Genomic DNA, 144,179 nt, shown 5'->3' on the forward strand with positions numbered 1-144,179 from the left:
CTATAGCTTGCTTTCTTCACCTTCTGTTACTACTATGATGCAAATATTGTTATGTTTCATGTTGTCCCACAGCTCCCTTAAACTGTCTTCTTGTTTTCAGTTTTTTTTTCTTTTTGGTTCTCTGATTGAGTGATTTTTTTCTACCCTGTCTTCCAGTTCACTGATCTGATTCTAAGCTTCCGGTAATCTGTTGTTTATATCTTCCAATGTATTCTTTATTTCTGCTATGTCATTTTTAATCTCCTTCATAGTTGCCATATTATTTCTCAAGCTGCTGAGCATCCTTACAATCATTATTCTGAGCTCTATATCTGATAAATTTCTTATCTCCATTTCATTTAGCTCTTCTGAAGAATTCTCTTGTTCTTTCATCTGGGAGTTGTTTTTGTCTCCCCATTTTGGATGCCTGTTTTGACTTTTTCTCTGTATTAGGTAGATCTGCTACAATGCCCAGTCTTTCTGGAGGGTTTCTGGTGCAGGACAATGTCACATGCTGCTTGTGACTGACACTGAGTACCATGTTTGGAGGTATCAGCAATCCATAGCTTCTGGCTTCCTCTGCTAGGGCTGGGTGCATTTGGAAAGGACTAAGATATGCACCATGGTCTGCTTTTCCTAGCCCTGGTACCAGAAGCAGATCAGGCAAAGATTCAAAGCATCCAGAGACCTGACTCTGCCTGTGGGCTGATTGTTATTTTAAGTCTCTTAGTGAGACTCAGGGTGTAGGCCACAGAAAGGCATAAACTCAACAGGGTGGGGCAATTGTTTACTACCTGACCCCGAGCAAAAGGTGCCTGATGTTAAAGGTCTACCTGAGAAAGATGTCCCCTGCCGTATGGAGGACTGACTCAGCATAGGAATCTGAGCTCTACCTCCAGAGCCCCCACCTTGGATTCTCTTCACACTGCTCTTGTCCGCTCTGCTCTCCCACTGCCAGAGACCAAGGTGAGTGGCTGTGCACAAAACTTTATGTGTTGGCCCTTTAAGAGGGTGCCTGCATTACCAGCCATTTCTCCCTGGAAGACAGAAACCCCTGCTGCTTTTCACAACCAGATGTTATGTGTGCACCTTTCTCAGTTCTGGTGCTCTGGGATGGGGAGCCAAGGTTGGGGTTTAGACCCCAGAGTTCTCAGTGGAACACCCCACAGCTGAGTTATCCTTCCAGATCTTTAGCTGCTGTCTGTGGGAACCCAGCCAGCCCTCTCTTGCCTCCACACTTCTTACCAGTCTGTATGCAGTCTCCACTTTAGGTCCTTGGTTATGATGGTGCTCTCCAGATACTCTTCAGTTGATTATTCAAGATGGTTTCTCTGTATTTTAGTTGTAATTCCAGTTTGGTCCTGGGAGAGTGTCAGTGTAGTTTCCACTTAATCCACCCTCTTGGAGTACCTCAATTTAGTCTTATTAAAAAGAACCAAGCATACTCTTATCTTTATATTTATACCTTACTTTCTTGAGGTAGCAATGCTTATTGGTTGATGCAGGTGATGGAGAAGATTGCCAGACTCTCCAGGAGTCTGCAGAGCTGCATTCCACACTGGGAGGGTCCAGAAAATGTCCCTTTCACCAAAACTGTGAGAAATGAATTTGTTACGGGAGCCCCAGGACTTTTGAAGAACTCTGGGGTAACCCTTCTCTTTCCAAACCTTACAGTAGAAACTCCATCATTTTATTTTTATTCTTTTTTCTTTTTACTGTTCCTATTGGGTGTTTTCCACTGGCTTGTCTTCTACGTTGATGATTTGATCCTCTGCTTCATCTGCCTGCTATTGATTCCATCTAATGTGTTCCTCATTTCTGACTGGTTCTTTTTTATGGCTTCTATGTCCCTTTTTATGCATACTATTTCCTTGTTGAAGTTCTTACTATTTTCTTGTTGAGTTCATCTACTTTCTCCCTTAACTTATTAAGAATTCTCACAACCATCTTTGTGGACTCTGTGCCTGGTTGATTGCTTGCCTCCATTTCATTCAGTTCTTTTTCTGGACTATTTTCCTGTTCTTTCATTTGGAACATGTTCTTTTTCTCTTTCTTTTGGCTGTCTCTCTGTGTCTGTTTCTGTGTATAAAGCTCTGCCAAGTCTCCCAGTCTTGGCAGGGTGTCCTCAGTAGCAGTTGTCCTGTGGGGCCCAGTGGTTCAGTCTCCTTGGTCACCTGAACTGGGTGTCCCATGGATGTTCCTTGTGTGGGTTGTGTATGCCCTCCTGTTGTGGTTGAACCTTGATGTTAATGGCTAGGATTTACCTTCTGGCCAACCGGTTGTAATCAATGGCCTTGGCTTCAGTGGATGAGCTATCATGTGTGGGTGACCAAATGGCATGGGATTTATGTTGGCAGGGCTTTTGGTGGCAGCCAAGTCCACACATTAGGTGTTATTTATGTGGAGATAATTGGGTGGTGCTTTGGTGGTGTCTGAAGCTGGTCACAGGGCGTGTTGATTAGGGGCCTTTAGGAGGGGCGCTGGTGTATGCTGGTGTCAGACCCTGTTTGTGCTTGGCTCTGGACCCCTGGCAAAAGGTACAGTGTAATCTGAATTTGGTAGCTGCTTTTTCTGGGCTTGGAGGTACCTGGGAAAGGCGATACTGTGAACCAATGCTGGCTGTCACTGGACCCAGGCTAGAGGCTGCTTAGCAAAAATTATAGGGCACACTGAGGACAATCACTGCTTGTTCATGGTTTTGGATCTCTCAGAGATATTAGGGAAGTCAACAATAAATTGGTCAAATTTAGCCACTTATGATTATCACTCACTAAAAGAGGTTCTGGCCTGTGTTAGTTGGGTGGGATGGGTTAGCAGGGAATCAGTAGGGTGGGGTGAGTTTGATGAAGACTCAGATTTGACCTCTATATGGTATGCTAAGCTTCCAGATTTTGATTTTTCCCTCCTTTGTTAAAAAGGTCATTCATGCCCTGTATAACACTTGAACCTGATTGCCTCGGATGTCATAGAGAGTGACGTTCAGGATATTTTGAGCTCTTTCCTCCTCTAGCTCTCCTGAGATATAGATTAAAACTGTCATTTTCAATTAACAGAGAAGCCAGCTACAGCAGGAAGAGCAACTATCTCAGGGTCACCACAAGTTGTTGCCCTGGGCAGCAGTCAAGCTCTATCATCCTGTATCTCCCACACATTTCTTAGGCTTCTGCAGAAACCATGCGGTGTATTTATTTTATGCCTGGATGCATTAGTCTATGGGATGGGGAAGATGTAAGAGAAAAATAACTACAACTCAATTTCCATAACTCTAGATTGAAATTGGATTGAAGGAGACCTGACTAAGCATTAGGCAGCCTGCTGAGACATTTGAGGCAGATGCTCCTCAGGTCTTCTATTTCCACCATAATTTTAAAATTGTCATACCCCTGAAATGGCAGCATGGAATGCTTCCAAATTTACCACTTGTAAATTGTTCTGGGTACTAATTGGATCCTAATCTTTTCCATTTTGGTTTTACTTAAACCTGTTTATCCTACTCTTTGGAATTGCTTGTGGTTTGATTCCTTTTTTTTCAGAGGTGATTTTTAAGAGATTCCCGCTTCCTCCACAACTGTATACATTTTGGTGGATGGTGCAGGTGGATTCCTGTCACTTGCACACTCCTCTCTCCTTGAGGTTTTTGCATTTCCAGCCTTCTTCCTGTCCTGGACTCTTGCCAGTTGTTGTTTGAGGTTCAAGAGTGAACTGTGTCTTATTGAAGTTTTCACTTGGCCTGAGAATTAAATTGACATGAGAAAGATTAACACGAGAAAATTATCAAGTTTACTTACATCTGTGCCTATGGTGGTTCTGTAAAAAATGAGACCCCAGGAAAAGTCAGGCCCTTGTACCTTATATGCCAGCTTGAGTTAAGGAGAAAGCTGTGACTGGTAGTGCTTGTACTTCTAAAGGGAGGAAGGTAATTCACATGGAGACAGAGAAGGAAATGTTTTGCAAACAAGTGTTTTCTGGACTATCTTTAACAATGAGACACAGAGAGGACTTTAATCAAAGGGACCTGCTAGGTTCCTCTCAGTCTATCACACTTAGTTCCTATCAAAATATGAACTATTTTATTAAAATATCAAAATCTGTGGTTATGGCTCCCTTCCTGGAATAAGTCTTTTATCTAAATTCTTTTAGGAAGTTACAGGGAAGGTCATAGGCTCTTCCTAAGTCTTTTGCTTCCCAAAATAAGGAGTTTAAAATGATCATTATCCCAAAAAGAGCATAATTGGGGTGGTAAACTTTGCTTCCCCTTAGGCTCTAATGTGAATGTGAATAAATATGGATGACTAGTAACTTAAGTGTATGTTGAAAATATGCCTTCTTAGAAATCTATTACTATTTTTTTTATTCCAGAAATTTCATCAAAAAATGAAATACAGTAGATTTTAAGGATTTGTATTTTTCATGAGACATCGAAGTCTTTATGTAACTTCAACCTCTAACTTGAAGAAATATTGTTGTCCACCAAAGAAATCTTGTGAATTCTCTCCCAGGAAGTTTGTAAATGATTTCTTTCTTTTTCATTTGTGTCCTTATGTAAAGCTTTATTCCTATAAGCTGTAACATCTATCAGAAAGCATATTACACATATTTATGAACTTTCCTAACTTCTCAACATCATTTGTTAATCCCTTAAAAACAGTTCCTTCTTGTTATGAAGGAAATGGCAACAATAAAATCATTGTAGCTTCATTGAGGTTTTATGTTTATCTCAAATCTTTCCTGAAATTCCTCTACAGAATTAGGTGATAATGACAGCATGGAGGCAGGACAAAAGAAGACCAGGCAGTAAGTAGGAAAATACATTCCATTGGGATTTAAAATTAAACGTGGTTATCAATAATCCAGAAAACAGACAGGGAAGGCTTCCTGTCAGTCTGCAGATTGCAGCAGCAGCAGAAGACATGAAAATTCACAGACTAGAGATCTAAGATGGATGGTCTGTGCCAGAGAACATGCATGACAAGCTGGAAAAGTACGCAGAATCCTCTGTGGTCCGTGAAGTGAGTGTTGGTCCCTGCTTGGCACCATCTCCGTTTGAGGAAGTGAAGCCACTTACCATTTAAGGAAGGAGTATGGCAGATACAGTTAATAAACATAGTAATGGGACTCTGCAGAATTTAATTAAAAAGCATGGTATAATTTTTGTTGTTGTTGAACATCCAATATCAAAGCTCAGGAAAGAAACTATCGAGGATGTATCAGCAGTGTACTAAAGCCACATGAACTGCATGTTGACTGCTAAATTATGAGAGATTTCTAACATTCTTTATTCAATAAGCAAACATTGAATGCTTACCCTGTACCAAGTTTAGGAGAGTTTTGTTGTTCATGGTGGTAAGTGGGAGGGAAGCAAGGGAGAAAGCAAGGAGACCAGTTAGAAGGCTCCTGAAATATTCCCCAGGAGAGAGGCTGGTGGCTTAGACTAGTGATCATGGTCAGGTCTAACAGTTGTAGAAGACCAACAATGTTTACTGATGGTTTGGATGAGGGGTGTGAGAGAAAGAAGAGTCAAGGATGACTTTGTTGCACTTATGTGGGAAAATAGAAGATAGAAGATCTTTGTCAACACGGGGTCTTTGGGAGGTTTCTGGAGAAAAGATGGAGAGCTCAGTTTGGACATGCTAACTTTGAGAACTCCATTGGACATCAAAGGAGATATGTCAGGAAAGCATTTGGATGCACGAGTCTAAATCCAAGTGCTGCAGAATCATTCTGGGATTTGTTGGTATTTATATAGTATTTCAAACTATGAGACTATAGATGATCCCCTAAAAATTATTAAATTTAGTATTTGGAATGTCTGCTAAGTTAATCCAAGAAATGTGGAAGGACATATTAACAAAAAATCATTACTGAAGGCATAATACAGAGAACTTATAACTGGGCTCCTGAGAGAGGAGGCAGATTTGTAGATGACTGGAGCTAGAAACTACCAAAACCCAAAGACACACAGTGATTGCCTAATTTATGCCTGTATCCCCAAAGTGTAGCAGAGTGCCTAAATCATAGTTGATCTCAATTTAATAATATCTGACAAATTAATGAACGGAGGAGTGAATGAAAGCTTGGTGGAAAGGCAGTCAGGTTTCCCAAAGACAATATTGAACTGCTTGGGGTACTATGATTGTAGTGACTGGGTGTCCCTGGGTCTACCTCCCTTTTTTTAACTGGCTGTTTTCTTGATTATTTTATGACCATTAGTTAGGATATGGGGTCCTGGATTTTCTTACTCATATTATGAAAATAAACCCTCCTGTCTTCCTTTTCACCATCTATTAAGAATCCATGGATAAATGGCCAGGAATCATTAGGCTGAGAAAGAAAAAGATGAATAAACCAGGTAACCCCTAGGAAAGGTCAAGGGGAAGGCAGTATTGTAGGGTCTTACTCCTGCAGTCACACCATTTTATTTGGCAGACTTTCTCTGCGAGGAGCAGCAATAAGTTGAAAAACACTACTAATTTTTCAGATTAACATGAGCTCTGGGGAGAAAAGCAAAAAGCATTCCAATTAACTTCAGTATTGCCTAATTTGAATCACTCTTCTAAGATGTTTAGTCTCCTTTTGGTTAATTACTGTGGCAAACATATTTTCTCATTCAATTAAGCTCCAAGATTCCTTTAATTCAACTGGGCTGCTACTGAAAAGCAGTTTTCATGGGAAGGCCTTAGGAGTCTTTCATTTGAGAAAAAATAAATCATCTTGCAAGGCTAGTACAATATTCACAAAATAATAAAAGTGATACTTCACATAAAATGAAGGAATATCACATGATCATATCAGTTGACACAGAAAAAGCACTTGACATAATCAGCAAACTGGGAATAGAAGGAACATACCTCAACATAATAAAGGCCATATAGGACATACTTACAGCCAAAACACCATACTCAATAAGCAAAACCTACAAGTGTTCCCCTTAATATCAGGAACAAGACAGAGATGTTTGCTTCCATGGCTCATATTCAACATAGTACTGGAAGCCCTAGCCATGGTGATCAGACAAGAAAAATAAAATAGAAGGCATCCAAATTGGAAAGGAGGGAATAAAACTGTGATTATTCAAGGATGACATGGTATTGTACATAGAAAACCTTAAAGACTCCACCAATAAATTCCTAGATTGAATAGATGAGTTTGGTAAAGAAGCAGTGTACAAAATTAACATCCAGAAATTGATGGCATTTTTACACACCAATAATGAACTCTCAGAATGTGAAACTAAAAAAATCCCATTTACCATTGCAACAGAAAAATAAGATAACCTGGGGATAAACCTAACCAAGGTAGTAAAAGACTTGTACTCAGAAACCTATAGGACACTGAAGAGGAAAATAGAAGAAAATACAAACAAGTAGAAGCATACACCGTTTTCATGGATCGGAAGAATCAACATCATTAAAATGTCCTTACTACCCAAAGCAATCTAGATTCAATGCAATCCCTATTAAAATATCAACAGCACATTTCACAGATCTAGAACAAATATTCCAAAAATTTATATGACGCCCAAAAAAGACTCTAATAGCCTCAGCAATCTTGAGAAATGAGAACAAAGCTGGAAGGATCACAGTACCAGCTATCAAGTTATACTACCAAGCCATTAAAGTCAAAACAGCCTAGTACTGGCTTAAGAACAGGCATATAGATCAATGGAACAGAACAAAGAACCCAGAAATTGACTCAAGTCATTATGCTCAATTAATAGTTGACAAAGGAGGCAAGAGCATACAATGGAATAGAGACAGTCTCTTTAATAAATGGTGTTTGGAAAATTGGACAGATACATGCAAAAAAATGAAACTAGACCACCAACTTACACAAGGATGAACTCAAAATGGATAAAAGACTTAAATGTAAGTTGTGAAACCATAAAAATCCTAGAAGAAACCATAGGCCACAAAATCTCAGACATTTCTCATAGCAATATGTTTGCCAATACATGTCCTAGGGCAAGAGAAACAAAGGAGAAAATAAACAAATGGGACTACATCAAAATAAAAAGCTTCTGCACAGCAAATGAAACCATTAACAAAATGAACAGGGGAACCACTGTATGGGAGAGCTTACTTGCCAATGATACGTCTGATAAGGAATTAATATCCAAAATATATAAGGAACTCATACAACTTAATAAAAGGAATAAAAATCAATTAAAAAATGGGCAAAGGACACTTCTAAAAAGTAGATACACAGATGGCCAAGAGACATATGAAAAAATGCTCAAAGTCACTAATCATCAGAGAGATGCAAATTAAAATGGCAATGAGGTGTCACCTCACACCCGTCAGAATGGCTCCATCAACAAATCAACAAACAAGTGCTGGCAAGGGTGTGGAGAAAGGGGAGCCCTAGTACACTGGTGGTGGGAATGAAGACTGGTGCAGCCACTGTGGAAAACAGTACAGAGTTTCCTTAAAAAATTAAAAATGGAGCTGCCTTTTGATCCAGTGATCCCATTTCTGGGAATATATCCTAAGAATCAGGAAACACTAATCAGAAAGAATATATGCACCCCTGTGTTCATAGCAACTTCATTTACAATAACCAAGATATGGAAACATTTCAAGTGCCCATCACTAGATGAGTGGATAAAAAAGCTGTGGGACATTTAGAAAATGGAATACTATGCAGCTGTGAAAAAAGGAGCTCTTACCCTTTGAGACAGCATGGAGGGACCTGGAGATTATTATGCTAAGTGAAATAAGCCCATAAGAGAAAGGCAAATATCACATGATCTCACTTATATGTGGAATCTAATGAACAAAATAAACTGAGGAACAAAATAGGTCCAGAGGCATGGATGCATGGAACAGACGGACAGAGGTCAGAGGGGAGAAGTGTGAGGGGGGGACGGGAAGAGATTAACTAAAGAATGTATATGCATACATGCATAGGCATGGACACAGACAATAGTGTGGGAAAGCCTGGGGTGGGGCAGGGACTGGGTGGTGGAAACGGGGGACATTTGTAATACTGTCAACAAAAAGTAAAAAAAAAGAAAGATCTTTCTTATCAGTAAAGCCTGGCTTTACAGAAAAAGAGACTAAGGGAACTTAAGCAATTTACCAGACGACACGCTGCTGGTGTTGGCGTGGGAGGGGACTATGCTGTGAGGATCCGGACAGTAAACTCAGAATTCTCTAATCGGACAGCTTTTCATTTTATTCAACTAGGCTGCGAGCTTCTAGAGGTCAGGGATCCTTTCAGGGCACCCATTCTAGGGCTGGGAAACCACCTGTGGTCCAGCCAAGCCGGCAGCTGGTGGCCTGCTTCGGCCCCATCTGCGCTGTAACCCGCAGAGGCCGTGTTCTCCTCTGTATTTAAAACTCCTAAGGCGCTGCATTCCTCTCTCCCCCGAGGGGGCTCCCTCAGGGCAGGGGCCAGAGCTTTCCAGCGCCCAGCTCGCCTCTTCTCCCAACGGACAGAAGCATGTCGCTCTTACTGTGTCCTCTCCGTTTTCCTGGGCCACGGTATTGACGAACGTGGGGCTCATGAAGTGAGACCACAAGGGACGGTGTCCACCGAACCACAGCTATTCGATTACGCGTGTTTACGCCTCTGCTGTAAGATCTGCAAAGAGTAAAGACTGTGTCTCGCCTTTGAATGCTCCGTCGGCTAGAATAACACCAGGTACCGAGGACATGCTCAGTACTGTCCTGGGTGTGCTTACACCGCACAAGGACACACTTAAAATGTTCGGGTTTGTTCAATGGGAATATTGTTTTTCTTTCCTTTTCTGATGTTTCCTCTGCAGTGTGAGTGATGAAAACCAGTCTTCTATTCAAGATTTTTAAAACAGCATAAGAGTAAAATGATCCAAAATGAATTCGAGATCAAGTCTTAATTGCGATGCATTTCATTAACAACTGTAAAGACTGCAATTTAACAGTTTATCAACCATTTTTATAAGTTGTAGCATTTCTTAATAGACACACATATATGCAGTTAGTATTTTTATGAATGCAAAGTTTGGCCTTATAATTATATACTAGTGAGTCATAGTGATTAATGACATGCATGGAAAGGACACCAAGAACAATATTTTATTTCATAATAGAGAATAGAGCTGCTGAAGTTTTCCTATAGAACTTGTGCTGAATGATGTGAATAGAATTTTACCAACAGACTAAGCCAAGATTCCAGTTTGCGTCTTACTTTAAAAGAACACACTACCATAAGCACCCATTGTGCGCTTTGTGTGCTGGGCACTGAAGATACAAAATCTATGACACACACACACACACACACACACACACATACACAAAGGTGACTAAAACCACCAGAATGCCAAGTCCAAGATTAGTTACAGCTTGAGGTTACATAAAAGAAAAGAGACAACTCAATATAGATCTTTTGGAAATACAATCAGGGGAGAAGAATTTGTATACAAATAAAATCTTTCTGATATGTAGTTTTTAGGGAGCTGGGGGATAATTCTCCAGGTGCAAAGATCTTTTCAAGTGTTCATTAGAAGCTTGGAGAAAAAAAGACATTTATTGAGCATCTACTATTGGACAAACAAGTAGCTCACAAATGTTATTAATCAGGAAAACATGAGACACTTAGTATATCATCTAGATGCAGGGGTGTACGGCCCGCGGAATCATTTGGTCTGGCCCTGCCAAGGCAACCACAGGCAGGACTTGAAATTCAATAAATGTAGGAGCTTTTTTCATAGCTAATTTTTAAGTTCATAATTTTTATATGGCCCGCGAATGATGCTATAAATATGCAAATGGCCTTTGGCAGAAAAGAGGTTCCCCACCCCTGAATGTTAGTTGAAATTTTAAAAAATCAACTTTCAAATACCTGATAGCTTGAAACAACCTAAATTTACTTCTTGTTCACAGTCCAGTTCTGAGTGGGTCAGATCCCTGGGAGCCAAGCTCCACACAGCCAGAGACACAGGCTGAGTGAGGATCTGTCATCTTCAACTTTCAGTTGCCACCGTCATGATTATCCAGATGGGGAAGAGGGAAAAATGAGAAATGCTTAGTGACCAGCCCAGGAAGCAGGACCCATCACTTCCGGTCACATTCCACTAACTGGAACCAGTCACGCTGCACCTCCAAACTGCAAAGGAAATGGACTGTCTAGCCGAGACCGGCACGTTGGGTGTGAAGCAAAAATGCCCCATTTGGAAAAGGTAAGAGTCTGACCCACGCAGTGGTCCCTGCAATGATGAAATCCTTCCAGGCCGGCTTTGCGAGGCCCCTCTGCCCTGGCTTGGGGCACGGTTCCTTGACTGGACCCATTGCTCCTCTCTGGTCTAGAAGGAGCTGCCCTGTCCTTTGACATCTGTGATTCTGCCCTCTCCGGGCTTTTCCTGCTTTTCATTTCATGGGTTTACAACAGAAGGGAACTTTAGAATGTTGGACAGTGCACAGGAGGGACAAACACCCCTTTTCTCTACTCACTGCAAATTAAACTGAAAAAGACAGTTTGACAGGACAAAAGGTTTATAATGTATGTCTAGAGGGGCCTTCATAGAAAAGACTCTAAGAAGCAGTTAGACCCAGGAGCTTATATACCATTTTAACAAAAAGTGACAAACTCTGGAAAAGTGACGAGACAAAGGAAAGAGATGGGCTTTTGGGGGTCATAAGTTGTGGGAAGGTGAATATATGGGGAAAACTAATGGAAGATGAGGATTGTTTTACGCGGTTGGTTACGCAGCCCCAACCAGGTGCTGGCGCCTCCCAGGGTTAGTCCCCTCCTGGCATGGGAGGGAAAGGAAAACACCTTCACAAACAGAAATGTAAGCTCCACGTTCAGGCAGGTGGGGAGGGCAGAGAGCTTTTTCTGCATTTGCTGCTGCTTAATTGCCCGCGGCCCAAATAATCCTTATGCCAAGTGGCGTATTTGGGGTAGCATGCTCTGATCCCCTTCTGCAGGGCTGTCCACATTCACGGCCAACCTTCTGCTTGTGCAAGGCGGCAGGCCAACATTATTCTCATGTCTTGTGTTTTGTTTTCTTGTCCCAAACCTTGGTAGCATTTGCTCTGATCTATGAGTCTATAGTATTTCACATATTCCATGTGCCAGAAGCCCAAGGACACTTTCTAGATGACATTTTCAAGCTTGCGTTTTTTCCTTCCTGGACTCCATGCCTCCTTTAATGTAACGGCAGCTACCCTGAAGCTATTTGAAACAACCGCTTGAGGGGAAAGGCCACCTTCTTGATCTGATTTTTGTCAGAGGGATGTCACTTTATTTAATTGAGAAAACTTAATCAATATTGTTCAAATGCATTTACAGTCTTTTTTCCCCTAAAAATTTGGAGTCTATATGTCAGCTCTTTTTAACCCTGTGAGGACTTAAATTTATGCACATTCTCTACTCCCTTTTATTTTACAAATGGGCCAAACTTTCCTAAATTTATCTCTTGCAACACATCCCTATATACAATGGGAAGCAAGTAGCACACACCAATGTTCTGGCTCTCTTCACCACTTCCCATAGGACCGCAGGATCTATAAGTACTCAGCCTACTTTCCAAGCCAGGGTAGGCAACAATTTTACCAAATAATCTGTCTTCACCTGACAGGATCACTGTGGCGCTCAGGCTGCCAGAAGCGCTGCTATTTTCACCGTGTGGCATCCCAAGACCACAGGCCTTCTCCCTCCGGCTATAGAGCGGGAAGAAGGTAGGGCAGTCCTTGCGGAGGTAATGGGCTGGCTGGGCACCATGTGCTAGGCACCATGACTGCTCGCATCCCACCGGCTAGACTCAGGCACGCTGCTGCGAGGGAGACTGGGAAATGAGGTCTAGCTGTGCGCTCTGTGCCAAGGTCCCTGGAAAATTACTTTTGCCCAGTAACTCTCCACTCATTCAACTAAAATCTGAGTCAGACTACCTTTTAGGCGGGAGCACGGCCCACTCCTGTAGCAGAGTTCTCCCATCCTTGCCCCTCCTCGGTTGGGTGTATTTCTGTCCCACCAGCTGGCCTCAGGCATGTGCAGTGCATGTTGGCTCTGGCTTCCCACGGCCCTGAGTGTCCATGTAATCTCCACACAGCAGGGAGCGGGGCCCTTGCTCTCCCTCTGTGCTTACACCTGGCAAAGAAAGACTAAGAGTAAGTGTTGTTTTTTTGTTTTTTGGCCCGGAGAAGGGCATCTGACAATGTCTGCCACACCAGGAAATGGGAGCCTGTTCTCACGCCCTTGGGTGGGCTGCAGGCATCAGAGGAAGAGCTTAACCTCCCCAGGGCCATGAGGCTTTGTCTTTGTTTTTCCCTGATGGGGTGAGGACTGGGATGGGGATTTTATTCCTGCACAGGCTCCTCATGTGTGTTCAGCTCTACGCCACAGCTGAGCTGCCCACAGACAAGCTGAGGGGCTTAGGAAACTGTCAGCCCTCTCTGGGAAAGGAATGATAAATTGACATTTGGTTCAAGAATTCTTTAAATCCCCAAGGCTGGCTTTTGGGGCGCCCTGGTCAGTTGGCATTGCCACGGTCCTGTTCATTCCTCAGAGCCGTGGCAGCACATGGAATTCTGTGTCCTTCCTGGAGCTGCCGGCCACCGCCCCAGCCCAGCAAGAGATAAAGCAAACGTCAGAGCTTCATCCTAATCTCACAGCTCATTAGCACCTCTATCGCTTTTGATAAGCATTTAATTGAGCCCAATCGATGTTTTAGCCCTGAATCACAGCAGATTATACACTTAGGGGTTCCTACAAGGTATCTGGGGGAGGAAGGAGCAAAAACAAGTCATAGTCACCAGACTTGAAGGATGTGTGGTCATTGTTTACTGATGTGCCAGGACCCTAACCCAGGGTGGGAACATCGAATCCAAAGGAAGATTTGGATAAATTGTGTGGGCTCCTTTTGGATATAAGAATAACTTTTCAGTAGCAAGAATGTAAAGTGTGGCCTCTCCTTTAGAAGCAGAATGGTTCTAATCACCAAATGAGGTTGGGAAAAGTACCTCTCTTGTGAATGTGCACACATATTCATGTTCCATTGGGATAAGTGAGTCACATGACCAAGGCCAAGGTCAATGATATGAAAAGGGGGAGCCAGTAGTTTGCTAGTATGAAAGGTTCCTCTCTCCATGGACTCTAGCTGTGGGCAAAATGACAATATGTATGAGTCGATGGTCAGAACTTAGGCAACACTGCTATTACCCTGCTAATGCTGTAATTGGTAGTGACAGGGCACGTGGGAAAACCAGTGAATTCTTCCTGCACTGTCAATGAGTGGCCTTGTCTGAAGCCTTGCCCTGTGAAATGGCATTACAGTGGATGAGGCCCTTAAAAGTTCATGGGTAGAGCCCCTGGCAGAAATATTGCAGGCAAGGAATGCAGATCTACATTCGGTGTACGTGAAGGTGCCCAGAACAATTATACATCCTTTCCCACTGCATGATGCGGGTTCCAATGCATCAGACCACACGGTCCAATGGCCACCAAGGAAAATGTCGCTAAATCCGAGTGCTTGGTTGCCTCTGTTGTTGACAAGGTCAGCACTCAGCAGAGGTCGCTGCCAGGTAAACCTTGGTGTGGAAGCACGTGTTGTGGGCCAGCACATGACCACCAGACCTGCCAGTGTGGCCACTGGCTCAGAATCTTACTGGGAAGGTTTCAGGAAGGTGGCAGAGACAGTGACTGGCATCCACCGAAGGGCTATCTAACACTGTTCAAAGACAGCCACCTCTATGGTAGTTGCTATTTATGGAGAATTACCCAAAGACCAATATCTTCACATCAAGTGGCTTCAGAAAGGTCAAGTCAAGTGATTTTCCTCTGCAGAACAACTTGTCATTGACTGTTCATTTTTGTTTCTCCCAAGTCCCTGAACATCCTCTGAAACCTTTAGCCACCTTTGTGGTTTCATACCTCGGGCATCTCTGCTTGCAGACACAGTGAAGCCGGGAGCATCGGACCTTGGGGTCACTCCCACGTGGGCTGTGGTGCTGTGGTTGCCCACCTGAGTGCCAGCACAACATGTGGAACCATCTGAAAACGTGACCCACATCTTCTGGTCCTCAGTTAACTGGTTGCTGGGCCCATTGGGCCATCAGTGTGGGTCGGAAGAAAGGGGTCAGTGCAAGAGAAGGTGCACCAGAGTTTGAGCTGCTTGTTCAAGCAACTTGTGCCTTTAGGACTTGCTGGAGCCCAATTTCCTACATACCAGTTACACTTGATGATGGACAGCTGCTGTCCATGTCCAGCTTTGTGGCTCAGTAACTTAAGAGAGCACCCAGCTCTTAATGTGCGTCTTGGGTCACATAGGAGCTACCGGGGCCCAGGAGCAAGCAAGAAGATACATACATACATACATATATATGTGTGTGTGTGTGTGTGTGTGTGTGTGTGTGTATATATATATTTTTTTTTTTTAAAGGAGAAGAGTTATTAAACGAAGAGACTGTGGTCTTGTTTTCAGATCCTAAGGGACCAGGCATATGTGATCTCCTATCAGAGCTTGTTAACGACCCTGTTGGATCTGCTGGGACATATGGCCTCTGCTGCCACTCACATCTGGCAGCCTATGGATAACTTGAGAAATAGTTTGAAACAGCATAGTCAAATATGTTGCCCCAGAATCTATTTCCATACATATTTCTCAGGTCTCATTCAATATAAACCAGCAAAGTTTTGCAATTATTTTAATACATATGGCCCCTCCTTTGAGATCAGAGTTGGTTCTTGTCCTGTTGTGGTCTGAAGTATCTATAAGTGTTTCACGGGTGTGGAAGCATTGAGAGGTGGGCGGGTGCTGTGTGTCTGTGGGGATCAGCATCTTCCTGAAAGGTAACGACCTCAGATGAGGTCATCACATGGTCTCCATGTAAGGGTGTGGCTCAACTGCTCAGGCTAGGAGGACGGGCTACCCTTCTGGGATGGGTGGCTGCTGGGATATGTGGTTCTTCAGAATTCCAGGGCTCTTTCTTAACGACCCCATTCCAGACACAGAGATTCTTCTGTCCTGATCCACACTTGACTTTAAGTAAGAGATATGGTAAAGCTGTGATTTCTGTTTGTATTGTAATTCAGTCACCTTAAATATTCAGCCTTGGGTTTGTTTTCCTAAATGTTGGTTGTTTGGCTATGGTAAATGAGGGATTTCTGTGGCACACTCATAGACACTCTCTTTGTCTCTACATGCGTGGAGAAGGGAATTTAAAGGACTAAGCTTGTCCTCTCCTTTCAAAAAAATCTCCAGTGCAATGAGAAATAGCTATTAAATTTCAGTCCTTGAACGCTTCATTTCCATCATCACATTCTGCGAAGCAGTCCCTCCCTCCCTCCAAAGTTGGCTATCTTTAGCACTTGATTCCAGGCAACTTCAGTTGTGAACTAAAGACCTTGCCACCATAAGCCTTGGACTGTGATAACTTTCAAACCTGTTCAGATCTGAGAAACAATCTCCTGGCACCAAAAACTATCCATCAGGCTTAAGTCAGGAAAACAGAAGCAACTATATATGTATTTGAGGGCTTAGTTAGAGATTTCAGTGCAGGGAAGTAATGGCTTACACAAAAGTTCAGGGAAGTAGCCACCAGTGACCTCAGCCTGACACACCAGAGTGTGGTTCTTAAGAGCTCTCCAAGAAGCAACTTCATTCTCAGGAACTTCTGGGAAGCTCCTGCCACTTGTCTCCATCGAAGCAGGGAGCTCTCAGGAGCTTACTGGGCAGCTGCCATGAATCACAGACCTGCTCACAGCTTCCCTTCCACTTGCCTTCAGAAACCAATGACTCTTCATTCTTTCACCCTTGATATCTCCCCTTAGGTTCTCTGACTGACAGATTCTATCCACAAACACATGGGGAAAGGATTTAGGGAAATGGAGTGTGTAGCTTCTCGCCAATGCTGTAGAGGAAACCTTGGAATATGGTGTTGGTGACAGTAAGTCCATGCAGACACTCCCGTGCAAGAATACAATACCTCCTTGCTTTTCTCATGGAAGGATAATGTTGGATTCAAGTTTGGACAAATTTGTGGGAAATTTTGTACATAGTGATCTGGGAAGGAGGTTGTAGAAGAACAACTGAGGGCTCATAATCAAGGGTAGTTAGTTGTTTAATAGCCACAAGCTTTTCCCACTCCAAATGCATATCCTTGTGCAAGTGTCACTTTGCCACTCGTCCAATCAAGAGATGGAGCCTATTTTTCCACTCTCTTATTTTATTTTATTTTATTTTATTTTATTTTATTTTATTTTATTTTATTTTATTTTATTTTATTTTATTATTTTATTTTATATTTTATTTTATTATTTTATTTTATTTTTTAGGCTGAATACACATTTACTTATTTACTTATTCAATTACAGTTGACATTCAGTATTATTTTATATTAGTTTCAGGTAATTATCATAGTGGTTAGACATTTATATAATTTACAAAGTGATCCCCCAGTAACTCTAGTACCCACTGGGCTCCATATGTAGTTATTACAATATTATTGACTATAATTCCTAAGCTGGACTTTACATCACTGGGACTATTTTGTAATTATCAATCCGTATTTAATCCCTTTACCTTTTTACCCAGTCCCCCAACTGCCCTCCCATCTGGCAACCATCAGTTTGTTCTCTGTGGCTGTGAGCCTGTTTCTGTTTATTTGTTCATTTATTTATTTATTAGATTACACATATAATTAAATCATATGGTATTTGTCTTTGTCAGACCTCTTTCACTTAGCATAACACCCTATAGGTCAATCCATGTTGTCCGGAATGGTAAGATTTCAGTATTTTTTATGGCCAAGTAATAATTCAATGTATATATATGTACCACATCTTCTCTACCCACTTGTCTATTGATGGACACTTAGGTTGTTTCCATATCTTGGCTATTGTAAATAATGCTTCACTGAATATATGCATACACATATTGTTTCAAACTAGAGTTTTGGGTTTCTTCAGATATATACCTAGATGCGGAATCACTGGGACATAAGGTAGTTCTATTTTTTATTTTTTGAGGAGCCTCCACACTGTTTTCTATAGCGGTCACACCAATTTGCAATCCCATCAACAATACACGAGGGTTCCCTGTCCTCTATGTCCTCGCCAGCACTTGCTATTTGTTGACTTATTGATGATGCCATGCTGACAGGTGTCCCTTTTATAGATGACTGGATCAAGAGAGGTGCTACATACATGCAACAGAATATGACTCAGCCATAAAAAGGATAATATCTTGCCATTTGCAACAACACAGATGAGCTGAGAGGGTATCTTGATATGTGAAATAAGTCAGGCAGAGAAGGACAAGCACCATGTGATTTCACTTACATGTGGAATCTAAAGAACAAAATAAATGAACATACAAAACAGAAACACCCATAGATACAGAGAACAAACTAATGGTTGCCAGATGGGAGGGGGTTGTAATTACAATAATTACAATAATATTATAATTAGTATGTATGGTCCTGGGTGGATACTAGACTTATTGGGGTGATCAGTTTTTAAGTTAAATAAATGTCTAATAATATACCTGAAACCAGTACTGTATGTCAACTTTTACTGGAAAATTAAAAAATTATTTTAAAAAAATCAATATGTCCTGCTGGGCGTGGCTCAGCGGTTGAGTGTTGACCTAGGATCCAGGTGATCGGGGTTCGATTCCCGGTCAGGGCACATGCCCGGGTTGCGGGCTCGATCAATGACTCTCTCATCATTGATGTTTCTATCTCTCTCTCTCCCTCTCCCTTCCTCTCTGAAATCAATAAAGATATATATATTTTTAAAAATCAGTAAAAGAATTTTAAGGGAATCTGCTCCATAGCAGTCTATACCCTATTCATGTGATTCAGCTTAAAAACAATACTATGTGTCAGAAAAATGTTAATAGAAATTTAATTCAATTGATGCTTTTTTCTATTGAATTAAAAAATGCTTTGTTGTATAGCTGTATGAGAGCTATAAACATACAGAGCTTCTACCTAGTCCTATACTGGAGCACATCACAGTATTGTTATACCAAGATTCTGAGTGAGCAGCGGGGTCCAGGAGAACATTTTTTGGAACGTGCTCTGTGCCTTTCTCCATGTGAAGGTACCGGGTGTACTGCCCCTAGGACTGTGTCTGTGGTGCTGGTCAGCTTGGCAGTTGTTCGCTGATCTCCATGTGGTTAGTGCAGTTTGCTGAGGTCCCAAGGTCAGGACACAGCATCTGTCCCTCAGGCATTTCCCTGGGCCCACCTTTTCATCCAGAAAGTTCTCTTTGCAGGCCATTTCACATGGCTTCTTCCATCCAATGAGTTCTTCAGAGTTAATTTTCTGTGTGGTCTGCTTAGCATTTTGGGTGTACTCAGTGTTTCTGAAACTACAGTCCCTAAAATGCTGATACTCAGAAAGCTGGTTGCCCAATTTAGATGAATCACTGTTGAGGAAGAGACATTGGGAAGCCTCCCTTCTCCTGCTCGCACACAACCAGCTACATGTCCAGGCCCCTGCGATTGGGCAAGGGTGCCGACTGACTTCAGGTCAGGGACTGGCCAGGAAACCCCGTGTGATCCAGCAAGCCCTCTCCTCTCCTCTGCGGTGACAGGGAGAGCTCTGTCGGAGGTCCTGAAACCCACAGGGACCGGAGGGCCTCCAGGCAGAGGAGCCTGTGCCCCTTTTCAGGAGAGGGAAGGATGTGGCTACACCCTTTGGAGCGTGTCTGATATTTGGGAGCTGTTTCAGCAACCACCCGCCTTCCTAATATCACAGTCATTTCTGATTCGCAGGGGAAGCTGTGCTTACTGATAGACTTCCTTCACTGTCAAAGGCCTCATCTCATCGCCTCCATTTTTCTCTTAAACCTTTGGCACCAGGTACTGATTGTGTGCTAATGATGCCAGCAAATGACAAAACAAGCAAGTGGCACAGGAAGATAAATTGCAAACCTAAGGAATAAATTCTCGTCCTTAGCTCAGCAATTTGTTTTGCTGCTCTTAAGTACGCCCACAGTTATAATTTTATATTGGACACATAAGGAAGAGGACTTTCTGCAGCAAGAACATTTTTCTAAAATATGAGGTGATTTTTAGCATACTTTAAAGTTTCACAAAACCTTCAGGTATAGAAGAATCATTCAGTTAAAGCACAATATGGAAACAGAGCAAGTCCCCAAACCATGAGTTTCTGATTTGCATCTGGCCCAGAACTTAGCCAAATTGCAAATCTGTGGTGAAGATGCTGTGAAATACTGATTTCAGGTTCTCCCCCCACAATCCCTCATGCCCTTGGCTCTGTCCGCAGCTCAGGGAGTTCAGACATGTCACCGGCATTCCTTAGAGAAAGAATGTAACTCTAAAATACAAAGATAACTCATTACCCAAAAGATTTGGAAGAACGTGCTATCAAAGTTTTTTATCTATGTCCAGATTGGCTAAAGATTCTGCAATCTGGGGGGTGAAGGAAAAGTGGGAGAGGAATCAAGAGAGTTAGATGCTGGTGACCCAGAACCAGGAGCCGGTCCCTGCTCCTCCCACCCCAGGCTAAGTCCAAGGCGGTGAGAGAAGCCAAGGGGGGTTTGAAGGCCCCCAGGGAGAGCACATGACTCGCTTGTCCCAGGGACCGCAGGAGGAGGCAGGATGTCACACTGCAGCAACCAGCAGCGCAGGCGGCAACGTGACTGCAAGCACCTCGCCAGGCCAAGCGACTGGGAGCCCAGTGCCCCAGCAAGACACGGCTGGGCATGGCGCGGCCCAAGGGAGAGGAAGCAGCCTGTGAGAGAGCCAGGCCCGACCTGAGGCTGCAGGGCGCCCGGAAGCAGCACACGCCCGGCCCGGCCTGCGGCGGGACTCTAATTAGCGCGAGGACATTTCAGCAGGGGTGGCCGCGGCTGAGGGTCAGAGGCTTCTTCCCAGGGCCGCACGCACCACAGCAGCTGCACCTCACATAGCTGCACACTTTATTTTAATAAAACTTTGGTTGTATTTTTGAGTAGCAATATGTTTGAGTATAATTTTTTTTTTTTTAATATATCTTTATTGATTTCAGAGAGAGGAAAAAAGAGTGAGAGAGAGAGAGAGAAACATCAATGATGAGAGAGTCATTGATCGAGCCTGCAACCCGGGCATGTGCCCTGACCGGGAATCGAACCCCGATCGCCTGGATCCTAGGTCGGTGCTCAACCGCTGAGCCACGCCCGGCTGGGCTAATTTTTAGAAATATAACTGAGTATATTTATTTATACTTTGTTGAGCTATAATTCACATGCCACACAATTCGTCCTTTAAGGTGTACAATTCAGTGCTTTGAATATATTCACAGGCTTGTGTGACCATCGCCACTGACTCCAGAACCTTTCCATCACCCAAAGCAGAATCTCACTCCTGTTGTGGTCCCCACCCCACGCCCACCCCCAGCCTTTACTCCAGTCTTTTTCTGTGACAAAAAATTCCATTGTGTAGATCTACCACATTTTCTTTATGCATTTATAAATACTGACATTTGAATTATTTCTACTTTTGGCTACTGTTATGAACATTCAGGTGCAAATTTTTGTGTGGATATATGTTTATAATTATTTGGGGTATTGCATTAGTTTTCTATGGCTGCTCGGGTCTGGTTCTCTCACAAATTACCATAATTTGTGACTTAAAAATGTGTTACAGTTCTATAGTTTAGAGTCTGAAGTGGATCTCACGACTAAAACCAAGGTGCGGCAGAGCTTAATTCCTTACTGGGCACTCCACTCCTGCCCTGTCCAGCTTTAGAGGCTGCACAGTTCTCTGGCTCACAGCTCTCTTCTCTCTCCATCAAAGACAGAAACTTTGGACAGTTTTGCACACTGCCATCTCTCCGGTTCTCCTTATTCATATCTTCCTCTAATCTTTTAATATCTTTATGATTACATTATGCCCACTCTCATCTTCCAGGACAATCTTCCCATTTTAAGGTCAGCTGATTAGCAACCTTAATTCCATCTGCAACCTTAATTCCCTTTGCCATTTAACAGAACATAGTCACAAGTTCCAGAGGTGAAGATAGAGATCTTTAGGGGCAATTATTCAGCCTGCCGCAGGTGTATACATAGGATAGGATTACTGAGGTCTTTTGGTCACTGTAGCTTTAGTTTCTAAGGAACAGCCAAACTGTTTTCCTACGCAGATACACCATCTTCCATTCCCAGGAGCACTGCCTGAGGGTTCCAATTTTGCTATGTTCCCACTAACACTTGTCTATTTTTTGATGCTAGCCATCCTGGTGGGTGTGAAGTGGTATCACCGTGTGGTTTTGACTCGCATTTCCCCAATGACTAATGACGTTCAGCACTTTTCATGGGTGTAATTCCATTTGTATATCTTTGTAGAAATATCTATTCAAATCCTTTTTGTGGCCTCTCTTTTCACTTTCTTGGTGTCCTTTGAAGCACAAATGGTTTTAATTTGATGAAGTCCTATTTATACATTTTCAAATTCATTAATTATTTCTTCTGCCTGTAAAAAAATTTGCTTTTAAGCCCCATCAGCAATTTTTTTATTTCAGGTATTATACTCCAAAATTTGTATTTGATTCTTTTTATAATATCTATATTTGTATACCTATTCTCTAATTTGTGAACAATTGTTCTTATGATTTTATTATTTAGACATGGTTATCTTTAGTTTTCTGAACATATTTATAATAGCTGATTTAAAGAATTTACCCAATAAGTCCAAAACCTATTTTCCTCATGGATTTTTTTCTTCCATATTTGCACTATAGTTTTATTTTATGTCTCATATTTTTTTTTGGTCAAAAACTGGACTATTTAAACAATATTCCATTCTGGAAGTCAGATTCTCCACTTTTCCATGGTGGCTTATTTTTGCTATCTGTGTGTTTACTAAATTCTGTGTTATTCGTTGTATGCAGCCCTCGAAGTCTCTGCTCCATTAGCTTAGTGGTCAGCCAATAACTGAACAGGTATTTCCTTAAATGCTTTGAACCAACCACGCAGCTGGCCTTTGCTGTCAGGTCCATCTGTGTGTTGAAGCATGTCCTCAATACTTGACCCTCAGGTGGGCCAGGTGTGAGAGATTAGGGCTGTCTCGGGTATTTCCTGGGAGTGCACACTTCCCTGCATGGCTTTCCAGACTCACAGGAATTATCAGAGCTTTTCAAAGCCTACTACAGACTTCTCATTCTCAGTTTGGGCTTATAAGGTTTTTTGTGACCCTCTTGCTAACCTCAACTGATATGGCTGTCTCAAACAGGTCCATTGTTAAACAATTGCTGCTGATTGTTTTCAACAAACACCCTAAGTGTAGGGCTGTTAGCCAAAAAGATCTCTGAATCAGGTAAAACAACTAGTCTGATAATGGAGATTTCCAGTGATTGGCAAGAAAGGTCAAATAGTGATGGTTCCCTGAGGTTTTCAGGGAGCTCACACACTGTCTGGACCCTGCAGTGGCTGCTAGCACTGTTTTCTTTTCTTTTTTTCCTCCCCTCCCCTCCCCTCCCCTCCCCTCCCCTCCCCTCCCCTCCCCTCCCCTCCCCTCCCCTCCCCTCCCCTCCCCTCCCCTCCCCTCCCCTCCCCTCCCCTCCCCTCCCCTCCTCCTCCCTTCCCTTCCTTTCCTTTCCTGTTCTTCTCTCTCTCTCTCTCTCTCTCTCTCTCTCTCTCTCTCTCTTTTTCTTTCTTTCCTTTTTTTTCCCCTTTTTTTTTGGTCTTCCCTTTTTCTCCATGGATCCCTTCCATCCTGCATCCATCCCAACCCCAGGCCTTCCCCATACATATAAACATATAAGTTCTCTGATTAATCTCTCCCCACCCACTTCCCTAACCCACCTTCCCTCTGAGATTCCTCAGTCTGTTCCATGCTTCTATGTCTCTGGATCTATTTTGTTCATCAGTTTATTTTGTTACATTCCACATATAAGTGAGATCATGTGGTACTTGTCTTTCTCTAACTTGTTTAGTTCACTTAGCATAATACTCTCCAGTTCCATTTATACTGTCCCAAAGGGTAAGAGATCCTTTTTTTTATAGCTGCATAGTATTCCATGGTGTGAATGTCCCACAGCTTTTTTATCCACTCATCTACTGATGGGCACTGGGCCTGTTTCCAGATCTAAGCTATTGTAAATAATGCTGCTATGAACACAGAGGTGCATGAATTCTTTCTGATTGGTGTTTTGGGTTACTTAGGCTATATTCCTAGAAGTGGGATCACTGGGTCAAATGGCAGTTCCATTTTTAATTTTTGAGGAAAACACACGGTTTCCACAGTGGCTGCACCAGTCTGCATTCCCACCAGCAGTGTACTAGGGTTCCCTTTTCTCCACACCCTCACCAGCACTTGTTGTTTGTTGATTTGGTGATGGTAGCCATTCTGATAAGTGTGAAGTGATACCTCATTGTACTTTTAATTTGTATCTCTGGTGAGTAGTGATTTTGAGCATTTTTTCATATGCTCTTTGCAATCTGTATGTCTTCTTTGGAGAAGTGTCTATTTAGGTCCTTTGCCCATTTTTTAATTGTTTGTCTTTCTTTTATTAAGTTGTATGGGTTGCTTATATATTTTGAATATCAACCCTTTATCAGATGTGTCATTAGCAAATACGTTCTCCCATAGAGTGGACTCCCTTTACATTTTGTTGATGGATTTGTTTGCTGTGCAGAAGCTTTTTATTTTGATGTAGTCCCATTTGTTTATTTTCTCCTTTGTTGCTCTTGCCCTAGGACATATATTGGCACACATATTGTTATGAGAGATGTCTGAGATTTTGCTCTCTATGATTTCTTCTAGGATTTTTGTGGTTTCACATCTTACATTTAAGTCTTTTATCCATTTTTAGTTTATTTTTGTGTATGGTATAAGTTGGTGGTCTAGTTTCATTTTTTTGTATGTACCTGTCTAATTTTTCCAACACCATTTATTGAAGAAACTGTCTTTACTCCATTATATGTTCTTGCCTCCTTTGTCAAATATTAACTGAGTGTAATGGCTTGGGTTGATTTCTGGGTTCTCTGTTCTGTTCCACTGATCTATATGCCTGTTCTTGTGCCAGTACCAGGCTGTTTTGATTATAGTGACTTTGTAGTATAACTTGGTATCTGGTATTGTGATCTCTCCAGCTTTGTTCTTCTTTCTCAAGATTGTCATGGCTATTCGGGGTCTTTTTTGGCTCCATATAAATTTTCGAAGTGTTTGTTCTAAATCTGTGAAATATGCCCTTGGTCTATTAATAGGGATTGCGTTGAATTTACAGATTGCTTTGGGTAGTATGGACATTTTAATGATGTTAATTATTACAATGCATAAACATGGTATATTCTTCCAGTTATTTATATCTTCTTCTACCTCTTTTTCAATGTCCTGTAGTTTTCCAAGTACAAGCCCTCTACCTGCTTAATATTATTCCTGTCTTAATATTTTTTTGTTGCAATGTTAAATGGGATTAGTTTTTTTTTCTGAGAGTACATTATTAGTTTATAAAAATGCCATAAATTTCTAGGTATTAATTTTTTATCCTGCTACCTTGCCAAATTCATTTATTAAATCTAGTAGTTTTTTGGTGGAGTCTTTAGGATTTTCTATGTACAATATCATGTCATCTGGGAATAATGACACTTTTACTTCCTCCTTTCTAATTTGGATGCCATTTATGTTTTCTTCTTGTCTGATTGCTGTGTCCAGGACTTCCAGTACTATGTTGAATAAGACTAGTGAAAGTGGACACCCCTGTCTTGTTCCTGTTCTTAGGAGAAATGGTTTTAGTTTTTGTCCATTGAATATGATGTTGGCTGTAGGTTTGTCATATATGGCCTTTATTACGTTGAGGTATGATTCCTCTATTCTCACTTTGCTGAGAATTTTTATCAAAAATTAGTGTTGGATATTGCAAATGCTTTTTCTGCATCTATGAATATGATCATGTGAGTTTTTCTTTCAATTTGTTTATGTGATGTATCACATTTATTGATTTGCAAATATTGTACCAGACTTGCATCCCTGGAATAAATCCTACTTGGTCATGGTATGTGATCTTTTTAATATATTGCTGGATCTGATTTGCTAATATTTTGTTGAGGATTTTAGCATTCTTGTTCATCAGGGATATTGGCCTGTAATTCTCTTTCTTTGTAGTGTCTTTATCTGATTTTGGAATTAGGCTAATGTTGGCCTGGTTAAAAGAGCTTGGGGATGCTCCTTCCTTTTGGATGTTTTGGAATATTTTGAGGAGGATAGGTGTTAATTCTCCTTTGAATGGTTGGTAACACTCCCCTGTGAAGCTGTCCGAACCATGGCTTTTGTGTTCTGGGAGTTTTTTTAAATTACTGCTTCAACATCAAAAGTGGTTATTGATCTATTCAGGTTTTCTGACTCTTCCTGATTGATTTTTGGAAGGTTATATTTTTCTAGGAATTTGTCCATATCATCCAGGTTGTCCAACTTGGTGGCATATAGTTGTTCATTGTATTTTCTTACAATCCTTTGGATTTCTTTTGGGTCAGTTGTTACTTCACCTTTTTCATTTCTGATTTTGTTTATTTGGGTCCTCTCTCTTTGTTTCTTGATGAGTGTGGATAAAGGTTCATCAATCTTGTTTATCTTCTCAGAGAACAAGCTCTAAGTTTTATTGATCTTTTGTATTGTTTTTTAGTCTCTGTCATTTATTCCTGCTCTGATTTTTATTATTTCCTCCTTCTACTTACTCTGGGCTTTTCTTGTTGTTCTCTTTCTAAGTTTTTAAGTTGTAGGGTTAGAGAGTCTATTGGAAGTTTTTCTTGTTTTTTGAGGTAGGCTTGTAGTGCTATGAACTTCCCTCTCAGGACTGCTTTCATTGTGCCCCATAGATTTGGGGTTGTTGTATGTTCATCTTCATTTGTTTCCAGGAAGTTTTCAATATCTTCCTTGATCTCTTTGGTAACCCATTCATTGTTCTATAATATGTTTAGCCTCCATGTGTTTGAGTGCTTTTTAGTGTTTTTATTGTAGTTGATTTCTAATATCATGCCACTGTGGTCCAAGAACATGCTTGATATGATTTCAATCTTCTTGAACGTGTAGAGACTTGCATTGTGTCATAATATGTGGTCTATCTTTGAGAATGACCCATGTGCATTTGAGAAGAATGTATATTCTGTAGCTTTGGGGTGTAATGTTCTATAAATGTCAATTAAATCCATCTGATCTAGTGTGTCATTTAGGGTCACTGTTTCCTTGTTGAAATTTTGTCTGGAAGACCTATCCAGTGAACTCAGTGTGGTGTTCAAGTCCCCTGCTATTACTGTCTATCTCTCCCTTAAAATCCTCCAGAATTTTTAAAATAAATTTATGTACTCCTGTTTTAGGTGCATATATGTTTATCAGGGTTATATTTTCTTGTTGTATTGATCCTTTTAGTATTATGTACTGACCTTTCTTGTTTTTCATTATAGTTTTCATTTTGAAGTCTAGTTTGTCAGGTACGAGTATTGCTACCCTAGCTTTTTTTCATTTCCATTTGCTTGGAAAATTTTTTCCATCCCTTCAGTCTCATCTTCTGAGAGTCTTTTGTTCTGAGATGGGTCTCTTGTATAAAGTATATATTTGTGTCATGTTTTCTTATCCTCTCAGCTACCATGTCTTTTTATTGGAGCATTTAATCCATTTACATTTAAGTTAATTATTGATAGAAACTTATCTATTGATATTTTAAAAAAATATATATCTATTAATTTCAGAGAGGAAAGGGGGGGGAGAGAGAGAGAGAGAGAGAGAAACATCAATGTTGAGAGTTATTGATCGGTTTCTTCCTGCACAATCTCCACTGGGAATTGAACCCGCAACCCTGGCATGTGCCCTGACTGGGAACTGAAACTCAATCTCCTGGATCATAGATCGATGCTCAACTGCTGAATCATGCTGGCTGGGCACCATTTTAATTCTTTATGCCTATGTTTCTCTCTCTGTTTCTACTTCTGATTACGGCAGTCGCTTTAACATCTCTTAGAATGCTGCTTTGGTGGTGATAAACTCCTTTAGCCTTTGGTCTGGGAAGTTCTTTATTTCACCGTCTCTTTTGAATGATAGCCTTATGGATAGAGTAGTTTTGGTTTCAGAGCCTTGCTTTTCATTACCTTGAATACTTCATGCCATTCCCTTCTGGCCTGTAGAGTTTCTGATGAGAAGTCAGCTGACAGCCTTATGGGAGGGAGCTCCTTTGTAGGTAACAGATTGTTTTTCTCTTGCTGCCTTTAAGATTCTTTGTCTTGAATGTTTGTCATTTTAATTATGATGTGTCTGGGCGTGGGCCTCTCTTTGCCTCCTGAACTTGTATGATTTTTTCCTTGACCAGATTAGGGAAGTTTTCTGCCATTATGTCTTCAAACATGTTCTCTAAACTTTGCTTACTTTCGACCTCTTCTGGCACTCCTATGATGCAAATACTGTGTTTCATGTTGTCCCACACCTCCCTTAGACTGTCCACTTTTTTAAAAATTTTTTAAAATTTATTTTTTGATCTCTGATTAAGTTATTTTTTCTACCCCGTCTTCTAGTTCGCTTATCTGATCCTCAGCTTCCACTAATTTGCTGTTTATTCCTTTCAATGTATTCTTTTTTCTCCCGTATCATTCTTAATTTCCTTCATCGTTTCCATATATTTTATCATCATTCTTATGATAAGTATTCTGAACTCTATAGCTGATAGTTTATCTCCATTTCATTTATCTCTCTTCTGGAGAATTCTCTTGTTCTTTCGTTTGGAGCTTGTTTTTTGGTCTCCCCATTTTGGCTGCCTATTGGATTTGTTTCTATGTATTTGGTAGACTTGCTAGGACTCTAAGTCTTTTGGGAGGGTCTCTGGTGCAGACCAATGTCCGACTCTGTTAGTGACTGGCCTTGAGTACCCTGTTTGGAGTTATCAACAATTCATGGCTTGCGGTCCTCTCTCCTGGGTTGGGTGCATTTGGACAGGACCAGGATGCACACCAAAATTTGTTTTTCCCAGGCTTGGGTCCAGAAGCAGGTCAGGAAAATACTCAAAACACTTTGAGTTCTTCCTCTGCCTGCAGCCTGATTAATCTGATTCTTTTAATGAGCCTCAGGCTGTAGAGATTCCATGGGGTAGAAGGAGAGGTTTTCCAGCAGGGTAGGGCAATTGCTCCCAACTCCCCCTGCCCCATGCAAAAACTGCTTGGAAGGTAAATGTCTGCCTCTGCCTTATGGGGAAATGACTCAGCGCAGGAATCCAGAGGGGTACCCTATGAGCTTTTTCTTTAGAACCCACAATCCTAGATTCTCCTCACACAGCTCTAGTCCACTCTGCCTTCCTTCTGTCGGACCCCAAGGTGAGTGGCTGCACACAAAACTTTGTGCCTTGGCTTTTTAAGAGAGTGCCTGCATTTCTAACTGTCTCTCTCTGGCAGACAGAAACCTGGCTGCTCTGCATAGCCAGATATTTTGTGGGCACCTTTCTCAGTTCTGGTGCTCTTGGCTGGGGAGCCCAGTGTGGGGTTTAGACCCCAAGACCTCAGTGAGAGCTCCCACAGCTGAGATCTCCCTCTGGACCTTCAGATGCTGCCTGTGGGAGCCCAACCAGCCCTCTTACTCCTTTGCACTTCCGACCATTCCCTATGTGGTCTCCACTTTTCCTCCTTGGTTATGAGGATGCTCTCCAGCTAGTCTTCAGTTGATTATTCAGGATGTTTTTTCTGTATTTTAGTTGTAATACCAGTTTGGTCCTGGGAGAGTGTTAGTCTGGCTTCCATTCAATCCACCACCATCTTGAAAAACCTCTAGCACTCCGTTTTCAATCTGCTGTACCTGTAAGGCTGTTGTCTGAGCCTCACTGGGGAAAAAAATGAGAAGAGCAAGTTAAAATGCCACAGAACCCACTGACCTTCCTGAGATTTAACCATTTGTTAAAATAAACATTCTTGCCCCTCCAGCATAGCTTAGAGGTTGAGCATAGACCTATGAACCAGGATGTCAGAGTTAGATTCTGGTCAGGTCACTTGCCCAGGTTGTGGGCCCGATCCCCAGCACGGGATGTGCAGGAGGCAGGTGATCAATGACTCATCACTGATGTTTCTATGTCTCTCCCTCTCTCTGAAATCAATAAAAAATATATTAAAAAATAAAAAAACACTCCTTGGACTGTTGCAGGCCTTTAGTTAATTTCCTAATATCCGAAAAATTTGATTTCAACAATTTCTGCTGGTGTTCTTGTTGCTTTTACGGTGGGAGCGGCCCTCTGGAAGGCCTTATTGTCATATCCAAAGGGTTTCTCTGCAGTTCAGAATTCAAACACCCCTCTGGAAAAAGAATGGGGTTAAACCCAAGTTGGATTAGAAATATCATTTCTCATTAATACCAAGATCAATATTTCTTCACACTTACTACCTCTGAAGTTGAAAAGCATGCTGCATTAACTACTTGCCATTTAACAGTCCTGAGGAATTTGTCATTGTTTGGTTCTGGACATCAAAATTGTACAATGTGTCCACAGCTTAGGAGAAAGTCCTGGAGACAGCAGGAAGCCCTGTTTGAAAAGTAGCATATCCCCATGGTTTCTGAAGGTGGAAGGGCAATTTTGGATGAAAAAAATAGAAATGAATGACTCATAAAAAGAGTGACTCAGAAGAGGCTGATGCCTCTGAATGTGAATGCTTGAAGAATACCCTAAATGATTCCTTTCACTTACATTTTGCTTTTCTGTATATACAAGGGTGACATGTAATAAAAACTTGTGTCTAAATAAATCTGAAAGTTTTTCAACAAATTAATATTTTTAAATTACTATTGTTTACTGGAAATATGTGAGAAAAGAAAACATTTTAAAATTTCTAGTAAGCCTGTTAAAAATGTAAAAAGGAACAGGTGAAATTAATTTTAATAATATATTTTTGTTTAAACCAATATATCTAAAATATTATTTCAACTTGTCATCAATATAACAAAATTATGGAGCTATTTTACATTCATCTTTTCATACTAGGTCCTAAAATCCAGTGGGGAGGGTTTACATTTCACACCTCAATTCCAAGGAGCTACGTTCCATGTTTGATATCCACGTGTGGCTCGTAACCAGTGTGTTCCCTAGTGTACACCTAAGTGAGGTGTAAGACTCATGTTACAGCCCAATTACAGGAGTTTTCTCTGTAATGTACACATAAAGAAGGATGCATCTTATACCTATGATGTCTTAAGTTAGATGAACTAGGATAGTTTTAATCTTGTATTGAAAAGGGAATTCAAGATAAAAATTAAGTTTGGTTATGGAAAGAAATGGAGTTACATTTCTTACTCATCCTACTATGTAGTGTAAATGAGAGTCCTCCTGACACCACAACTCAATGTTCCCGATCAGCTTTGAGACTCTGTCTCTCTGACCCCTACAGGGGGCAGGAGCAGCACCACCGCTACTGGCTCTTCATCTTCTGGGCCCCAAGGTTCCATGGCCTCTGCATGTCTCCCTCTAGGTCTCCCAGTGCCCTCTGGGCTCTCTCAAACAGCTTTCATAAGTGAGAGTAAGAGCATTTCAAAGCAGCCTCTCCACTCTCTGTGTCAGCACTGTTTTCAGAATAGCCAAGGGCCATGCTGCTATTCTGTGTCCACTCTTGTGAATATCGGAGGTCAGCAATGACAAAGAGAAGATGTATTTTCCAACATTATTGATTTTTCTTTTACTTTGATTTCTGTGATCAGTTTCTCAGCTGGTGTCTCATTTTTCAACTTCAGCACTGTTTTTCATCCAGCATGAAACCATTTACTGAGGGTGGCAGCTGGGAAGAGAACTGATGAATGCCCAGCCTCCTCCACATCTGCTTTCCCTCTGCCACATTAGTAGTCCTCTTACATCGGGCTGTGGCAAACAGGGAGACTGGCTTCTAATAACAAAATAAAAAATGTATTTTATTGACACGTGTATTTCAGATACATTTCAATGTTCTAGGAATCTAGAAAACTTGAAAAGCCCAGGTCCTCTTTTAATTTTCATAAATTTCAAAACTTATAAAGGTGTAAGTATCCTCCCAAACTGAGCCCTTGGAGCATGTTGGGGTATGGGATTTGGGGGGATTAGAATAGTACCTCAGGGAGAGGCTGACTTCAAAACCCTAATTTACTGGCTCCAAGAATGAGCGTTGAAGTCAGACAAGGAATGCAAGCTTGGCTCTGTCATATCCAGCGCTGTGACTACAGGCTGATGAATTAGCTGACCTGTGGGACCCATCTTTCCTGGAGCAAGTATAATCATCCACATGGACAATGGTTTTGTGAGAAATACACACACACTACCATAGGCTTGCTCTAAGATAGTAAGAGGCTAGGAAAGTTTCAGGGCAGGAGGAATAAGGAAACTGAGGCAGGAAAATTAAAGCCCAAAAGCTCTGCAGGCCACTTGTAGCAGGACCTTATCTTGAGAAGAAAGGGTTAAAACCTCTCCTCACAAAAGAATACAGGAGAGGAGGGGGAAGGGAAGGGAGAGAAGAGGAATCTTAATTCAAACTAATCAGAGAGACTACTTAGTGTGAATCATCCTGAGGCTGTTAAAACAGCAGGGAGGAGGGAAAGAGAAGAGTTCCCAGTGTTTAAACAGTGTAGTCAGTGGTCTTGGGTTTGTCAAGATAAAGTTACCAGGCACTTCTTATAAATCGTAAGAAAACCATAACAGATTTAACCCGTACCAGGATATCGGGCAGAAAATTTTTTTAAAACTTAGAGATAAGTAGGTACATAAGATGGAAACCCCCCATCCCACTTGCTTTTCAGATTAGCTGAGAGCAAGTCTATCTTCATAAGCCAGATGTATAGATTTGCTAGCCTTGTTTGGTTGATAAATGTCCATGCTTCAATTTTTTAATTCACTTGCTTTAATGTTTTAGTAAATTCATGTTATCACAAAGCAATCAAGGTCTCTCGTATAAAATCATTTATATGAGAAGACAAGAACTGAGGTTGGGAACAGCCCTCTCCCATTGACTCAGGGGCTGTCCCATAACCCCCCTCTGGTGTCTGTGAGAGGTGCCTGTCACAGGCTTGCCTGAAAGTTCTCGCTAAATTATACCGGGGGGTATGTCGGTGCACCTTTTCTGTAAAGAGCCGGATAATACATATTTTAAGCTCAGCAGGCTCTAGGGTCTCTGTCTGCCTTTGATGTGGCAGTCATAGACAACGTGTAAACAGATGAGCGTGGCTGCTGCCAGTGACACTTTATGTACGAAAGTAAGCTATGGGCCATGATTTGCGCCAAGAGGAGCCAGCAGGGTTTAGCACAGGAATGCCGTCCCCCTGCCAGGTCTGTGCCCCATGGCTTCTTGGGCACAGGCTTCAGTGTCCAGAGCTGGGTCAACAGATGAGCCTGTAGTTTGAGGCAGTTTGGTTTCTGAATTAATGAATTTGATATGCAATGGCACTAATTTTTTTTCTCTCTCACTTCAGTCTTCCTTCTCCCTGCCCTGCTCTTCACCCCCATCTCCTTCCCCTTGCCCCTCCTTCGTGTCTGAGGGCTGCCTAAGGCACTTCCATCTGATGGCAGAGGGTGCGGGTCCCTGCAGTACTGGGTCCCAGGGCAGGCCCTCTCAGCTCTCCAAGTGGGGAGCAGCGGCCTCTGAGAGTTCCACCTCCGGGCCATCCCCAACCAGGCCTCACGGAGCCTGGGTCCTCGTCACCTAGGAGCGAGCACTCGCCTTCCAGGGAAAGAAAAGTGCTGAAGATGAGAAGGCAGGGCAGTCCTCTCAGATTCTGCTCAGTCAGAGGTGACACATCTCCTAAATTCCCTAGCTGCTCACATCAGTCCTCACATCAAACGCCCCACAGTCCCCTTCAAGGATTCCTTCACATTCCAACCAAAAAGTGTAAATGCCCAGGAAATTCTTCTTAGGAGCTTAATTAACCGATTTCCCCCGCACATGGCAAGTCTGAAAATAGCAGGGCTGATCTGACATTGCAGTGAATGGAGCTAAGTTCGCTGTCTCCAGGCTTTCCTCTAATAACTTGTTTAAAGTCTGACTTAAAGCCCTGTCAACCTGAGAAAGTCTGCCAGGGCAATACATTGATCAGAATGTTGGGCTGAGTCTACATCAGGATGTTCACCTGCACTGGCTGTTTCCGCGCGGCTTCGCCACGTCACCGCCCTGCGTGCGGGGTTATCCGCGGGCACTCCCAGGCCTGTCAGGCTCCCGGTCGGAAGGCTTGAAGTTGCTTCTACGACTTCTAATCAGATTCCAGCTTTGTACCTTGTTTCCAGGGACAGCTCATTATTTTTCCACTCTCTCATCTGTATGTGCAGCTTCCACAAACAAAAAGAGAGGAACTTCTAGACAAATGACAAATGTTTTATTTACAAGAAAAATTCTGTACACTGTGTACACATAAAAATATACAAAACCAAAATAGAAAATATCAAAACGTTAAAATGTGTACAAACACTTTTAAAATGTAACTCCTGGAAACCTCAAGCCTTAGTTTGAAGGGCACACATTTCATTTAAAAAATTATACAAAAAAAGTCCCAATGCTGTTAAAAAAGTTCACTGGTTTCCACCGGAAAAATTCACAGGTATTTTTATCTAAGATAAAACCGAGTGTATGATATTGTAAATGTTAGGTCTTAATGCTACCGGTGCAGTTAACTTGCTTGAAACCTTCCTAATAAGACTCTTCCATAGAACTATGATGTGTTTCTTACCTGAATCTTGTAAAAGCCACGAGCTGTAAACTTCTAATCCAACTGCAGAGTGAGATTAGGCCACCTTCAGGCAGCGGGTTCTCCTTCACAGTGACTTTCAAATACGTCTGCTATACTTTTTCATGGAGCCAGGATGTGTAAAGTACGAGTGTGTGGGAAGACTAAAATGTTTTTAACAGAAGGATAGATAACATTTGCTTCCTTCTCTTAAAAAAATTGATGTTTGCATAATTAAAATAAAATGTATTACAAGTTTCAGAAATAAAGTTTGATGAAAAAAGACAATATAAATCCAACCATGTGTGTAGGTAAGTGTATATACAATTATATAACTATATCTATATGCACACTTTTTATAACAAGAGAACTACAGTAATGTCTTTAATTCTTTAAATTCTACTAGCCCAAATGTGTGGAGGAATATGCCGGGTTATTTTTTTCTTACTAAAAGGCTTCATTCATTCTATAAAACAAGAATCAGAGCTTGTGTTTTATCCTTGAATTGACAGAGAACTACCTTTCATTTACTGATTGCGTAGATAATGCCCCAGTGATAGAAACATGCAGAATATTTCCACACTGGAAATATCCAGAGTATAAAAACAAATTTGAACTTGGGCTCATTTTATGTAAGCAGCTCATTTCTAAATGCAGCTGCTTTCGCCAGCTGTGCAACCCCTGGGCAGAGTCCTAAACTCTCAGAAGTGAGAAGCCACACAGGTAGTATGGTCGAGGACATGCAGAGACTGTTTGGCCTGTATATCAGTCATGTATTTCTCGATAATCCTCCCACCCTCTCCTTGTTTCTTTCCATAGCTAAGCAGGAGTGAACCAGGTGACTTTGGCTGACACCCCAAACACGCACTGTGCCACGCTCTCCAGAGAGGTGGGAGAGAGCACCTGAACCCAGTCATTTGTGCAGACAGCACACACCACGGCACATGTGAGACTGACCCCACCTAAGGTGGCCCAGCGGGACCTGATTAACCCAGTGGATGGAAGTGCTGCTGCCCAAAAGGGTTAGTTCTTGAGAAAAGCAGATGGAAGGGTCAGATAGACAGGGCCAGCACTGCGTCCCACGGGGACAGCGAGAATGCTCCACCTGCTAACCCTCACCCTCGCGCCTGGTGGAGGGACTGGTGAAGGGAGTGAGGGAGACTCTAGGTGAGGGTGAGTTGTCATTCTTTGCCAACATTTGTTTCTTTGTGATTACAACAACAAAAACCAAAAAAGATCAAGTGAAATTATGAAATATACAGCAACGTGACCTCTGTTAGTCCTGAGAGTGAAACAAGGGACACCCAATGGCCTCGGGTTGTGCCATGAGGACTTGATCGGTGCCCTTCAAGGAAGAGGATGGGGGCTTAGAAGGGGCAGGGCCTGGAGGAAATGAGTGGGGCCCTTTACGACTAACTGCGCCACAAAAGGCCTGTGTGTTTACTGCAGATCATAAGTAGCATTTAAGCACTTAATCAATATCTCGCCAAATACTGCACTTAAGACCATTTGGCCAATCCTCGAAGCAGTGATCACATTCACTCTAACTGCCTATTATTTTGAGAGGCTAAACAACTTAAACCTTTAAAGGGAAGAATGCCCAGCCCATACTGTATTGATATGTGGACCACATGTTTGGAATGTCTAACAGATCCTGATTCCCAAGAGTCTTTAAGACCACAACAAATTCAAAAATTTGAATTAAGCTTCCTCTGTACTCATCAGTCTTTCTTATAGTTTCAGTGAGACTGAAAGTTCTTTTTAAAAGTCTATGTGTTACAACATAATACAATTTAAAAATCTGAGGTGTTTTCTGGGGCTTCTGAACTTGAGTATTTACATTGACCCCAATAAATTGTCCTCTAACCAATCTCTCAAGTCATCCAAGGGGGCTTCCTGGGTAGCAGGATGTGGTAAGGGAACCCACTAGAATGACTACGGAAGAACCTCAATGCCATGGGCACGTGAGGGCAGGGCCTGGAAGGTCGGGGGAAACCAGGACCGCAAGAGACTGCTCACCGCACCTGGGCTGCCTCACCAGCATCCAGAATCACTGAGCTCATTACCCAGCAAGCACAGGACAAGACTAAGCTTTCAGGAAATAAGAAAAGCACTTCACCATATCTGCTCAGGCATATGCTAATGTGTAGGACAAAATTACTCATCCCTTTCTAGATATAGAAACCAAGCTCTCCATGGGCTTTCCGTGGACACTGTCGTGTTAAACTTCTCAGCCACTCCCACTTCACTGTTACAGTGATGATGCCTGTAAGAGACGAACCAAGCAGCTGTGAGTTTCTGTGAATCACTCTTGCTCGAGAAAGCAGCCCCAAGAGGGCTCAGGGAAAAACCAATCTGGAAGAGAACACTTTCCATAAACTCTTGACATTCACACATTTTCGAGGGAGAATGTATTTCATTGAGCTGCTATGGTCATTGTGAGGAAGTGTTAACTAGACCACTGAAATATGTTTTGGTTGTATATTGAAATAATACCATTTAATTAAGGTATTTCAAATGTTTCTGTTTCACTATGTTCATATCAAAATTTTTCAATGTATCAGTGACAAGTTAGGATTAAATAAAGCAAAAACTGAACACAGCAAGGGCAAGGGTGACAATTTTCCCTCTCGCTGCCTTGCCCCGAAGCAGATCCGCGTCTTCCTGGTTGCTGAGAGCCACGCTTTCACACAGGTTTATTTAGTTATATGGCTTTGTCACTTTGCTGACATAGAACCTCTCTGTGAAAACAAGGATGGGATTCTAAAAGCCCATCTGCAGGAATTAGTGTCAGGTTTCCAACAGCTGAGAGTAACCTGCAAGAAACCCTTGTAAAAGACACGGTGTGCGCGGCAGAGCCCAGGGTCGCTGCTGGCGGCCCCTCCTTGTGGCCGGAAGGGGCCCTCTCCCACAGCGGGGCATCACCCTGCGTGTGACTAGGAAGGCCTGGCAGGTGGGGAGGCCTGGCAGGTGAGAAGCCCACGGCGGTGCACCGGGCCGGGAAACGTCCAGTGCAGGGCCACCTTGCAGCCTCAGGACCCGTCCCTTGCCAGTGATGTTGCTTCCATGTAGGTGACACTGTGGGGTAAGGAAATCCCGCAGGAAAACCACGGTCTCTCTGTGGCCCTATGCTAGGGCTGGCGTGTTCTCGGCCTGCTCAACAGGGACGCTTCGTGGTTTCAGAAACGTGCCTGGCACACAGACCAACCCGCTCAGTGGCCATGGGAAGCACAGGTGTCGCATGCAATGGTTTGGAAACCCAGGCGCCTCACAGGACATCCTAAGATCCCTGTGTTAAAATAAACACCTCGCGTGACCATTCAGGCATTCGTCACGGCTCTGCAGTCTTTGATGATGAGCGCCCCACGAGTGACACCCAATGTCAGGGCTTCGAGGTGTAAGCCGCTTCTTAGTATCGGGGCGGCACGGACGCCACCCTGACAAGCTGTGCCCAGGGCTTGAGAAAAGCTTGGGATTTTGTTCACATTTCCTTTTTCTCCAGCTGTTCTCTTTGGCGCATCCTTCCGGATCTTCCCCCCCTTTAATCCCATTACTGTATTCAAAGCAGGAATAAATCCTCAGTGGCTCAGGAAGACAAGAAGGCGCGAGGCCATCGCTCGGCTGGTTTAGAGGCCGCGAGGCCGAGCGCCCGCCTTCAAGGCCGTCGGGGCGGCGAGCAGGGCGCCCCCGCAGGGCACGCGGGCGGCGGGGCGCCCCCTGGCGAGGGCGCGGGCGCGGGGCAGCGCGCGGCGCGCAGCCCGGGCAGCACCACCTTGCCCTTGCGGCGCAGGTCGCGCGCCGCGCCCGTGTTCAGCCGCTGCACCAGCAGCTTCTCGTAGAGCAGCGGGTGGTAGGCGCCCAGCGTGCAGGCCGCGTCGTGGTACAGCTCGTGGTAGTGGCACAGCTCGGTCTGCCGGACCGACGGGAGGTACTCGTACACGTGCACCTCCCCGCACAGCGACATCATGAGCAGGATCCCTGGGTGGAGAGAGGGGGCCGTGAGCTGCGCGGGCCGGGGCCCAAAGCTCCTCCGCAGCCCCGGGCGGGCGGGGCGGGGTCACGGGCGGGGCGTGGGGTGCCCTCCTGCCCCGCGGGCCTGGCGCAGGGCCGACCAGCTCCAGGTCAGCGCACACGCCGCGGGCCGCGGGCTCCATCCGGGCCGGGGCGTGCAGGGCAGCCGTCAGTGGCTCTCTCGCCACTGATGTTCCTCTCTCCCCCTCTCCCTGCCTCTCTCTGGCATCAAGAACGATATAGTTTTAAAAAGCTGTACTACCAGCAGCCCTGGCGGGGTGCTCCGTTGGCCGGCGTGTCCCCTACACCAAAAGGCGCTGGGTTGGATTCCCGGTCAGGGCTTGCAGGGGAGGCAGCTGCTTGAAGTCTGTCTCTCACTTCGATGTTTCTTTCTCTCTCCCTCTCTTCCTCTCTCTCCTTTCCTCTCTCAAATCAGTAAATACATATCCTCAGGAGAGGATTAGCAACAAAAAGATGTAAAACTAGTACATGGACTTGTTCAGTTGATTACTGTGGGACAGAAAATAAAAGACAAGGTTAGCAAACATCAAGACCACAATCGAGGGAGTGACAGATTTGCACCCCCAAGTCAGAACATCATGTGTCACCTTCTACACTCAGGTCCCATCTGATTAGCAATAGGAGAGCTGCTCTGTTCCAAAGAAACACATTCCAAAAAAAATGATTATAAAATAACTGCTTGATTATAAATTAAATAAAAATAGCTGTTTGAATGAAAAGAAATGGAGTTGTAGACAGAGTTTAAGGTTCATATTAACAAAGTTATTTATCTCATTGGAACTGTCAGCGTTGGAGTTGCTTTAATTCCTTTGTCTTAATGTTTTAGACACACAGCTGTAACCCTGATCACCGCTGAGCAAATCTGTGCGTGTCTGGGCCAGCAGGCTTTCTTTCCCTAGTGCCACCTTGTTAACATCCTACAAACATTTAAAAAATGTGCACATCCCTTTCATTACAAAGGTATCCCTTGTTATGGAAAAACAGCCTCACAGTTAGTTTCTGTTAGAGGCAATATTTGTCTGCAGAGGACAATCATATTTCTAATGAATAGGCCCTGCTTGTATCATGAAAATCCCCACAACCAGACAAAGTCCTGTACAGGGGACACCAAGAGGGAAGAGAGGAGGGGCCTAATTTTGCACAGGAGATCCAAAAATCTTGCCCGGGGAGGGGAGGCCTGAACCTAAATGGGTGGCCTGGAGACGAGGGGTGCAAGGGAACAGAAGAAGGGGTGCTGCTCTAGGAATGACAACGGTACCCTGCTTAGGAGACTAAAGATGTCACCTGAGAGCCACGATGCAGTACTGTGGCTAAAAATAAACACATCCCTAAGGAAGAGATCAGCCCGTTCAAATTAGATGAGGTGACGCTCTCAAGAGCTCCGTCAAAACTCCCAGGTACCGGTCAGTTCCTCTCAGCTCTACCAGTTTCCTCCTTCCCTTCCACGGCTGCCCTGCTGCCCAGCGGTGGCCCCTTCCTTGAGTGGCCGAAAGTGACAGGCTGCAGGCGGAGCCCAGAGACTCACCTAGGACAGCCCTTCCTCCTGAAGTCGCAGAGGGGAGTGGGCACCGATCTGATACGCAGCGCAGGTGACACAGAAGTCCCGCCTCTGAGATGCAGTGACTGCTCTATGGACATTTTTTCGATTCCTCACCAAATCATCTCTAAGGAACTGACACTGTGAATGAGAAAGCCCTGTGCCCAGGGAGAGCTGAATTCTCCTTTATTCCCAGTTACTTTAAACCTGCAGCAAACAAGAACCCCTGAGACGTGTGTTTTCTCTGGACGAAGGCATAGGATCCGTGTCTGCGGAGGGAGAACAGACTCAGTGTTTCCTACTCAGAGCTACGGCCCAAGCTGGTGGCCAGGCCCAGCACTGGCGCTCTCCCTGCCTGGCCCTGGCGCCCGGTCACTTCTGTGCGACGCCCACTAGCGCAGAATTGCAGCCGGCCTGAGGGGCAGGGAAGGGCTGCGGGGACTCTGTTCCCCAGGCAGTTCCGGGAGCCAGCAGCCCCGCTCACCCACGGGGGCGATAGTCAGCGGGATCCGAGAGACCCCTTGCAACTCTGGTTCTCAAAGAGGAAGCTTTCAAAAGTGAATGTTACACTCAAGAAATATGTCAGTCAGTTTTGCTGCTCCCCCTCCTAAGGCTGTTCTCAGACTTCAGCCTGAAATGAGTGGCAGCTGCTAAAATGCAGACTCCTGGCACTTGTCTCCATTCCCAGAGATTTGGGTTCCGCTGGCTTATGTTGGGGTCTAGGAAACTGAATTTTTAACAAGCACCCCTGCACTACCTGTGGTGAAATCCCATTTAAGAAAATTCCAATACAGTAACAATGAATTATTAGAGACACGATCACATATGTGGGTGACATTCTGTGTCAAATTTCTATAAAAATTTTTAAATACTCTCAATTTCCACACTGATCTAGTTGTAGGCCAATCACAAGCATTCCTGGTCCAACGCTGGCCCACTGCCCGTGAGTGGAGGACCATGCTGGCCTGAGACACACATTCTCTGAAGAACTCTGCTGTCAGGGATCCCCTATTGTCCTGCAGTAGCCAGACACTCTACCCACCGGACAGCAAACACACCCAGGAGCCCATAGGTTAGGCTTCCTAGACATCCTTGCTGTCTTTTGTCTTGGTTTCAAAGGGCTATTAGATGCTTGAATATGATTTTTTTTTAATTTTCCAGAGAAAATTTTTTATCTTGCTGTGAGTTAATTACATTTTAAATCCTGTGGGACATTTACACCATGGAATACTATGCAGCTATAAAGAAGAAGGATCTCTCACCCTTTGGGACAGTATGGAAGGACCTGCAGACTATTATGCTAAGCGAAGTAAGCCAGTCCGAGAAAGACAATCATCACATGGTCTCACTCATATGTGGAATGTAATAAACAAAATAAACCGATGAACTAAATAGATCCAGAGACACAGAAGCATAGAACAGACAGATGAATCTCAGAGGGAGGGTGGGGGTGTGGGGGTGGGTGAGGAAAGATTAACCAAAGAACTTAGATGCATATATGCAAAGCCCATGGACACAGACAATAGTGTGGTGGAGGCCTGGGGCAGGGAGTGGGTGTGGGGTGAAGGGGTCAATGGGGAATAAAGGAGACATCTGTAATATTTTCAACAATAAAGATAAATTTAAAAATATATACAATATAGATTTTGTCATAAGACTAGGCAAAACGTTATGGTTTTACTATAAATAAATAGGTACATTTCAGCATTTTCATAAATATTTTATATATTAAAATAACTGCTAGAACTTCAGAACTTTTCAGTTAGTTCATGACAAACCCAATGGAAAGCCAACAGAGGTTAAGAAAGTGTGGCTTCTCATCTGGGCCACCTGTATAGTTCCTATCTGATACAGACTTAGCAACAATGGTTTCCTAGGTCATGGGGTACACGTATGAATGTGTGGCTTCCCGTGACTATGAGCCTTGGCCGCGCATCCTAAAATTTATGTAATAGCAGAATCTGCTCTAAGTGCTTAAATGGCAGCCAGTGACAGTGAAATTAGTACGGCAGCACTGTCAAAAGGAAGGGAAAATTAGTTTCTAACTCATTGGGTACATGTAAAAAATGGACAAGATTTATGGTACCAAAGGTGGAGAATATCTGTATTATTATAACTATTTTTCAGACAGCCTGGTCAATTTACTTAGCACATGCATACTCTACTTTTTACTACTACACAAAAATTTGAGTTTAGATTCAGACTTTGTCATATAATAATTACTGAAAGTCATTATAAAAAGTGGATAAATCTACACAGCAGTGTTCCTAAGAGCCGTTAATAGTACTTAGCAATAAACAAAATGCTGAAGATGGCATTTCCCCTGGCACAGTTCAGAGTGTGTGCGTCGGGGCGCAGAGGGCATGGGGAGTAAACCCTTCAGGGGGCAGGGGCAGGGCAGGGCAGGGCTGGGGAAGCCCAGGGCTTTCAGGTACTGTTGGAGACCTCTTCAACTACATCAACATTTATTCAGCTGGGCACAGTGCAATCATCGAGAATTTAGAGAATGTTTCTTTAAAGAAAAAAAAAAAAGCAAGTTAAACTAAAGAATTAACCTTTAAACTAAAAAATGGGCTAAATCTATAACTTAAAATTTTTAGGGTGACTTGAAGAAAGTGTCTTAAATATTGTCCTGAGGAAAACATCTGGGGTCCACACCAGCCTCTGCTGAATGCTATGATGCTGGGCCCTGTCGTCTACAAAGGACACAGCCACCACCGAGGTCCCATGTCGGGAGTCCCCACCTAACCCCAGGTTTTACAACTGGCTGCGAGGACTACACAAGCAAGGACACAAGGCAAAATCAGCAAAGGAAAAACCACATGGGGAGAAAAGTCCTGGGGGAATAGGGCCGGCCTTCTAGAATCCTGTCCCAGGAGTCACACAGGATTTACTGCAGCAACACCTGTGAAACGCTGCCAGCCAGGGAAGCTTCGCAGAGACTTGGTTCTCAAGGTTTCCGCCGGGAGCCGGCCGTGTAGACAGTCTCTGTGTGGCGGAAGCCAAACTCCAGACTTGCGGGAGGAAAGCCGGTGCTCAGTGCGAGCCAGTTGCTTGCAAAAGTCTAGACACAGGAACCACTCTTATCTTATCAGTCCTGGGAGGGGGAACCCTCCCTGAGCCAAGTCCCAGAGGCCAATCTTGTAAGCAGGCAAACGGTTAAGGGCCAGCGGGCAGGTCTTCTACGTTAGGACTTTTCTGCACAGATACCAAATATGTATAAATTCGAAGCATCATGTTACTTCTGAACATTTCCCCATGCCAGATGGACAGGGGAATTCACATCTGGTTATGCTAAAAACGTTATTACTATTTTTTCATATTCTCTCTGATGACTGCTCAGGACTACCCAAAAAGCAAGATGGATACAAATCATCTTTAAAAAACCACTTAAGGAATTTGTAGGTTAAATCATTTTGTAAACTACTTAAAAGAAACTGCTCTCATCACTAATAACACTTTACTGCTTTCAGGGGAGAGCTGTTGCTTTGATAGGCAGATTAGTATTTAAGACACTTTTTCATGTATGTTTATAATCCAATCAAATGGGCATGTGGCCAGCTTTTTAAAATAATTAAGCATAATTCAATTAATGCTAAGTTTCTTTGGCCAGATTTTACAAATGAGTCCATACTAGGGATTCATTTGAAGAAAAAAAAGTGTAAAATTTTCCAGGCAATTAGGACTCCGGAGGCACTCATGTGCCAAGCTACGTGATTTAAAATATTGTATAATGCAACACAATTATCAAGCCAATTAAAAAGCATTTCAACTGCTCTTACTAAAATGTCACATTACATAACTCAGCACATCAAGCAATGTGTATTTATTTGCTCCAAAATGTGGATAAAAAGCAAACTTCAACATGTTCCGATGATCACAAATTTGGAATGAATGAGGTTCCTTCTCTAAACTCTACCTTGCAGATATCGATGTGTTTGATGTGCTTTCATTGTCCAGTATAGTTTAATCATTTAGCCTTTAGCGTTACTGTGATTACACTACAATTATCTTGCTTTTCCCCCGGCAATATTTAAAGTAACACCCAAAATCATTAAAAATAATAGAATTTTCTCCTTGATGAACATATGCTTTCAATGTGTGGCAAAATAAGCTAAGTGTAAACAGAACATAAAGGCAGTGTCAGGAAAAATACTGGTTTATCTCACTTCCAGTAACTACTGAATGTAATTTTTATGTTAGGCAAATGAGGAATTTCTGAGACCAACCAATAGAACACATATTTTTGAATGAGTGGTGAGGGGAAAGGTTAAGTGTATTGAACATGCCAGTCTAAGGGAAATCTAACAGCTGTTTTGTGGTTTCTCCATAAATTCATCTTAAAACAGAAAATTATGAGAACTATATTTAAGATTATTTAAAGAACAAAAGTGTTTTTTAAGCGAGATTTCCAGAAAATGTTTGTAATTAAAAGGTGGTTTGGAAATTTGAACTTCATGTAATAAAAAAATAATTTAAGAAGCATCTACTACAGTAAATGAAATCATATAATGTCAGAAAAATACTTAAATGTTAATGGTTAGCTCATTTATTTGATGGTAATTAACACACATTCAGGATTCATTATTTGCAGGGAATTGTATTTCTAATCAACATAATTGCAATGCTTTTTGCACAATCACAAATAGGGATGTTCTGTGGCTTATCATTGTATGTTAATGTTATTATTTTGTGTTAATCATGAGTTTGGGTGATATATTGGAAAATCAGAACCTGAAAAGCAGTATAAAACAGAAAAAGAACAGAAGTTATGACCTGTTAGGCATATTATGCTCATGCTTATATTAAATAGCCTGAAATTACAGTGTTTGCATCTAAGACTTGCAGAAATACTACTTACAATCAGTAGTGGCTGCCTTTTAAAGGGTGGGGGAGGTGTTGGTGGTCCCTACAATAAAAACATTGTCAGTAGTAGATTTTAAGGAGCCCACCTCTGTGCCGCTGGCTGCCCCTGTGCTCAGCTCAGAGCCCGGCTGGCTGGACGCCTACTTCTGTGTGTGGCAAATCCAGCCATGCTTTGTGACCCCAGGAGAGCTCACCGGCCTTCTAGAAAAATACCCGTCTTGATGAGAGCAAAATGGGAGCTGTAGGTTCCAAGTAAATTACTCTTTATCCTCAGTCAGGCTACAGTACAATCAAAATGACTTCACAGTACCAAGGAACACGGTAAATGTCTAATACCCAGCCAGGGATGAAGGGAACTGTGAACAGCTAGCTCCCCAATGGGCTGTGGGTAAGCAACCCAATAAGATGAAAGAGTCGTTCCAAAGAAACAAGTCTTTGTGGGTCATTGGAACAACTCTGATCCATGTTACTTCCTTTTCATTTAAAAAATGCACTTGTCCAAGAGGCCAAGGACCCCTGCATTGTTTCTCTAGAGAAAAGGGTGGCACAAGGGATACATTCCCAGCGTATCTACTGGGTGCCTATTTCTCTGAATTGTAAGTCAAATATGGACTCATCAGAAATTCAAAGAAAAAGGAGAATATTAGCACTTACCAACAATTATCAAAATGTCATACTCTTTGCTTAGCACCAATACTTCTGGGAACTTATCTTAAGGGAATAGTTTAAAGAAAAAAAATCTATATATTCACATATAGCATAAATTATAGCATATTATTAGTACATACGTATAATAATGGTTGATCAATATAATTGTTTGATAATGTCAAATAATTTGAAACAACCTAAATATTCAACAACTAAAGAAAGGCATAAATTATGACACATGTATTTGATGTAATGATATGGCTTCTGTAATATAAAAAATAACCAAAAGTCGATTTTCACCTTGATTTATCTTAATGAAACAAAGATCTTTATACATTTGGGAATATATTCTTATTTGACCTACCATAAAGTTTTAGATGAGGTACATTACAATAACAGCAAACAGTAAATATTAGCTATTGTGCTAGGCACATGCTTCTTCAAAGGTAAACGTACTATTAGAATCTTCATTTCCTGGTTGGGAAAAAACTGAAGTTTGATACATTCAGGAACTTGCCCGAGATCACATATTTGGTTGGCTATTTGTTAGAGCCAAGATTTGATTCTGGTCTCTGTAGAGCCCAAGTTCTCAACCATAGGGAAGGAGGGAGGTAGCCTCCTACATGTGAGACCAGTTGAACCACAGGTGAGAGTCTATAAGGTGACACAAGGTACGATGTCCTATTATTTTGTTCCTCCCTGCACTTACTAAGCCAACACCTTCTGTGTGCCTACTGTGTGGTGCCACAAACCAGAGGAGCCCCAGTATTACAACAACCTTTAGAATAAGTAAACTGGACAAGACCAAGACTGGGAAGCATACAAGCTGGAGTAAAATCAGGGTGGCATACTGAGAGTGGGGCTAGTTGGTGTTTTAAAAAATGTTTAAATATTTGATTATAATGTATATCTCCCCCCTTTTTAAGTCCTGCACAGGAAACTCTTCAAAAAAAAGTTTCAAAGAAAAGTCTTATAAAGTAAGATGGGATCACTCTCTTCCTTAGGGTTTGCTGAAAGTTTTGCACCTATTCTATGTGAGGGGAAATAGCATCTCTAAATCTCCTCTGATGTACAAATGCAAAAAACCCCACCAGATTTCTTAAAAAGTTAAGTCACATTTTCACTAATATCCACATAAGAACTTGTTCCCAAAAATCAAAATGTATTTGCACAGTTATACTAAATGTTTTGAAAATAATTTAGTAATCAGTTAGATTTCTTATTTAACTGCAGTAAATATTCATCTCTTTAATAAGTTTTCAAAATATTTTGTTTGGTAGAACTGTTTGTGATAATATGATGTTAGAAAAGTAGAAAACATGGTTTAAAAATATTTGTTTAGAAATTTGAGATGACTAACTTTAGTATAATTATAGATATTAAAACTAGTAAGTATCTTATTAATATTAAATATCAAAAGAATGAAACTAGATTACAGTTTGTCCCCATGTACAAAAATTAATTCAAAATGGATCGAAGACCTAAATATAAGATCTGAAACATAAATTACATAGAAGAAAACACAGGTACTAAATTTGTGGACCTTGGTTGCAGAGAGCATTTTATGAATTTGACCTCAAAGGCAAGAGAAGTAAAGGTAAAAATCAATCAATCAATCAATCAATCAATCAATCATTCAATCAATCAATGGGACTATCAAACTAAAAAGCTTCTGAACAGCAAAAGGAACTGCCAACAAAGCAAAAAGGCAACTGGCTAAATGGGAGATGATATTTGCAAACAACAGCTCCAACAAAGGGTTAATGTCCAAAACATATAAAGAACTCATAAAACTCAATACCAAACAAACAATCCAATTAAAAGATGGGCAGAAGACCTGCACACTCACCTCTCCCAAGAAAATACAAATGACCAACAGATATATGAATAGATGTTTAACTTCACTAGCTACTTGGGAAATGCAAATCAAAACTACAATAAGATACCACCTCACACCTGTTAGAATGGTCATTATTAACAAGACAAATAATAACAAGTGTTGGAGAGGTTGTGGTGAAAAGGGAACCCTCAGTCCCTGTTGGTGGGACTATAAACTGGTATAGCCACTATGGAAACAATATGGTGGTTCCTCAAAAAATTAAGAACAGAGCTATGATATGACTGAGCAATCCCTCTTTTGGGTATCTACCTAAAAAACAAACAAAAAAATCTATTTGCAAAGACATATGCACACCTAGGTTCAGTGCAGCATTATTCACAGTGGCCAAGGCACGGAGACCACCAAAGTGCCCTGTGACAGAGGACTAGAGGGTAGAGAAGATGTGGGACATGCACACGATGGAATACACTCGGCCATAAGAAAGGATGAAACACTGCCATTTGCGACAACATGGATGGACCCTGAGGATATTATGTTAAGTGAAATAAGTCAGAAAAAGCTAAGAACCATATGAGTTCACTCGTATGTGGGGTATAAACTGAAACTTGTGGACAGAGACAGCAGTGTGGTGGTTGCCAGAAGGAAGGTGGTGGGAGGTGGTGTGGGGTGGAGGGGGCCTAATATATGGTGACAGAAGATGGTTTGATTTTGGGTGGTGGGAACACAGTGCAATATACAGAGCTTGTATCATAGAAATGCACACTTGAAATCTATATGATCTGATTAACCAGTCACCCCAATACATTTAATTAAAAAAATTTAAAATATATATTAAGTAGGCTTGTAATGAAAGTATAGTTCAAGTGATTTAATATTAAAATGTATTTTTATTACATCAATATTATAATTGTTCACCTGTGTATCTCTAAGTTTCATTATAAAAAAGCATAAAGAATTATTAGCTTTGGTAAGTTCTCTATGGAAGTGAAGCGCACACTTCTGAAGTGTTTTCCCAACACTGACGTGATTTCGGGGTGGAGGTTCTGACTCTGGTGCCAGGTCAGTGCGCTCCTCCAGTCCCCCACCATGCTGCCCTTTCTCTGTGAGCAGAAAGCAGTCTTTGCGTTTGTAGATAAAGCAAGAAGAGTTTATGTAGTTGCAGAGTAAGTATTTGTGCCCAAATCTGATTTACTAGGACATCTTCCCAAAGAACACTCCTTCATAAGAGCCGCCAACAAGGCAAGCCCACAGACATGCTGTCGAGCAGGCTGCTGGTGCCAGGCTAGGGGTCGCTAATGAAGGTGTGAAAGGAGGTTATACTTCTTTTTTTATTTTTGTAAATGAAGGGGGACTTCTTTGTTTAAAAATGCATTTTTATTGATTTTAGAGAGAGAAAGGGAGAGGGAGAGAGAGACAAAAACACGGTAAGAAAGACACATCTACCGGCTGCCTTGTACATGGCCCCTGCTTGGGGATCGAGCCCGCAACCTGGGCATGTGCCCTGACCAGTAATTGAACCCGCAACCCTCCAGTGCATGGGGCGATGCTCAACCACTGAGCCACATCTTAAACAAAAAGACATTGGCTGAACCATCTGCCCAAATACTGCTGAGAGGCTGGTTTCCTGAAACCCATGAAGCATTGGGGCCTTTTTGTTTTGGTTCCCAAGCTTATAGCCTAGCACACTAATCAGTATATTCAAGAATCGGTTTGCGAAGATGATAGAACTAACCAACTACCCGAACTAACAGAAATCCACATTTATGAACGGCATCTACAGTCAACTGTTACATGTACCTTTTTACATTAAGTTTTCAGGACATAAAAGGAGTCCATCACAGGAATAAATTTCATAGCTATCCCATCCAAAAAAAAAAAAGTGTAATGTATTTGTAGAATTCTAGGTTCTCCTTGCTGGTGTGTGTATCAAGACAGAACCTGCGGACTAGATTTCTAAAATCCCCTCCAAATTTAAGATTCTAAAAAGTCAGAAAAATGGTTCTCCAAGTGCAGTCCCAGGACCAGGCGCATCATCAGCATCGCCGAGAACCTGTTAGAAATGCAAATTCGAGCCACCTCTACCTATCAGAAGCTCTTGGGCTGGGCCCAGGCATCCCTTTTAAAGCTGTGGTAGGCAGCCGCAGTGTGGCCCCCATGACCACTGCTTGGTACTCACATCTTGTGTAGTCACATCCACGAGGCCGACTTGTACAGCAGACAGAAAGCAGCCCATGTGATAGTTTATGTCCCTGAAAAGTGCTGCAGCCTCCTCTGTCCCTGCTCACTTGGGGCCGTGGCTCTAGGGAAGCCAGCGCCATGTGTTGAGGATGCTCAAGCACTCAGGTGGCCCTATGGACAGGTGCTGCGGTGGGAAACTGAGGCCTCTGGCAGCAGCCATCGTACAGGTGAGCCACCTTGAAGGCAGACTGGCTGCCCAAGTCTAAAGAGCTTGGCTGGGGCCTCCTGAGATACAAGCCAAGTCATCCAGCCCATCTGCTCCCAGACGGCTAACCCACAGAACCCGTGTGAGATAAATCCTTTTAGCCTTTTCAGTAGCCGAGTTTTGGGGTATTTCACTTCGCAGCATTAGGAAACGAATCCATACACCCTCTGGGTGATGCCGATGCAATGCTACACTTTGAGAACCACTGAGCTAAAATGGTCGTTCAGCCCTGGCCGGTTTCTCAGCCGTTGGAGCGTCTGCCTGTGGATGGAAGGGTCGCGGGTTTGATTCTGGCCAAGGGCATGCACCTTGGTTGCAGGCTCCGGCCCTGGCTCCCGCTGGGGTGTTTACGGGAGGCAACCAATTGATGTGTCTCTCTTGCATCGATGTGTCTCTCTCTGTCTCTCCCTTCCACATTCTCTGAAAAACACATTAATAAAATATCCTTGGGTGACAATGAACAACAACAAACCAAAAACATACATTCCTTCTCCAAATAATTACTGTTTGTGCCTACTGTGTGCCAGGCTGAAACAGGAGCCCAATGGTGGGCAGAACAGACCTCCAGACCTGCTCTTTTCCTTCGCTGCCCTCATCACAGCCTGGACATTTGTCCGTGTGCACGTATCGACCTCGTCTGCCACCCGCTGCCTGTAAGTCCCGGGCAGGACCCTGCCCGGTTTCCTCACTCGCACAGCCCTGGGCCCACAGGAGGATGTGCCTTGTGGGTGACCCTTCCCTTCCAGCTCCCCTGCCTTCAGCCCAGGAGCAGGCCTCTAACTGGCACAACATTCCATGTAAGGGGCCAGGTGTGTTCCCCCGGGATTCTAACAGCCATGCGCCAATTTACATAAAAGAAATGTCTTTTGTGTTCAAAAGAGTCAGCTTTTAGAGTCCCTCTGTTTCACACATGCAGGTTCATACACATGTAGGGAAAATGTGTGAGGTGGGTGTAGACATGCGATGGGAGACAGCTTGTCACCGCTGGATCAGCAGCTCCTCAAGGAAGAAACGGGTCCCTGCGCCTGCAGGGGGAGCCCCGTGCTCACCCGGGAAGCAGGAGCACAGGGCTGTGCGCACCTCTCCTCAGACAGAGCGTCCTGTTGACCGCACTGGGCAGAACCCGCGACTGCGAGCAGGGGGACATCCCACCCACGCGGGCTGACCGAGCAGGGGGACATCCCTACCACGCGGGCTGACCGAGCAGGGGGACATCCCAACCACGCGGGCCGGCCGAGCAGGGGGACATCCCACCCACGCAGGCCGACAGCGGGATCTTCTGTTCAGCAGCTGACGTCACCGGTTAGAGTGTTTGGAAATGAGGTGCTGAGACAATCAGTCTGCAGCCATCAATGTGACCTCAGAACAGGAAGGCACACTTGGAGAACACTTTTAGATAAGCGAAGAAAAGACTCATTGATCTTTAAACACTCTCCTGGCAGACAGACGGAGATGCAGGTGACATCATTTTACTGGTATATAGGAAAGTCACATAAATTATAGAACAGGCTCTGGCTCTGAGCATATTTCTAGCCAGATCCAGGAAGAGGCACCAGCCGGAGATGCGGAGGGGACGGCCCTGCTGGGCATGGCTCGCCCAGGCTGATCTCCTGCTCACCTCAGGGAGGGGCTCACACTTAGATACCACCAGGGACAGGAGCCGCAGATGGAGTCAGTGACATCAGGCCACGCCTCCTGCACACCTGTGTCCCCACAGAGCCAGCCTGCAAGTGGGAATGAAGATGCCCTATCAACTTGCTCTGTTTCATTCTCTTGTGACGAGCCCAGCTTGACAGTGTGCCCCGCAGAGCTGTCTGTGACAAGGGAGATGCTCTCTGCCTGTGCTGCCTGATCCAGTGCCACCAGGAGCACGCAGCTCCCGAACCCTGAAATGTGGCTGGTAACACTGAGCAACTGAAGTTTTCCTCTTATTAATCCTGATTTAAATTTAAATAGCCATTTGTGGGTAATAGCTGCCAGACAGGACAGAATAGTGCTAGAAAATAACAGCAACTGCAGACCGGCCCCTGACGCATCCCTTCAAAAGTTTTATTATTTGCATTTCTCAGGCACACTTACGAGGCTGACAGGATTAAGCACCTTGCCCGTGGTGAGAAAGCCAGTAAATGGCAGAGAAGAATTCACACTCACTCTGCCCAACCCAAAGATGCTCTTGCAAAGACACCAAACTGCAATCCCCTTTCTCATGTAGAAGCAGCCGCAAAGGCAGGTATCAGCCTGGGAAACTCCAAATTCTCAGTCAGCAGCCTGAAACAAAGCTGACCCTATACACGGGCCATGATCTCTTTTGGCAAAAACACGGGAAATTTTTTTCTCCAGCTATGACTATGTAACTTGAATATCTCAGACTACATCACAGTGAGTAAATCTGACAGCCCCCCACTGTGCCCCGAAACTTTTGCTCTAATCAAATATTAGGCAAATAGATTCACAAGAAGACGAGTAAGAAAAAGATGTTATTAAATGTCTGTCAAATCCTATGTGCCATCTACGCATTATTCTATCGCCCTTCACTGATACACTAAATCAACAGCAGCCAATGGAACTGCACAAAAGAGACAGAGCTTGGGATTTCAAAAGAGTGATTTGGAACTCAAGAGTGTCAAAGGCATGGCTTTAGAAATTGAGGAAGTAACATGCAGAGTCATAGTGTAAATTTTGTTTGAATTCTGCATAAAATATTCACATTATTACAATACTGAGACCCACTCCAAAGCTACAAGTCTCCGTTCAGATACTGTGCATGTCCCCTGTATCTATGACCAAACCAACCCTGCCTCCTGAATCCCCTCTAATCACAGGATCCACTGTGCAGCCCAAGCCATGGTGCAAGTGATAAAGTCAGTGACATCAGGGTGGAGGGCATGAGTTTCTTTTGCGTGAAACTAATGTCCTTGGTTCTGTTACTGCTTTCATATTGCTAAGGAGATCTAAGAAATGCTTTATATTACCCAGCTCAGTGAAATCAAAGAAATAATGGGGCGATAAGCTGAAACGCAGGCAAATAAATGGGGTAAGACCACAAACTTTGAGGATCAAAGCCTGGCTGAAAAAAATATAATAAGCCACGTGTGATATAATCCTGTTATATAAATTATATTTTGGGGTTAGAGCTGGTGGACTCTGGTGTTGAGAGCTGCGTAAGGTGCTAGAGTCAGTCTGATCAGAGCCTGAACCCACCTGGCATCAGCCTGTAGCCACAGTCAGCTCCCCCGGGCCTCCTATGGACAGTGTGCTCGGAGTGTGTGGTGGACCAGCAAGGGCTGAGCTGAGGCCTGTGTGTCATCCCCCTAAGGCTGACAGGGCTGGACGCTCTGACCCTGAGAATGCAGCACGGAGATGCTGCGCACATCTCCAGGCCTGGGCCGTAGGACACTGGCAGCTCTAGTTCCCGCCTTTGGCACCACTTGCCAGGGGCCTGTTCAGGAAGTGCGGCTACCCTGAGACCACCGCGTGGGAGACCAGGTGCAACCACAGGTGAGCGGTCCCAGCTGGGCCTGGCCAGGGGGCTGGACACGGAGTGAAGCCGCCCCATAAAACAGCTGAACCGCAACCAAGGGACCCCCATCAACGCCTGCAAACAATAGTGCTGCCCCAACAAGCCTGTCCTGACCCATAAAATCCGGAGAGAAAACAAAGCAGGTCTTCCTTTAAACCTTGGAATTTTGGCGTAGTAGCTATGCAGCAACAGAAACAGGGACAGATGTATCTCTCTTCCTCAGCTGGTCTATTTCCCTCTAAAACCACCTTTTAGCTGTTCTTGCTGTAAAACACGAGTGCGCATTTCTTACCTATCAGGCCTGCCCTGCCTGAGCACCACCCTTTCGGTTCTTCAGATGCACCTACCAATGAAGCCGGACGACGGGGGGTTGGGCTGGATCTTCTCCCTGGTGTTCTCCTGGATGACGTCCCAGAGCTGCCATATAAACTTGGGGTGGAGAATATAGAAGGGCTGATCTGGGTTTCTCTGGCGATGCTGAACGTACGGAGTGAACAGGTTGTAATCTGGCTTCTTGTACCACTAAGAGGAAAAAAAATCAACACAATCAAGGCCTGAGGACCACACTGGGCAAGGGCCACAGGGTGGCACCGAAGGGAAGGAGGGACTCGGAGGTGGAGGAGGGGCTTCGGACAGAGAGCAAGGGTCCCACAGAGGGACAGACGCTTGGTGCTTGAGTGAAATGGCTTCACAGTGCCCAGTGGACTTCTCTAAAGGGCTTGGTGGGTTATGCAGTCTCTGTGGCAACCACTCAACTCTGCCCCACAGGCAGCCACACAACATGCAAAATGAATAGCATGGCCCGATCTGTCCCATGGCTGTGGTGTGCTGACCCCTGGGCTCAAAACTAATCTATAGTGACAGGAAGCACATCAATTAACACCTGGGCCTGGGCAGGGGCTGGAGGACCTGGGGGTGTGGCACAGGGGACTCCCTGGAGTGATGAAAATATCCCATTTCTTAACTGTGGTTGCAGATACATGACTATAGATATTTGCTAATACTCATCAAAATGTATACTTACATTGATTGTATATAAATTATTTTCTCAAAAAATGGTTGACTGAAAAAAACAGTTGCAGAAGCATGTCAGTTGCCACCATGGAATGGGATTTGGAGAAGGTGAGGGAGGGAGGGGCTGGCTCACAAGGCTCAGGCTCCTTTGGAGAAGGTGAGTGGGGGCTTGGCTCACAGGGCTCAGGCCCGTACTCCCTTCAGACAGACACCCTGGTCTAGAGTAAGATCCTGAGGAACAGACCATGGCTGAACGTGTTCTGTTGTTTTGAAAATGTGAGAATGTCTGGGCCAGATCATCTTGAGTGAGGCAGTGGGCAGGGGGCCGGAGGAATGTGGGACTTGGCTTCTTCCCCTCCTCCCCCCGTCCTGACACAGCAAATGGAAAGACAGGCCTGGCCGCAGCAGCCGTGCCACTCAGACTTCAGCACCATCGCACCCACACCCATGGGGTTGCAAGCTCTGCGCCTTGGGCTTGGCTGCTTCCAACAGAGCAACACACAAGGTGAGCCAGCTAGCAGCTTTTGGTCCGTCCAGAGACAGCAAGAGAGCCCTGAGACCGTAAGCCAGAGAAGGGCTGGGAAGGAAGCGGAAAAGCTCAAACACCCACCTGATGCCTGACTGTTAATAGAGGGCACATGTGAGAACCCACAAGGCTCTCAGGAAACACACACACCATGTGCTGCATTTCTGGAGATGGGCTCTGACGGAGCTGGGAAACCCTCTCCTGGTGGTTCTGATTTCAATCCTGGTTAAAGCTCCCTAGTAATCATGCCGGTTAAGGTCCAGCTTCAGCATCAGGGTGAACGGCCACAGAGCACGCCTTTCAGAGGGACCCGTCGACCTTGGGCAGCTCTCTTAGAAAGTGACCTCTTGGTGAGGCCAAGGTCGGTCCCCCTCTCCAGGCTGCATTCCCTTGAGTCACAGCAGAACAAGTGGAAAGACAATCGCTGGCACAGCTGGCAGCATCTCCCCCGGGCTCTTTAAAAACACCGACACTGACTTTTCACCCCAGGCTTCACCAGAAGTAACTGGCTGCTTGCTGAGCTAGGCAATGATTTGCCAGAAAGTCACTCATGTAACTCACTTACATTTCACTGGCTAGTGATAACCTCGTTTATGCTTCATCATAAGACCAAACAGGGTTAGAAGCTGAAGCCACAGAGCAACACACTCAAGGAAAGCCTGTTGCAGGTTCATGTAAATAATAAGCTGTTGATACACAAGTTTAGATTTTCTTGCCAAGCACCTCCAATTTATTTCAGAAGGTCTTATAGCTTCTTGGAAGGTAATGTAGCTCTATCATAATGGGAACATTTTCAGTGTAATCAACCCAACCTCCAGCGTAACGAGGAATGTCTGAACATTTGGACATTGGTCACTGAAAAAAATCCTCCACAGCCTAAGCTCTTTACAGACGGACACTGTTCACCAAGCAGCTTTGAGAAGCGGCACCGAGACGGCCTGGGCAGCCACGGCCAGTTTCATTATGTCTATCAAAGCTGAATCCCATGAGTCATCAGTCAAAGGCACCTTCTGAAGAGGGGTAGGGCAGGGCCAACAGGTGAGAACTTACCAGGTCCAGGTTTGCAGAATAAGGGGCGGGGTCCCAGGCCACCAAGATGACATCTTTGTACAGTGAACTGTCAATGAAGTGATGGCTGGGGTTGGTCAGGATCTGCAAACACACAGGGAACTCATTTCAGAGAACGTGTTTGGTTCTTCAAAGTCATATTTTAAAAAGGGATGAGAAGTTTTTTCCTTGCTCTGGCTCATTTGTAAAAAGTTCCTCAGATTGTTTTCCTCTGGGGGAGGGAGAGAGGCGAGCATCGCATGCTACAGCACTTAAAAGAAATGTTTGGGGAAATGAGTTTTGTTGTGTTTTTTTTAAAATCTACCAGTTCTTACATTTCCTCCAAGCACTGTACTCATATCTAGTGGTATCGAATTGGCTCCTGACAGATGTAGCCCCCCAGCTAATTCAGGGCCCCACAAACTTCTCCAGTGTCTCCACAGGCAATTTGGGAGGGGGCTGCAGATGTGGGTGATGAATTATGTTGGCGCCTCAGCGAGCCAGCCCCAGGACGGAGGGGACACGGTGAGCCAGCCCCAGGACGGAGGGGACACAGTGAGCCAGCCCCAGGACGGAGGGGACACGGTGAGCCAGCCGCAGGACGGAGGGGACACGGTGAGCCAGCCCCAGGACGGAGGGGACACGGTGAGCCAGCCCCAGGATGGAGGGGACACGGTGAGCCAGCCCCAGGACGGAGGGGACATGGTGAGCCAGCCCCAGGACGGAGGGGACACGGTGAGCCAGCCCCAGGACGGAGGGGACACAGTGAGCCAGTCACCCTTAGTCAGCCTGGTTGACGGTCCTTCTCTGTGGCTCTAGCTAGTCTGGATGAGTTCTTCAATCTCACCTGCCAATCACCTTTTTTTTAAACTACATTTTTGAGAAAAAATAATGTATTGGTTTCTATTTTCACAGCTTTTAAGATGTACTTTCTTTTCTTCCCATCTTAATGTTTCTGAAGTTCAAATGCATCTTACAGGTGACATGTGTTTGAACTGGGTGGGCTTATCTCCTCCACTCTGAAAAGCTGATGTGAAATGAGGGGCGAGTCTTCTAATCAGCGGCCTCTGTAATTAAGGAAACGCGGCCATTGCTTCTGCCCTGCGGTGACTGCCGGGCTCCGGGCGCCACGCGGGAGTCCGACCTTTCATTCTGCAAGCAACTCACCATAAAGCACTCATCCCCTCATATTTCTCTATACAGTTTGAAACTCTAGAAATTGTAATGGTCTGTTCTGAGAATAATTTTGCTACAAATTTGGAAAACATTCTTATTAAGAATACATAGAAAGGAGATATTTTTGTTTTCAATTCAACAATCCATTTTCATTTTTAAAACTTTCAAATAACAAAGTTCTCAAGCTACCCGACTAGCCGTGAGTTTTGTATCTCTGCTTGTCTCTCCTCCATCCCCTGCGTCCTCGTGGCCACTACTCGTACGTCGAATGTCTTTTCAAAGTCCACACGAGGCAACGTGGTAAGTCTATGATTTTATATATATCACAGATTTTTCCTTTTGACCTTATTTACTCACTTTTTCCTATTCATGCCACACACCAGTTCCCATTTCTCTACATCTTTTCCTCATTAATTCTTTATAATCACAAGACCCACAGCAATAAGGAAGGCCGTGGCCACGGGGACTGAACTCTCCCCACTCGCCAGCCAGGCCGCGGGCCGAGCGCGCACCCGAGCGGACAGCCCAGCGCCTTACCTGGGAGTTAATGATGCGCAGGGTGGTTTTGTTCCCCACATCCCTCTCGTAGCCACGGGTTGGAGCAGCGTTAAATCTCAAGACCGCATCGTGAGAATCTAGGGGCACAGAAGTGACAAACTCACTGTTTTTCTACTTCTCTAGAATAAGCATAATCTAGGAAAATATCTTTCAAGACCGGAAGCTGATTAGACACCGACAGTGAAGAGACCCATTCACGTATTTTTCAGCGACCTGTGTGTTTAGAAAGAGCTGCTGCCTAGGGGCAGGTCAGCGTGGAGGCACAAATCCGGGCGGTCACACCTGGCCCCGCGTCATCTCAGTCATACAGAGATGCTTACGTGCCCACATTCTTTACAAGGGGGGGCTTTTAACAGCCATTCGCCTAAAGTCTCCAAATCACTTTGAGGATGGAATCAGTGGGGACAGGTAAGGATGCTACAAACAGGCTGCTCACCTGCGGCTCCTCACGGCTTGCAGAGCAGGGAGGCTGCTCCTGGGGCCGCCAACGCTGAGGCCTGCGCCAAGGCCAAGTGCGTCTCTCATGCACTCAGAGCCACAGCCTGCAGCGCACCTTGACCACTTTTGGGTGCTGGTTTGTGCTTAAAAAAGAAAACCAGCCCTAGTTTCTGTGCATCTTGACATACTGGTGACAATGCCAAGAAGGCCCGTGAGAGCCACCTTGGCACACACTCTTCCTCCTCTTGCAGAAATGGCCGGACTTGCTGCCTGAGCCTGGAGGAAGGGAGGTGCCACCAATTGCACCTGCAATCAAAGCTATTTATAGTATTCCTAGTCCACGGGGCACAACTTGGTTCACAGAGCTTCAACCCCAACACAGATCCACGGCTCTCTGCATTGGACCGGACAGTCAGACTTTCCCAAGTTCTCTGAGGTCCCCAGAACAAGGCTCTGGTGCAGGCTGGCAAGGGAGACAAGAGCTGGGGTAGAGGACCGCGGGCTCACCTGACTAAGGCACGGAAACGGGGGAGATGTTTGCCCCTTTCCACACAGCAGTCTCTATATATACACGTCTTAAAATTTCCTGTGCCGAGTAATTAATTCTTAGAAACTAGCCTGAAAACAGGCGTAATCAGCAATAAGGGAATTTCCATAGGCTATCTTTAGCTTCATAATTCTATGCACATTCTAAGTTCAACTTGGAGCAATGGCAATGCCTATTTATGAGAGAGTGAGAGGGGAGATTATGCATTTCTGATCTGCCAAAGAGTCTTGTGGATACAGGCTGCACTTATGGTGACCATACCCCTCAAGTCCCTGAAGCAGCCTGCCTTCTTCACCTGAGTCCTGCTGTCCCCTCCCGAGGAGTCTCCTGGGAGAGATCTTCCTAACCTCTAAGTGGTAGAGCCTCTGCATGTGTGTCACCCCTAAAACCACTTTGCAAAAGGTGCCTCTCTGAACAAGTGTCGAACTCAGAAGAATCCAGACTCCAGTGTTGAGAACCAAGATCACCACACTTTTGGAACACAAACGATGCATAAAGGGAAGGTGACTAAGTCATCGAAAAGTACTACAATGTTCTTTTAGGAGAAATTTGCAGTAGTCAGCAAGCTATGACCTGCCTCCAGTTTTAGTAAATAAAGTTGTACTGTGACAGACACACTCACTTGTTTATCTATTGTCTGTAGTGGCAGAGCTGAGCTGTGAGACCCTATGGCTCACAAAGCTCAAAACCTTTACTACCTGGCTCCTAGGAGTAAGAAGTTTCCACTCTCAGGATTCTTACATTTTGGTCTCAGGACCCTTTTACATTCTTGAAGATGTATGACAACCCAAAGACGTTATGTTTATTTAAACTATATCTATCAATATATACCATATTAGAAAATAAAACAGAAAAAAAAAGTTTATTAGTTTAATTTAAAATAACATATTTTGATGAAAAACACATTTTCAAAAACAAAAAAACAGTGAGAAGACTGGCACTGTTTTAAATGTTTGCAAGTCTCATTAATGAGTGACTTTTCAGAACACTTTCTTTCTCCTGGTTGCTTGTGCATGAGTCAGCTGCAATATACTGCTTCAGTTGAAATACATAAAGACTCAGATGTACTGCCAGAAATGGGCAGAATATCTGAAGTCTTTGCCGATTACTGGGAATAGTCTTCTTCGATACTTCACCAAAACTTGATAAGTTATAGTTTTATAAAAGGTAGTTGCAATGAGGAATGTGACACAGTGTCAATGAACTTTTCATGCGGTTACATTAAAACCCATCTGTTTATCTTGCTCTTAAAGTGTATAATTCTGGAACACTGTGCAATGATCGTCTGGAGCCATCAGTTCAGTAAGTTACCCAGATCTTCCAAATACTGATGCATTTGGTTATAAAGTAAATCAAGCTCATGCTTGAAAACCTGAATTTTATCATCTGCAGCAAACACTGTCAGCTATTTTCCCAAGAGTGACAGGCTCACTTAATCTGTTTTTGAGAGAATATCTGCCAATGCCCAAGACTGAATAAAGTCTGTCAGACACTTGTTTGAGGTAAAACGTGTGTTCATGATAAAGCGGCTAGTTCCACTCACAACTCACACAGACGCTCTCCCACTGTGTGCAGGTATGCCCGGTGCCTTTCAGGTTATGTCCCACTTGGTCTTAAAATTGCGGGTACTCAGAGATTTAATAAAATCATCTATCCATAAGTGAAACTGGCCCTTTTTCTTAATGCTACGCTTGGCAGCGAAAATACCATGCTTAGTAGAGTTGGGTCTCCTGCCTTGTGGGCCCTTGATTTGTGCTAAGAAACAGTTCTCTCCACCAATGCGTCTACAACAGCAGTAAATGTCAACAGTTAAAAAAATCTTTGAGTATTATTTAAAAAATATTTTCTCCTCGTGAGTCCCTGCAAGGGTCTTGGATTTCCAGGAGTAAGCAGACCCCACTGGGTGAACTCAGGCCTAAGGCAACCCCGTGTGACAGGACAGAGCGTGAGGGAAGCTGCAGCAGGGAGGTAAAGTTCAGGCACTGAGAGGGGTCAGAACACCTGGGTGAATGACGCCAGGACTCCCACAGCACAGCTCCCCACTGGACCAGGCCGCCCTCAGACAGCCCCGGCAAAGGCTGAGGTCGACAAGCCACAGATCCCAAGCGGTGGCTGCATTTCAAATTAATCAAGCAATTCCGAATTCATCACATCACTCCTGAAAGCATCACTGCTTTTAAATGCTGGAGTTTCACACAGAGTTGTGTTTTAAGCCTTCAAACTACTTCAAAGGCACAGAAATGCAATGCAGCTGACCTCCTTTAGCAGTGGGTTGAGTCTGAAGAGCTAAAAGGCCAGTTTTGTGAGAGGCAGGGAGGGAGAGCCAGAGGCTGGAGGCTGCGTGGATACCGACTGACGCTCCTTAAAGCTGTCTGTGAGCAGCATCAGAGGATGGGAGGGAGGCGTGTGGGGCAGGACTAGCTGAGAGTGCGTCTGTCAGGCTGGCTGGCGTGTTTTGTAAACATATGTCTGGCTGTGTGTGCACTGCCTTGATAATGCACCTTGAAAACTAAGTTGTCCCTTCACATTTAAAAAGAAGGAAGAGATCAGCCAGCAAGCACCAGGGGAATAAAGTAAAGCACCACTTCTGGAGGAGGATTTCCAGGGTAGAGGGGTTCCTGTTGACCTTGAGAACAGAGCCAGGCTAAGTGCACTCACTGAAGGGAGATTAAGGCCCTTCCCCTTCCTGGAGCAGCCAGCCAGGAGGCTCAGGGGCCCTCGGTCACTGCCCTGTTCTGGGCAAGTCCCCCTCCTCCTCTCGCACACGCATCCGCATCCAGAGCACGGACTCTGCAACAGTGAGCAAGGGAAAGCCTGCAGTCCCCAGGGGCTTCATCGCTCCTCTCCTGGGACTCCTGCAGCGTGACTTATTTTTCCATGCCCTCACATCCCGGCTCTGGAGCGATCTCTCTAAAATAAAAAGTAGACGCCTCACTCTGCTTCAAGGACTTCAGTGCCTCTCCCCATGGCCCAGGGTCAGAGCTGGAGCTTCTGAACACCCGGGTTGGGGTTTGATGGAATCCAGGCTCCGCCCACTGGGCCTTCTAGGTGCCTACGTTTCCTTACCCATAAAACGGGAATAACTGTATCTACTACTTTGGGTTGTAAGGCTTCCAGCAGCTAACACATAAAAGCATTTGGTGCTGGGCCTGGTCTGCTGTAAACACCTACTGTGTGGTGCCTATGACGACGACGACTTAGTGAGTCTAACTTCTGCGTGTGATGCTCCTGCTGACCTCCTGCGGCCTGTCCAGCTTACTCCCCGCCCCTCCCGGGGGTGCCCCTGCAGCTCCCTGCCCGAGCGCTGCACCCCTGGCCTGGCTTCCCCTCTCCGGTCATTGCCAACCTCCTCTCTGCCCAGGCACCAGCCCTCACAGGGGTTAGGGTTGCGCCCTTCCCTCTCCGTCCATACCGCTCAGTGCCCCTCCTAAACACAGTGCCGCTGCGCGCACAGTCCGTCTTCCCCACAACACTGCAGAGGACTCGAGGCCGAGGTCTGTTCCCTACCGTCTCTGGGTCACTCGTAGCTGGCATAGTTGTCAGGCCTCAGAGAGGTGGGGATCAATAAATAATGCTTGTTCAATGACTCTGATCTTTCATGCTTTTTTGAAGGAAACAGGACACGCCCAATCCAGCCTCCACCCACTGGGGAGCACTGTAAGTCCCCCCACCCCACATCCCACACACTTTGCAGAATTTGAGTTTCAAGCACACAGATCCTGATCTCCGGTATCAAGGCCACCACTGTTAGCGCAGAAAAGACATTGCTCCTCTGCAGTGTGTTTCCACAGGACTGCTGGCAGCCGACCTCGCTACCGAATAACTATTTACATATATGGGTGACAGAAAACCTCACTGGTTCTAGGAAAGAATGTCCCACATTTCCAAAACAGTTTAGTTTGCTTTTCAATAACATATTCCACATGGAGGTGTTGACAACTGCTACAACTTTCTTAAAAACAGTTACAGGGCATGACCCGGTGTAAGAGCTGAGAAACAGGACTGCACCGCCTGTGGAACCAGCAGAGGGAGCTGGAGGAAGCGCCCGGGAGGAGCCCGAGGGCGAGACCTCCTCCCGGGTGGGGTGTGACTGCTGGGTATTCAGACACGGTTCTGCAGGGAGGGGTCTCCTGGCAGCGCCCACAGGGAGCCAGCCCCAGGGGCTTTCCTGGCTTTGCCCTTAGTTTTTTGTAAGACTATGTTGGTAAGTGTTTTGATCTTCACTTAGCCAAGCCACATGAGATTTTTAGGGGCCAAGATGAATTTAGCTAACTAGTACAGCATGCCCCAATATTCCAAGCTGCCTAGAGGAATCTGCTAGACTTTGTTTTTATTAAGAGAGCCATTAACAGCTCTGTGTTGATAAGCACTGATAAGCATGTACACAGTCAGGTGAGCAGGAAGACAGAAGTCGCCACCTCACATGCAGCTCTGGTTAAGAGATATCAGCTTATAAAAATGAAGGGCTTTTTCTTTTTAAAACTAGTGTTATGCTATGATAACATATTCTTAAAATGGTAGGTACCAAACTGGATTAAAAAAAAAGTAGGCAATGCCCGGCCGGGCATGGCTCAGCGGTTGAGCATCGACCTAGGATCCAGGAGATCGAGGTTCGATTCCCGGTGAGGGCACATGCCCGGGTTGCGGGCTCGATCCCCAATGACTCTCTCATCATTGGTGTTTTTATCTCTCCCTCTTCTGCCTTCTCCCTGAAATCAATAAAGATATATATATATATATGAAAAATTAAAAAAACCCAAAAAACAAAAACAAAAAAAGTAGGCAAAACACTAGAGAATTTGAAAAACTGTGTTTTCCAGTTGAGATTCTACAGTTCTAATCACGAAACTTCATATCAGTGCATACAATAAAATTAAACTTGGGTACTAGAAATTAACAAAGATATAAGTGACATTCCATGTTCCTCACAAATGTGCAATGACCAGTGTCTTTCATACTCGAGTCCAAATTCTGAACAGAGTTTACGAGACTCTGGTCAGAGACATTTATGCCAGAATGGGAGCAGGGGAATTCTCCCTGGCATGCAGGAGCAATCCAAATGTGCAACTATGGTGCAGAGGTGTTTAACACACAGCAAAACCAGACCAGAAGCCAGTTACTGCCTGCTTTACAGCATGATACTTAAATTCCTTCTTACATTATTAATAATGGCCCTGGAAACGGGGGAGAGCTGTGGTGTTATTACGCTCCAGGGACCTCTAACCACTGCTTTCCCTAATCAATTGCAGGCTGCTCTGCTCCAGCTTTGGCTGCCCATTTATGTGACACATGGACAGTTATTATGGGCCTGCTGTAATGTCAGCGTGGGGACTCTGGGACCCCAGACCTCAAGTCTGGACTTGTGTCTTGTTTTGTTTTTTTTACTTAAAGAAATTTTTCACATTCAGCCTCATTCCCAAGAACATCCGAGATAAGGTCTGGATTGTGGAGCCTGAATACCATGGCATGCAACACCCCCCCCTCCCCAATTTAAAGAGGGTCTGGACATCAACCCCTCCTGAAGGACACAGAACTACTAATGAGTCCAGGAAACAACAGCTGCCCCGAGTGTCACTTCCAGATTAGTAACGAGTAACACTGTCTGTTGTGAGTGTGTATTAGGCTTGGTCATTTCACGTTGGCTCTTCAGGCTGGGGCTGTGTCTGATTCACAGTGGCCCTCTGGCACCTGTACAGAGCTGGCACACAGTAGGGGCTAAGTAGCTGTTTGCTCACTGGTGCAGCAACAGAATTAGCCTGGGCAGAGAGTGAAGTCTACGTCCTTAAAGCAAAGACTGATGTTCCCTGAAGAAGGAATTTGGCATCCAGACTGCAACAGAGAAACCCAGCCTGGGTTTTCCACCTGCCAGCCTGTCCTGCAGATTTCGGGCTCCAGATATCAACTCATACCTAAACTCCCAGACTACCTGCCAGCACTACGAGTTTCAGAATTTCCAGTCCCCAGAATCACAGGAGCAAGTCATTAAAATACAGCTTTCTCTCTACACGTATATCCCATCAGTCAGTCTCTCTGGACCGGCCTGACACAGGAACTATGAAGCGGAGAAGGGAAGATGGGAGCCCAGGTGTGGTCCTGTTATTTCCCATCTTGGAGAAGGGCCCTGCTAGGTGCACTGGCCCTGACCCAAAAGTTAAATCTGTACCAACAGGTCAGAACTCATTGTTGGGACAGGAATTATGTTCTCTCAACAGCAATCGGGCTCTCCTCAAAGCCCACAACGTCAGTTTAGTCCCCAACTAACTATAATCAGAGCATTGAATGCTTCTCTTTGGAGCTGACACCCCTAACTGCCTTTGATCCGTGGGCATCTGCTTTCCTTTCTCGCCCCTTTGTTTGTTTCCCACAACTCGACCAGACTAGGGCTCATCAGGCTTTTGTGGGCCAGGCTGGGAGACTGTGAACTCAGAACACAATTTCTAAGGGAGCAGAAGGGTCTTGGCTGCAAAAGGCTGGGACACTGGCCTTCCGCTCCCCCTGGACCGAGCTATGGGGAGCACACCTCTGCTCCAAAAGTGCCCCAAAGGACACCTCTGCTGGGATCCTAAACAGGCTCCTCGGTCCCAGCTAGAGAAGCAGCCTCCAGCTAATGCCCTGGGCACCCAGGGCCAGACCCGCGCTGCCCGTGGGAGCCGGAGGAAGGTGGCGAGGGAGCCAGCCCCTAACCACGGGCGAGTCCCCAGGACACCCACCTATCTCCTCCCCCAGGGAGGAGTTGAGGATGGCGCCCGCGGACATGACCACGGCGCAGGAGCGCAGGCCGCGCGGGTGCAGCTGGCCGAGCGGCACGGCGGGCACCAGCGCGCGCCAGCCGAGCGCGGAGAAGGGCGGCTCGGTGCCGTCGAGGGTGCGCACCCGCGCCCGGCGCAGCGCGCACAGCAGGGCGGCGGGGCTGCGGCCGGCCGCGCGCCGCCCGCGGAAGCGCACGCCGTGCTTGTTGGCCGCCAGGTAGTCCCGCATGGCCCTCTGCAGGCGCGGCGCCAGCATCCTGGAGGACACGGCGCCCCGCCAGAGCCGGTGCAGGAAGGCCCGGGACATGGGCGAGCGCAGCCTGTCCCCGTCGGCGCCCTCCTCGGGCGCGCGGCCACTGCCCGGCTGCCCCGGCCTCTGCTTCACCGGCGACGCGCCCTCCCGCCGGCCGGGGCGCCTGGGGGACAGGGACTCCGGGGGCCCCCCGGTGTGGCTGTGAGGCCCCGGCTGACCGGCGGCCAAAAAGGAGTGGTCCTCGCGGTAGAAAGTACTTTGAGATTTTCTCCCAGTCTGGGATGAAAAGATCTCTTCGCTTTCAACCCCAGCTTGCGCCCGGGCCCATTTCTGCAGGTCTCGAGGCCCCTTGTTCGCGTCCAGGATTTCGGGCAAGGAGGGCTCGTGCATGGCACCCATGATGGCCCTCTGCTTCCCCTGCACGGGCGAGAGCCTCCTGGTCTCCAGGAAGGCCAAGGAGCTGGGCACGGGCTCGGCGGGGTTGCTGTCCGTGAAGTAGATGAAAATCAGCAGGAAGAGGAGCCCCCACGTAAATATCCCGCAAAGCATTCGCTGTCTCCATTGCTTCAAGTGTGGTTTCATGGCAGGTCTCTGGGCTCAGCGGCTGGTGTCCCCAAGCGGGCCCGGGCACAGTGAACCTGAAAAACAGGCCTACGGTTAGCCAACGTGGACACCTGCTCAGACATCATCGGGGACGATCCATCTACGCAGTGTTCCTGTAGGAGAGGGTTAGAACGGGCATCAGGGACCAGGGTCATGGGGGGGGTATATTCACCTGTCATATTTCCCCCAACCCCCACCTCTGCAAAGGGGTCCTGCCATCTCAGCTGACAGCCTTGGGAGAGAGGCAGTGGAGTGGGTGTATATCTGGAAACCCTCCCCAGGTCACTCTGACATGTTTGTCTCCTGACCTTGCCCACTGGGTGATAGGTGGGGGCCATCCCAAGAACCTCTCCCTGAACTGGGTTTATAGCATTATAATTTGGTAAAGCAAAGCAGGGGAGTTGGGCAGAGTTTGCCATCTCTCCCTGCTTACCAGACAGCCAAAAGCTCAAAGCTCTCATACTGTACAGCAGCATGGCTGTGATTTCTAAGGGGTGACAACCATGTCTGATTCTTCATGGTCTCCCCAGGTCTGGGAGGCTGCCCGGAATGTACCAGACGTCCACCTAGGGTCCCGCATAAGCAATGCCTCAGTGACTGCTGCTGCAGGGGGATGCTATGCCAAGGGGTCTGTGGACTTCAGTAGTGCCCCAAATAATGCCCACCTACTTCACCCTCAGCCCGAGTCTCTGAGGAAATAAGAAGGAAGTATGTTCAATTTTTACATGAAAGAGAAGAGAGCTTGTTGATTCTAGACGAGCCTCCAACAGAGAAAGGCTGACAAAGGCGGCAGAGGCGAAAAGCTAAGAGAATGTTAGTGAGAAGGAGCCTCTTCCATGCAGCATTGCAACCCATGTGTAGTGCTACACTGATTCCTGGTAGTACAGTGCTTGGTACTAAGGGAAACAATAAAACATTAACAAGAAATGCACCTAAGTTTCAGGAGTGTAAGCCAAGCCTCAGAAAGGCAAAAACATACGGCATGCTTGTGGAATGATCACTGAGCTTGCTGGCACTTAGAGCTGAGAGCGCAGCAGCCAGCACCAGAGGACCCTGAATTAGTATGAGCTGAAAGAATGGCCAGAGCCTGTGTGTGAGTGTGGCAGGGCCTGCACGCTTGCACGACTGTGTTTGGGTGACACTGTTGGAAGGGTTACCGCAGAAACCCCGGTGGGGCGCAGGGCTGCCTGTCACTGTATCCAATTCAAGGGAGGCACTGTTGAATCATATAAGGCGTTTATTGAGAAGGCGGACCAACCAAGAAGACAGGGAGCATAGGAGCACCCCAAACCTGTCGTAAGGAGTGGCCTGAGGGATCGGGTTATATGGGGCAAACGGGCTGGGAGTGGAATGCAGCTATGTGCAGTCCTGGAAGTCATTCTTTTGATCTTGGTCGCCTGGGGATGTCTCAATAAGGTGAGATCTTCACTCTTTTGATCTTGATGGCCTGGCAATGTCAATGATAAGGTGATATCTTAACCCATTGTTCACAGCCACCTCCTTGATTGCTTCAATCTAGCATCAAAAGGTGTGTAGGGTACAAAGGCCTAGGAGAAAGAAGCCTAAGGGGGAAAAACACACACTTAAACCCCTGCTTACACATGTGCTCTACAATTTTGTAAGTAATATAATTATATTTCATATTAATTCAGGTGCTCAATCTTTGGACATTGTAAGTGCCCCTATCAGAAGTAGGGAGAGCATTTGGTGAACACTTAACTGGAAAGTTATGCCCTTTCAGCCATGGGGAACCTCAAGGGCCTACCTGGGCATCTCGGCTGTGTGAGAAACAGGCAAGTGAAGTTCTCTGAGCAAGGGCAGGGTGTGCTGCTTGCATGGGCTTTAGGAAGATGACTTTGTAGCAGGTAAGGGGGGGCAGGGAGGAGCGTTAAGAGGTCATTAGTGGAGATCAGACTTTCAGGCAGAGCTGATGGGAGGAGCCGGGGGATCAGTGAGTGGTCTAACCCTTCTCTGGCATGGGCTGCTTGCTGCTCCAACACCAAGGCATGTGAGGTGTGGCCACAACGCAACACCACACTAGGGATTTTACTCAGATGAAAACTGAAATCAAAATGAGTGACACCTGTCAGCATCTTCACCTTGGGAAGCTACACACTGCCTCTGGTGGAAAAAAGATACGCTCAAGTAAGAAAGCACATTTGCCTTGTGGCCCAGCAAGTGATTAAAGATGGACACAGATTCTCTGACCCTCCTCCTGTGGAGAGAAGGGTCTATGTCTCCTCCCCTTGAATAAAGGTGGGGGGAGGTCGGCTGATCAGCTGTTAGGCCCAGATCTAGCTGATTCCACTTTCTGCCTCTTAAACAGCTCACTCTGGAGAAGCCAGCTACCCACAGAGATGTCTCTGTAACCCGAGTCCTCCACGCAGCGAGGAGGCCCCAGCTAGCCTGTGGAAAGGCACACAGACTGACAGATGCCAGCCTTCCCTGGCTGTGCCACCATCCCTGCCCCATCCTGGAGGGCCAGCCCAGTGGAGCTCTGAGGATCTCAGCCCCAGCCCAACTCTGACTACACCCTCAGGGAAGACCCCGGGTAAGAACCCAGCTAAGCCAGTCAACCCACAGAGCATGAGTAACAGTGAGACACTGTTGCTCTGAGCTGCTGAAATTTGACGTGATCTGTTACATCATCACAGATGACTGGAACAGGGTCTAATAAAGATGCCAAGTGAGAAGTGCCCAGAATGTTTCTGACAACTGTGGCATTTTGAGGTAAATGAGAGTCTAGCCTCTTAGAGGGATTATATAAAAACCAACATTCATTTCAATGCATAAATTGTGGCTTCTAAAAGTGTTTGCTTTACCTTGTCTTCACAGGGAAGTAAGGCTGTAGACAGTCATAAATTAAAAACATAGAATATGCTCTAACCAAGCCAGAGACATTGACGCCAGAAATGAACATAAAAGAAATAACACCTTCAGTTAGCTTTCTGTGTGCCAGGCCCTGTGCTCAGCACTTTTCCTGGACTATCTCCGAGAGTTTGCTCTTCCCAGCATCTAATAAGGTAGGAAATACTGCTATATCCAATTTATTTTCTCTTTAACTTTATTTTTTCTATCACTATTTATCCCCCCTATACTCTCCTCCACCTCCACCCAACCCTCTTCATCGCCCCCAACGAGCACACTGTTGTCCACGTCCATGAGTTCTCTCTCTCTCTCTTTTTTTCGCTCAAACACTCCACACCCCCAGACCCCTCACCGAGCTGTCAGCCTACTCACTATCTTTCTCTCTTTTGCTTGTTAGTTCAATGTGTTCATTAGATTCCACATATGAGTGAAATAATATAGTATTTATCTTTCTCTGACTGGCTTATTTCACTTAGCAAAATATTCCCCAGGTCCATCCATGCTGTCCCAAAGGGTAAACTTGTCTTCATTTTTATGGCCAAGTAGTACTCCATTGTATAAATATATCGTAGCTGTTTTATCCACTTATCTACTGATGGACACTTGGGTTGCTTCCAAATCTTGGCTATTGTAAATAACGCTGCAATGACATAGGGGTACGTAAATTCTTTTGAATTAGTGTTCCGGGTTTTTCAGATAAATTGCCATAAGTGGAATCACTGGATCACAGGCAGTTTCATTTTTAATTTTTTGAGGAAACTCCATATTGTTTTCTACAGTGACTGCACCAGTCTGCATGCCTACAAGCAGTGCACAGGAGTTCCCTTTTCTCCACAACCTCGCCAGCACTTGCTGTTTGCTGATTTATTGATGATGCCATTCTGACAGGTGTGAGGTGATATTTCATTGTGTTTTAAATTTGCATTTCTCTGATGATTAGTGACACTGAGCATCTTTTCATGTGTCTAGTGGCCATTTGTATGTCCTCTTTGGAGAAATGTCTATTCAGGTCCCTTGCACATTTTTACATTGGATTGTTTGTTTTTTGGTGTTGAGTTTTATAAGTTCTTTATAAATTTTGGATATTAACCCTTTATCCAAGTGTATCAGCGAATATGTTCTCTCATTTAGCAGGTTATCATTTCAGGTGTATCAGCGAATATGTTCTCTCATTTAGCAGGTTATCATTTCACTTTGTTGATGGTTTCCTTTTCTGTGTAAAAACTTTTTAGTTTGGTGTCTCTTTGTTTATTTTTTCTTCTGTTTCCCTTGCCTAAGGAGATATATCACAAAAATATTGCTGTAAGAAATGTCTGAGATTGTTTTCTTCTAGGATTTTTATGGTGTTGAGTCAAACATTTAAGTCTCTAATGCATTTTGAGTTTATTCTTGTGTATGGTGTAAAAAGGTGGTCTAGTTTCATTTTTTTACATGTAGCTGTCCAATTTTCCCAACACACTTCGTTAAATAGACTATCTTTAACCCGCTGTATGTTTTTGCCTTCTTTGTCAAATATTAATTGACCATATAGGTGTGGGTTTACTTCTGGGCTCTCTATTCTGTTCCATTGACCTCTAAGTCTGTTTTTATGCCAGTGCCGTACTGTTTTGATTACTATGGCCTTGAAGTATAGTTTTATATCAGGTAGCATGATTCCTCCAACTTTGTTCTTCTTCCTCAAGATTGCTGTTGCCATTCAGGTGTTCTGTGGTTCCATATGAATTTTTGGAATATCTGTTCTAGTTCTGTGAAATATGCCGTTGGTATCTTGATAGGAATTGCATTGAATCTGTAGAATGTTTTGGGTGGTACGGGCATTTTAATATTAATTCTTCCTATCATTGAACATGGTATGTGTTTTCAGTTATTTGTATCTTCTTTAACTTCTTTCTTCAGTGCCTTATAATTTTCTGGGTACAGGTCTTTTACAATCTGGGTTAAATTTGTTCCTAGGTATTTTATTCTTTTTGAAGCAACTGTAAATGGGATTGTTCTCTTAAGCTTCCCTTTCTGACAGTTCATTATTGGTGTATAAAAATGCAACTGATTTCTGATTAATATTTTGTATCCTGCTACTTAACTGAAATAACTTATTAGTTCTAGTATTTTTTTTGGTGGAATCTTTAGAGTTCTCTATATAAAGTATCATGTCATCTACAAATAATTACAATTTTACTTCTTCCTTTCCAGTTTCGATGCCTTTTATTTCTTTTGCTTGTCTGATTGCTGTGGCTAGAACTTCCAGTACTATGTTGAATAAGAGTGGTGAAAGCAGGCATCCCTGTCTTGTTAAGGATCTTAAGGGGAACACTTGTAGCTTTTGCCCATTTATTATGATGTTGCCTGTGGGTTTGTCATATATGGCATTTTCTACATTGAGATATATTCCCTCTATTCCCATTTTGCAGAGATTTTTATCATAAACGGGTGCCAGATTTTATTAAATGCTTTTTCTGCATCTATTGATATGATCATGTGGTTTTTATCCTTCATTATATTTATGTGGCATATCACGTCTGTTTATTTGTGGATATTGTACCAACCTTGCATCCCCAGAATAAATCCCACTTGATCTTGGTGTATGATCTTTTTAATGTATTGGTGGGTTTGGTTTACTAATATTTTGTTGAGGATTTTAGCCTCTATGTTCATCAGATATATTGGCCATAATTTTCTTTCTTTGTAGTGTCTTTATCTGGTGTTGGAATCAGGATAATGATGGCCTCATAAAATGAGTTTGTGAGTCATCCCACCTCTTGTATTTTCTGGGAGAGTTTGAGAAGGGTAGATGTTAGTGCTTCTCTGTTTGGTAAAATTCACATGCGAAGCCAAGCGAAGCCATCCAGTACAGGGCTTTTGTTTGTTGGAAGTTTTTTGATTACTGCTTTGATTTCACTGGTTGTAATCTGTCTATTCAGATTCTCTGATTCTTCCTGATTCAGTTTTGGAAGATTGCATATTTCTAGGAATTATTCTACTTGGTCCAGATTGTCCAATTTGTTGCATATAGTTGTTCTTAATATTTTCTTACAATCCTTTGTATTTCTTTGGCGTCAGTTGTTAACTTTTCGTTCATTTCTAATTTTACTTATTTGGGTCCTCTCTCTTTTTTTCTTGATGAGTCTGGTTGAAGATTTGTCAATATGGTCTATCCTTTCAAAGAACCAACTCTTGGTTTCATTGATTTTATTTTTTAAGACTCTATTTCATTTATTTCTGCTCTGATCTTTATTATTTCCTTCAACTACTCACTTAGGGCTTTGTTTGTTGTTCTTTTTCAAGTTCCTTTAAGTGTAGAGTTAGGTTGTTTATTTGGGCTTTCCCTTGCTTCTTGTGATAGGCCTATAATACTTTCCCTGTGTCCCACAGATTTGGGGTGGTTGTGTTCTCATTTTCACTTGTTTCAACGTATCTTTTGATTTCTTCCTTGATCTCGTTGTTAACCCATCCATTGTTTGGTAACATTTTATTTAGCCTCCACATATTTGTATTTTTCAGTTTTTTTCTTGTGACTGATTTCTAGTTTCATAGTATTATGGTCAGAGAAGATGCTTGATATGATTTCAGTCTTCTTAAATTTATTGAGACTTGTTTTGTGTGCTAACATGTGGTCTAACCTAGAAAATTTAACCTAGAAAGGTGTACTTGAAAAGAATGTATATTCTGATACTTTGGGGTGAAATGCTCTGAAGACATCAATTAAATCCATTTGACCTAGTGTGTCATTTAAGGTCACTGTCTCCTTGTTGAATTTCTGTCTGGAAGATTTCTCCATTGATGTCAATGGAGTGTTAAAATCCCCTACTATGACTGTGTTACTGTTAATCTCTTCTTTTATGTCAATCAAGATTTGCTTTACATATTTAGGTGCTCCCATGTTGGGTGCATAAATATTTATAAGAATATGTCCTCTTGTTGGATTGCTCCCTTTGTCATTATGTAGTTCCTTCTCTGTCTCTTATTATAGCCTCGATTTTGAAGTCTGTTTTGTCAGATATAAGTATTGCTGCCTCAGCTTCTTTTTCCTTTCTATTTGCATGAAATATCTTTTCCCATCCCTTTACTTTTAGTCTGTGTGTATATTTCGTCTGTGGTGGGTCACTTGAAGACAGCATATATGTGGATCTTGTTTCCTTATCCATTCAGCTACCCTATGTCTTTTGATTGGAACATTTAATCCATTTACATTTAAAGTGATTACTGACAGGTATGTATTTATTGCCATTTTATTTTTTAAACTTTGTCCTGCTCTTTTTTTCTTCTTAATCTTCTACTTAAATCAAGCCCTTTAACATTTCTTGTCATACTGGTTTGGTGGCAACAAACTCCTTTAGCTTTTTCTTGTCTGGGAAGCTCTTAATTTCTCCTTCAATTTTAAATGATAGCCTTGCTGGGTAAAGTAGCCTTGGTTGTAAGCCCTTGCTTTTCATCAATTTGAATATTTCATGGCAGTCCCTTCTGGCCTGAAATGTTTCTGTTGAGAAACCAACTGACAGTCTTATGGGAGCTCCCTTGTAAGTAACTGCCTTTCTCTTGGGTCTTATAAGATTTTTCTCTTTGTCTTTAACCTTTGGCATTTTAATTATGATGTGACTTGGTATGTGCTTCATGTCCATCTTGTTTGGAACTCTCTGTGCTTCCTGGACTCGTGTGTCTTTTTTCTTTCACCAGGGAAAGGAAGTTTTCAGTCATTATTTCTTCCAACAGGTTCTTGATTCATGGCTCTCTTCTTTTTCTGGTACCCCTATGATGTGGATGTTGTTACACTTCATGCTGTCTCAAAGGTCCCTTAAACCATCCTTATTTTTTTTTTAATTCTTTTTTTCTTTTTGTTGCTCTGATTAGGTGATTTTTTTCTATCTTGTCTTCCAAACCCCTGAGTCAGTCCTCTGCTTCATCCAACCTACTGTTTATCCCTTCCAGTGTATTCTTTATTTCAGATATTTTATTCTTCATTTCTGACTTGTCCTTTTTTATGGTTTCTATGTCCTTTTTCATACTGTTGAGCATCCTTATAACCATTACTGTGAACTCCATATCTGATAAATTGCTTGCCTCCATTTCATTTAGGTCTTCTTCTTGAGAATCCTCTTGTTTCATTTGGGGCTTCTTTGTCTCCCCATTTTGGCTGCTTCTTTGTGTTTGTTTCTATGTATTAGATAGACCTGCTATGACTCCCAGTCTTGCTATGGTAGCCTTATATAGTAGGTGGTGCAGTGTTCTTGATCACTTGAGCTGGGTGCTCTAGGAATGTCCCTTGTGTGCGGTATGTGGGCCCTCCTGTTGTAATTGAGTCTTGATTGCTATTGTTCTGTATTGACGTGGTATCGACCCTCAGGGTAGCTGATGGTGAGACTCAACCACAAACACAGCATGCAAGCTGCCGTGCAGATGCTGATCACATGAAGTGGAATTCACCTTGGCATGGTATGGTGCTTGCCAAGATTTCCCTGTGGATATGCTGCTTATGAAGCTTATTGGATCCTGCTCTTTTGTTGTCTGAAGCTGGTCACTGGGTGAACTGGTTTTGGGCTTTTTCAGAAGGACTCTGTTGCAGGCCTAAGTCAGATGCTACCTGTTACTAGCCCTGGCAACCTGTTTGGAGTTATCATCAATCCACAGCTTGTGAGTCCCTCTACTGGGCCTGGGTGCATGCAGAAAGGATAAGCTGCACACCCAGGTCTGCTTTTACTAGCATTGGGCCCTGGGACAGGTCAGCAAAAGTCTCAAAGCACTCAGAGATCCACTTCCACCTAAAGCTTCTGCTAAGCTTAATCACTGAAAGAGCCTCTGGCTGTACTTCTCATCAGGGCACAAGCTCCACAGGGTGGGGAGCAATCCAGTGGGTGGGGCTATTGCTTCCCCTCAGGTTGATGCTGCATTGAGGGGAATGCTCTGTTTGAGAAAGATGGCTTTTGCACTATGGGGAATGACTCAGCACAGGGATCTTGGAAGCTGACCCTTCAACTCTCTCCCCAGAGCCAACAACTCTCCTCACACAGCTCTAGTCCACTCTTCCCTCCCTCTGCCAGAGCCTGGGATGAATGGCTGTTAATGAAATTTTTGTGTACTGACCCTTTAAGATGCTGCCTGTATTTCTAGCCATCTCTCCCCGGCAGACAGAAACCCAGAAACCCTGCTGCTTTTCACAGATGGATGTTATGTGGGCACCTTTCCCAGTTCTGGTGCTCTAGGCTAGGGAGCCTAGCTTGGGGTTTAGACCCCATATTTCTCAGGGGGAACCCCCTGCAGCTAAGATATCTCTCTGGAACCTCAGTGCTGCCCATGAGAGTCTGGCCAGCCTTCTCGCGCCTCCACACATCCTACCAGACTCAATGTGTTTTTTCCTATAAGTCCTTGGTTATAAGGTTTCTCTCCAGTCTTCAGTTGGTTATTCAGGATGTTTCTATATAGTTGTAATTCTAGTTTGGTCCTGGGAGGAGGTGAGTGTAGCTTCCACCTAATCAGCTGCCATCCACTGCAATATCCATCTTATAGATGAAGAAACTGAAGCCCAGAGAGGTTAAATAACTTGCTCAAAGCCACAGGGATATCAAACAGCACATACTGCCTACAAACCCATCAACTTGACTCTGGAGTTCACACTTTTAACACTAATTTCTGATTCCATCTGATCATACCAACTGAAGCAGTATTTTCCAAATAAGCCTTCTTAAACTATCTGTGGAGAAAGATCTCTTTTTCACAAATTGTAATAGTCTGATACTTTTATATTTCCACTCCTGAATGTCTAGGCAATACCCAAGTGCTGTAAAAATTCTGAATGCTTACGGTCAGTTCTGTACAGATCTCAATCAGGAACTCAGGACAGTGTGCAGACGTGCACAGTCCCACAAGACCACCACACTTCAGACACCAGCCTTAATTTATAGCTCCTGGCCATCTGCACTTCTCACCGTCTGGCCATCAATCCTGGAGGTTCCCACCATACCCCTCAGGTTCAATAATTTGCTGGAATGACTAACAAAACTGAAAGTTATACTATAGTAATGATTATAGTTGTTTTTGTTTGTTTGTTTGTTTTTGGTTAGGGATACATGTAGCTTAAGGTGTGCATGTGGGTACCAAATAGTGAGAGATGCCACGCCCACGCCCATAATGTCAGGCATCATCCTCTTAGGCCATCTGTGTGTTCACCAACCACGAAGCTCCACTGAGCCTTGGCTTCCAGAGTGTTTATTGGGGTTCCATTATGTAGTCATGACTGATGAATCATTGACCATGTGACTGAATTCGATTTCCAGCTTCCTCCTCTCCCCAGGGGTCAGGCTGGCCCAAGGTTCCCTGCCCTTTCATCACAAGGTAGGTCTTTCTGGTGACCAGCCCCCATCCTGACACTATCTAAGGGCCCACTAATCATAACAAAAACACTCCTATCACTGAGGAAAGTCCAAAGGTTTTAGAAACTCTATGCTAAGAACCCAAGACAAAGAACAGACAAAAGATTAAACCACCATAAGGCTCTCATAGGTCATTTAAAAGGCAGTCATTCTGCTTCTGATGGAAATCATATCCTGGTTGCCCTGCAAAAGCTCTGGGGCTTATTCTGATGGATTACTAAAGAGTGCAAAATGGAGGTTTCTTACTTCAGCTTGAGAGACTATTCTTAAAACACAAAGTCAAAAAGGTGAGCCATGTGCATGAATTGCAGTCGATGAAACAATGAACAGGAAACCTTGAAAGGTTGGAGAGGAACTGAAAACTCTGGCCTTGGGCGTCAGAGCGAGGACCTGTGCCCTGTGTGGCAGGTGACCCTCAGCTGCCTCAGGTCAGCAGAGTCAGGAAGCCATGGAAATGGAACTGAGAAGGTGAACCTGCTAAACTTCACGTTGGAATTCGGAGTATCAGACATACAGACTTCATTGTACAGAAATGCCCAGTCCCCAACCCAAGACATGTAAAGTCTTTTTTTCATGGGGAGATGACAGGCATGAAAGGGGGGAGAGAAGAATAAGAGGGAGTCTGTGGACAAAAAGAAAGTAAAGGGAAAGCCTAGCCGGATAGAGGGGCTGCTGTGGGCCAGGACCCTGGGAGAGGTTGTCTTCTCCACCTTCTGGGCTGGGAAGGAGCAGCTCTCTGAGCACCACGGGAGGAGTGTCACAGCGCAGAGTGAGGATGCGCATTAGGTGAGACGCGGCTCCTCCACAGTAGGAGGAGGAAGTGGGGGGATTCTGCCTCAACTTGCGATTAGGCTTCAGCTTCTAGCAGATCCCACAGCTGTCCTGTAACTGTTGTTACTGCAGCCCTGCTGCCGCCAGTTAAGCGAACATTCTCCAAAATGGTAACTCCCACAGCAATGGTAAATCCTCTGCCAGCAAAGTGCTACGAAAACCACTGCATGTATCCTGGATCCCGGCATCAACATAGTTGTAAAAATCCAGGTTAGAGGGGGTGGAGGGCATGGTCAATGTCACAGCCTTTAGATCAGTTTTTCGGTAAAGTGACCAGACAGCCTATTAGGAGAAATGCCTGGCTAAACAGTAGAAAAAAAATATACATTTTTCTTTAATATAGTACATCTGAAATATTGTACGAACAGCTTAAAGAAGTGGCTCTGTAGTACTTGTTGCTGTGTCCCATCATTAGCTGGTGTGATATACATCGCATCAGGGACATATAAGTGGCACATCAGGGGAGTGATCTGTCCCAGGCATCAATGGAAAAGTGCTCCCCAATCGTAGGTCGCCGTGCTTTACTGCAGAAGGTCCATGTGACTGCTGCTGGGCTCCCACCAGCTTTCCCTCGAGGAGAGGACTGGCAAGACTGCACGCACAGTTTGTGAGGTGTAGCTTTCTCTTCTTTTCCATGTGATTCTGACAGCATTACCTGGCTGTGCTCAGGTTTAAATTCCAAGCAGATGTTCTCTATTTGAATTGCATTGCTCCATTCCCACCCTTCTCCCGCTTTCTGCTGCCTCTAGCCAAGCCTCTGGGAAACCTGCCTGGTAACACCGGGCGGCGACCGCCTGCTAACACCGGGCGGCAACCGCCTGCTAACACCGGGCGGCGACTGCCTGGTAACACCGGGCGATGACTGCAGGCAAACTCAAAAAGGACACACTCCAAGAAATTACTCTGAGTGCTCTACCTGCTGGGAATTTTGGTGCCCATATCTTAGATACTAATACTTAAACAAGAAATGAGGCACACTTCCACGTGGATATTCGAAACAGTACAAAAGAGTGTCTAAATTCTCCTTCAAGTCGCTCAGAAAAAATATCACATTTTCCAAAAGGCATAATTTATTACAAGCTGTTGGATGAAATTATGACGCATAAGTACTGCACAGATGAACATTACAGTGCAGCTTGGGGTGAGCGCAGCTCCCTTCGGACTCTGTTCAGGGTACAGAGAAGTCCATCCTGGGCTTTACCACTCTAATGATGTCCCCTGTGAGCCTGAGGCGGAACAGCTTTGATCCCTGGTTTTCTTGGACAGCGTTTTTCCATACGCTTTGATTGACGTGTCTGCTGCAGCAATTTCCTGTGATGTGACAGACACTCGTGTGCTTTTTGTGTAGAAGGTGTCTAGAGTGATCTTAAATCTAAGTATTTATTTTAACACTGAAATAATAAAGAAGATTTAGTGAGACACTCACGGATCTTAATAGCCTTCATGAGTCCTTTTCTTTCGAGAATCATTTTCTAACATTAGCTCTTGTCCCATATACAAGAAAACACCCATCTGCGTAAAAGAGGAAGGGACCCCTCCCCACTGAGATCCTTCTGTCTCTCCACAGCCTCAGAGGCTCCTTTTACAAAACAAATGACTCCCCTCTCCCTCCCCCCTCTCTCTTTCCCTCTCCCTCCCCTGCTTTCCTTTTTTGTTTTTTATAAAAGAAAGCTCCAGACTGCTAAATGCATGACCCTGAAGGTCCATCCCCAATGCATTTCCCCTCCTCCATTCGAGCCCCTTCTTAAGCTGATGCCCAGAAGAGCAGAAAGAAAAAGGTCAGCCCAGGTCCCGCAGCTTGATGAAGAGGGCAGCCCCCTTTCTCCTGCAGGGCTGGGGAGGGGAGAGAATGGCCAGCGGTGGTGGGAGCCCTCAGGGTCGGCGGCTCCTGCAGGCGCAGGCCAAGTTTCCCTGTGACCAGGAGCCAGGGGACCCCAGAATGGAAATGGGAGCCTCGTGTGCGAGGAAGGATTCTGCTAGGGCGGCGACCTTGAATAGCTTGGCAAAGGCATGAGCTTACAAACGTGTGTCAGGGCTTCCGGACAGTTTAAAATGTGGGTGTCTGAGCTGTCTCAGTAGGGAGGAGTGTATTCCTAAAAAGCACAATGCACGCTGTTCCATGGAAGGTTCCCAATTAATATTTCTGAAGTAAATAAAATGAATGCCTGAAATCAAAGTAAGTGGGGTTGCCTGCACAGGGCTCTTGGCCGGGTTAGGAGGGGACACGATGCTTACTGTGCTGCCTGGGCCACCAGGAGTGTCAGTGGCTCCAAGCAAATGCAACCAGTGGTCCTGTGGTGAGTCAGTATCGTGAACACTGGTCACAGCAGCAGCTAGTTGTAGTACTATCAGACCCTGCCTTTTACCAGATGCCTACTATGTGCCAGGCACTGCACCTGTACCTCATATTTACTCTCATTTTAAATCTTCATCCTCAGTTTAATCTTTAAAACAAACCCCTTGGTAAGCATTATTATCCTCATGCAACATACAAAGACACTGAAGCTCTAAGGGGCCCCCTCCTTGTAGCTGTTACAAAGCCCCCATCTTTTGCACTTATCACAAAGCCAGGAGGGTGGCACCTTGCCTAAAAATTTAATGACCTTTTCTCTTCTCTCTGCCACGAAGCACGATGCCAAATTTCAGCTTGCTCACTATACTGACTGGACCAAGTGATTCCCTAACTTTCCATTTTCCCTAATATCTGTGGTTTTGTTCGCTGGAGAAACAGCACAGATTCCAGGATCCACACCTGCCATGCTCCACAGTCCCTCGAGAGAGCACAGCCTTGGCACAACCACCAAGTGGGCTTTGCCAGTCAGAGTGCGCTGCCGAGTCACTGACATCCCCAGAGGCTACAGGTGTGAGGGCCTATGATCTCAAGCAGCTTGTTCCATAGGTAGGAAGACTGCTCAGCCGCCCTGTCCCAGGATGGTGGGTGTATAGAGCAGTGAGAGCTATTAAAGTAATCCTGGAGAGCTTGAAAGGCGGGGAACTAGAGTTGGACACTGAAGGACACATGGGTATGGAGGGGAGACGGTCACTTCGGGCCAGCAGGACGCCTGGGCCAAGCAGGCCTGGGGTGCACGGACTGGTGACTAGGAGGGACGGCTCAAGCTGGACAGGGTGGGCTACTCTTATTAAGATGATGGCATTAATTTCCGGGAAAATAATTTCAGCTGTACAAGATTTCTCCTCAAGTGGCAGGGCAGATGGAAATAATTTCACAGGCAGGCTCACATATGGGAGCCACTCCGGGCAGCTTTTAGCTTTCAGAACTTTCAGCAGCGAGGCGGCAGGTGCCGCGGGCCGGGGAGGCAGGGAGGACTCCAGGCGGCTATTACCGGTGGTACAGAGACAACACAGCTGCCTTCTAGCTCGGGCCTGCCGGCTTCCGGAAACAGCACCCGTCTGCTTTGGACACAGTGGCCTGTTTGTTTTACGATAATTAGCATTCAAATATTTACACGTTATACCAATAGTGTGCCAAGGCTCATGATTGAAGCTGCAAATTAGCTTCAGCGCTGATGCTTAATCGTCGAAAAGATGGAAGCTTGCATAGCTGCCATGGAGACTGGAAAGTTTTACTCTGATTCCTCCAGTGTTAGCGGGCTCTGTGGTCCAAGTGTAGGTGGCTGCAGGTGGCTCTGACAGGAGGCCTCTGTATGAGCAGGAGCCACCCTGTCTTAGGAAAGGCACGCCCCTCCGGCACAGCCCAGGAGAGGTGCCGAGCACCAGTGTGGGCCCACGGGGATGGTGAGGATGGACTGGCACCAGTCAGGTGGCAAGTCCGAGTCACCATCCCTGGCCTGCACGGGGGGTTATAGACTGAGACGGATGGCCACTCAGGAGGAGTAGAGGCAATGCATGGTTGACCAGAAAGCCCTGGGGTCAGCCAGCCTGTTCAGGTCCTTGTCAGCTGTGTGATTTTGGGTAAATCATTTGAGTCAATGTAAGTCATAACACTGCCTAGATCATCGCCGCTTAGACGAATGAAGAAGGTGTTGTGTGTGATGTGACCAGCACGGGGCCTGCCCACAGTGAGGGCTCAGTGGATACGGTCTTTCAGTTCAGCTTCTGAAGTCCTGTGAAAGCAAAGGAGTGGTGTAGCAAGCACGGCTCTCACTGCGTGAGCACTGGTCCCTGTGTGCAGGGGACACTTTCCCAGTAGGCAACCTCTCTTTAAATGACCCCAACGCGATGGCCCTGGTGCAGATGGGCGCCAACACTGACCCGAGCTGGTAAGACTAAATGAGGCCTGTACATCCCGCCCCAGGGCAGATCCCTCTCTGGTATTACCATCAAAAAAGGATACCGGTCGTGGTCTCACTGCCTGATAAGCATCTACTTTATAATCTTCACTCAAGGATATTTTTTCCATTGATTTTTAGAGAGTGGAAGGGAGAGGAGAGAGGAGGAGAGAGAGAGAAACATCTATGTGAGAGACACACATCAACTGGCCGCCTCCCGCCCCCCCCCCCCCCCCCCCGAGCAGGGCAGGGCACGAAACCTGCAACCAAGGTACATGCCCTTGACCAGGAACCAAAGCCAAGACCCTCTGGTGTGTGGGCCAGTGCTCTAACCACTGAGACCAGGGCCAAGGCCTGATAAGCGTCTTCTAATGGCTTCATTGTGTTAATCAGCTTATTATAAATTATGCTACTATAATTAAACTCATATTTAGTAAGCCTAATATAAAGCCAAACATATATTATATGACGCTTTGCCCTTGAGGAACTGAATTAAGTTCTTGGGGAAATTTAAATTTAAATTTTGAGTAACAAAAGAATGGACAAAAAGTACACTATAGATTCCGATTCAAAAATCTCTCTTTAGTCCCCACACTCAGGTCTCTGATGACACGCTGAGCAGAGAGGGGTCGAGGAGACGGCTCGTTGTCCTGTTCTGGGAGACCGAGTCCGTGGGGCACTGGTTTCTCCATCAGAAAGTGTTTTATCAGCTGTAACTGAAAAATAAAAAATTATAAAAAAGAAAATGAAGTGTTTTTATGTGGCAAGAGCCACATCTTGGAAAAAAAAAAGCTAAATGCTTTAGCTCCATCTTCATGAACTAGCAGGAGTGAATCTCAAGTGTACTGCTGCGGGCAAGAGGACTGCGGGGCAAACCCAGAACCGCACTGTTTATGCACAACTTAAAAACACCAGGACACATGCCAGTTAGAAGCCACCGGGGCAGAAGGAAGGAGACCTGGTGCAGTGAAGGGAAGGGAGGGTGCTGTGTCATTGCTAAAGCATTTCCTTTCTTATGAAGAAAAGAACTGAATCAATATGGCAAAATATTAACTTGTATGAAATCTTATATGTAAACTCACTTAATGTATTATTGTCTATTTTACACAGGTGTAAAGGATTTATCATTTTAAACATAAAAAGTTGTAAAAATGATACAAGTTGCAAAAATAAGAGAGAAATTATTGTGTTAATACTGACATCTCTATTTCCTTGTCTCTTTGGGTAATAATTCCTAATACATTAGCACAAAATATAAATCTAACATTTTACACTGAATTCCAGCTTTGGGTAAACCTTTCATGTGACAGTGTCACCAGCCCAGAAAAGAAGAACTGGAAGCTACACTGACTTTTGAAAGCACAGAAGATATCTGAGCCTCAGCACAGGACTCTGGCCACGACTCTCACCATCCCTGTGAATTTGCGCAAGTTCTTTTACCTGTTGGGGCCTCAGCTTCATCTTCTGTAAAATGCAGATAATCCTGACCTTGAAAGGTTGTTATAGGACAACATATTTAAATGAGAAAATGCAAATAAAGAATCTACTGTTACTCCCAGAAATACCAGTTATGCTGTTATCCACGGGCTCTGAGCTAAGCGCTTCTGTGCACCGCTCTGTTTACCCTCACTGGGGGGAAGAGGGAGTCTCTCGGGCTCTTTGTTTCCATTCTGAGGGATATCTCCAGAGCAGCACCTCTAGCCTCTGCTCCACCTCTTAATCCTCTGCACAGAAAAGGAATCCCCAGTCCAATCACAGCATGAACTTCTGTAGACCCAAAGTGAGTTGGCCAAAACCTAGATTTGGGTGTCTGGGGAATAAGGGGTAAGACTCATAATCCAGTCTGTTCTCACAGCCAGGCTGCGCATGACTTTATCAGTAATACGCATATTATTTCAGCCTCCATCTGTCATCCTAGGTCATGACTGCCTGCCATGAACTGCTTCTACTTAGGAAGTTTTAATTTGAGATCATCCTACGTGGTTACTTTGATCTCTGAGTTTGCAAGGCCACCACGCAGGCATCCCCTGAGCTTGTCAGGTTTAGTATGCAGCCCCTTCTCATCCACACCTCTGGGCTTTCAAAGCTGAATGTTCTTTTCCATCCTCAGAATTCCCCCTACGGAAAAGTCTCAGCAGCTGGGGTGAGACTCAAGAAGAAGGCCCACCATGGACTTTAGAATAACCCAACATCGCTTAGATGTTTTCTCTCTAGTATGCTTCTCTAGTTTTCGTTTCTCAAAGCTAGCAAAAAGTTGCCAGATTATGAAATACTTTCTTAAGTCTGTAACTCTGAGAATTAGCTCACCCTTATAATAACACCTTATTGCCAACAAACACCAGTTACGGCCAGTCAGGGAGTCACGATTCCCATGGGAACAGCAGCATGCCCTTTGTTGTATCTGTGTGCATTTTTACATGTGACACAGTGGTGCCACATTACACACTCACCCATGACTTTATTCATTAGTTCTATAGGTAGCTAGAAATTAATAAAGGAAGGGACCAAAGGGTATTAGACATTATTAAGTATAATCAACTGGGGAGCATGAGTTTGCTTGTTTTGACAGTGGGGAAGGGCACGTAACAAGAATAGAGCCACAGTTTAATAATCACCTTACTAACAGTAGATAAGAATTTTCTTACAGACCCTGGGAAACTGGAGGGTGAGACAAGGCTGTAAAAAGATAAGATGCCTCAATGGGTCCATTATTCAGAACGAAATACATTTTGAGAACAGACCAGGCACAGGACACGCTTTGATTAGGTTGCTGTGCCTGGACCCTGACCCCCTCCGGGAGTTTGCCTCAGGAACGCTGACCATTCTCCTGTCCCAGGAACGGGCTGAGCTGTTTGTAACATCATAGAAGATTAGCCACCTGCTGTCAGACTCTGAGCTCCTGAAGGCCGCACTGCAGACCCTCCCCCCTTTCCCTGTTACACTTGCAGCTGGCAGCTGCCAGTAGTTACCTTCTTCCTCCCTTTCCCCTCTCCCTCCCTCTCCCCCCTCTTTCCAGTAACACTGGTCCACTGGTCTAGCAGCCACCTGGGGCCCGTGGCAGATTGTGCAAACTCCAAAAGACTAAGCTTTAAATATGAAACAGACTCCACATTGGCCTTTGTTTTGGCCTTGATGAAGACAAGATTGGACATTTTTCATGGTGGGGTGGAGGGAGACGGGACATTGGAAGCCCACAGGCAGCCTTCTACTTCCACGTAAATCTTGCCACACCACACTCTCCCGTGCGTGGGTCTGTGGAATGCTTTCCTCGTGGTCCTGTGGAAGAACACGATTTCACTGGCAGTAATTCTACAGATATTTGAACACCTACTACATCCTGAATTCTAGGTACACAGTGCTGAGCAAGTCCAATATAATTCCTCCCCCCACTCAGCCAGCAGTGATGTGGGAAAGATACAAATAAAATATTCAAATCTTGCGGCATATTGTGCTCTTAATGATTATTTTCACCACATTCCTTCACCCGGTGACATCCTGCCATTCACAGGGATGAACATAAGGCCTGTCATGCCTAAAGGTTAATTGTCACAAATGAACAGAAGACAGGATGTCAATTCGTGGCCTTTAAGTTCAAAAGCTGTATTTGAAGGGGGGTGGGGTGGGGAGGCAAAAATTGGGACCGGCACTTGTTAAGTCAGTTTTCTCTTGCCTGAGGGGAGATAAAAACCACCTCTGGGCTCAGAAAAAGGCGAGTGGAAACTGAAACAGAAGAATTAGGTAATGGTAAGGGCTTTGAAGAGGGTTCTACAGTCCTACAAACCCCACAACCGCTGGGTAACACGAGGAGGAAGAAGGCCGTAGAACCCTAGGGGAGTCAAGGGACTAAACGAAAAGAGAGCTTGCCCACTGCGCCTCAAACCTCGGGCCTGAAGGCCTTGCAGGAATTCTCCACCCAGCAGGAAATGGCAGCACAGTGAGGACCATGAGCTAGTTTTCTGTGCCCAGGGTGGCATGGGAGAAAAACCCAATGTGGCCCCAGAACAGAGAGGATCCTCAGACCCAAAGGAGATCTGCAGGCATGGTCAGCACCCAGGTAATGTCCTACGAGGGAGGAGGCCAGGCAGGGAGCCCAGCAGCAGCACAGCGTGTGTGCTAGCGGATGCCGAAAGGACTGACAACTCCCCTGATGTCACGAGGATGTCTCAGGCCCAGGAGTCAGAGGGGAAGCGAAGAATCCAAATGTGTATGTCAACTTTGTTTAATGTAATCAATTCAGAAAGATTGGCTGAATTGGCAGTTAAATTTTCCCTTAGTTAGTGGAATTGATACCATTGTAATTAACCTAGTTACTAATTGATTAACAGGAAAGGAGCAAGGGGGAAGGCCAGATAATACAGGCATGCCAATTGTGCTAGGAAGCTGCAGTTTAACACGCTCCAGGTCTGTTCCCCTCAGATCCTGGGGGAAGGGACTGGACAAAGAAAGAATAGGTGCATGCCCAATAAAGTCTAAACGATGCAGAAAGGTGATTTCCTGTCAGTCACACCTGGGAGCAGGTCACTGGCCGGGATAGGTGCGGCTACTGCAAGGGCATGACATTTGTGATACATAAGCTCCTGAACCAAGGGAGTTCTGTCCCTTCTCTCTTGACCCTTCCATCTTGCTGCTGGAGCCTGACTCCTGGCTTGCAGGACTCTCATGCTCTGCACTCCCCACATGCCCCACAGCCACGTGGACCCCACACACAATGGACTGATGGACTGGAACCAGTCTGATGCTGAGCCGGACCCAGCTCCACCATGGAACAGAAACTCTGGACACTGGCTTTGCTTTTAGCTCTACTGAAACCCCAGCTGCACCTTTTTCAAAACTGGTTTAGGGGAAATGTGACTTCTGAAACCCAGGGATGTAATTCCACGCAAATAAAGCTTTCTACCACACATCATCCCCCTGTGGGGGCCTCCGAAAATTCTTATTCCAGTGGTGCCCCGAGAACCCCACTCTCTCTAGCAACAGAGAAAGACCATCCATGCAATTCTCTGGTAACAGAATGGGCTCTCAAAATACAGCTGAAGTTGATTTAGATAAAGTTTCATTTTTGAACACGTGTGGGTGGGCTGAAAATCTACCTGCTACATAAATGTCTGGCTGTAACTGTGCTGTTTTCTATCCTCTGAAGCCTCCCCCGTTTACATCCACAGCCTGGGCTTCTTCCTGAGCTGCAGATCCACACGTGCTCCTGTCTGTGTGGTGTCTCCGCTTCCAGGTTTTCTAGGAATCTCAAACGTCACGTATCCACACAAAAACACTGTTACCCTCTTTTCCTTAGTCTTCCCTATAAGTAAACAACACAACCATCCCCCAGCTGCCCAGGTCAGGAACGGTGCTGAGGTGCTTAACTCTTCTTTCCACTTAAACCCATATCCACTCCCAACCACCATCCCGAACTTGGCTTTGACAGCCCTGACTCTAAAATATATCTAAACTCGAACGACTGGCTGCCTTCTCGGCTGCCCCGCGTGGTCCGAGCCCCCTCACACGTGCCCCTCGGCATGGTCTCCTGGCTTCTGTCCTGCCTCCCCTCTGTCGAGGCCCTAGGCAGCCCTATAACTTCTAAACTAGGGATTTAAGGCGGCTGGTTCCCTGCTCTCCTTTCTTCTTCCCTCATTTAAGACATACATGGCCTTGGTCTCCCAAGACTGTGTCTCTGGCCTCATTTTCCCACCACTGCCCTCACCCTCCTCTCCTCCCAGCCCCCTGCCCCAGGGACACACTCAGCTCCCACCCCAGCCCCGCAGGCTGTCGCAGGGCCCCTCCTTCTGCCCAGAGCAACCTCTTCTAGAAACTGGCCGGGCTTCTTCCTGCTCTGTTGCAGTCTCGGCTCCACTCAGAAAGGCTCTGCCCTCCCCTCCCTGTTCTCAGTGGACACTGATCACCAGCAGGTAGGTTCACTTGTTACCACCTTTTTTCGCCAAAGGGCGGATGCTCCAGGAGGGAGGCCGTCCTTCCTCTGTGCCCGGAACAGTGTTGGCACCTGCAAGTGCTCGGCCACTCACAGCGAGGTCGGAAGGAAAGACATGAGGACTGTAAGACGACATTCTTCGGGGCATAACTTAGATTGGGGACCCCGAGAAGGTCCTGTGGAGGCAGCGAAACTGAAGCTGAGCACAAGCAGATGGGGAGGAGGCAGGCGTTCGGGGCTGGCGCTTCCACCTGGAGAAACGAGCTGCCGGGCCAGGCGGGGAGGAAGCTGCAGCGCTGCACCGGGCACTGTCCTCGGGAAGTGACAGGGATGTACAGATGTTCCTTACGAAGATCAGACCTCTTGTCACTGACTCTCTGAGCACAGCAATACGGGAACGCTGGCCTCTAGGAACCACGTGGCCAGGAACTTGGGAGAAACACCATCACTTTGTTTTGTCCATCACATCTGGTGACATAAATAGCGAGCATGTCACAATCTCAGTCTCCCCACCAGGGGTCAGTGCAAAGCTCCGCTCACAGACTGCATTACCCAAAACAACCACATGCAACTGAGACATGGGAACTCAGAAGCATTGAGATAGGGCAGGAAGAAGTCGGGGAAATCCGGAGGATGGAAGTAGGAAACAGTAGCTGACATCCTCTCACCTGAGCCCCCACCTCCGGGCATGATCAAAGGGAATAAGTTTATGGCAGGAAAGCCCAAGCGGGGGTCGCAGAAATCAACAAGAAGGGCTGGTCAGAACCAGACCATTCCAGCATGGGCAAAAACTGACCAAGACGACCCCAAAGCTCATCAGGTTACAGGATAGCAAGAAGCTAGGAAAATTCCAGGGCGGGAGGCATGGGGAAACTGAGACAGGAGAATGGGACAGGGCCGAGCAGTTTGGACAGCCTGCAGCTGCCTAGTAAATAACCTGCCATTATCTTCCCCCAGCCAAGGATGCTGGAGAGCAAATGGTTAATATCTCTCCAAAGACAGCAGAGGGGAGGGGAAGGGAAGGAAGGGTGCAGTCTTAGCTCATCCGCCTCCCTGCACAGAAAAGCCAGCAGTCTTGGGGCTTAGCAAGGTGAAACTGCCAGTGTTTCTCACCAATTCTGGGAAGGCCACAGCAAAGTAGAAGGGGGGTCTTGAAAATTAATCTGTAGCAAGATATTCGGCAGAGGAATTTTAACATCTATACACAGAAAAGTATATAAGGCAGGAACCCCCCCACTCCACTTGCTCCTAGGAGGAGCCTTGACAGCCCATCCACACTTTATGCCTGATGATAGATTTGCTTGTCTTGCTCCTTTAATAAATTTGCATGTTTTACTTTCTTAATAAATTCACTTTAACACAACACAATTATCTGGAGTCACTCATTAGAATTCATTCTTATGAGCATGACAAGAATCCAGGAGGGGACATCCCTCTCCCTCCGACTAAGGGGCCTATCCCATAACACCCCTCTGGTGCCTCAAGAGGTGCCTATAGCAATTCTCCCATCATCATAATGAAAACTGAACCACAAGTGGAAGGGGCTCTGAGGGGGACAAACGCCAGGATACTTCCAGAGGGACCTCAGGAACAAGGCCCCTCCCAACCAGAAGGTGGAGTCAGAATCTGACACCCTAAAGATTGGAGACAACTCCCTCCTACCCCCAAAACACATAAAATCCAAAGAAGTAACTGACTGAGGGTGCAGACTCTCCAGATGGCCCTGGTCAGCTCTGACGCCTGCTTCTGGCTTCTTTCCCAGTGATGCCTGCGCCCTAGCTTCTTTCTCCCCTTGAATAAAATTTCCTTTATTTTCGCTCCAACTCCTTCTTAACATCCTTTCTCCTCCTTGGGCAGATCAAGGACCTGGAGGTCGCCTGCCTTGAAAGGTGGGGACCATGCTGGGCAGGGCCCAGGCCCAGGCCCAGGCCCAGAAGTGGTCCAGTAACAGTATGACTTCTGGATGTTTATTTTAGAATTAGGAAGGAGAGAGAAAAGTGAAAATAATAATATATACACATCCACCCAGCTTTAAATGATAGCACAAATGTTCTCAGCAGAGCCAACTGTTTCAAGTCAACACACCGAGGAAGCACCGATGCCAATGCTGGAAGCCCTGCTCTGCTCCTGAGAGGGGAAGCCTAACTCCTGAAGTTCAGGGACAGAAGCTAAAGGAGGGATGGAAGGGTGAGACCACAGTCGTCTAAATCATCAGGAGCTGAACTTGAAGCTAACCTGGATGACACAGGAAAATGGCTCATCAAAGGCGATGGGAGATGCTGACTGAAAATGGTGTGTTTCTGAGATGACTTCATGAATCATAAAATCATTCTGATGAATTCTGGTCCAATATCTATGCTAAACAGCTACTCCCCAGCCCAGCTCACCCCAGATCCCCTTCCTTACTGTTCTAATTTCTATCTAGCCTGCAAGAGCTCTTCTATGAAATTTTTTAATGAGTCATGGCATTTAAGGTGTTCATCTACCCTTGATGGGAACACACACACACACACACACACACACACACAAACAGCACTGTGCCTGATGGTGGTAATTAAAGGGGCAACACAACAGTCTTCTTTCATGATCCTAAAATTTGGTGGAAATACCTACTAAAGTTGTCTTCGTAGTACCGGTGTCAGCCAAGAATACTTGATTAGTAAATAAAATTTATGTTCATTTATTTGTATTTCTTACTCATGTAAATATACAAATAGTATTACAATTAGGATATCTGTATCTAATTTCCATGCTGAGTAAATGAAAGTTCTGTAGCAGGAAAAAAAATCGCTGATCCAACATTTATTCACTCAACAAACATCTCTTATAAGGCACACACTCAGACATAAAATCATTGGTAATCACACCATATATCACATGCAGTTTAAATGAGATGCTAACAGCACCGCATCACAGTAAGGAAACAGCACTCATCTTTATTTTGCCTCTCGCTCATTTTACTTCTGCTCCTGGCAAGTTTAAATAAAGGCTTTCTTTCCTTTGCTCCACAGATGTGTGCAGTAGCCATACCACACTGACTTAGCACAGCATTAACCACGGTACGAACATACACTCTCCAGACTGCGTTTTGGAAAAAGAAAACGTTTATGATCTCTATCTCAGAAACACTAAATTCATCAGTCTAAAATTATTTAAAATGTCAGAGGAGTTTGATAAAAAACTCTGCATCTGGAATTCATTTCTGAACCACGCAGAGTTGTTACTTTGAAGTCAAAGGAGAACACTCTCAAATGCGTTCTGCTCTCAGAGTGCAGAGCCCAAGCCGGGCCACATGTGCCTACTGCGTGTTTACCCTGCGCTGTGGGCTACAGAGCATTTCTGACATGCTCGCCCTTCTCATTTTATTAAAACTTTTAGCCCCAATTCTACCAAAATACCCTTTCTAAGGGAAAACGACTGAGAAGCATGTGCACAGACAAATGTAACTTTATTATGTGTTACTTTTTGACCCAGCCATTCAACAGAGGCAGGTCACATAAGAAAAACATGTTTCTAGACACTTTGCAGCCGGGAAAAGTGACTCAACTCAAGAGAAAACAAAAAATTGAACTGTTTTATATCTAATTAACTTGACGGGTAAAATACATTTCTATTTTTCCCAACCCTCAATAAATGGAAATGTGTTATTTTATTTGTCTTGGAAAAGCCAGAGAACATGAAGTCAGTGGTGATATTTCCTCCCTCCATCCTGGAGACTCGGGAGCCCTGGCAAAAGCTGGGATAGACCAAGGAAGAGCCCACAGTCTGGGGAAAGAAAGTGTCCCCTGTAAGCACTAGTTAGAGATGGACACAGAATGAGAAGACAGGTTTCCTGGCTGGAGCTCCTCCCTCTCTCGTCCTGTCTTGTTCTCTCCATTAAGTGACAGAAAGAGACTGCACACTTAAAACCTATAGAAGTCGAGGCTGCTGGCAACGCCCTCCCTTGTTATCTAATGATACTAAATAGATTGGATCATGGATTTTGCTTCCAGAGTCTTTTTGAGTTCTGTAGCTGAACAGAATTCTGCAGAAATTGAGAATGGGAAGACTTAAGATTAAAATTACTACACTGTAAAGTGTGTAGAGTCATTTCAATGAAGTTCAAAGTAACTTGGGGGGCATGGTGGTCCTCTGTTTAAGGCACAATGTTTCTGAGGTGGACCCCAGAGAAGATCACCAGGAGGTGGCATCCTGGACACGTGGGCAGTACCCCCTACGGGCACTGTGTTCCCACAGAAAATACACAGGCAAATTCGAGAAGCCTGGGCCCCTCATTTCCTGGTGCTGGGACCTGGTACTGTTTAATTAACCTCTGCCATCCTCAGTTCTCTCAGCTGTAAGATAAGTAATGAACTGCTCTGAACATCGCATACGGTCACTGTGGGGATGGATAGAGACTACATGTGAAGTGGAATAAAGCTAGGAATAAACAGCTATTACTATTACGCATGTGTCCTTTCTCCTTATTGGTGAAGACAGCGCAGAAACTACAGAGCAGTAACATTTTCCAGTGTGGTCCCCGGCGCTGCCTCCGAATCTTTATGGATGTACAATGAAATGAAACTTCCCGGGGCTATCCCAGGCTTGCTGATCAGATCCGAGGGGCAGGCCCAGGAGCCTGCATGCTGGAAGCTTCCCTTTGGCTGCAGGGCTTGGAAGAGCTGCTGCTGAGCGAGTGAAAGCCAGAGAGGGCAGTGAGAATGGACCCTGCCTTCAACACGTGCCTCAGGTGGGAGCCTGGCAGGAATCCCCAGACCACCCACCGACGCCGGTCTGACCGTAATGCCCGAATTTCTGTCACCTCCACCAAAGCAACCTCCAGCAGAACCCGAGCTCTGAGACAGCACGCAGCGCCAGGCACCCACCGATGAGCCTCTGCAGGGCTGCTTTCTCTACACGGAAACTGCAGCTGTCGCTTTTTCAAAGCCAGCTTAAGCATCATTCTCTGACATCCCTGGCATTTCCTGGGCTACCCCAGCACTGCACACATACCTACTTCTCCCTCAGGTAGAACTCTAAATGACCAGTGGCTGGCACGTACTTGACTTTAAATACTTGATGTACAAAAAGATGAATTGAAACAACAGTATTACTTATACCTAAAAAAACTTACTATATCATTTTACACTATTTCCTTTGCAAAATGTATTCATATGGAAAAAATTAATAAGGAATTGAGTCACAAACACCTACCTTCAAATACTTAAGAAATATAAGTTTCCACATTATTAGCTCTAACAAAGCGAGCAAGTTATTAAACCTCACATCAGTTTCAACTGCAAGACTGAGTTAGTATCACGCAGCCCAGCTGGCCTCTAAGGGGATTTTAACTGACCTCTACATGAAAGTTAATTAATGTACTGCCAGTCACAGGTGCCGAGGAATGGTCATTCCCTTCTTCTCACTCTCCTTTTTCATACATCCTAATGGTTCTGTGATGGTCTACAATAGCCACCGCTTGCAACAAATCTTCCAAAAGAGACTGCTACATGAAACTTCATTCCTACTCAGTCCTGTGCTGATAAATGTTTTAACTGGCTTCCAGTGAAGGGGTGGGGGGAGGAGACCTGGTTTTTAGTCTCTGCCCATTTCTATGGTGTAAATAGTTCCACTGACGCCCATTCCAATGACCAACGTGACATCACGAACACAGGTGGGAAGAGATATGTAGAAGCCCACCACCATGTTGATACAGACAATACATGGGCACAACTTAAGGCAACAGGCACAGGAAAATGTAATGCAATAATCACTAAATAATGATTTCTGAGAATTTACTATATTTTTAATATAATTTAATAACTGTCTCACAAAATTCCTGAAAATTTATAAGCTAGCTCCAGCATACCACTGTCCCTTACCCCATGGAGAAAACACTGCCTACACAAGGGAATAATTCCAGGGCCTAAGATTTTGAAGCCTGGCAAGAGGGATTTATTTCTGCAGGGCCCTTGGAATAGATGTAGAAAGTAGATGCTGAGACTTCCTACAAAAGTGAAATATGAAAACAAAATAGCACGTGTCTGTGTAGCACTCAGTGCCCGTGTGCATTGGTCCTGCTGAACAACAGCCTTAGCTGTGGAGATGTGGGCAGTGCAGGGAGGAATGGCACCAGGTGTCAGACAAGTGGGGTCAGATCCAACCTGGGTCCAGTAACCTCAGTACTTGAGTTCTGGCTAGGAAAGAATTCAGAGTCAAGACTCAAACTATAAGAGAACATTTATTTGGAAAATCAAAGAGGAAGTAGTAATTCGTAAAAGAAATGGGCTTAGAAAACAAGTTATAGAGGCAAAGGAAGGGCCCTTGGAGCTTGGTCACGAGGAAGGTAATGGTAATGCATCTGGGGGGAGGGGTGGGGGAGAATGGAGGTAAGGGCACAGGCATGCTTCCGGAAGGGAGAATGCGCTGGGTCTTCCGTCCTAAGGGTTTTAAGGGTGGAGATTTTAGGGGAGGTCCCAGGGGAAGATCTTAATAGAATATTCAGCAGCTTTCCAGGTGTGTCCTTTCAGGGTGCGGGTTTCCACTGATTGATTGGTGGGGGCAAGGGAAGGGGGTCTTTAGTCGATGCAGCCGGTCCTGAGGTCAGCTGTGGCATCACCTGTCCAGTTTTGCTGCTTCTCTGAGCCTGGAGCTGAAACACAACTGAGGCCTAGATGTTATCTCTAGGGAGGAAAGGTCAGGGGATCTAAAATGCATGACTGGTGATATGAAAGAGTGAGGAGTCCAAACTGTACGACCAGCGATATGGTAGGGGAGGTAAGTTCAGCATGGGAAAGAGGTCCCACCCTACAACTGTCTTTTGCTAGGCACCCAGGGCTTTCTGCCCTGGTGACCTTCTGTACCTGGCCCATCGTCCTTGCTCTGCTCATGTCTGTCTAACTGCCGACCCAGGGAGAAAGGTCTGTAAAGCTTAATACAATGTCAACACCCAGCCAACGTGAACGGCGACAATGAAACTGACTTATTCTGGCTCTCCTCTCCATCCTGTCCTTATTACATACATATGTATGTCTTTGTTTTATCTTAGGTACATTCTAATTATGAGACACCGTGCTATGACGTGACAATTTCTAGTAGCCGTGTCCGACGTGCCAATCCCACTTCCGCAGGAGGAAACTGAGGTGCAGAGGGCTGTAAGTTGGCTGTTAGGAAGGAGAGGTGGAGGCAGAGGCTGCGTCTTACATCTCTATGAAACCGCTTTGCTCTTCAAAGGCCAAAAGGCACCGTTTTATCTGCTTACTTATTTGCAGACACAGAATTATCACAGAAAGAGGTAACAAGATGTATTGTGACCTACACAGTTTGTTTTGCACCCTGCTCAGTTCCAGACGTGACATCCAATGGCTCTCGCTTGCACCTGCATTAGGTTGTCTTCAACAATAGAGGCATCTTGTTTGAAGACTTGCTCAGTAGTGGAAGTGTGGGAATGACTTTAAAGCAATGACTGAGTGGTACCACATGAGCCATAAACAGGGATTCATTTAAACATAAGAACAACTGATATGTCTGCTAACAGTGTTGCCTCAATTTAATGATGAGGAAACCAGTTCCTTGAGGTAAGAACCCATTAGCCATCACTAGGGCCAGCTTCATGGGCATGTGCCTTACGTGGTCCCACAGGCCCACAGTCAGAGGGGCCACACTTGCTTTCATGCTCTGCTGTCCCTGTGAGTTTGTGTTGTAGGTGAGGTCCTATGGGACAACGAAGCATGTGCACCAGCAGAGCAGATGCCTATAACACGTCTGCAATACGGTGGCCACCACTCCTGCTGCCCTGTCCTCATATAGCCACAGTGTTGGTGACACTTGGTGAACACAGAGTCCCAGTGAGCTCACAAGCCTGGGAGTGAGCAGGTGTTGGGTGAGAACCCTGGGGGCACAGGGAGCCCACAGGCCTGGGAGTCAGCAGCATCGGGGTCAGAATCCTGGGAGCACATTCCCCTGCAGCTCGGCGGGAGATCTGACAGCCTCCAAGGGGCTACGTTTTGTTAAAACCAGAAGTTGCTTCAGAAGCAAAATAGAGAAAGCGATGGTGTTCTCAGAAACACATTCAACCAAGACCCTTAAGGTGTCCTTTTTTATTCCCCTGTACTAGCCATGCACAGTGCTGAACATGAAGACGGGGAAGGAAAGTCCCTCCTTACTGATCAGAAGATGAAGATCGAGAGCTTGGAGAGCGCTTGTACCGTGGAGTAAGGCAACCGCGGCGGAGTTAGTTTGAGGCCTGGCTCTGCTGTTCTGGTAGGAACAAAACACACAGGCATGTGCCTGTTACAAGGTCCATATGGTGTAATTTCGGTGAGTCCTCATGGAAGTTAAATGCTCTTATGTTTGCATTTAAACCAGCACTGCACAGTACAAAGATGAAGATGAAATGCATGCTAATATATAAATCTTATAGTTTCTTCTCTTAAGACGATATTGAAAACACCATTCCTAGGCAAGAGAGAAAAGAAAGGGAAGGAAACAGGGTTTTGTTTGGTATCAAGGTACTTTTATTGCTGCTTTTTGAACAAGGGGTCAGCACTTCAATTTTGCCTGGGGTCCCTCAGCCAGTCCTGGACATCACACAGCTTGTAAGTGGCAGGGTCACCTTGGAGCCCAGGCTGAACGCACCGAGCCTCTGCTTCCACACGGCAGGCTCAGCAGCCCGCTAAAAGCCGTGCGGGCCACACAGTTTCAGGACAATCTTGTCATTAGTCTGTTGTTAGCAATCGGGACACCTGGCAATTAATTGTTTATTCCCTTTGGCTTTTCTTGTTTTTTTCCTTCCCCTCCCTCCTTCCCTCCTTCCCTCCTTCCCTCCTTCCCTCCCTCCCTCCCTTGTTTTCTCTCAGTCATTTAAGCCATATTTTCTCCATTCACTGGGCATGTATTCACCCTGTATCAGGAACATACAACTCTGTTACCCAACAGTATCTCAGTAAAGCCTCCAATTTTAGAGACAGTGACGCCTCAGTCATTTCTAAGATCCTTAAAAACAAATCAATGATGAGGTTTATGAAAACTTAAAGTCTTTCAGCTTCTCTCTCCAGTCCTTAACCTCCTCTACACCCAGAGGCAGGCGGAACCTCTGAAAGGCGGCTGGCTGGGAAGGAAGAGGGGAGAAATGGGGCGTGTTTGCCGAGCAGGCACTCGGTTCCAAAGAGGGCTTGTTCCCTAAGGCCAAAGGCGGACCAGCAGCAGCAGATTAAAACTCTGAGTACTTGAGACCCAAAGAGGACTCAGAGTCAGGAAATTTCATCCCATAATCCTCTGCGTCCTCAGGACCCCTGTGCTACAGTCTGGGTTGTAAGTTACATCAACCCTAAGTCAAACAATAGAAAGCGAGCGACAGCAAACAAACATTTACAAGGACTGCTCAAAGGAAGGGCCCAAAACACTGCTATTCACGCAGCAACTGCACTTCCTTTGACTATTGTGTTGTGTTCTAATGATAACAGCAACAAATGTACCCTAGAGCCCAGTACAGACATGCTGGTGGAATGTAAAATACTGTTTGTCAAAAAAGAACCAGACCATTTACTCTCATTTCCAGAGGAGGAAACTGGGATCTAGAAGAGGGTTAACGTTTTCCTATTTTGTTAGAACAAAAAGTAGAAAAGAATCAGAGACTTAAATGTAAAATGCAAACTATAAACCTCTTAGAAGGTGACCAGAAAAACCTCTGAGATGTCAAGTGAAATGACACCTGCGGGAGAGTGAGAGAGACAGTTAACCTGTTGGTAGCTGTGGGCCGGCTGACAACACGCTCCCATTCCTGTATCCTGTTGGAGCTTTGGATCAACTCCAAGGGGGCTAGTTCCAGATTGTCTAAAGAGAGTGACCCGGGGCTGCCGCATCCCAGGAGCCTCAGCTTCCTGCTCACACATGAACTGTCCAGACTATTGGGGCACACGTTCTTCCTTGAAGACTGCACCTGTCCCAGAACCAGCCCCGCTTCACCCTCTCCCACCCCTTCATCTATAGGTAATGTGGATTCTTTCTAGACAACTTACTTAGGTCTCCCCGCTGCTGGCTGTATGACACATCTCCCCAACCACAGGATGGCAGCAGGCCTCTCTTTCCATCCAGACAAGCTGCCAGAGGTTAGACTTCATGCCCCAGGACCTGCTCATTTCCTTGCTGGCAATGTCCTAATAAGCCCTCTCTTTCAAAAAGGCTCTCAGCCCTGGCAGTTAAAATTTATGTTTAACGAAGATAACACGAGGGAAATCCTAGATGACTTTGGGTGTGGTAAAGACTTTTAAGATACAACACCAAAGGCTGAGTCATGAAAGAAATAACTGGTAGGCTGGACTTCATTAACATTAAGCTTCCACTCTCTGACAAATACTGCCAGGAGAAGAAGACAAGCCAGAGTGGAAGAAAATATCTGCAAAAGAAACATCCGGTAAAGGACTGTTATCAAAAATGTACAAAGAACTCTTAAAACTCAAGAAGAAACCACCTTATTGAAAAATGGCCAAAGACCTTAACAGGCACCTCATCAAAGGAGATATATGGGTGACTAATAAGCACACAGAAAGGTGCTCCACATCAGACTTCATGAGGGAAACACAAATTAAAACAACAATGAGACATCACCACACACCCATCAGAATGACCCAAATTCAGAACACAGCACCAAAGGCAGCCAAAATGTGGGGCTACAGGAGCTCTCACTTGCTGCTGGTGGGGACGCAGCAGTGCAGCCACTCTGGAAAACAGTTTTTCCATTTCTTACAAAGCCAAACATACTCTTACCATACTATAATCCACAACCACACTCCCTGATATTCATCCAAAGGTGCCGAACACTCATGTCCACACAAAAGCCTGCACACGGATACTTATAGCGGCTTTATTCATTACCGCCAAAATGTCCCTCAGTAGATGGGTGCAGAAATCAAGAGATCAAATCAAGACAATGGAATATTATTCGGTGCTAAAGAGAAATGAGCTAGCAAGGCTTGAAAAGACACAGAGGAAACTTAAATGCCTATCACTAAGTGAAAGAAGCCCATCTGGAATGGTTACACACTGCGTAACTCCAACTATATGACGTTCTGGAGAAGGCAAAGCTATGGAGACAGTGGAGGATCAGAGGTTGTGGGAGGGTGGAGGGAAGGGGTGACTAGATGAGCACAGATCTGTTAGGGGAGTGAAACTACTCTGTGTGAGACTACAGTGATGGATGCAGGTCCACACCCAGAGACTGTGCAACACCCCGTGAACCACAAGGAAGCTGGTGGGGATGCTGTGAGTGGGGGAGATGGTGCATGTGTGGGGGCACAGGGTATGTGGGAAATCTCTGTACAGTTTGCTCAACTTTGCTGTCAACCTAAAACCACTTTAAAAGTCTTAATTTAGCCCGGCCGGCGTGGCTCAGCAGTTGAGCATTGACCTAGGATCCAGGAGATCCTGGTTCAATTCCCAGTCAGAGCACACGCCTGGGTTTCAGGCTCGATCCCCAGTAGGAGGTGTGCAGGAGGCAGCCGATCAATGGCTCTCATCACTGATGTTTCTCTCTCTTCCTCCCACTCCCTTTTTCTCTCTGACAGCAATAAAGCCATATTCAAAAAATAAAGCCTTAATTTTTAAAAAAGTAGGGGAAAAAAAGGAAAAAAAAGAGAAAGAATAACTCACATGAATCCCCCCTCCTCCCAGGGGAGGCCTGGAATTCGAGATTCAGTGTGCGGGCCCCAGAGCGGTGTCTCTGTCCTCTACAGCGTACAGGGAGCTTTCACCTACGGGCAACTCCAGGCCACATGGATTTCAGGGTAAACGCCCAATCCTGGCCTCAGTTACACTGAAAATAAACTTTTCATAGGCCAAAACTTTTTAGAATCTGCCATAATAAACTAAATATCTGTGTACAGCCCTGAAGCAAAGAAAACTGTCCTGAGAGCCTCAAGCAGAGCTTCAACAGTGCCTGCTGTTGATGGTCACGCACCTCCCTGTGTCAGAGGAAGAGATGGGAGACTGCAAGCCGAAGAAAGGCGAGGAAAATCCAGTATTTAAAAAGAACTGTCACCAATCTAGCATCGATGTAGAGTTTGGGAGCTTAAGTGACAATTAGAATAAGCCAAATTCCTTCCATTCTTTAGAAGAAACTTTTTAATCTCAGAATGTTCCATGAATTTCTGTTTCCACGTATGTTAGTAAGGCTAGAGAGCAAGAATAAGGGAGCGTAATTTAAAAAACCCTGTTAAACAACTATTTGTTGAAAGAGTGCCATTATATTCTGCAGTGTCTGTAGTAAGATAAAAACGTAGCTGGTGGCAATCCATTGCTAGGTTGCCACAAACCTGTCTCTACCATGAAAGAAAGTCTCTTTCATTCAACAAACATCTAAGGAAGAAACTTGCCAGCCCCTGGGGACTTAAAGGTGAATTAGCTAAGCTCCTGGATCTAAGAATTTTGGGGGAGGGGTTGAAGAGGACTTAGGGGTGGGAACCAGAATGTTCACAAGTACAAGACAGGTACCCCAGGAGCTGCACGCAGCACTGAGGAGGCCCCGGGAAGGAGCTCTGGACTCTGCAGAAGGAGCCACCCTGAAGGACGCCTTTCACCAGGTGCAGCCAGTGAGCTCGAGAGGCATCTGGGCCTCGGCAGCTTCCCTGGTACAGAGCTTTACTCTTCCATTCGGATAGTCCGGGAAAAGCCGCACTTGGACTCCTCTGTTGATGTCCAGCAAACAGAACACATCATTTCATTTCTCCAGAAGCCCCCAAACAACAACTTCCCTTTGAACTCAGGGGCACTGTTCCTGAGATCAGGCGCAGAGGGCCCCCGTACTGTGTCCTAGGTCAGGGAGGGGAGTCTGACAGGTTACAAAGTGCAGTCTACCATCCTTCAGGGTGCCAGGTACAATGCCTCCAACTCTCTCTTCCAAATAAAAGGTGGGAAAGATCTCACTTCCTGGTCTCAGCTCTCTGGGCAAAAGTGGGGTCTTCAAAGCTGTCCATCAGGCCCCTCCAGAACTTTGAAGAACCCTGGGGAGGTAAGAAACAATTTGTTTGGTTTTAAGCCCTTCTTATTAACTTGACTGACAGCCGAGGTGGGATCCCAGGGTGAGGTTGACGCATCGGAGGGGCAGAGGGGGCCCAGCTGGGAGGCACCTCACCTCTGAGCCTGGGAGACAGATGGTCCTTTATTCATTCATTTGTGAAGACTGTACTCAGGCAGACCTCTGTGTTGAGCCATGCCCCACTTTTACCTGGCCGACCAATACAGGGACATGCGGTGTCTGTGAAATGGCCAGTGAGGAGAGGGAGGGAGAGCCAGCTCTGGACAGCCATCACCTGTCACCTGGGCTCACTGTGCTCAGCTGTTGTTTGGACGAGGAACTTTTCTGATCACCACATAGTGAGATCCTCCACCTTCATTTGGGGGGAGAGTTGAAGCCATTACACACGTCACCCTGAAGGGTGGTCGTCTTCCCCTCCCAGCGCACCAAGAGCAGGCCTTTCTTTCCGGAAAAATAAAGACAATTACTTGGGTGTGCAAACTGCACGTTTAATAGTCACTCACCAAGAGGGCCTGAAATGTTAACCTGTCCAGTTACTTCAGAAAGTCATGACATGCAAACTAGGTCAATGCAAGCTTTCCTGTTAGATCCTTATTATTTATCACCAGCTTCTAGGAAGCCACCAAGTTGTTCACTTAAAGGCTCACTGCTAGAGAGTTAACCTTCAAAGAGTCTAAAGCAGTCAAAGAAAACAAGACCACCAAACAAACAAGCAGGACACCAGCCCCATTACTGCAGGCCCAGGCCAAGTTGACTCCCCTCCAGAAACCAGTTCCGATATCCGATGATGAGGAGTTTCCTGAAAAGTACAGCGTAAGTTGGTGAGTTGCTTTTATCACAGGGTTAGGCCTTCCCAGCTGGCACCAGAATTCCAAAACATAGTAAGAGAGTTTTCTAACCACATCCAGTTATCAAAAACCTTGTCCAGGACAATAACATAATTAAAAAGTACAGAGAAACCAACTGGCAATTCAAACCTTATTAAGCTGGCATAGCAGGGTGCATAAGGAACATTAAAAGGGCTTGGGGCATGCAGAGATCTGAAGTCATTAAGAAAAATGAAATAATTTTCATAGATTTTCAAAATGCAATAAATTACGGTAAGTACCAACAATCCCCAGATGCCCTGGGGCCCAAGCCAGACTTGGCACCGTAGACCGAGTATTCTGACTTGTACTCAGGGGCAGATCTGAGTTGACGCTGATGTGGAGGTTACCCACAGACGGCAGCACTGCTCCAGGGCCACAGTCGGCAGCACAGCTAATAGCCACACGCACGAAGTCATTAAAATCCACTCAAGTTGATTATGCAAGTGACTTAAAATGATTTCCACGGGTGAGAAGAAATCCAGACTTAGGTTTTCTTTTTACTCCCAAGCTGTCCCTGGCATCTTATGCATGTGTAAACAGAGCAATAAAATTATTTGTTCAAATGCTCTATATATTTGAACTCTGCCTGCTCTCGTTCAATTCCTGCGATGTTCTGCTTACTAAAGAATCACTAAAGTTTCCTAATTTCAACCACTGGTAACGTTTTTAAAATTTTTATTCTACTATTGGTTCAGAGCAAGGGAAAAAGTCCCTTTAATTAAGTGACACATCTCAGGCATGCCCCTCTCTCTCTAAATCAACCTTTTGGGAGATGGCAAAATTAAAGAGAAAACTCTCTTAGATGGTGGGGAGACATGCACAGCATTTAGCACTCAAGAGGGGGTGTATCTAGGAAGATACTTTGAAAATACACAAAGGTCCACATAAACTCCGACGACCCCAAATACAAGCTGACCCTCTGCCCTTGGAAGGGACATTGCAGCCCTGGCAGCTGTCTCCTGCACGGGGCACTGGTGGAAGGAGGTCAGGGGCATTCAGCAGACACCCATGCTGAAGGCATGGCACAGCACCTCCCCCAGGCTTTCAACTAAGGTGTGAGCTGCCCCACCCGCACCTGGTTGGATTGAACTCAGGGTCCTGGCATTGCATTTACTGTTCTTCATGGAGAGCTGCTACTTTACCCTCTCCCTGGTCTAGAAGTACCTTTCTACATTTTAACATCTATTCATAGACGATTCGTGGTCAGGCAGGAAAAAGTGCAGCACAACCAAATGCTTCTGAGCCGTTCACTGAGGAGGGTCCTTCTTATCACACTAGGTGGGGATCCCGTATGTGGCTCTAACTGTTGGAATTTGATACATTTATGAATCTCAGACAAAGCACTTTTCTAATTCTCCCTAGACTGATCCTACCGAATTTATTTACTAATGATTACTTATCAATTACACGTGTTGCTCACTTCTGAATGCTCTCAGACATGAACGAAGATTCCCAACCACATTTGTAATAATTATGAAAAGAAATGTGAATTTCAGGTTTTCTCTGGGAGATTCAAATTTCGCCTGAGAATTGTAAGGCTGAGTTGTTTAACTGTGATTTGATAGGTTCTGCAACTTCAAGCACTTAAAGTCATGGAACGTATCGTGGACATTAAGTGAGGACTTACTGCCTAGCTGTTAGGAAGTGGGAGTTAACAGTGCACCCATTTACCACAGGAGAACTAACGTAAACAAGAGCTAAGTTCCCCCAGCATCCCATCAACCTGCTAACGCAACCACGCGAATGAAACGAGGGCGTCCCGGGACCTCCAAAGTGACTTGCTACAATTCTAAAGATGATATAGGTAGAGAATGTCCTGTTACAAATGATCACTAGAGTTGGGGAGCTATGTACATGGAGATTCAACTTGACAGAAAAACAGAAGACCCTCCCTCTCCCTTTACTTGTAGAGATAGTGCTGGGGAGTGAGTGGGGCAATGGTTTAGGTGTCACAGTGCTCTCAGCTCCTTTCGTTCAACTCTCAAGCGCCCAGTGAACACAGGAGCTCAGGTGTGCCAAGCAGCTGAGGCTCAGAGGCCCAGGGACCTTAGGGTGAAGCAGGGGTGAGAAAGAAGCAAGCAGCCCGTCATAATATAGAGCAGAGAGCACAACAATGGGCCATGCTTTGGTGCAGAAGACCATCATCGTGTGTGTGTGTGTGTGTGTGTGTGTGTGTGTGTGTGCACGCGCGTGTGCGAGCACTGGTGGTGGTGGTGGGGTGTCTTGCTGACAGAGGGAAAAAGAACCAGGGTCATCCTTAAATTCAGCCTGATATGGTCAGAAAAAAGAGCCTCAATGTGGGAAAGTGGAGACAATAAGCCGGGCCCCTTGCAGAGGCCCCTGATGTTCTAAGACTTCCAGACCGTGTCCTGTGTGCAGTGGAGGGCGACTGGAGCGCGACTGGAGCATCCAAGGAGAGGAGATGTCAGATGACCAAGCTTAGGGCTTGGGAAGATGACTGTCTGCCAGTATGGAGAATGGGCTGGGGTGCAGATGAATGAGAGTAGATGGACACACCTATAAGATGAATTTCTGGTGTAAAATGTCCCTCTGGCTTCCCTCCATCTTTTCTGTGAAGAATATGATAAACACTAGCAGCTGGAGCCCAGGAAACATGTTGCCCTCTAAAATCTGTAAATGTCATTGTCTCCTTCAGGAAGGAGACTCTGGACAGGCACATGAAGCATAAACACATATTTTCAAGACACTTACAGAGCGCCCGGCAAGGGCATGCTGCAGAAAAGCCACGTTCTCAGGAGCAGGTAAGAGACACAGCTTCCCTGTCAGGAGACAGAAGCTGGATCACGAAACTCCCCTGCTGTGGGCAAACCGTGGCTGCCAAGCTCGCGGGTCCACAGCAACTGGCTCCACTCGAATCTGGCTTTGGGTTTAAGCCACTTTCTTTGGCTTTAGGGAAATCCTGAATTTATGCAAATAATCTGAGTACATCAGATTTTAAAACAATATCTTTTTACTGATTTCAGAGAGAAAAAGGTCGAGGGAGAGAGAGATAGAAACATCAATGATGATGACAGAGTCATTGATCAGCTGCCTCCTGCACGCTGCCTACTGGGGATCGAGCCCGCAACCCGGGCATGCGCCCTGACTGGGAATCTAACCATGATCTCCTGGATCATAGGTCGATGCCCAACCGCTGAGCCACACCGGCTGGGCAGATTTTTTTTTTTAAAATCCTCACTAGAGGATATGCTTTTCATTGATTTAGAGAGAGAGAAAGGGAGACAGAGAGACAGGGAGAGGAAGGGAGAGGGAGAGAGAGAGAAAAACACTGATGTGACAGAGAAACATCGATGGTTGCCTCTCGTAGGGGATCGAACCAGCAGCCTGGGTATGTGCCCTGACCAGGAATAGAACCCGAGACCCTTTGGTGCACCAGACAGCGCTCTAACCACTGAGCCACACCGGCCAGGGCAGTACCTTGTATCTTTATTAAGCAATCTGCCTGTTACCCTTTTTAATTTTAAATCAGATTTTCATTCCTTATTCTCTTCCTACTAGATTTAAATAATCATCTTAGCTCTTCTTTATATCCCTTTGACCTTCAGTTCTGGTGTAATGGGAGTCTCCCTCTCAGTTGGTCAGTGCACTCCAGGTATCAGGCAACTGACAGGCTAGACTGAGGTTTTAGCTTTTTAGTTTTCAGATTTTTACTCATTATTTCCAAATTGCAATGTAAAATTTCCCCATGAGGACGGAAACTCTAAAGAACATACATGACTTTAATCTTCTGTGTCCTGCTGAATTTTTTCTACGAGCAAGTTCCTTAAAAACATCTCCTAAGAGTCCACCTCTATTATGCAAAATACTTCATGGAACTACTTACCTACCAGTGTCCACTTGCAGTATTAGAGAATTCTAGATTCACAATGCAGAGGCTAGAAGTTGCCAAACGAAAACAAATTCCATTAGCAAAGAAAATTTCATTTTTAAAGTGTATTTTTTCATATAAATGTATGTTCAGCTTCACTTTTTAATAAACTGGAATATATTAAAATATGTCTTCAAGATTTAGAGCATAATATACTAGCTTTTGGTATGTTTTAAAAATTGTTTTTGATATTGTGGTTGTAGTGAGCTGAAAGGAGAGCTATAGCCTCTGACAACTGGCACAACTGAGTTCTCATGTTTAGTTTTCATATACTTCACACACCCTGGAAGTTCCAGTGATGAACAGATATCAAACTTTCCTACTTTAACAGCACAATCTGTATTTCACACCTGGCTAACTCTGCCTGAGCTCTTACTCTGTTTAAATTTGAATGTAGGCAGGTGACACGAAACTGATCTGTGCTGTCAGGAATCAGGAGAGCAGTTACCTCGGGAGGAACAGGGGCCAGAAGGGGCTTCTGAGATGCTGGTAATAGCTGTTTCTTGATCTAGCTGGTTACCCAGGTATATTCAGTTTTAAAAATTCATCCAACTTTACACTTATGATCTGTGCACAGTGGTCATTAGAGAGGGATCTAATAGTCTGGTTTAGAAATGCAGTTGAAGAAAACAAGATGCCTAAAGTAGTTGCCCAAAAGCCAGAGTAAAACTGAGCCTGGAGAGTGACACTACTTCCTCCCTATACATGGACACAACACGCCCGTGGTTGCTGCAGACATGTTTAGAGAGAATAAAGGAGAAAATAAAGAGTTATGAAGTCACTGGCGGAAAAAAACACTGATCGCTGCGGGGGTGGGGTGGGGTGGGGGGAGGAGGGGGCGTGCTTCCGTGCACCCCTTTTCTCCTGCCAAACTCCTTTGGACATCGCTCGCTTCTGGCTAGAGGGCTGTCAGGGACAGAGGCGTGACACAGGCAGTCCTCCCTGCCCCTGCCCCGCGTAGCAGCCTGATGACCTGGCCAACCCTCCTGTGGCCTACGTGACGTGCAGGCCGGGGACAGCTCAGTGGGCTTCTCTGCGTCCTCCTGAGATCCCAGGAGGAGGTCTGGGGCACTGCTCTACCATCCTTTGTATTTGAGGTTGATGAAATCTGATATGTGGGCATCCATGCAGCTGAAAAGAATAGCGTCTCATAACGTAAATACAGCCCTGTGAATTCAGAAAAAAGTTGAAAACAAAAGACAGGCTCCAGACCTGCCCTGGTCGCTGGGCCCTGCAAGCACCCGGGGCTCAGCCAATGCTGAGACGGGAGGGAGTTTCTCTGGCAACTTTAAGGTCCATCTTCCCACATGCCACCAAGAGTAGGTACAAACCGTACGCGCAGAGGGAGGAAATACCACCTTGGTGTAGGGAGGGGAGTCCACTTCCAGGGCGCTCTCTCCATCAGCTCCGAAAACAGACGTGCTGACCAACTACACGGGGTAAGCCAGGAGCATGTTTAAATACAGAACTGCATCTTCAGCCCCTGTGTTTTATTCACAATACAGAAGACAATATAAAGGAAACAAAAGCACACACGACCTCCCTCCTGTAATCCTGTTGTGCGCCCACCCCTCCCCAACACAAGACTTGAATTTTTAATTCCAAGAAAAGAATAGGTGGCCAATTAATCAGTCTCAGTATGCATTTCAGTCCAGCAAGGGATGAATTCTAAGGAAGGGCCTTCCCAAGCCGCTAGGGTCGGGGTGGAGCAGGCGCCAGGCAGTGCCCCCTGCTGCCTGCTACAAGGATCACACAGGGCGTTTCGGGGGGCTGCTGCGCAACACCTGCACTGCATTCCCAGACCAAGGCGCTGGCCATTACGCAGGATCAGTTTATATATTTCCACCCTCCAAACTCACCTCTCATCTTCCGTACGGTGTGATAAGTTTAAGAAAGGTTAAATTTGGGCACCCGGGAGGCAGGGGGTCCCGGGGAGAAGATCTGGGGGAAGGCGAGTTTAGTTTTGTCGGTGACACATGCACATCACGCTCTGATTACACAGAGTCCCACATTATAACGGGTTGTGGATAAGCCATTTAGGAACCGCAAAGGCTCCTCCGTCTAAGATTCTTCTGACTGCCCCTTAAGAGGCACACTATTTAATACAATCTAAAGCTTTTCTTTTGCCCACTTCTGGTTTTACATCTCATACTATGTTTACCAGTCATGAAAATAATGGGGGGGAAAACACCCCCCCCAAAACAACACAAACCAAAAAGGTTCATTCTTCTCTTTCTGCATATGTGTCAAATAGTAATATGGGAGTATTACTGGGGTCTGACTATAATACTGTAGGATAAGTGTTAGGTATGTGGTGGGGAGTGTACAGTGAAGCAAGTATAAAAATGCGTGGTTTTGACTTACAGAAGCAATCACATTATTTTAAAGCTACACCTTATAGACATTTTCCTATTCTATCCAGGCAATTTCTAAAACTCTCCTACCACAAATAGTGATGTAATCTATTTAATGGCATCTCTGAATGGTATTATAAAGCACCAAGCATTGAGTCAGGCCAATTACTTAATTAGTCAATTCTCTTAGCTACTAATTTTAAACATAGGGCCGAGGAATACAGTTTATAACTACACTGTGACTCAAAGGGGGAAAACTGCCCTTTGTAAAATGGAAATTATATACCTGCCCACACCTTACACACACACACACACACACACACACAAATAAATAAAGTATATCATGTTGCACTGGTCAGCTTCCCAATTAGTCATAAACTAGTCAAAACATTTCTTGGGAATTAGAGAGTCTAGTACTTTTAAAAAATAAAACTCTGGAGCTTATTGTCTTAATTCTTTTACCTAAAGACTAAAGTGACCTGAGGACACTATAATTCAGGGCAACCTCAAGTAGTAACTTGTTTTCCAGCAAAGACACTGAGTTACCTACACTATTTGGTCAACTTCAGGTTGCCCTATAACACCCGGGAAGACTCAACCTCTTTCAAGTCCAATGAATCGCTAACTAATATATAGGACTCAGTCATTCTGCAAACCACAAAAGTACCCAGAAGATGCTGCTGTTAAAAAAAAAAAAAAGTAATAAATACACACATAAATAAAAGTGTTTCCCCTATATATCCTATTTATATTAAGAGTAAAGTTTAAACCCGAAACATCTTGGATATCTTCTCACAAGCCACATATAATATAGAACATACATTCCCTCAGAGACGATGTGGGAAACACAATGTTCTCTGTGTCAGAGGCCAGGCTCTGGTCTTGATTTTGTTACAATACAGGTGGGAATCCGACAATTAATGCTTAAGTATTCTAATTCAAGTTCTTACTCCTAATCACTAATGTGAAAATATATTAGTGCATATTCTTCTTGTATTTGTGAGTGTGTGTGTGTGTGGCACATGTTCTTTTTAAAGACAGTTTTCTTTTTCATATTGAGATTTCTCATGGGATATAGTTTTACTGATTTTAAAATATAATTTACATAGCAAGATCCCTCTTCTAATCATAGAACCAAAGTCATTCATTTAATCATGCACCTATACTTTCATACTGTAATTGTGTTAATCATTTAGAAAACAAATCCTATATTAACTGTACTTTTTTCTACCCATTTGTGGTCAGAGGTACAAATACAAGTTTTCAGCATAATAGTAGACTTATATTTTAGACAAATCACCACTGTATTTCCAAGGAAATTACTTTTGAAATGTATTTCTGAATAGTGAAAACTATTGGATTATCTGAGACATTGACTCTTTCCCAAATTTAATTTGAAGCTAAGTAATTTTGAAAACCACGACAATTACCAACATACAAGTATTTCTACTTGAAAAAACTGTATAATTTGAGCACAGAAACCAATTGTTTTAAATTTAAGAAAGCATTTTCCTCTCAGGCTCAAACACTAGAGGCAGCCTAGAGTACAACTTAATGTGTGAATTACAAACTTGCGAAAACAGACTTATAATCAAGATATTCAGGGGTTTTCTTTGCAGCACACTCCCTAATGATTTAGCTCATGTATTTCTAAATGTCCCAAGAGACTGCTTTCTGAGCTTGCTCTCTTCGCCAATCCACTACCTCAAAGCACAAGGATAATTTTCTCGAGCCTTAGCTTAACTTTTTCCTTGGAAATTTCACTTGCTATGACACCCTTCAAATGAGCACGAATTTCACTCTAATACTGACTGCCTGGGTATTTCAAATTTCAGGGGTCATTCGCAAGGTGCCGCTCAAGCCTCTTTCAGCTTCCAGTTTCTGGTAGCTACATGGGCTGTCTGTCTGCATGGCCACCCTGCCAGCCCCTTCCATCCTGGACAATCTTCCTGACCCAGCAAGCTCGGCCATGAGTCAAGTGAAAGCTCGCAAGCGAAAGCTTTCTCTGGCCCTGACAGAAGGAGACGTCACTCCCCTTTCTCTGTAGAGTCAGATCTCAGTCTAACAGCATTGACTTTGGAGACACAGGAACCCAAGTTCAAATCCCAGCTCTCCCACTTTCTCACCATGAGACTTCCAAGGAAGGCATTTTGCCTTACTGAGGCCGTGGGCTCACCTGTAAAATGGGGATGATAACATTTGCCAAAGGGCTGTGACAAAGATGTACTTTGTTAAGTATGCTGAGCAATTGGCAAGGTGTGGTGCATAGGAAGATCCAGTCGGCCGCTGTAGTTCTTTGAATTACTACTCTCCCTTGTATTACATGCTGTTTGAAGGGGCATCCAGCATGTTAACTAAAGGTTAATTCTCCTTGGAGCATAGGAATTAGGTTTGCAGTATGCCAGAGTGTATAAAATTATCAATTTTGTGGAATCCCAGAACCAGAAGACACCTTGGAACAGATTTAATCTAAGTCTTCATCAGAGGGCCCTAAAACTGAGCTCTGGTGAGACCCAGACTTCCAGCGTGGGTCCCTGCAGGGCCCTACTCCTGGGGACTCAGGTCGGAGGGTCCCAGGAGCTTTGCTCTGTGAGTAAGTTCAGTGCAAATCTGCAAACCCAGCCTGCACACCCTCCTAGCTTGTTAAGCCAATGTCTGCCCTGCATTCGGAATTCTCTCCTAGAGAAGACCACAGAGGGCAGCAGAAACCAGGAGGGCCACAAAGCAGTTCTGTGCAAACAAAGCTACCCAGGAATGAGCAGCCTTTCTCTGATGTCATTTCCACCCACAGAGCAATTCCTTCCCCACAGCAGGAGGCACTGGGTATTGTGGGACAGCTGGAAACTTGCAAGTGGCCAAGGGAAGATAGTAGCTGGGCCACTGCTGAGACCCAGCTTTTTCCAAGTGTCTGGTCTAGAACGGAGATTAGGACGAAACTACCAGCTTCTGCAAAGCCTTCTGACTGCCCAGGTCCCACTTCACACCCTTTAAAGGTATTGCTGCCACTGTGCCCACAGGTCAGGTGGGTTCCAAGCATTTTGAGTCACAACTGCTCCCAATCGATTCTGGGAATTTCAGAGCAAGATGGGATTTAGAAAGGGGTATAAGTCATTGCTTCTCTGATGCTTCTGTCTGTACCCTGTGTACTTGATAATATTTACAAACAAATCTCTCAAAAAGAGGAAGGAGGGCTTTCAGAAAAGTGGCAGATATATTCATTTGAAAGTCTGATGTTTATTAGCTAATGGGAGCTGGTTGTCTATACCACACACCATCTTTGGCACTGGCATCAACTGAAAAACGTTAAAATCTTCTGTGCAAATGTGCACTTGCACTTTCTGGGTTCCAACAGTGGTATCTGAATCTATGCAATTATTTCTCTTACAGTTGGTTGTGAATTCAACCCCACAGTTCACTTTGAAGGAGAGGCTCTCAGTGCATAAAAACTCAAAACCTAACACTTACCATGAGGACACTAGCTTTTGCTTAGACATTTAAGCAAGTCCGATAAAGTACTTCATTTAATTTGAACAATTAAATTTAAGGTCTCATAACAGAAGGTGCATACTTAAAGAGAAGATGCATACTCTAAAGACTGTCATCATGGGTAAGATGTTTTTCTTCAAAAATATCAAGAATGAGGCACCGAATCTGCAAATTAATTGAAAATTTCTCAAAGGACACATATCTCCAAGTTTGGGGAAGGAAGTCACCTTTTATTTACCTAAGCAGGAGGTGTGGAAGCCTAGGAATGAGTGTGTCATTTCAGAGAAGACTTAAGCACTTGAGAAATGCTTGGGTAAATGCTGGGACCAAGAGTATAAAATTTCAGTTACTATATACAGCTGATCAGAGACTCACACACTTAAACGGTCTTAGAAAGAGGAGAACCTCAGGAGGGGAAAAAACACAAAAAACTCCAGAAGCAAGTATCTACAGGAATTCATCAGCAACCACTTCCAGATAGAGCTAATCTCCTTGGCTGGCCACAAATCCTTCCCTGGACCCAACTTAAGTCTTTACCCCAGAGGAAACCCTTTCCCTCTTAATTATCCTCATCAGAAACCGAGCATAGTTGATTGCTCTCCTCTGCATAATAAATCTAGTCACATATTTTCAAATATTAAATTATCTTAGCCTTGAATCCTCTGGTCTAAATAGCCTCATTTCTGTATCATGACTCCCTGGCTCCTGTGTACCACATAATGAGCTCACCAATGCTGGGCTGCACTCTGAAGGCTCCTCTCCAAGTCCTCTCCGGGGCTCAGAGCTCCCCTAGGAGCTGAGGCTCATATCACAATCTCTTCAAGAGACTGGGCTCAAAACTCCGGAGGCTTCTAGTGCACCAAGCAAAAGGTAAAATGCTACAATTTTATCAACCACAATAAAAACCGAATCAAGAATTCAGCATGCCTGAGTGCCTTTTTTAAACTTAGCTGTAAAATTCAAGGCGCCTATTATTTTAGGCTTTTCTCCATTTTGATCACAATATCCATACACCATAATCAACAGTTTTTCTAAGGCATTAGTAGGAAATGCAAACCTTCAAGTGTAAACATTTTGGTTATGGGAAAGGAGAATGGGTAACAATAGGTTCCAGGCCCCACATTCTTCCTCCTTTAAAAGAAGTGTTAACCCTAAGTTGACAACAGGAAGGCACAAAGCATTTTAATGTATTGAAATTCTTCATTAGTCACACATTTTATTTCAAAACGGCACAATATGTTGACCAAAATTTCAAAAAAAAATAAATACATTATCAACTCCCACGAGGCTTTTTAAACCCGCAGAAAGTACTTAAAACTGCAAACATGTGGCAAACATGTTTGGAGTCCACCAAAGCTGCGCTCAGGCCAGCAGCCCTGGGCGCTGAGGGCCCCGTGCTCCTTCCCGGTTACAATGTCAACCGCACGCAAAACAAAGATTTCGACCAAATATGGTTTGCCTCTCGCCTAATTTTCAGCATGACCAGTAAAAATAAACTCACAAAAATCCTGCAAGGCACGACTTTTCTCCCACAGTGCTTCTCGGATTACAAAACAGCTTTGAAAGTTCGGCCAGACCACACAGACAGGGTACCTGGAGACGCCTGGGAGGGATCTGTCTCCCTGGAATTCCTGGAAAGCGAGGCTTCTCCGGGCACAGCTGCTGGCTCTGGGAGGCAGCGCCTGTGGGAGCCGCGACGGGAACTTCCCTGGGTTCCCGGGCACCCTGGCAGGGTCGATTCGGGGCGCGGTGGCTGTTTCATTCTATGCCCAAGAAATGCATCAACCATCCTCTCTCTACACCGTGCAAAGTCGAACAACTCCATGGCAGGAGCTCTCCCGGTGCATAAAAACAAACACCAGGTGTCTAGGATCCTCAAGGTCCCTTCGGTCCCTAAGCACTTACAGCCAACAGAAAACTAGAATCCATAGAGCGCACTTGAAGCTTGAAGAAGTGCAGTTTCCCAAGGGGGTCGAGTACGACAATTAAAAATGTAGATTCCTTTCCAGAGCCACAATACAATAAAAGATCACCATGACTGCGCCACAGGGGCACAAGTGCCCCTTCCCACAGCACAAGCCCTCCAGGTAGCTCACCCTCTCAGGAATTCCCTGTTTCTCCCCCAAAACCACCCTCAGCGTCCCCCCCGGCCAGCCTCCTCGTCGCCAAGTCTAACTCCCTGCTGAGCTGCGCGCGGCAGCAGGGACACGGAGGGAGGCTTGGGCCCCGCGACCCCGCTCTCGCTCACCAGCCTTCCTCGGGACACCGCGGTGCAGGCGCTCCCGAGCGCACGGCGCTGCAGTCGGGGACGTGCGTGTCACATCCTAGTCTCCGGCAGCCGCCCGGGCGCGCGCGCCACGCGCTCCCACGCTCACACCGACGCCCGCAGGAGCAGCGACCCGGCCGGGGGCCCGCCACGCGCCGCGGGAACTTGGGGGCGGCGGACGCCCAGCGCCCGGCTCAGATCCTCCAGCTTGTGGACGTCCCTCCTGCGCCGAGCAGCCTCCTAGTGCGACCTCCGGTGCCCGGAGCGGCGGGCGCTGGGGTCTCGGGCGGCCTGCAGGATCACCTCCCCGGGGCCAGAGCTGCGCGGTGCTGGGCGACAGCTGCGGGCGCGGCGGGCGGGGCGGCCTCGGGGCCCGCGCGGGGCTGCGGGTGGCTCTGCGCCGCGCGCCTCATTGTTCCCGGCTGCGCGCTGGCGGCGCAGGCGGCGAAAAGAACCGCGGCCCCAGCGGCGGGGCTGGGCAGAGGCGGCCGACCCCGCGCACAGCCAGCGCCGCGCCGCGCCGCGCCCCGCCCCGCCCCCGAGGGCCCGCGCCCCCCCTGCGCGTCGCAGCCCCTCTGGCTCCGCCACCGCCTCCAACCTCCCCGAACCGGCCTGGGCTCACCTAGCGGCCGGGCGCCGAGCACCGGGAAGTTGCGCTCTCCGCTCTCCACGCCCCCGGCCGGCCGGCCTGCAGCTGGCCGAGCGGGCGGGTGCGCAGCGGGGCTCCCCGGCAGCGCGCAGAGCCCTCCTCCCGCAGAGCGATCGCAGACGCGGGCTGCGCGGCTGCCTAAAAGCATGCCCCTCCCCAGCCTCTGCCTCCATCAGCCCCGGTTTCCCCAAAGGTTACCTGCTCGGGCTCCGCCTGGCACCGCGCCTGGCACCCAGCGGGCACTCGGGTCCCTGGAAGCAGCAGGGATATAGGAATGTGAACGAACCGTGGGTGGCGAGGCAAGGACTCCCGGCGCCTGGCCCCGCGGAAGTGAGTCTTTGTGTGCCCCGCACAACGCGCCCTCCCGCAGCGCCCCGGGCCGGGCTACCTGCGCGGAGGCAGCGCCCTCCAGCCGGCCGGGCGGGGCGCGGGGGCGCAGCATCCTCGGGCCCGCTTCCCTTTGTTCCTTCCCTCGCAGGCCCGCGCTGCCCGCTGGCCTCTCCCGCGAGCTGCTCCTGGGCGGCCAGGGCCCGGGTTGGACGCGAAACCTGCCACTTTTCACTTGGGAAGGGCCTCCCGCCGAGTCCAGGGAACAATTCCTTAGAGGCTCCATCTGCCCGCCCCTCGCCCCCGGGGACGGGAAGTTCCCGGGACGGTGCCGCCCGAGGCCGCCCCAGGAGCGCGGAGGACCAGCGCGCGCGGGGCTGGGGCTGGGGCTGGAGGGAGCGGCCCGGGAGCCCGGACGGGCGTCGGTCTACTCGAGTGCGGAATGCCCACTGGCACTGCCTCTCTCTCCTGCTCTCCCAGGAGGCCCGGCGGGTCCTGGGACCCGAGACCCCGCCACCCTTTGTTTGCTGGTGAACAAGCTCCTTCTTAAGTTCCATGTGGCTTCCTGCTTGTGCTACGGAGGCGGTGAGACCTTGCTCCCTACCCATGGCCCTCTTAGGGACACAGAGCTATTCGGTGTGGGGAGCCCCGGTGGAGCAAGGTTGAGCTGAGTAGTGCCCATTGAAGAGGGACAAGAAGTTTCCCCGTCTCCCATCTCCCCATCCCAGGGGCTAACAGTTTGGAGACACATACCCTTCCTTAGATCTACTATTTTAAAATTCATATTTAAGTTCATGGAACTAATTCAGGCTTTTTAGAAGAAAACAACTGGATACCCAATTCATTAGGTATTTGAGTGCCTACTAAGTGCTGGGAACCCGGGTTCAACAGTAGTTATGTGAAAGGGTTCAGAACAGGCCTCCTCAAGATGCGCCACTTTGCTATGTGAATTATTTTGAGCTGAAGGCAATGGAGACCCTGTGGGATCATGAGAAAAATTTCCTCTCCCTTAAAGAATTTAAATTAGGGGCCTTGCCTATAGCAAGACTTATCACCAGAAAACTCTTTATGCCTTATCCGCAGGGCAGGGCAGACTTCTGACTACTGAACACCTGCTCTTCTTATCACCCTGCAACCAACCTCCCTCCTCTCTGAGGCCCCAAAGTGTCTTCCTGCACCCTGAGCTCAGAATGCCGAATATGCCTCATCTTCCCTTTCTGTCTGGGGTCTCTGACCCTCTCAAATATGTGGGGTTCCCATATTATGAATGTAATTAAATGTGGTTCTTTCTTTTGTTAATCTCTCATGTAGATTTAATTCTTAGACCAACATCAGAGGGGTTCAAGTAAGACTGGCCAGGGGAAGTTCATTGCACTCAATTACAGGTGGGCCAGAAACACTCAGTGTTTCCCCAATTCTGTTAACTGCTTCTCACACCTAGAATTCTGCTGGACTGCACCAAGGGACAATGTGTCATACGGATTTGAAAAATCACAGCTGTATTCCAGAAATGCAAAAAAATACATTCAGTCTCTAAAAGTAAGTTTTTAGCAAAGTGACATGATAGAGTCCCAGGACTAATGGGGTGGGGGAAGGAAGTTGTCCATGTAAGAAACATCTAAACCTGTAGAGAATTTTTGTGAGTGTATTTGAGCCAAACTGACAACAATTGCCTGGAAGCAAAATCTCAACGGCCTGAGAAAATGCCCCAGAGAATGGCAGTTTTGTAGTTTGTTTTATACATCAGAATCAAAGGAGCTGTAAGTGGGTTACACGGCATCCATTGGTGGTAGATTAGGGAGGCTGGAGAAAGCAAAGAGGGGAAACCTCTGAGACTGGATAAAAAGTAAAACCAATAGACACAAAGTTCTTTTACATTGGTGGGTACAGGATAGCTAACATTTACAGCACATGGGGATGGTATACAGGGGTCAGTATAACAGTGAGGGGCGCTGTGGTCTGAGTTCTGGTGGGAAGTTGTGCCCTGAGGGATCTGGAGAAAGGGGATCACTCTGCCATTCCAAAGGTATGTTATCCTAGATGCAAAAAGAAAATAGACAGGCTCAGTTAGGATAAAGATTGACCTCTGTCAAAGAAGAAATGGCCTAGGACATGATTACACTATGACTCCATTTTACTAAGGAAGTTTTAATTGCAGGCCATCCTATGTGGTTACTTTAGGTCTCTGAGTTTGTAAGGCCATCACGCAGGCCTTCCCTGAGCGTTTCAGGTTGGCCCCTTTTTCGTCCACAAAGTTATGGAGAAAACTTCACCCCCTTTTTAGCTGACGGCTCTGAGCAGGTCTCAAACACAATGGGCTTTGGTTTTCTCTTGTATAATGCGTGTAACAATACCTGTTATCGGAGAAATGCATAGATGGCCTTTATTGCTAGTGGGAGTGGGGTTCCTAAGATATCTTAAAAAAATAATTTTCTGAGACTTGCATAGGAGGATGAGTGATTTTTGTTTGCATGGAATTATATCCTGTGGTTTCTAAAGTCCCATTTCCCTTAATCCAGTCCTGGGGATTCAGCAGAGCAAGAAGCAAAGCCAGTGTCCCAAGTTTCCGTTCCATGGTGGAGCTGAGTCCTGTGTAGCATCAGGCTAGTTATAGTCCGTTAGTCCATTGCCATGGCTGTGGGCCATGGGGGTGAATGCAGAAGCATGAGAATCCTGCCAGCCAGGAGAGCTAAAGAGGTAAGAGTACAAGAGAGGGAACTCCTTTGTTTAGGAACTTAAGTATTTCAAATATTCCCACACTTGCAGTGGTCATGCCTACTCTGGCCAACGACCTGTTCCCAGGTGTGACTGACAGACAAATACCTTCCCTATTTCATCCAGACTTTACTAAGCAGGCACCTAAACTGCTCCTGTGCAGTCCCTTCCCCCATTGATCTGCAGGGAATAAACCTGGGGAGTGTTAAACTTCAGCTTCCTGGCAAAGCTGGACAAATGGCATGGGTATAAAATTTGAAATTCCCTTTGCTCCTTTCCAGTTATTAATAACTAGGTTTATTACAACAGTATCATACTTACAGTTAGGGTTTGTCTAAAGAAGTAGAGGTCACATGTTAAAAGCTTCTCCCCTAGTGCTTGGAATGTGATATTTAATCAATTAATAAATATAGTAGCTATCATTAAAACATTTTAACTGTGAAACAGAAAAATGATTTTTAGACATTTCTTATAGTGTATTTGTATTTTATACACTTTCTATTCCTTTTGCATAAATGCTGCAAAAGTTGATGTCTTGACAGCCTTAAAGAAATTTTAATGAGAAATTAAATGAGTAACCAAATAACAATTAACTTTATGCTTGTAAAAAAATTACCACCTGAAGGCAAATATGCAAATCATTGCTGTTACGTTTTAAGTGGATTGAGTTTATTATTTATGGTCAGGATAACAAAGTGAAGCTACACTGACTTAGTCTCTCGCTTCCTAAAGAAACCAGAGAGCCGGTGGACCTGCTCAAAGCCAGCACCTGAAGGTTGTTTCTGTCACGAGTGCAATGATAAATATTCGACATTCTTTAGTTTAACTGCTTAGAGGCGCTCCAAATAGGAGCATGTTGTTTAATTTTTTGATTGATCTACAGATTTGTGAAAACTTCCTGGGACCTTCTGGCACTTTCCTCAAACAAAACAAAACAGGAGAATAAATTTATTCCCACAAATGGAAAGCATCAAAATCCATTTGTTCACAATAACATGAATTTCCTTTTTTGTTTTTAAAATTGGGGTTCCTCCCCTGACCTTTCTTATGTCCACCACTGAGCAGTGGGCTGTCTCACAGGGCGCATTCTTTACATTTTCAGGAATTTATCCTTGATAAGCAGTCCAGTCAAGAAGCTCGGTGAGTCTTCCCGCTGGGAAGTATTTGGGTTTGGGTAGGGAATGAAGAGAAACACTTTCTAACTGTACCATGGTCGAATCTGGGGTATTTTCACTCAACAACTGTTCATAGCAAATATTTCTCTCCTCCTTATTACGCCTTTCAACTCTTACAATGAATCCGTAGTTTATTTTACAGATGGGGAAACTGAGGCCGGCAGATATATTTAGTACCATTTTGTCTTCTGGTTATAGTTAGCTGAGATTGTCATTCTGTAAATGGAATTAGCACCTCATGGAGGAAAATCACCTATGGATGTGCTCTTCCTAATTAATCGGTGAAACACATTTGTATGAGGTCAGCATAAAAAGTAAATTTCTGATACTCCCGTATTTGGCATCCATTATACAATGCTAAGAGCAGGAAGAAATGTGTGTTTTCTAGTCAACCCAGAGATTTAAAACAGAAATTAATTTATTTAGTTTTTAGAAATGTCAATAAGGAAACAAACCACTACTGAGAAGCAACAGCCCCAGCTATTTGGATGTGTGTAGAGGCCAGAATCCTAGGTCAGACCTCCCACCTCCCATTTTTCCTTCAGTATCCTCAGATGGAGAGCAAAAATTGTTTCAGCATCAGATTTAAGAAAGATGCCATTTCAGCATCAGATATAGAAGAGAGGACACTGAGGGGCAATCGGCTGCCCTTGGGCTTGCTGAGCTCCAGTCTTGCCCTGGGCCCTGGGCCCATCTGCTGTGAAATGGAGCTGCCTCGGGGCAGGGGCAAGGAGCACAGCCTGACCTCTGGATTGGCCACCAGCACCTCCAGACATCGCAGGATAAAATCAGTTCAGGGTGTGAGAGAGAATGTCTCTCCTTAACCCTTCCTTGTAGTCCATAATCTAATGTTAGGACTAGGACTGACGTCAAAGAGGTCTGGGATTGAGTTCTGACCTTGTCACCTTAGTGAATTTACATACGGAATAGATTCATTTTACAGTTACCTCCAAAAACCTGAGCTCACATCACAAGCTCGCAAACAACCAAAGGACACAGCACTTCACAGTTTATATAGAGGCTTTCCTGTCCATTATCTCCTTGGGTTTCCCCAACTCGGAGTCATGAAGTGGAGGTTTAGGGGATTAAGGCCACATAGAGGTGACCCTGTCACTTCTTAATTGTGTGGCACTAATAATAATACCTGACACTAATATTTTAAGGCCTATGCTCTAAGCCCTTTATAAGTATTAACTCAATCCTTATAACAAGGGATTTTTTACCCTTTTATAATCTGGAAATAATTTCAGAGTTACAGAAAACTTAGATAAATAACACCTCCCCCAGATCCCCCAAACGTCGACCCTTTGCTGTGTTTGCTTTCTCATTTCTTTACCTTCCACTTACCTTTTTTCCTGAATTGTTAGAGAATAGGTTGCATATGTCATGCACTTTCCTCCCTAAACACTTTATGATATTGTCCTAAGAACAGGGACATTCTCTCCCACAACCAGAATACAGCTATCGTAACTAGGAAAATAACACCAATTATACTATTGTCTAAAATCTGAGACTTTAAATTTCGCAGTTGTCCCAGCAATGTCCTTTACAGCAAATAATAATACGGGAGGAGGCCCCGGGCCGGCCCTGGCTCGTCTGCTGTATTTAGCTGCCATGTTTCCTTGGCCCCTTCAGCCTGGATCGGCTCCTCAGAGCTTCTTCAACCTTCACATTTCTGCTGAGTTCAGGCTATTTATTTTGCTAAATGCCCACGATTGCACTTGTCTGTTGTTTCTTCACAATTAAGTTCAGGTTAGACTCAGGTTATGCTTTTCCTTTGCTTTTAGCCAGGAATACACAGTGTTGTCCTTCTCAGAACATCCTTTCAAAGAAGGCAGGATGTTGATTTTTTCAGTGCTGGGGGACTTACCTTTTGTTACTCGGTTAAGGGGTATCTGCCCGTTGCTCCACAGTGAGGTTAATATTCCTTCCTTTATCATTAAAAAGAAACATGTGTGGAGCCCTGTAAATATTCAGTTTCTCCTGGACTCCTGCTCACTAGGTTCACCCTCCCGGCATGACCTGTCCTGTGACCTTCTAGTTCCCTGTGCCTCCACACTGTGGCTGCCACTGTGTCCTGAGAAAGAGCTTTCTCTTCCCCTCATTTATTGATTTCATAGCAAGGCTTTGATGCAAATGTTTTTGTGGCCCTTTTCTGAAGAAGAGGAAACGGCAGGGTCCCCGAGAAAGGAAGCAATAGCCCTGGATCCCACACCCAGCCTCCGGGAGTAACTTGGGCGAGATAACCGCTCAGAATCTGCTTCCTCATCTGTAAAATGACAGCAGTGATCCGTGTCCTAGGGCTGCTCAGAGGAGTAAATGAGAGTGAATTCAAGGTGCCTCCAATTGAACTTACAGTCGTGCCAAAGGATGACGTTGCAGTCCCCCAGACCAGCGCAGGAGAGTGGCCCGCAGGCTGTAACGGGGCCGGAGACCCCTGCCGCCCAGCCCTGCGCCCAGGCTAACGCTGTGGCACGAGGCGCCGCTCCGGCTCCGCCGACACTGCTTAAGGACGCCCGCTGGGCTGTCAGCCGGGCGGAAGCACAGCACGCGCGCTGCACAGGCCATCATATTGGATAATGATGATAAACGACTCTGTTACTGGTTTCTGTATTTCCTATACTATACTTTTCTCATAATTTAAAGTGTACTTTTTCTGCTTATAAAAGAAGTTTGCTGTAAAACAGTACGCTCACAGCAGCCTCACACGTCTTGTGTTTACTGCGTGACTTGATTGGGTCATTTTCTCTTGCCCTCGAATTAACCCTGTGTTCTCCGGTACAGTAACGTGCTGTACAGGCACGTAGCCCAGGAGCAGTCGGCTGCGCTGTGTGGCCTACGTGTGTAGTAGGCTGTTCCCTGGAGGTCTGCGTAAGTGCACCCTCTGATGTTCCCATGACGGCAAAATCACTGAAGGACGCGTTCCTCAGGTAGTTTTCCATTGTTAAGTGGCACATGACTATAGTAATTGTTCAACAAACAGTACCTGTTATTAAAAGGATGGGAGTATGCCCACTTGTGGATAAGAAAATCTAGTTAGAGAGGGTAAGAGATGTGCATAAGACAGTGTGTTACTGAGGAGCGTCCTGACCCTGAATTGATTCCTTCATCAATTATTTGTTGAGTGCAGCTCTCTGCAAGGGTCAGTGCTAGGATCTAAAGATACAGAAGTCAGTAACAGAACAGGTCCTTGCTCTTATTGCCTTCTAATTTTTCTGGGTTACAGTGAATGTACAAACCAACAACAGCCAGACCACATATGATGGTAAAACTCTGACCCACAATCTATAAGCCAACCAAGAAGCCAGACCACAGTCTCTGTACAGTTGGCCCCACTTCCAACCTAAGGCCATGCATAGAAAGCCAAATACAGCCCCTGACCAATCACGAAGGGTGCCCCATTTCCAGATAGCCCATGGCTATGGGCTGAGCTCTGTCCCTGAACATTCATATGTTGAAGCCTGACCACTGAACTTCAGAATGTGACTCTAGAGTTAGGACTTTTCAAGGGGTGATTCTGTTAAAGTGAAGTCATCAGTGTGGGCCTAGCACAAGCTGACTTGTGTCCCTCTATGAAGATGAGATTAGGACACTGAGAGACGGCAGGAATACTCTCAGAGAAAAAGAGTAGGAGGGCACAGCTGGGAGACAGCCATCGCAAACCAGGGAGCGAGGCCTCAGCAGGCACCAGCCCTGCCAACACCTGGATCTTAGCTTCCAGGCTTCAGAGCTGAGACAATAGATGTGTGCCTCCCAGTGTGGTCCTTTGTCACGGCAGCCCTAGTAAACGAGTACACCCACTTACAGCTTCCCAGGCCAACAGTCTGGAGCAGACACCCCTGAAACCTTCCCTGTTTTATACCACAAAGAGTCCCCATTCCCATCTGCTGCTGGGTCTCGGCCAAGTGCAAGCAATGTGGCTGACTCCCTGCTGTAGCCAGCTTTGGAAAAATAGCCCTTTCGAGTTCTCGTTTGGGTGGTCTGTGTTTATGTCATGCACAGAGAGGGAAGACCGATCAGGAAGCGGCCAGAAGGACACCTAATTCCATCCCCAATCCTTGGGAGGATTTAAACATGGGCTGAAGGTTAGTGAAGACATTTCCTTTTTAAAAATAGTCCTACAAGAACAAACAGCCCTTTTGTGCTGTTTCTTTGATTGTTGTTTCAAAGACCTGTCTCGAACAAACTAGCAACATAATTAATTAAAACCTACCTCTACTGCTGGGTAATTTTCCCATTGATTAGCAATTTGTTATACGTCTCACAAAACCCTAATCATTGTGAGGTGAAGTGGCCTGTACCAGCACAGCTACAATAGACTTGAAACACCAGGCCATTTCAGAAGTCTAAATCCTAGAGCAATTTAATTTTTTTTAGTCTGTGATAGAAATGGTAGAAAACAGCTTTAGTTATATAAATAAATAGATAATAATGGCACACATTTATGAGATATCAGAGGCGTGAATATAAAGTGGAAACTTAGAACCAAATTTTTTTAAAACCCTACACATTAGTGTTTTAAAAGAAGTAGTAAGTTATCTGATATTTCTTATGTTTAGCTCAAGTTATTCTTGCAAAAAAATATACATATTTCTAGGTCTCATATCATGCAGTTTAAAATTAACACATGCTTCAGGAGAGAATTCTTACATGGTTAGGATTAATTACAAGTTATATATGAAATTGCGCAATTTAGATAGCCATAAATTTCTTAATTCAACAAAAACAAAGCATAGAATTGTCCAAATAAGCTGTATTATATTACATGAAAGAAATCATTTTTAAATGTTTGAGTGACTTGGCTAAGGAAACCAATGTGTTAAAATATTAGAAGGATGGAATGGAGAGCTTTTGCCCTGTCAGTTCAGCTGCAACTTTCAGGGTGGCACTGAGGAGACACAATGAGTACTTTGCTCTCCTGGAAAGGTTAGCACTTTAAAATTTTACCTTTATTTTCTTTCTAGATTACATGGGTTGTGGAAGATGCATCTATCCACTGAGTCATTGAGAAATGGTTAAAGGAAAAAATACATACCCATTCATGTTACTTTTCTGAGAATAATAATAACCCCTTAAGAACCCTCTTGGAGGAACAACTTGAAAATACCTGCATGAGCTCCTCCTGAAAGAAGGCCAATCCACAGACACCTTCCTGAGAGAGCAGCACCCCCAAGTGTGGGCCAGGGGCTTGGGGGCCTCAAGGTCCTCGCCAAAAGGTACCTGAATTCAACCCATTTTTGTAAGCATATCAGGTTATAATTCTTTTCCTTTTTCACTCTCACTCTCTTATGAGTGGACAGTGGAGCTTTCTAGAGCTATGTGACGTCATATTGCAACAAATTCATTGCAGAAGCAACTATTTCAAAGCAGACATTAGAGCAATTTGCAAAAATGTGAGGCACTGTGGTTCTTCGGCTTAGATTTTGTCTTGTTTTGGAAATATAGTTATTTTTTTCACAAAATAAGTGACTTATATTAACATGTAATAGCTTATTATTTTAAATGAATTAAATATTTAAAACATTTCTGTTTTAATTTTAGTAAACAAGCAATAGATACCACCCACATACATGAAATATGGTAAATGTGCCCAGATATAACCCGCACGAATGAATGTACATTGGAGTCCTCGACAGTTTTGAGTGGAGAAAGTGCAGAGATGGAAACTGAGAACCACGCAGCGGAGGGTGGAGGGTGGAGGGTGGAGGGTGCAGAGCCTCTGCAGCTGAAAGTGCTCTGAGGTGCAGGAGGCTCCCCGCCTCGCCGACAGTGGCCGAGCCCCCTCAATCAGGCTTCTGCCCACCCTGTCTGCAGTGCGTGGGTCCTGCCAGGCTGCGTGCCCTGCCTGTCCTGGGCCCCCCACAGCGCTCCCCTCGGTCCTGGGCTCAGGGCCGCCCCTCTGGGCACTGTGCGCTGTCTTTTCCGCCTGGTGCCCACCCTCCGCCTCCTCCTGCTCATTCCTTCTCTTCCTTCACATTTCAGCTTAAATCTCATTTTCTCAGAAGAAACTCACTGATACCCCAGACATGTTAAGCCCTTTTTAAATGTAACTTCATGGCACATAGTGCTTTTGTTTTATTGCTCTTAACAGAACTGTAATTACATCCAACAATTTATTGAGTGTCTTCTGTATGCCAAGACATAGTCTAGGTGCCGGGAAACGCAGGGCAAAGGCAATCAAGAATCCCAGCCTCGTGGGGCATGCAGACAGTAAGTAAATAAATACATAAATTATATAGTGCACTAGGCAATAATAAGAGCAACAGAGAAAAGTAAACCAGGGAAGGCAGGGAATGGGCAGGGGCACTATTTTTACAAGGAAGAGGGAAAGCCTCACTGCGAAGGTAATGAAGCAAAATCCAACTGGAGCAGGCCTCAGGACGTTGAGGGGGAGCCGCGAATAGCAGGATTGTAGATACTACTCATGTGTTGCATCATATACGGAAGCGCATGCTTTTAAACTACAATGATAAACTTTCTGTGGCATCTCTTCACCCTGCTTGAACGAGGAAAAGCAAGGCGCTCATCTGCTGTGGTCGGTGTCTGTGAGCGTCTGCTAGGTGAATCCCTAATGGCCATGCTGAGTATCTCCATTCAGCTCAGACTCAGCTCAGACTCAGCCTTCAGCCTGGCACAATGAGGCTCTTACCTGATGGCGTTGCCCTCTTGCTTCTAAAATCTGGTCCTTCCGCTCAACTCATCCTTCCTGAGACTCTCCTCAGGGGGTGAGCTCCATCCTCAGAGCTCCAGCAGTGCTTGGATGCGATGTCGCCCAGCACCAGGTTCTCAGTGGCCTCTGCCCCAGGCCACCCAGGCTGCACCTGCCTGCTGGCACCCAAAACTCCTCAGACCTACAGTTAGACGCATTATACATGCCTTGGTTAGCTCAGCTGCCCCAACACAAATACGTAGACTGGGGGGCTTACAACAGAAATTTATTCTTCGCAGTTCTGGAGGCTAGAAGTCGCAGAGCAGGTGCCAGGAGATCAGGTTCCTGATAAGGGCTCCTGGCCCACAGACAGTGGCTTACTGTGCCCTCACCAGGTGGAGTGAGGGAGCTCTGGTGACTCCACCTCTTCTTCTAAGGACACTAACTAATCCTCTCATGGGGGCTCCACCCTCATGACCTCGTTTAAACTCAATTACCTCCAAATGACCCACCTGCCAAAACCCATCATGCTGGGGATTAGGGCTTCAACATAGGGATTCTGGGGGAACACAAACATTCAGTGCACAGCAATCACTCCCCAAAGCCCACTTCCCTAAGAAGCCCCACCTGTGCTTTTAGTGGGCAATGTTCGTGGTTCTGGGAAAGATGGGTAATAACTGCAACCTTTGTGTGCTAATCTTAGAACAGTTGCCTGGGAGCATGTACCAAGGGGCACAGATCTGACTTAGTAAAGCTCCACTTAAAAAGAACATCTGAAAATAGCCTAGAATGTACAGGTATTGGCCTCTCAAACTCTGAAAGCAGCAATGCTTCAGGCCTTCAGTTCTCAGCATGGTTTAGCACTGACAGAGAAACAAAACAGTGTCGCGCAGCAGCAGCAGCGTGATACATTAACTGGAACGGGGACCAACACTGAGCTTTAGTTTATTCCCTTCCCCTAACACTAGTGGAAATAATTTCAAACTCAAATCCAAATAGAGCCCAGCTAACAGCATCACTGTCTATCTGGTTACCCAAGCTAGGAAGCTGTAAGTCAAACAAGACATCCACGCCGGATCCCTAATAGCTGCTTAAATTCCTTAACTTCTATGTTTGCACTATCTCTTAAAAATATTTCTGTGCCATGGCCAGTTTGGTCAGTGGTTAGAGTGTTGGCCTGTGTAGCAAAGGGTCTCGGGTTTGATTCCTGATCAAGGGCACATACCTGGGTTGCAGGTTCTGTCCCCCGTCCCAGTTCATGCGCCTGCGGGAGGCAACCAATTGATTTGTCTCTTTCATATCTCTCTCTCTCCACCCCCACCTCCACTTTCTTTAAAAAATAAGAAAATAAAAAATGGAAAAAATATCCTCCAGTAAGGATTTACAAAAAATGTATATATTTCTTTCCACTTCTATCACTTTCATCAGATTCTTATTTCTCACCAAAACTATTGTACAGCCTGGGCCTCCTACCTCTAATTTCTACACAATTCTTCCACAATCCATCCTTCATGACCACCATAATGTGTTCCTAAAATACATACATATATACATACATACATACATACACACATGGTGGGACAAAGGCAGGTTTACAGTCATGAGTAAAGAAATCAGAGTTTATTCTTGTGTTATTATTTATTATTTTATTATTTTCCATCCAAACAACTGTAAACCTACTTGCACATACATACATAAATACATATTTATCTATATATGTATTTATTTATATACTTATTTGTATACATAATATATATTATTCATATATGTATATAAATATATATAAGTTTATCTCTATGCATAGATATATCTACAAATCATATAAACTTATCTATATACAGATTTGCCAGTCTAGCTTCCTCTGTTTAAACCCTTCTTTGGCTCTTTAATGCCTTCAGAATAAAAGATAAAATCTTTTAAATCGGTGTTTAAAGTCTTCATCTGCTAGTTCAAACCTCATTTTCCAGTCTTATTTTCTGCAAAAAATATGCAATTTTTTTTTCATATTGAAAAAATTACCAAATTGGTTATTTCTTTAAAAAATATTGTTTCACTTTGCCTTTGTTGTTTCTTTAGTTAGATCTATGGTCTCATACAGTGTGTGGAGGTGCCTGATGCCACAGCAAGCTCACAGATGCTCCCAGACATTTAAAATTTTTCCGGGCAACACAGTGACACTTGATACCTGTGGGATAGTGTAGTCTGACAGTCTCCACATTAGCTTGTGCCATGTTGTTATTGATGACATCATATCTCTTCGAAACTGTGTTTCTGACAGTTGTGATTACAGTGGCACGTGAAAATCAGAGTGGAACTGGCAATGAAGGTAGCCTCGTTGGATCTGATTCCAAGCTTGAGGAGCTGGGTGTGTTCTCTGGGCACACACACTATTAAATAATTTTGGGTACTGAATTGTTTTTCTTTCAGTTTGTATGTATTGTTTTTAAAATAGCTACAATTGATTCTTTTATTTGCCATAGTCATGTTCTAGAATGTTCCCTCAAACAGTGAATTAGCAAATACAGAATCATTGCTCCTAGGGAAAATACTGGGTTGGATTCTGAAAGCTCCTGACCGCAACATTTTCAGCTGACCAAGTCACAGTCTTGTTTCCCTTGTGGTTCTGTTTGCAGACACCTTACTGAGCACATACTGCTGACACATTAGCACCAAGCTCCCAGCTGGCAGCACCGTAACACACGCCTGAGGAAGGGATCTGACACGTATATTTTCTCCTGTGCTTGGGAACACAGACAGCATTTCAGCGCCTTGCTTGAAGTGTTCTAAACAGTGAAATCACCCACCAAAAGCACAAAAACGTGAGAAATATGGCACTTAATAGACCACAAAAGACATTTGTTTACAGTAAGAGAGTTGAAACAAGAAGTACCTCCCCTTGGTCCCCTTGTTTGACCTCAGTCGGAAAAGTGTGCATCATATGACTCAACATTTTTGTCCCTGTGTATGTGAAAATGGCCATGAAGGTGCCATGGGTATTGCTTCTGGGGGTTACAAATACATTTTAGCATGTAGAATTTGCAAATTTGGAATCCTGGAATGATGAGGAGGGCTTCATTAAGCTGTTAGAATAGACATACTGTTAGAGTTATTTAGACCCAATTAATTGATAAATGTAACTAAACTATTAGACATTTATTTTAGCCTAGAAGCCCTGGAAAAACTTTTGAGACACTGAGGACACTGTAAACTAAAGTTGGAGAGCCTCTGGTTTCTACTCTCCTTTCCTCCCTGACTTACTGGCATCTTAGTCTTTCCTAACCCAACTTGGCGGTCCCTGCTTTTCTGGTACCTCTGGTGTCTGCAGTTAACATTAACCACTTCCTCTTTGGCTCCTGCATCCAAAGTGTCAAGTGACACCATAATGCCACTTGTCACAGTACAAGCCTCTGTCATGAGACTGGTAGCTCTGAAATTCAAGAAAGTATGCTATTCCTTGCCCGTCTTCGTTTTCCCCTTGGGCCACAATATCCTAGTTCCACTAACAGTAGCAACTAGAGTTTCGCCAGCTTTTTTTTTCTGGTTCTCCTTTGTCAGCCGCTCTACATTTTCGCACAGTCTTTTACATTTCATTTCCAGGGTCCCTAGGTTTGGAGGGATGGAAGAAGGAGTAAGATCTAATTTGTATTCAAAAACAAATCTTTTCTGTGCTTCAGTCCTCGCTGAGTAGAGTGCTGTGTGCCTCTCAGCACTCAGTGCCCACTGTGGGCTCCAGGCTGGCACCAGTGGAGGGCACTCTTTGTTGCTGCTGGCAGCCAGCAGCATCTTTACTTATCCGTGGACTTCATCCTTCCGCGCACACCGTGCCTCTGTTATGGGACCAAGACAGCACACTGGCCTCTCTAACCTTGGGATAGGCCATTTCTCTGTCCTGTCCTAGAAGAGTTTCATCCAAAGGCGCTGGTAAGAGAATGAAAGTACAAGTCACACAATGAGAGAAGGCCCTACAAACCGGAAAACAAACGAGCCTCGAACAGATGCTTTGTAAAAAGAGTGTATACAAACGACCAATGGATCTCAAAAAGTGTTTAACCTTCTCTCTGATCAGAGAAATGCAAATTAAGTCTGTAATTATTCTCCATAGCAGAATGACTAAAATTTAATGAAAGACTGAAAATACCAATAATAAAATTATTTTTATAGCAGTATTATTTCTATTACCCCAATCTGGAAGCATTCCAAAGTTCTTCAACCATACTAATATAACTGTATTAGTATAATAATACTAATTCTATATTAATATATACTAAATATACTAATTAATAATCATAATCAGCATCATAATAATAATATAAATAGCTCATACACAAAAGAACACACTGTATTTGAGGGTTGCTGTACCTTTACGTTCCCATCAGAAATGGATAAGTGATCCCGTTTCTCCACCTCCTCGCCAGCATTGCCACCACTTTTTATTTTAGTTGCTTGAATAAATGTGTAGGGATGTCACATCCTGGACTTAATTTGCATTTTCTTAATGGTGGCTGATATTGAACAACTTTTTGTGTGCTTACCTGCCATCTGTAGATCTCTCCATACCCTTAGCCATTTTAAAATCAGGTTGTTTATGTTTTCAATGTTGATATTTGAAAGTTCTTTATGTAGCCTAGGTTTGAATCCTTTGTCATACATAGGATTTGCAAATATTACCTTGTCTTTTTATCATCTTGACAGGGTCTTTTACAGACCAAAAGTTTCAGATTTTGATTTACTTGAATTTGTCATTTTTTTTCTTTTATGGATCGTGCTTTAATGTCATATCTTAGAACACTTTACTGAGTTTCAGGGCCTAAAGATCTATCTTTTTAAAAGTTTAACAATTTTATGCTTTACATTTAAATATATTTTAATTTTTGTATAAAGTGTGAGGTTTAGGTCTAGGTTCATGTTTTTGCCTGTTTTATCCAATTACTCCAGCACAATTTGTTGAAAAGATTACCTTTCCTCTATAGAATTGTTTTTACACTTTTGTCAAATATTAGTTGGTCATAATTGTTTGGGGCCATTTCTGAATTTTCTCACTGAACCTTTGACCTGTGTACCTTTGCCATTCCAAGTATCACACAATTTTGATTACTGTAGCTGTATAAGTCTTAAAATTGAGTTGAGTGATTCCTCCAACTTTAGTCTTCATTTTCAGAATTATTTTAGTTAATCAAATTCCTTTATCTTTCCATATAAATTTTAAAATAATTTTGCTTATATTTCAAAAAATTCTTCCTGAAATTTTGGTAGGAATTTTGTTAAACTTGTACAGCAATTTGAAGGGAATTGACATCTTTACTATGTTGAGACTTCCATGAATCTATAAATATAGTATATGGAAATTTCTTTACATTTTCTTTTGGTTTCTTTCATCAGCATTTTACAGTTTTTCAGGACAAGTTTTGTTTTAGGTTTATTTCTAAGAATTTTATTTTTAAGTATCATGTTTCATATTTTTAAATTCTATGTGTTCATTATTAGTATGGAGAAATACAATAGATTTTTGGATGTTGATCTTGTTTATGCTAATGTATGTATTCAGTGCTATAAATTTTTCTCTTGCTACTGCTTTAGCTGCATGTCATGAATTTTGATAAGTTGTATATTTATTTTTATTCAGTTAAATGTATTTTTTTATTTTTTGAGACTTCTCCTTTGGCTAATGGGTTATTTAGAAGTATTTTGGTTAGTTTCTAGGTTTTGATAATATCTCTGTTATATTTCTGTTATTGATTTCTAGTTTGATTCCATTATGATCAGAGAACATGGTCCTCATGATTTTAATACTTTTAAATTTGTTGTGGTTGGCTTTATGTTCCTAGATATTATCCATCTTGGTATATGATCCTTGGTACATGAAAATAATGTTTTCTGCTATTGTTAGGTGAAGAGTTCTATAAGTGTCAATTAGATTCTGTTGATTAATGAAATAATTGAATTCTTCTAAATCTTTTTTGGCTTTCTGTTTAGTGGTTTATTAATTCTAGACAGGTGTTGAAACTTCCATTGATAATTGTGTGTTTATCTTTCAGTTAAGCTCACAAGTTTTGCAGCTGTCTTGTTTGGTTCACACACATTTAGGATTATTATGTCTTCTTGATGAGTTGGCTTTTTTATTACTATGTGATGTCCCTCTCTGTCTCTGATCATTTTCTTTGTTCTGAAAGTCATGTTATTTGATATTAATATAGCCACTTCTGCTTTCTTTTGATTAATGTCTGCAGGGTATATAATCTTTCATCCTTTTACTTTCAAACTATGTATGCCATTATAGTTGAAGTGAGTTTCTTATAGACAATGTAGTTTGGGGTCACATTTTAATCCACTCTGCCAATCTCTGACTTTTAATTGGTATATTTAGTCTATTTACATTTAATGTAATTATTGATATGTTAAAACTTAAGTCTGCCATTTTCTAGTTTGTTTTCTGTTTCTCTCTTCTTAATTTTTTGCAAAAAAATTCTTTAGAATTTTTTCACTTGTATATAGTGTTTTTGAGTATATCTCATTTATAGCTTATTTACTGATTGCTTTAGATATTATATTGCAGGCACATACTTATCAAATTCTATTGGTACTGATATTTTATCAGTTTGAGTGAAGTGTAAAAATCTTATTTTCCCTTTATATCCATGTATTTCTTATTTCTCCATTTATAATTGTCTTAAATATTTTCTTTACATATTGGAACACAATATTAGACATTGTTACAATTTTTGCTTCCACTAGCAAATATAATTTAGAAAATGTAAGGAAAGAAATTCTATTGTATGTACCCATACTTTTGCTCTTACATTTTCTTTTGTCCATCCTGATATTCAGAGATTTTTTTTTAATTTTTATTTTTTACAAATTGTTTTCTTCCTATTTAGAGAACTTCTGTTAGCCATATTTTTTAGGGTAGATCTATTAGTGATAAATTATCTTAATGTTCCTTCTTCTGAGAATGTCTGGATTTCCCCTTCATTCCTGAAGGACGTTTTCACTGGAAATTGAATTATGGATTAACAGATCTTTTCTTTATGCACTTGAAAAATGTTGTCTCACTTCCTTCTGACCACCATGATTTCTAGTCAGAAATTCTGTTATTTGAACTGTTTTTCCCCTTGTTGGTAACCTGTCATTTCTCTCTGGCTGCTTTTAAGATTTTTTCTTTGATTTTACTTTTCAAAAGTTTGCCTATAATGTGTGTTAGCATGGATATCTTTTTGGTTTTATTCCATTTGGAGATTGCTCACTTCTTGATCTGTAGGTTTATGCTTTTTGCCAAGTTTAGGAAATGTTCAGTTATTATTTCTTTGAATATTTCTTCATTCCCATCCTCTTTTTAATCTCCTTCTGGGATTCTGATGGCATAAATGCTAGATCTTTTGTTATAATCCCATGTGTCTGAGATGCTGTTATATTTTTTTCAGATTATTTTCTTTCTCTGTTGTTCAGATTTGTTAATTTTTATTGTATCTTCAAGTCTACCAATGCTTTCTTCTTTCCTCTCCATTCTGCTGTTGATCCCATCATTGAGCTTTTTATCTTTGCTATTGTAGTTTTTATTTTTAAACTTTTAATTTGATTCTTTTTTATATCTTCTATGTCTTTTCTGACATTTTCTATTTTTTAAATTTGTTTCTTTTCATATTTGCTCATTAAATTATTTTTATGATGGCTGCTTTAAATCCTTGTCAGATAATTTTAATATCTGTGTAATTTTGGTGCACTGTCTATCAATTGTCTTTTCTCATTTAGTTTGAGATCTTTCTGATGTTCTGTCTGATAAGTGATTTGTTTTTAAAATATATCTTTATTGATTTCAGAGAGAGGAAGGGAGAAGGAGAGGGAGTTGAAACATTAATGATGAGAGAGTCATCATTGATTGGCTGCCTCCTGCATGCCCCCTACTGGGGATCGAGATTGCAACCTGGACATGTGCTCTGACCGGGAATCGAACCACTATCTCCTGGATACTAGGTTGATGCTCAACCGCTGAGCCACACCCAGCCGGGCTGACAAGTGATTTTTAAAATTGAAACCTGGATATTATAAGATTCAGGAATTTATTTAAATTTTGTGTTTTGGTAGGGCTCATCTGACACCACTCCAGTGGGGGAAATGTAGTGTCACCTTATTACTTCCAGGTGGTAATGAAAGTCTAGGTTTTCCACTTGGCCTCTGTTGGAACAAGATGGGACTCCTTGATGTTTCTGGATAGGGATGGGAGTTAGATACCTCTGTAGGCACCTGCTGATACCACCTTGATACCCTTGCATACTTTTCTTTATTTGGTGTATTAAAAATGATAGATCTAAAAGTATTATTCTGTCAATGATCAAATCATAAGCCAAGAAGGAAACTATGTATTTAGACAAGATAACTCTTTTGGCTGATCTTTCCTCTAGAGGATAAGGTAGACAACTGACAGAGAAAGCCTTTGTGAACATAAGGCCAACAGTCAGTTAGAGGAAAGGCTCTGGTTACAGATAACTTTGCCAATTGCTTTACTTTGGTTTCCCCTTAAGCAGACCTTGAAACAAGTGCAAGTTTGTTTGGAGGTGAGCTCAGGAAACATCTGTAGGCGGGAAGGTGGGGAAGAAAGGCCTGGAAGCAGGGGCAACCAATAAAGAGTGCATTGTGAAGCAAATAACCAGTGTGGGCACTCAGAGTTCAGTCCTGTGGGGTTCTGTGGGCTCCCGTGCAGGACATACAGCTAGGGGTGTGATGGAGCCAGGGTTTTATGCACTAGTTCCTGTCAGTCGCTGTTCAAGCGCTGCCTAGGGGATAGGAACAGTGGAAAGGGGTGTTCATTTTTTGATGCTGACCCAAAGGACTCCAGCTACCAGAGGCAAAATGACGGCAGTCAGAAGTCAGCCTGGTGACCGACTTCTAGGCCAGACCCGACAGCATCAGCAACACTAGCCACCAAGCAGGTACCTAGAAAGTACCTATAGTGCTCCACTGGGCATTTTGGTACCCATCTAAAATACCCGGGTGAAAAAATGCCTCCATGAGCTAGAGCCCTCTCTTCATGATATTTGCTTCTTTTCTGTGTCTTATTTCAGCATCTTCGCTGCCTTCTTTTATCTTTTCCTATTTCAACCTTTTTCAAGAGCAGTTCCCAGTGCTCTTGAGTGAACTCACATCTTCTCTTTCTAAGAGAGCTCAGAAGAAATCCATGATACAATGCTAGCAATTGGCTGTGTTAGCATTCCAGGCTGGGCTACATTCTAAGAGGGAAACAAATGAGTGTCTAAAGGGAAATTTCAGGCATCTGAACCTCTGGGTAGCTGCCTGTTGTGGGATGGGAGAGGACTCCAAGTTTGTTTTTCTCTGGCTTTGATAACACGCAACTGCAAATGAGTTCTGGAGCCAGCCCACATCTGGCTTTTGCTGAAGCACAAGCCGCGCTGCTCTGAAGATTTGATTTGGCAAGTAATCCACGTGAGTGGGTAAATTAGCACTAGGACCTAGTATTTTCATGTAGATGACTGGGAGGCAGAGGTCTGTCATTTCCTGAGTCACATGCTTTGGGGAATATAATTTAACACCTTGGTTCTTCATCTGTCAAGAGATTGGAAATAATAGTGAGACACCACACTGGGGCATTGTGAAAATCAATTGAAAGTATAATTGTTTTATTTTCCTACAATCATGCAGAATACTTTCCTTTCTGGGGCCTGTGATGCTTTATAAGGAGGGAAGAGCCATTTCTGCTCCTTGGTTGTTGCAAGCCTTAGAAAATGTAAAGACAGGAAGAAACCAATTTAAATGTATGGAGGAGAATGTGTCCTCTATTTCTCAGAGAATCATAGCAATTTTACCCTTTCTTCGTGTTTTATCTTGGCTTGAAATGTAAAAATATGGAACCAAAAAATAAAAACTTTTTAAACGCCTTAAATTGAAATGTAAAAATATGGAACCAAAAACTAAAAACTTTTTAAACGCCTTAAATGTGCTTGTCAAAATACTCACATGGTTAGAAGCAACCCACCCTCATAAGAATTTGAAATTTATTTGAAGATATTCTTTTAAAATTTGTCTTTCTCTGCCACCTCTAATGGCAGTCAAATATGACATAGCTTTTGACTTAAGAACTTGAAGGAAACACTGGGCATATTGTTTAACATTCCTTTAATGTCAGACCAAGAATTAATGCAAATGAGAAATTGGTTTTAGGTGTATGCCTCTTATAACAAAGTATTGAATGCTCTAGCAAACTGTTTTTATCTAGCATTTGTATTAGCTTCCTAGGGCTGCTGTCACAGTGACCACAAACATGGTGACTTACAACAAGAGAAATCTATGATTTCCCTGTTCTGGAGGCACACCTTGTGAAATCAAGGTGTTAGTGGGGCCAGAGGTGTGACTCTTCCTCACCTCTTTCAGCTCCTGGTCGCCCCAGGTGTTCCTGGTTGGTGGCCGCATCACTCCAATCTCTGCTTTGTCTTCACAGCCAGCTGCTACGCGCTCCCCTCAGGGACACTGGGCCCTGGATTCTAGGCCCACCCCAGCAATTCAGGATTTCATCTTGAGGTCCTTAACTACATCGTCAAAGACCCTCTTCTCAAATAAGTTCACATCCTTAGGTTCCGAGGGTTAGGATTTGGAGATATCTTCTTAGAGATCACTATTCAATCCAGCTTAGCATATCTTCTTTTAAAAGATGTATGTCACAAGATGAAAATTGTAATAAAATGGAGGCTATGTCAGAAAAGCAAAAACCTTTTAACTTTTTATTCATAATTTCCCTTTCCAGCAGTTCCACTCTTTGAGAAGACATTACTTAAAGGTTCACAAATCCTCCAAAATGTTTACAAATCCTCTGAAGGCTTCCAAATGCCTGCCGGTCTCTGCTAGTTAGTGCAAGAGCCATCCCCACGAGGCAGGGAATGAACTTCAAGGATTGCACCACTTCCCATTCAGACAGCTCCAGGGAGGAAGGGCTCAAGTTGGCAAGGTCAGGGTCATATGACCACCCCTCTCAGCCTGGGTGAGGGAGTGTGGGTGGGAGGGTGAGCAAGGGTGCTGAGCCGGCAAAAGCAGGAGCTACCTCAGTTTCTGAAAACAGTCTTCATTTAGGAATTCTAGTGGGTCGGTTGCCATGGGTAAGTGAAAGAGAATGCTTTGTTAGCGGATCCAAAACCAAGCTTTAAATGTTGATCTGCTCCTATTTTCCATGTGTTGAGGTCCTGTCTCCCTGGCATGTCTAGACTGCCTGACACCTAACTCCTTTCCGAGACCATGGCCCCCAGCCCACCCTAGGGTTGCTGCCACTCGCGCTTGGTGGAATAACTGATGCCACATGCACAAGTGAACTCTGATGGCCGGGACCCCGTGGAGCGTGCCTGCTGGGAGGGAACTCAGCAGTGGGGCTGAGATGCTTTCTATCGGCCTGAGTTGCGTTCTGTGAGAGTTGCATTCTGTGTCTTGTGGTTTCCAAGGGAGAACCAGCACCCTCGGTTCTGGTCAAATTTTAGGATTCATGCTTCTCACTTCTGCTTATAGTTCCTGACAGTTCTTCCTGGTTCTATCAACAATGGCCACAAGTTTAGGGTCACACTTTAGAAGTCTGGGTCAACTCCTGTACCTGGGACAGTGGGAGGGGAGCACTTTCCTGTGCAGTAGGCAAATACCTTCACAAGGTGTCTCTTATGCCACTACCCCCGGTCACCTGTGCTATAAACATTCTTCAAGTACATGGAAATACTGTTTTAATACTTAAGGGAGAAAACATGTCTGAAGTATTTTAAAAAGTGAATTGTTAAAGAAAATAGTGGATCATGATACCTTTTATCTCCGGAATATCTGTGCAGTGAATATGTTATGATTGTTACCATCACACTTTGTTATAATCAAGCATCCACGTCCTCTTTGGCTGCAAGGGAAGCTGTGGGAGGCAGGGTGTGTCTTCCTTCACCCTGCTTTCGGGTTTGCCACAGAGCCCACCCCACAATGTTGGACCAGAGCTGCCCAAACTCTCTGCAAAGATGAAAATGTTCTTATCTACATTGTCTAACACATTAGTCACTAGCCCCATGTGCTACTGAATACTTGAAAAAGGGCTGGTCTGATTGAGAAACTGAATATTTAATGTTATTTATTTTAAATTAATGTAAATTTAAATGTAAAAGGCTACGTAGAACAAGGATGACAGAGGATATTAATGGATTATAAAACAATTAGAAACAGAATTCATTTTCAAATGTTGTTGCAGAAATGGTGAGTTCTTGATCTCAATCTAGACCCCGTGGCACCCCTACCTGCTTCTTTCTTGTTAACTCCAATTTTGTTCAGGCATCAGGAGGTCCAGGGCTCCTTTCCAGCCCCAAGGATGTAAATCTCAATGGACCTAATCCAGAGGTTTTTAACTTTGGCAGCACAAGAGCATCACTGGGGAGACTTTTAAATATCTGGATGCTCAGAACTCATATCAAACCAATGAAATAAAAAATCACTGAGAGTAAGACTCACGCATCAGTATTTTTAAAGTCCCTCAGATGTGATGCTTATTTCTATGTATCAACTTAGAGGGTGTTTTTGGATGAGATTAATATTTAAATTGGTGAACTCTGAATAAGAAGATTGTCACCCATATTGTGGATGAGCCTTTATCCAATTGGTTGAAGATCTGAATAGAACAGAAAGACTGGCCTCCCCAGCAAGAGGGAACCCTCAAGAAGACAGCCTTCAGACTGGAACTGCACCTGGCTTTCGTGGGTCTTCAGTCTCCAGTCCACACTGCAGATTTGGGACTTGCCAACCTCCATAATTGCATGAACCAATTTCTTATAATAAACCCATATATATCCTCTAGATATCACAATTACACACATCCTATTAGTTCTGTTTCCTGGGAGAACCCTGACTAATACAGGTTTTGGTGCTAAGAGTGGTTCTAAAGGAACAAAATTTTAAGGATGAATCTTCAGAATTTATTCTGGGGTTTCTGGAAATTGAATCTAACTAGATTTAAAACCCTACTGACTCAATTTTGAGCAGTAAAGAGAAACACATATAGTCCATTGCATGATATGGCAGTAGAGAGACTCAGACTATTACCACTGGATATTCCTAATCAAACAGTATGAGAAACAAAGATCTGGGTGACCATGCACATGTAACTTTCAAACAAGCTTTTGTCAAACTAATGAGCATAACGATATTGGCTGGTTGCTCCTCATGATGTTGGACAAAGTGGGGGAAGGGAAGGATAAGCTCAGGGAGTTGAATTCCCAACTCAGGTTCCACATGTATAATGGAAGGGCTGTGTCTTCCTTGAAAAAGACCCTTGTTTCCTGTGACCACCAGACAGAGATTTCTGAAAACCAAAGCCAGAATCTCACCCTATAAGGTGCTGAGTTAAAGAGCCCTGAAAGGTATCTACAGTTAAAATGAGGGCATTGGTTGGGAAGGAAAGGAATCCTAAAGGTTGGAATGGGGATGCATGGGAAGACTCTGATAAAGCTGTGGACATGGAGTCCCTAAATTCTGAGGAAACTTCTTTGCCAGTAAGCAGCCTCTCCATCTCCATCAGAGGGAACTAAGCCTGCATTGATGAAAACTAGAGGGTTGCCACGCAAGACCCTGGTGATTCCCCTTAGAACCTACCCTCACCATTCACCCTTTGTTTCTAGACCTATAATTGACTTAAGTCCCAGCAGGCCCCTAAAGGTGAGGCACAAAGTGTGCCTCATGAGATGTGCTGCATTCTAAAAGTTGAATAGTATAATTTATACGGACACAAAATAGAAGGAGTATGTGTGGAACTGGATAAGGGTGTGGGGTAACAGTGGAAGAAGCAGACTTTTAGATTGGGATGAATTACAGATATCGGCCAACTAAACAGCGATTCTGTTTTCAAAGTGCAGCTTGAGGGGTTAGACCAGGCTCTGACAGTTTGTTTGACTGGTTGACTGAAATATGAACCAGCCTGGCCAGGTGTGGCTCAGTGGTTGAGCATTGACCTAAGGTCCAAGAGATCTCGGTTCGATTCCTGGTCCAGGCACATGTCCGGGTTGCAGGTTCTATCCCCAGTCAGGTGTGCAAGAGGCGGCCGATCCATGACTCTCTCCCATCATTGATGTTTCTATCTCTTTCTCCCTCTCTCTTCCTCTCTGAAATCAATAAAAATATATATTACAAAACCAAACCTATGAACCAAAAGGTGGCCTATAGCAAGCAAACCAGAAATGGTAGGCCTGCTTTGGTTTACTGTAGAGGACGGCATTCGAAAGCTTAGGGAGTCTGGAAAGCTAGGGTAAACTTGTCATTTAAGACCTAGTTGCTTACATCGGGAGTCTCCATAAAACATACCTTTTACCACAACTGTGAGAAATAAATTTGTGAGGGAAGACATGCCATCCTTGAGAGCTCCACACTGGTTCTCCATAGGTCCTTGCTGCAGAAACTGTGGCCACTGGATCGGGAAACCTAAGGCAGTACTCAAGCACAGGAGGCGAGGGGACACGATTACTGGCAAGGACAGCAGAGTCACTTTAGCAATCAGAGTGGTGTGACCCACACAGACCTTTGGCATTGGCTAGTTAATGAGGGTGCTCCTAGAAGTGAAACAGATAGGAAGCCTACTAAATTATGACTTGAGCTGTACAAGAAGAAGAGTTCTAGTTTAAGTGAAAAAAGTCTAATTTGAATCACAGAAACTGAGAGTCACAGCTCCTCAATGAATTTGGACCAATTCTCAGACCTAGGACCCCTTGAATCAAGAAGAGCAATCCACCCTGACCCGGTGGCTCAGCTGGTTGGAGCATCGTTCGGTACAACTGAAAGGTTGTAGGTTCAGTTTTCAGTCAGGGCACACACCTAGGTTTCAGGTTAGCTCCTTGGTTGGGGGGGGGACGAGGTGTATGGGAGCCAATTCATTGATGTTTTTCTTCACATCAATGTTTCTCTCTCTCTCTTTCTTCCTCCCTCTCTCTAAAATCAGTAAAAAACATATCCACAAGTGAGGAGTAAAAAAAAAGAGGAGCCAATCCCCTCTAGGAAAAATCCTAATAAGCTACTGAAATGTATACTATAAATCATTTTCACAGCCTTCCTTGCAAGGACAGACAACTTTTTACCGGGATAAATGTGCCCTCGGCAAAAGGAAATAATCAAAACCTTTGGGGACAACTGGGTACTGTCTCTCAGTTGACCCCAGTGCCAGGAGACCCAAAATGTCACTGTGGTTCACCAGTGGAGTAGGGGTTCCTGGGGGTCAGGTGATCAATGAAGTTTTAGCTTAGGTCCATCTCAAAGTGGGTTCAGTGTGTCCCTGAACATATCCTGTGATTATTTCCCTAGTTCTGAAAGGCATAATTGGAATGGACATACTCAGCAACTGGCAGAATCCCCACACTGGTTTCCTGACGTGTAGAGTCAGGACTGTTATGGTGGGAAAGGCCACTAGAACTGCCTCTACCTAGAAAAATATTAATTCAAAAGCAATACCACATTCTCGGAGGGGCTGCAGAGATTATTTTCACCATCAAGGACTTGAAAGGCGCAGGTGTGCACTCCCACCACATCCCCATTCAAAGCAGCTCTTTGTTCTGTGCAGAAGACAGTTGGATCTTGGAGGATGACGGTGGCTCACTGTAAGTTTAACTAGGTACTGACTTCAATCACAGCTCTTGTACCAGATGTAGTTTCATTGTTTGAGCAAATTAACACATTTATTAATTAACTTAATATGCTGCTATTGATCTGGCAAATGCCATTTTCTTCATCATGTCATTAAGACCCACCAGATGCATTTTGCTTTCAGTTGGGATCCAGAACAAGAGAAGGCTCTGCAGCAGATTCCGGCTGCCTCACACATTGCTCTGACACCGGCCACAGTATTCAGCAGATTTAATGTTGTTTGAAGTGCTGGTGGCAGATAAGGATACCATTTGGACCATTTGGCAGTTACGGAAGTGAAGATGGTGACTGCCATGAGGATTCCCTCCTTTCTTTGTTAGGATTCTGTTTGGGCATGTGCAGTAAGCAAATTGTTTTCTTTCCTCTCTTATTCCCTTGTGATGTAACAAATTATATTAATTTTATATCATATTACTTAAGTATTGTTAGTTTTATATTATAGTATTTAAGTTGTGGAAGGAGAAAAGTATACATCATCCAAAGACTTTGCAACCTTTCTAGGGAAAATGAGTTTAAAAATTATTTTTCATACTTTTAAAAAATTTGATTTTAGAGAGAAAGTAAGGGAGGGGAGGAGAGAGAGAGAGAAAAGAGAGAGAAACATCGAGGTGAGAGTAAAACATTGATTGGTTGCCTCCCACACATGCCCCAATGGGGGTTCGAACCTGCAGCCTAGGTATGTGCCCTGACCTGAGTGGGAATAAAACCTGCAACCTTTCGGTGTAGAGGATGACCACTCGGACCAGCTGAGCCACCCAGCCAGGGTGAAAAGTGAGTCTTTAATTGTTGCAGGCATGTTGGTTGGAATTGTGACCTTGCTACTATCTTTATTTTGAGGTTAAAGATGTTTTAAGAAAATATGTATGGGTACCAAGTTGATAAGAGGGTGAACTTGTGATGGTTAATTTTATTTATCAACTTGGAGAGTGTTTTTGGATGAGATTAACATTTTAATGGGTGAAATTTGAGTAAGTGTAGTGCCCTCCAGTAATGTGAATGGATTTCATCAAATCAGTTGAAGGCCTGGGTAGAACAAAAAGAACTGTCTCCCCAAGTGAGGGGGATCTCCACCAGACTGCCTATGGGCTGCAACTGCATGGCACTGGCTTCCTAGGCCACACTGCAGATTTTGCACTTACCTTCTTCCAAAAATGTGTGACTATATATTTTATTATATGTGTAAACACATGAACACACACACACACACACACACACACACACACGTCACTTATTGGTTTTGTTTCTCTGGAGACAGAACTTTGACTTGACTAACACACCAGGTGATTCTGGTGTTCCAAGTTTGAAAATCAACAGCTAAAACCAACTATGGTCATTCCATTCCTCTTACAGAGACGTCTGTAAGAATGCCAATGCACTTCTACCCATTTCTACAGCAATCGCTGGTACGAGAAATGGAATAACCATAGTTTTAAAATCTAAAACTATAAAACTTCTGAAAAAAAAACATTGCAGAAATTTTAGATGGCCTTGGGCTTGGTGATGACTTTTTAGATATAGCACTAAAAGTGTGACCCATGAAAGGAAAAAATAATAATTTGGACTTCATTAAAGTTAAAAACTCTGGCATTGGGAAAGACACTGTAAAGAGAATGTAAAGACAGCCACTGCCTGGGAGAAAATCTCTGTAAAACACATGTCTGATCAAGGACAGATATCCAAAATATCCAAAGAACTTTTAAAATCCAAAAAGCAACAAAGAATCCAATTTAAAAATGGGCCTAAGATTTGAACAGAATTGGTCACTGGCGGTGGTAGTGGTGGTTGGGGGCAGGGGAGGGGAATCTCTAAAAAGGGTTTCTTCCTGTTAAAAATGATGCAAAAGAGGACCATTCTCTCCCCAGGCCTTGGAGATGCTGTGCAGATGGGATGCTCAGACCTGCCTCAGCCTCCCTGCAGACGTGAGGGGAGAAGTGGGAGGGAAAACAAAGGTGGACAGGACATAGGTCTTTGTGAAAGTTGTGGCTCAGTTTCCCAATTGTCAAAACCACCGGAACCTGACTTCTTATTATGTGGCAGAATAACTTCACTTTATTCTTTACGCCAGCAACTTAAAGCATTCTGATTTGAACCATTAAAAAATTGCTGTGTTGCTTTGGCTTTAACATCTAAGTCAGGAGATCATTACAATCACCCACTAGCAGGTTCAGTGTGGTTAGGTGTCAGGGTGGCCGCTGGCTTAGGTTCTGCCTCCAGCTCTTTCTCTGGTTGGTGGGATGATCTGGGTACCGCCTCCTTGGTTGTTCTCCTTCATTTACAAATGGGGAGGTCAGAGAATAGTTGTAAAGTTCAGTAATTTTAATCAAAGCTCTTTACTCGCATCACGTTCATTGTCTAATGGTGATAGTGAGCTGGAACAGTCACCTGTCCGGGTAGATAAACCCCTGTTCTCAAGATTTACATAAATTGTGAAAATCTGAGGATGGTATACATACTTGAAAGACATTTGCAGTTTGTGTGAACCTGAAAAGATGGATAGTTAAAGCATCATAATGAAGTATTATGGTTTTCTCTGAAAGGTCAGGCCCAAAGTTCTGATCTTTAGAATGGAGGGACCTGTATTAATGTCGTGTAAACACAGAATAGTAAATATTATAGCAGAACAGGCTAACATTTAAAGATGTATGAGCTGCAAGGATCATGATGAATAAAATGCAGAATTTCTCCTTTGTCTTCATTTTTCTGTTCCCTTTTCCATTTATTCACTATTGCTAGTAACTAAGCAATGGGACTGTGACTTCCGAGAGATATGAAGACAAGCAGCAGAGGAACAGAACAGCTGAAAATATTCATAGTCACCAGGTGGTTTGTATGTGCACAGGAGCTCTGAAAAATCCAACACCAATGCCCAGGACCTAAAGGTCTCAAGGCTGTGTCAGAGAAGACACGGAGACAGCTTTAAAAAGTCCAACTCTAACGTTACTCACTTTACACTTTCATCTTCTTGGGGACATGCAAAACAGGTAGCTCTGGTTCTGTTATTGAGGGGAGGTGCTTACGCTCATTTAAGCCGCAGGGCACATTAAGCAGGAGAGAAAGATGCAGAGAGCTGAGTGAGAGAGTATAAAAATGATACACTTTAGTAGAGACAAATACAAACTTTGTAGACAGTTTAGCAGTTTTTTAAAAAAGATATGTTTTTATTGATTTCAGAGAGAGGGAGAGAGAGATAGAAACACAAATGATGAGAGAGTCATTGATCGGCTGCCTCCTGCACGCCCCCAACTGGGGATCAAGCCCACAACCCGGGCATGTGCCCTGACCGGGAATCGAACTGGTTCGTAGGTCAATGCTTAACCAATGAGCCATACTAATTCATTTACTTATAAAGTAATTATTGATAAGGAAGGACTTACTATTGTCATTTTGCTAATTTTCTCCTCACTGTCTTTCCTTTTGTTTTTATTATTTCTCTGTAGTGAAAGGTTTTTATTCTCTTTCTATTTCTTATGTGTATTTTTTATATATATTTTTTCTTTGTGGTTACCATTGAAAGTACATAAAATATCTTAAAGATGTAATATTCAATTTTAAACTGTTAACTTAATTTCAGTCATACACAAAATC

The 144,179-nt window shown here is 44.6% G+C and overlaps 1 protein-coding gene across 4 annotated transcripts; it reads right to left on the bottom strand.

Moving 5' to 3' along the window:
- Positions 1-34,167: 34,167 nt before the first annotated feature.
- On the bottom strand, positions 34,168-114,733 carry ST6GAL2 (ST6 beta-galactoside alpha-2,6-sialyltransferase 2). 4 transcript variants are annotated; one of them, XM_081145749.1, is made up of 6 exons: positions 114,379-114,733; positions 65,440-66,369; positions 57,724-57,821; positions 56,014-56,115; positions 53,771-53,945; positions 34,168-38,515 (listed from the first exon to the last, which is right to left on the bottom strand). In XM_081145749.1, the coding sequence occupies exons 2-6, from the start codon at positions 66,311-66,313 to the stop codon at positions 38,193-38,195; spliced, it is 1,572 nt and encodes a 523-aa protein (XP_081001875.1). In that variant the 5' UTR covers positions 66,314-66,369; positions 114,379-114,733; the 3' UTR covers positions 34,168-38,192. The 4 variants fall into 4 exon arrangements, with proteins under 4 accessions (XP_081001875.1, XP_081001873.1, XP_081001874.1 ...); XM_081145747.1 differs by having other exon boundaries at positions 114,291-114,732; XM_081145748.1 differs by lacking the exon at positions 114,379-114,733 and adding an exon at positions 114,066-114,243.
- Between the last annotated feature and the right edge of the window lie 29,446 nt (positions 114,734-144,179).

This window comes from Miniopterus schreibersii (assembly GCF_964146895.1).
Source record: "Miniopterus schreibersii genome assembly, chromosome: 8".
In the NCBI taxonomy this organism is placed as follows: Eukaryota; Metazoa; Chordata; class Mammalia; order Chiroptera; family Miniopteridae; genus Miniopterus; species Miniopterus schreibersii.

Excerpts from the sequence above, each read along its gene's own strand:
- ST6GAL2 (XM_081145749.1), bottom strand. The coding sequence starts at position 66,313 with ATGAAACCACACTTGAAGCAATGGAGACAGCGAATGCTTTGCGGGATA. Across the intron at positions 56,116-57,723 it reads TGCGCATCATTAACTCCCAG|ATCCTGACCAACCCCAGCCA; the intron begins GTAAGGCGCTGG and ends GTGTGTTTGCAG. Across the intron at positions 53,946-56,013 it reads ATTCTGCAAACCTGGACCTG|TGGTACAAGAAGCCAGATTA; the intron begins GTAAGTTCTCAC and ends TTTTCCTCTTAG.